Raw genomic sequence first — 144,179 nt, 5'->3', positions numbered from 1 at the left:
TGGCCTGCGTCGTGTCGCGGTTGCCATGGGGGCGGGGTTTAAAGGTGAGGCGTCTGAGCGGGGTGCCTGATGAAATTGCACGACGAATTGATTGATCTCCCGGCACGAGTCTTTGCAATGCAGCTAAAACTGATGCGTCTAGATTAGTGTCAGAGGGGCGGCTGAAGGACAATGAAGGCGCTCGCCAGGAGACGTGACCTTCTCGCAGGCGCACACACATATGCTCGGGCTGATGGCGGGAAACCAAGAGCTCGGGGAAATGTCGTCATGCCAGACAACAGGCCAAAAAGAAAAGAGATAATATGAGGCAGGGAGGAGGTTGCAGATGTTTCAATTCGTATTCATTAGCATGGCTTTCCATTACTGACTGGAAAAGAAGCTAGTGCAAGCCACATAAGCGCAATCACACAAACACACACACACACGGTTGCATAAAAACAATATCAGTCACCGCATATTCAATGTACAATTTATTTTTAGGACCAGAAAGAACGCAGGCCAGCCAGCCGCCAGCAGAAGTTGAGGGACTAAAACAATAAGAGAAGCAGGGTTCACCCAAAGTAAACAGCTTTTTAATTATATATTGAAAAAATAAATAAAACTAAACTACCAATTAATTTATTATTTCTTGTTATAATGTTGGTTGATCGGCTAAGTCAGGGGAGTCAAACTCATTTTTATTGCGAGCCACATCGGAGTTACGGTTTCCCTCGTGGGGCAACTAATGACTTAACTAGAAATGGTTGACCCCTCATATTTTCACAGATACAAGACAGAATTCAGCAGCAAAACTTTAAAAAAATTTTTTTTTACAGTTTTGATATTTTAACGAGAAACATTGAGTTGACACACATGATTTGCCTTACTGGGCCACATAAAATGATAAGACGGGCCGGATCTTGCCCTCGGGCCTTGGGTTTGACACGTGTGGTCTAAGGGAAGACACCCGTGTTAATTAAGTGAGCGTGTTTACTAAGCGGTCCTCCTGCATGCAGCAGTGAGTGGTGTGTCATCAGACCAGATCGTCCTCCTCGTCTTTATTTTATTGTTATCCACCATACTTGAATTTCACACAAGTAACCTATTACAGTATGGCTACTCTGCCGAGACTTTTAGCAACAACATGCAAACTAATCACCGAAAAGACTTAAAGCATTGTCGAACACGGCGTGATGAACGGTCAAATACAACAACGACGCTGCTAATTACTTCGACTGCATTTGCGGCTTTAAATCAACCGCTGTTGTCTCGTCTCCAAACTAATTGGCTGTCCGAGTCATGTAAAAGCGGCGGGAGATTACCAGCGTGGCAGAGAGGGGCTTCTCCGTCCGGATTCCCGTAAAGCGCCGATTCAGCAGATCGCTAATCGTCGTCGTCTCAGCGGCGCGAGTTAGAAAAATGTGTTAATGAACGCTAGAAGCTGTCAAGGGTGGCCTCGGTGCGGATATCTGACGTAGGAGGAAAGTAGATGATGATGATAATGTGTGAGGAATGTCGGAAGAACCTCCACCAGGGAAGAGAATCATGTGAATCATGAGTAGACCCCCCCCCCCCCCCAAAGATTCAAGCCAAGAAAGACACTGGAATTCCGCAACCCTAAGTTTTGAAGTCCGGCCAAAAATGAACATTCCCTGAAATTTAATAAGAATATTTTTTGGAAGCAACATGAAATTTGGAGCTACTGTGCAGGCTTGGGTTATTATTTTTTTCTTCTTCATCAGTCTAAATAAATAAATAAATAAATAAATAAATAAATAAATAAATAAATAAATAAATAAATAAATAAATAAATAAATAAATAAATAAATAAATAAATAAATAAATAAATAAATAAATAAATAAATAAATAAAGACACTATGTTTAAGGAATTTTTTTGGGTTTGTCAGTTTGGTTTCCACCCAGTGAGCTTTTTTTTCTTGGAAGCATGCGTGGGAGAAACTGACAATCTGCAGCATTTATACGGTTAGGTGTTTATCAAGATTTTCAGCTCTCCAAAGTGCCTGCTGAAAGTCGATATGAAAAAAAGATAGACGAGGAGGCGAAATGAAACCGCATAATTGGTGATGCTTTTAGGTTGAGCAGTTTGAGAATTCTTCCACCAAAAAGCCTTAAAAATACATTAAGTACGTTAGCAATCTTGTAACGGGAGGAACAAAAAGTATAATTGCACGGCAGAGGGAGCAACAACAAGCTTTATTTCGAGCAGCTCTCTCTCTCTGGAGGCGAGACGCCGCTCGACACCCGTCCAAAAGTCATTCTAATTGGAAAGGCGGGAGAAAGTTTGTCAGAAAAGAAGCACGCTGGCGAGGGACGTCCCCACACTCAATGTGTCAATCGTTTTTGTTTTTTCTGTCTGTTTTTACCCCAGCGCCAAGCCAAGCCACGCAAATTTGTCTTTGTTTTGAAAGCTTTTATTTGGACATGAATTAAACATGCGAGCCGCGCAGGCGGGTTCTCTGACAGCCAGGAAGCGCTGTGTGACGAGTTGCACCTTAATTGCCTTGATGGCGTCCTCGCCGAGCTGTCGTCGTTTGTGCGCACGAGATGGCGTTGGGATGCAACGGTACGGCAGAATCACGGTAGCTAGGCTTAAAAATCACGGTTTGGTTCAGTAAGTCAACATTTTTCTAATAATAATTTTATTTTAATCAAAATTTTAATATTTAAATATAATAGACCTCAAATTTTCAATAAGAATGATCAATTTTAATGATAATAATATAATTTCAAGAATATAAAAATATTAATATTTTAGTGATATTTAAATATAAAATAATACACCTAAAATTTTAATACTAACGATAAATTTGAATAATAATTTTTGCATTTGTTGAGTTTTGGAATACAGGGCAGTCTTCAAAATATTCATTCACGTGGAGTTCTTGTCTATGTTGCGCACTCCCAAATCAATAGACTCGTGCCCCGACGCCGTTTAGAAGACAAGCAGGTGACCTCGTGAGGCTTAACTCATCTTATCTAATTAGAAATCCCCTTCGTTGTTTCGAGGAGCTAATAAACAAGCACGGGTGCTAAAAGATCTGACATGGGGAATATCATAATGCGTGCGTCACAACGATAACTTCAATCAGGGCTGTTGATTGTCGTCGTGTTGCTGACCACACGTCCTTGAAAGTAACTTAATCACGACGCTCTGATTAGTTTAAATCTTCTTCAATCAATTAGAGAATTGTTTGGAGCAATGTCATAAAGTCCACAAGAGTGAAAAGGACAGATACTGATGAGGAGTTGAGTTTGTTTATCAACCTTTGGAGTGTTCCTGATTTGCATCAGGTCAACGCTGCCAACTTCCACAGATGACGGACATGTTGGACCTTTTTTCTCCACATCACAGTCTAAGCAGACATCTTTGCCATAATTACCAATAGAGTGGTGTTTTTTGTCTCCCTGATTTTGGCCTTTATTTATTTATTTATTTATTTATTTATTTATTTATTTATTTATTTATTTATTTATTTATTTATTTATTTATTTATTTATTTATTTATTTATTTATTTATTTATTTATTTATTTATTTATTTATTTATTTATTATCTGAAATAAATAAAACAAAAATAAATGACAAAAATAAAAAATATAATTATATCATAATAATATATATAATAATAATAATAATAATGTAAATTTTGCCCAAATGTTGTCTTTGATGTAATTTTTTTATTTATTTAGTATCTGAATTAAAATAATACAAATAAATGATAAAAATAATCAATAAAAATATAATATAAAATAAATAATGAGCGATTACATAATAGAAAAAATTAAAAAATACAAATAAAATATAATGAACAATTACATGAATACAGCAAATTGGAAGTTACTTAAAATGGCCAATACATTCGATTGTACTTCGAGCATGTACTGTTGATTCCCCAACAGTAGCATTCAAACTGCTATTGGCATTCATATCTGCCTCCACTCAGAACATTCAAGCATCTGAGTATGGGAATAAAAAACTGCTTGCAATCACCTGAATTTCTGAGGAGACCTCCGCCCCTCCCATCCCCGAACCCCCCTTGGCCTCCCTTAGCAAAGCTCCAGATTGCACTTGCCACGGTGCAACCGATGCAGGGATTGCACATTTTCATACATGCGAGTTCAAATGATAGATGAGGCAATCTAGAAAAGTTGTGCCGGGAGATACATCAGCAGGCGGGAGACGCACCAAACAAAACAAAACCTAAAAAAAAAAAAAAAAAGAAGAAGCTGGCTCCCCTCAGGACGGGACGCTCGCATACATATTCACACAGTGCGAGTATGGGAAGAGATGTGTCAAAATTATTCACCCAAATACACTCGCGATTTAAAATCCCGAATATATTGTGGATTGGAAAAAACAAATGTGAAAATCGCGCATATATTTGTAGATCTGAAAAACATGTGGAAATCACAAATTTATTTGTTGATTTAAGAAAACACATGAAAATATGTTTGTATGAATAATTTTAGACAGAATGGCTTGCATGATGCTTGCACCCAGACGTCCCATTGTCACTTTTAACGTTTCCTAATGCCACCACTTACTTTGTGAGCAATTTAATTCCTCGACAACAGAGATGAATGTGAATAATTTATAGCCCGGTGAGACTGACATTTAATGAAGCCATTGGTGATGGTGACCTAACAAATTCATCAATGTCTAATTTATTAAACACACCAGAGGGTCGCCCATCCACTGCGGCCATTCGTCTTGCAGAGGGTGTCATGTGACCACCGGGGGCAAAAAAAAAAGTATGCGGTGAACCACTCTTGTCAAGCGACAAAACAAACAGCTTGCTGTCAGCATGTTGAGTATGTAATGGTGATACGTCCCATGAGGGAAACTACTGGAAACTAAAAACTTCAAAGGGAATCGGTAAATCCACAAAACATCTAAACAGGGTTTCAGCTAAGCTAAAGCCATAGTGAAACAATAAATAAACAAAAATAAAAAAAATGAAAAAATTAATAAAACAAAGAAATAAGCCAGCGTCCACAGGATATCGGCAGTCACGACTATTTGTCGCGCCTTATTGCCTCCACTTTACTTCCGCCGGGGAGGACGTCATTACGGCACATTGGCTGCTCTCAAGCAGCAGGCTCAGTGGGCCGCGAAAAAACTGACTAATTACAGGAGAAGCTGCGGCAGCTCGTCACGGCGCTGAGTAATACTCGGGCTCAAAAGACCACAGGCAGCCCGTTCGTAGCCATTTGTTGTGGACGGCACAAAGGAATGTAAAATGTTTTTAGTTGTAATTGCAAGCAGTGCCTTTTGAATTGCTTTTGATTTATGCGCGCTTTTAAGCATTTAAGTACGATGGATGTGCAGTTTCGAGAGGCACTGTGAACACTGCAAGTCTGGCCCTCCAGGAGGTGCCATAGACATCGTTGCTACTCCTACTGGTACCACGGACAGCACCCCCCTTTTGGTGGTACCACGGACAACTCCGTACAGCGGACAGTCCCCTTCTTGTTCTGGTACCACTGACAGCTCGCTTCTCCTTTCTACCACGGACAGTTCCCTCCCGCAGAAGTGTGTGTGACGATCATTGGGAATTTAATTTAATTTAATTTCTTATTGTAACGCGGACAGCTCCCTTCTTTCTGTGGTACCACGGACAGTTCCCTCCTTTTTTATTGTAACGCAGACAACTCCCTTCTTACTGGTGGTACCACGGACAGTTCCCTCTTTTGTTTTTGTAACGCGGACAGCTCCCTTCTTTCTGGTGGTACTACGGACAGTTCCCTCCCTTCTTATTTAACGCGGACAGCTCCCTTCTTTATGGTGGTACCACGGACAGTTCCCTTCTTTCTTATTGTAGCACGGACAGGTCTCTTCTATTCAGTGGTACCACGGACAGTTCCATACTTTCTGGTGGTACCATGGACAGTTCCAGCTCTATGAAAAGAAATTAGGAGACTCTTTACGGCAGGCTGCAACTATGTGAATAGAACAGTTGGGCCATATTGGAATAAAAAATATTTTCAAAACATAGCGTTTCAACCCCCCCCCCCCCCAACATCTTATCTTTAATTTCAGCATCTGGGATGATTAACAGTGACAGAAAAAAAGACTAATTCTAATTAAGGACTAACTTATTTAGGAGTTACTGTGAAAGTTGAACTTTTCTCTTTGGACTGTCAAAACAAAGTCATGATTATGTTTTTTCCCCCCCTATGAAGTCTCAGCTTCCTCGTAGTAATTTTATTATTAGCTCAGGTGATATGCTGACTCGTCAGGATTTCAAATGGCAATAAACTTGTTTCCTTTAGTTGTCATTTGTTTCCTTGAGTTGTCACGTCCTGTTCTATTATTGAAACTCAAATGTCACCATCTGTGTCATTTATGAACTCCATCGGAATATATTAGATACAGCTAAGCGTGTCTCTGGCAGATCACTCGGAGGTTGCAGCAACGGGGTGAAAGCGAGTATGCAACCTTTGCTTTGGTGGGGTTGGCACATCGCGGCCGGGAATTCCCGCAGAGACGGGGCTCGCTTCCGGAGGGAACGCAAGCCAATCTCCTGCCTGCTCGTCTACCTGGGAACAGCTGCAGATGCCATCTGCTGAATTCATTGTGGTGGCCCAACCCCTGTGGGGACGCTCCACCCCTCCACTCTGACATTTGGGGGGGGAAAAATCATTTTATGTTGTTGTTTGCTATCTATCTATCTATCTATCTATCTATCTATCTATCTATCTATCTATCTATCTATCTATCTATCTATCTATCTATCTATCTATCTATCTATCTATCTATCTATCTATCTATCTATCTATCTATCTATCTATCTATCTATCTATCTATCTATCTATCTATCTATCTATCTATCTATCTATTGATCGATCTATCTATCTTCTAGTTCATAGTAATACAGTTTATCTGTATTATATAATATAGCTATTTTTTATCAATATGTTTAAGATATATTTTCTAATTATTTTTAAAAATGATGTGGTACATCACATTTGAGCGATGAACCTTTTTTAGTGTGACAAAGTACAAAATGAATGGACTCCCCTTGTCTGCTCATGTCGTTCCTGTTTGGTTGTGTGGCAACAACAAAGCGCAGTCAGCACATCCTGAGCTCTAAAATGATCTTAATTAGCATTGGCTCTTAATTGGAATCCAGATTTTAGGGACATCTTCTTAGTTAATGGAGCTTGACAATGCCTGACTCAGAGCTTTTTCTAGTGTTGGTCAACAGATGGAGAGGAAAGTAGTTTTCTTGTCACTGGAGCTGCTGACAATGTACATGATATAATGTTGAACCACCTCCTGTTGAAGCCCAAAATATTTCCGCGTGACCATCAGTGAAACATGATTCCCGTCCGATGTGTACCACGATGTTCCCGTTATTATGTGACGGACCATCAGTCTGCCCCGCAGGACAATTTAGCCAGAACAAGGCGCTTCCAAACATCTCTCAAATGACATTTAGCTTTTGTTGTCTTTCTCTATTATGAATTTTCCCCCCGGCAAAGGCCCAACTTGTGTCTTTGATTAGATTGCCGTCGGGCTGATGCGGTAGCATTACTTACCTTAATGAGTCGCCGCTAATTGTAATGAATTACCCCGGGGTTTGATACATTAGCCCAGCCACAAACAAACACTCTGTTATATGCTGCGACCGCCCTCAGGATTGATTAGAAAATACAATTATGAATGAATAAGTTTGGACTGCTCATGCGTGACAAGTAGCACAAGTCGCGTCCCCTAAAAGTATCGATCTGGACTCACATTGGGAATTCCTGAAATAAAATTATAAACCATTGGTCTTACTTGTCTCGATTCTTGCTCATAACCTTTAGCGCTAAAGCTAACTGTTAACTCTTGAGCTAACCATTATCTAACCGTAAAGATAATCTGTTAACTCCTAACCGTAAAGCTAATCTAACGCAGGACTCAGGAAAAACGTGAACTCTGACCCTTTGGTTTTAGCCTAATCCCAAACTTTAACTGTTATTTTAGCTTTAAAAGGCGAATATTTGTCGCTTTGAAGAAGCCAAGCAGCATACTGCGAGATAAATGAACGGCAAGAGTCGAAACACACGACTGCGCCTTTTCCAACATCATGTCTCAATCTTTGGTTGTTTGTGGCTTCTTCCGCTCGACACGCGTTACTGTCTCCTCTCGTTACCTAACCTAACGGGGCGCCATGCTCGATAGCGAGCCCGCAAAAGCGCAGCTGCCACTAAGTAGCCTGAACCGGGCTGTCAGTCAGAAGAAACGACTCTTCTTTGCAAGACATCGACTGAGAGCTGTCAGTCCTCTTTACGTTTGGTTCTGATTTATCAGAAAAGCGCTCGGCCGTGGCCGGGACAACGGTCGGGGACTTGACGCAATATAATTATGTTCAAACAAAATAAATAAGGTTTTTAAATCATAATGACATTATAGTATATTGACAAACTAATTCCAGATCTGGAGATTTTTTTTTCCTTTGTTTGATTATTTTTAACAAAATTAGCACAGATTTGCAAAATGTATTTAAGATCATTAATGACATCAATGGATTGTGCATTTTGTATTTATATAATTTTACATTTTAAAGCAAAAATCATCACCTGAGAGTATGTTGACAAACTAATTATAGATTACATTTTCATCCAAAATAAGATTTAATGATTCAAGAGGATTTATTAGTGTGTCTCAATATAGTTGTTTGCAAGTTTACTTACTTGACATTGTGCACAGTGCTCTACAAGTTCCACCACATGACGTTGAGTGCATCAGCCATAGATTAGGACACAGCACATCCAACAACTCCAAACTAGTCAGACAAGTATGGCCGCCACTGCGTGCACCAGATAGTGTGTTTACTACTTAGGCGGCGAGTCATATGAGATGTCGTCTTGGAATTAATTAAAAGTCAGTAGCGTGAATCGTCAGAACGCTCATTAACGTTGACGCCGCCTGATGTGAATTTTGTTGACAAGCTATCAGCGCAGCAGCATCACTCAGGCACGTCAAAACGTACAAACACACACACGCACGGCGTAGTCAAGCGAGGCCAGATGAAGCCATCCCTCATGCAGTCCCAGTGTTACCCCCCCCCCTCCAAAGTCTCCCCCCCACCATCATCACCATCACCCTCATGCTGCGAAACATTAAATTTCTCCTTCAATCTTCTCGTTGTAATTACGGCATATTAATATAATGTAATTGGGCGAGACGGAGCAGTGGGATGCGGTGACACACTTACTGACATTAGCAGGCCGTGTTACATTTCCATGGCTTCTATTAAAAAAGGAGCGAGCGAAAGAGAAAGCGAGAGCAGCCCTAATTTCGCTTTGATTAGTGATCACTCCCACCGTTTTTAGCATTTCTGTTTATTTCGATTGGTGGCGGTTTTCATGAAGGTGCGGCCGGAAGAGTCATCAAATTCATTTAATGATGTTGACATTGAATTGTACCCATGATTGCAGTGGACTTTTTTTTTCCAGTCAATTGATTTGTTCTCATTTTTTCATTGATTTATTTATTGATTTATAATATAATAAAATATAATGTAATAAATATCAATAAATACTTTATTTATTTATGTATTTATGTATGTATTTATTTGTTTGTTTGTTTATTCATTTATTTAGGCAATTTCTTTCAGACCAATCAAAGCTGTCCATACATTCCTTCATTATTGTCCATCTTGAAAATTCAGATTGAGTTCCGCATCATAGAATTGACTTCAGGGGTGTAAGATTAAAATCAATAGGAAGATGTTTTGACTTTTTAGCTAAATATCTTTTTGCTAGGTCCCCAAATCACAAGAATAGCAAGTGTTCACTGCTCTTCACATAAGTTGAGGGTTGAAGAAGAAAAAGTCCATTTGAGTCACAATGGCCACACGGGTACTTGACCGTATCGATCATACGGCGATGGCAATCACTCGGTTTGAGAAAAACCTCGGCTTGCCTGATTGTCTGTTTTCTCGTGACCGCATCTCACAAAGTGATAAGACCTCAATTCCCCAACAGTAGAGAGCTAAGGTGTCCGAGGCAGCGGGCCTGTTACTCGCCGGGATGACTCTCGGAATGTCATTTCTTGCACATATGATGACGATCTAGTGTGCTTCACTGCCTGCGTTCTTTACCAGTCGAACTCCAAATAAAAGTACGTTTTGTAAAAGGTACTATTTGTGAAAATGTGGCACAATCCCTCCACTGTCTATTATTGAGATGTTTATGTATGGCTATCAGATTAAATTTGAATCCAGTTTGACCCATCAATGTGAAATTCGGTGGACTTGTCTACTATAACAGGGGACACAAAAAAATCTCGAAAAACCACAAGAAGTCCCCGCCCCCAATTTCAGTTGTGAATCTTTTATGGGTCTTCTAATTTGGGTGGAGCTTGGTGTCCACTTTCGGTGATGGTTTTGATGATTCGCGTGCAAAAGGGTGTGTGAGGGCCCATTATTCAATTCTTAATTTAATAGAAGAATAAATCATATTATAGCACTTTATACAATGAGACGCAAAAAAAAAAAATCAACTTGTTTACTCTGTGTACTCGACTGGAGGTCACCTCACATGGAAACCTTTTTCCATCAGCACAAAAAAATAAATGTCCAGCCTACTCCAACACACATTTGAACAACCTGCACGACAGCACAATGCGCACCGCCCAGGGCTTATTCTACTGTTTGTCCTCAGCAACGGCCCGAGGAAGGGGGTCCCGGCCCCTGCGCCGAGGGATCGTTACTCCGATGAACAAAGCCTCCATTGTAAACAGGCTCATTGAGTTCTGGTGCGGCGCAGTCCGTTGTTGCCCCTATTTGTCACATCGATCATTATACGCGAGCTGCCGGTGGGGAACCGAGCGAGCGAGAAAAAAAAAATTGGAAAACGCTTATTGACTCATCAAAAACATCTGAAACATGGTTACGTTTATGGGATGCGCTTGTGTGCTCTTAGAGAGAAATCACTTGAAGTATCACGTCGGGAGAACGGTTGCAGTTGTAAGTACAAACGAGAGTGAGCCAAGGCTCATTAGCACGCTATATGCTAACTCACCGGCCGCGATATTAGGCTAAGTAGACTTTCTCACTTTGATGACATCCGATAGAAGATGTAAATAGAAAAACAAACTTTTAGAGACGTAGAGTTCACGTACCACCTCATAGAATAGTCAACATCCCTGAAAGTAAAATGGCGCCTTCAAACAAAATGGCCCCCTTCGGTGCCATTTTAGGTAAATTCTGAGGCTAGTACTCCTATTTTTGTTAATATTTTTGCAATTTAATAGTGTCAAATACATTACACATGAGATATTTGGTATTCGTGGTATTTGATAGTTGAATGGCCGGCATCCCCAAAAGAAAAATGGCGTCTTCAAACAAAATGGCCGCCTTCTGTGCCATTTTAGGTGAATTCCGAGGTTCGTACTCCAATTTCTATTAATTTGTTGACAATTTAACAGGGTCAAATACATTACACACGAGATATTTGGTGTTTTTATTGCCTGCAGTTGAGTTGTTGACTATTTTGAAGTGTGAGAGTTCACAGATTCCTTAAAGCAAACGAGACCCATAATGATGATTAAGCTCACCGGTGAAATGCCGCTGCAGCCTGCAGATACAATTAACACGCACCCCCAAAAAAAGTAGTAAATCTAAAAAATATATACTTTCATTCTGCCCTCGTCGCTCTGCGAATGTATGTTTACATGCACCATCTCGGTGTCTGTGTCGGCCGGAACTTCACAGATGTGCTCCACGGGGCTCTGCATTGTTACGCCGCAGTCAGCAAGTTTCCCAGCACTGAGCATATGTGAGCGCTCTGCCTGGAACGCATCCACAAGGTAGAACCTGTGAAGCATTGCTGACCCCGGACAACACAACGTGTGTGTATGTGCGTGTGTGGGTGCAGGGGCGGCCATTTTGAGAGGATTAAAGTGCGGCGATTAAACTTTAACGACTCCCCGCCTATTGATGGAACGGTCGTCCACTTGCTCACATATCACGCACGCGCTCGGTGTGAGTGCGGTGCCAGACTACATTATGCTAAGCCGTAACGCTTTACGACAAACTTTAAAATAAATGCGTGTTTGGCTTGAAAAGGCAACATCATGTACCGAGGTGATAAACGCGAACGAGGGGCAGATGAAACAATGGCGCTAATTGTACGAGACTGGGGAAAAAATGATATTCAGGCTTTAAGTGAGGTGATGATTTACTATACAGATGATAATGGACAGTAGGCATGCTGTTCAGTCATTGTGTGTACAGTGGGTAACCAGAAAAAAGGAGAAATGGTCAATGGTATTGATGATAAGAAGACTTTGCAGAAGAAAATTATCAAAAAAACTAAATATTTTAGACACTTTGTTCACAAATACTTAATTTTAACAATTTACTTTTTTCTTTCTATCCATGCACCCCAGAATTGCAATTTATTTTCCCAGTTGGAGTGTGGCCTTAATAATTGCCAACAAAATGGCTGCCCTCAAACCGAAACAGTGAGAGGTTAAGATAATAAGAAATTTTATTTTGGCAACATTTAAACTTTTTTTTACTTGGAATGTCAAAATATAATTAGACTTTTTGTTCTCTAACTTCCTGCATTAATTTCATGCTAGTTTTGTCTTTATTTTTTGTCTTGATTGAAAAGTATTTGTTTGAATGTAGAACCAATTTTTTTGGTAATTCTTTACTCATTTATTCTTAAGAAAAATGACTTTTTACTCAAATGATAAGAAAACTATCTTCCACATCTACTGGACCCGTATTGCTTGAGTATTTCAAACTCTTAAACTCTTGGCACGGTGGTGGCAATAAAAAAATCCCGCTGACCTTTAAAGGCAGGCGAGCCTGTCATATCATTTAACCTCAAGACTGTAGCGCAAGTGCGAGAGGCGTGGTGGCGCGGTCTAGCCCTCATTACAAGCTGCTCCGACAGAGCCATGCTCCTTAAACCAAAGCCAGCCTTTGGTGACACGACTCTTTACTGCAGTCATTTCACCGAAATCCATCAGTCAAATTGAAAACTATTGTCTATTGTCCAGAAAATACCTGCTAGACAAAACACGCCATACCAAAGTGACAAAAGACAGAAAGTTCCAGCCAAGGTCAGTGTAAAGAGGTCGTATTGGGTGTTTGTATTGGATTGTGCCCTGTCAGGTACTGATGAGCCCCGCCGGGCTTTGTAAATCAAGCTGGCCGGCACGCTGAGAACATATCGTCCATCAGTGCAACTTCAGCGCGTCCTCGTGTTGTGCAAATTGATCACCTCGGACAAACATTGGCGCTGCTATTTCCAAACTATTTTTGCACACGGGGGCTGCCACCGCAAACATGCGGCATAAATAAGATAGACGACGCACACACACACACAAACCACCCGCCTAACACATAACGGACGGCCTTTGGGTGCGCCAATTGCAGATTTTTGACAGAACAATTAGCATCCCGCAGACAGGCTAACCTTTAACACAATACATCACCTTCATTATTCCCGACCTTCCATATGTTGGTGTGTGTACGTGTGTGTGTCGGTGTTGACGTGTTAAACTCACCCCACAACACCCCTAAGGAGCGTGGCGAGCGTTTAATGCGGTGAAACAGGTGCAGCCAGACAGAAAGGCCAGCACCGTCTCAGCGTCGCACTCTGACCTCGCAAGCTAGCAGCTTTGTGGGCAGAGAGGCACAAATTGCTCTTGCTGAAAACAAAATGAGAAGCGATGCCGCAGTGTGGGCAGATTTGCTAATTATTTCGATTTGTATTATACGCTATGGGAGAACTGTAAGTGGCAAAAAATAAAATAAAAACAAAATGGAGGTTATAATTGTTTGGACTTAACAAATGGATCACAATGACTGGGGCTACTCTATCTGGTTGCCGTTAGCTTGTAAGCTAAAGCTATCTCCATTTATTTTTGGTGCCTTTCATACCAGTTAGACTCGTGAAAAAGTTTAAAGTAGCATCGTTGCTAAAGTTGCATAGCTTATATAAAGTCTTAGAAAAGCAACTTTCTTTACATGTGGGAGGTCCCTGCAAGCTCAGTGATGAGATTTACATGCAGTGCAGCCAAGCAGCTCATCGCATGCAATTTATCAGCGATATAAAAATGTACTTTGAGGAGATTTGCGGGCCGTTTTGGATCGCAAGCTACCCACTTTATCGCGGCCAAAGCAGAACTACTTAGCGCGTATCCGCTGCCAGGCCGCCTCGGCGCAGTCAGGCGGAACCGCCCCGACATGAAATGTCATAAAGTCATTTATGATATTTCTCTCTTAGAGTGAACATGCAATAAAATACAGACGTAAATACAAGTAAGGGTGGGGGCACCCCGACCCCGATAAATCAGGGAGCCCGTGAAGCTGTTCCCCATTTTTGTGTATTTAATTTCACACGTATTTGCACAAGGAAATTACATTTGACTTATCTTCTACAGGTAAATATCAAGCGCTAACATGACCCAAGAACTTATTCTTCTTGTGCTATTCATGAAAAAAAAATTAACAAAAACTTTCATGGGTGATTTCATTCCATTCGTCAGCTTTTTGGAGATACACGGCACCCTTATTTGGCCTTGAAAGCTGCCACCTAAAGTGGGTCATTGCCCTCAAGACAACTCATGCGCATAATGCTTTTATCGATAGCGGGCTCCGTGATGACGATCTGATTTTATGACCACTAAAATATGCAATTTCGCTCTGATTAAATGAGCTTCATACTGTGAGACCCAGCTCATTACTTGGTGATATGACCCGTGGCCTTGGTGTTTGCCTTCACTTGGAAGGTTGCTGCTTTCGAGAAGCTAGATGACAACAATTGAAGGAGAAAAAGACGATGAACTTTGGTAGGCAAGGGAGAGTGGGCAAACTAAAAAAATTAACTGTGTTAGGCTAGGTAGGCTGAGTAGATAATCGTAGGCTAGTTAGCTAAAGTAGCTCAAATAAGCTAGGTTGCTATGTTTTGAGTAGATACACTTGCTAAGTCGGTGGGAAGCTAGCATGTTGCCGTGATTGTGCAAAAGCTGAAGTGATTCCAGTGAAAAGAACCTCAATGGTTATCCTTCCGACAAAGCGATCATCACTTTTGAAGATGCGCATGAAAAATGCAACGGCAGCCTGGCGGAGAGACGCGTTTCCTTCCCTCTCCGCCAAGCGATCCCTGTTAGCAAGCAGGTGCGAGAACAGAGGCGGACAGCGGGAGAAGCCACGGGAGCTCCCGACCTGCCCCGCTGAGGCGGAGACGCACGTCCTGCCACTACTACAATATTTATCACAGCGGTTCTGGCGGTTGTAGACACAAACGCAGAATTATGGATCAAATGGCATTCGCCGCTCTTTGACAGGCTTCAGCTTCAGGGTGCCGGTTGGTCCGAGAACTTGTCATGTTAGCTGAATAATCCAACCCACTCTACATCCTAACATCTTAACACATATCTGAGGTTTTAGACTTGGATTGTTTTTTTTTAATTACATCTTTAAATTGCTCATGTCGTTTATTGTTTATTTAAACAACCGTTGCTGGTTAGGATGGTATCAGATACAATATAAAAGATAAAAGCTTGAGCACAGTACAAGCAGCTAATAGACTACCACAAAGACCAAAAAAACGACCTTGTCTAATAATATCATTTTGTGTGTACCAACGTGTCGTGCGGAAAATGTGAAGCCTGAAAGGATCCGTAGTCAAATGCCTGAAAGGATACGCAGTGAATTCATAAAGTAAAATAGAAGCTCTCTAACATTATATTGCTTCTCGGCCTAATGTGGGGCTTACAAAGAATACAATACAAACTAAAGGTCTGTCAAGCTGCATCGCAAGGTTGTTTAAATGCTTAAATATAACACATTTATTCTGTAATGGTAGTCATGGAGGGAGGGGGGGCGACATCGACAGATGCTTCAAAGCAGCTTTGTAGCGATGGCCAAGAAAGACCCCCTCGTCATGTCTGATAAGGCAGGCGGGTGAGAGTGCAGGGGGGACTATCGTATTAACCCGTGCGAATCCGTCCAAAGCAAGTTGCAAAGGCCGAAGAATAAACAGGCTGACAAAATTCGCTGGTGTGTACACAGTACATGGACAACAATAGCGGCTTGCTACAAACTGTCCACTGTCAAACTGTACCAGGCATCATCATCATCTTGTGTCTGAGCAAGTCAATTTAAAGGTGTCTGTTGCCTTTCACACCATTTAATTTATTTTTAAAAGACAAATCAATCTCTGTTGCTTTTCATTCTGTCGCAAGGTGATTGTTGCAAATAATGTATGAGAGGAGGAAGAGTTGTTGTATTCATTTCAAATATGCCATCAAGATTTTTTTTTTTAGAGGACAACTAATACTTTAGCTTAGCTTTCCATTGGCACAAAATCGAGCAAAGTTTGGACTTTTTTTTGTGTACGCACGTCGCCCATACTTTGACCTTTAAGGACTATCCGTGTGAATCGATAAGAAGTTGCATGCTGTCCAAACTTTTTTTTTTCCTCCAAGTATTCCCCATATCAGCATGCCGAGCATGCGGACGGTGCAATGATTCCACGTAAAAAAAAAAAAGTTTTGCAGAAGTTGGCAGCATCTCTGGCAGTAACACTAAAGTGAGACATTAAGTGTTGAATGCTAACTAGCTAATGCTAAAGAGCATCACTGTTTATAAACCAGATCTTTTTTTTCTACAATGTCCACTTTATGATGACATTTTATGTAAATTTTCAGTCCAGTGGATTTCACAATAACGTGAAATTGTGATTGAAAAGCTCTTTTCTTCAGGTTGACTCAATTATGGGATCTACAATATCCTTTGAGCATTTGTGTCTTGTTTGACCTCCAAATCTGTATATAGCGCCAGACAGCACAAACAAGCGCATATGTCTTTGTTTGAAACAAAGCGCCGCGCCGTATTGATTATTTGCCTTTGCCAAACAGTGGCTCCAACACGCCTTATCCATATTTATCACCAAAACAAGCACCTCCGCGTGTTCCTTTTTTTCCCCTTGTGGCCACACGGGTGCAAATTATTATGCATGGTGTGACACAACCTGCAGGCGCTGCTCAGATGCTTATCGGAGCGGGGCTCTCATCTGATGGCGACACATTGCTCGGACAAAAGGTGGACCCTCCTAGATGCCGCTCATATCTGCTCTTTAACAATTCCATCAGCGGTGGATAAGCCGGCCCACAATAAAAGGCGGCGTGAAAATACATAGAGGGATCTAGGGGGATGACAGATAGCACAGCTGACGCTTGAATTATCAAAATGTGGTTTTAAAAAAAAAAAAGAGATCGCATTTATGTGCGGTGTGATAATATAAGCAAAGGTCGTCACAAAATCCGCAAATATAGAAGTTTATTTCCTAGGGAATCGCAATGGCTCAAGAATGTATTTACATTAAGAATGCTAGCATTGTTTGTTTTCGGGAGTGAAGATTTATTGATGTGACGCTTAAAGAAACCAAACATTAACATGACAGCAACTTTCCACGCTGTCAAGTTCTCGTCTAGCCACCTTTTGATTGACAGGTTGCCCCCCTCACACCATTGCTGCCCAGCCACCAAGACTGATTGGCATTCAAGATCATCACACCGATAGGGAAGGCGTTAAATTCGGAGACGGCGCCACTTCCCTGTTTTTATCCGAGTTCCCATTTTTAGGAGGGTTGAGCAGAGGCAGAGAGAGCCAAGGACTACTTTGCATGCTGCCAGCCGACGATGGCGAACCCGAGGGGGAGAACATTGGTGAGGGGGTGACGGCTTTCTATGCAGCAGGGGAGAAATCTCCTCCAGGTTGCACACACGCACTTTCAGCCCAACCTTTCTGACTGCACATATTCCCGGCGTCTGCAGGGATTTATGACACATCACCTCAGCATCTGTTGGGTGTGTGCGGCCGTCATCTGCGTGTCACTCTCGTGAGCGCCGTGTATCACTCTGTCTCATGGGCGACACGGCGAGAATTGTAAACAAAAATGCACGATTCGATATAATGAGATGTAAAAAACACAATGAGCCGGTATGCAACGTTATGAAACATGATAGGGAAGACAGAATGTGATCAAATGCGATACCATGTGATATGATTACAATACTATTCAATATAATAAAAATTCTATACGCTGCAATATGATACAGTATGACTGAATATGCTTCTATACTATGCCACGCAGTCTGCTTTAATAAAGTATAAAGTACAATAAAGTATCTCTCTCTTTGTCTCTCTCTCCCTATCCTACTGTATAAATCGTGAGAATCCGATACAGTTCAATAAAATCCGATACTGTAAAACGAGTGTAAGGATAAAACAAAAGCGAACACTGGTGAAACAGTAATATTTGAGTCAGCCTTTGAATCTCCAATAAATTGTGTAACCGTGCCTTTGAGGTATAATAACCAAGCGGCTTCACTGTGTTGGAGCTCCATCGGAAACGACAAGTGAATTATGCCCGCTGTTGTACGCTTAATGCACTCTTGAGCTAAACACAAAACACAATTGGTCGTGATGTCTAATGCTGCAGCATAATGTTGGACGGAAAAATAGGATATCAAATTAGAAATTAGAACATTTGAGTTGAACTGGTTGGAAATAAGAGCGATGACCAGGATGTTGGGATTAAAAGATGCAGCAGGCCCAATAGAGGAAGAGGAGAGCAGCAAATATTCCCAGCAGCCACCAGAAGCATCAAGTAAAGAGAGCGAGAGTAAGCGGACGGCTGACACAACAGAATTCCGGGTGGTTTCTTGAAGCAAACATGAGCTGAAGGGAAGAAGATGTCAGCCGAAAGCAATTTCTTACTCGACTTTACGGCAGCTTACGAAACTCGCTGAAATGACTTCATCAAACAGGCTAGCCAAGTTTGTGTCCACTCATTTAAAAGCATTACAATATGTTAAGTGATGGGTTGCTGTCATTTTTTTTTTTTTTTTTTTTGCCGCACGTCATGTAGCCAGAAATCGGATGGCTTGGCGGCCTCAGAGTGCTCGCTGGGAGAGAGAGGGGGGGGGGAAGAAATCATCCAGGGGGATCAGTGTATCGCGCAGCTGTGGCCACCTCGAAATGCAACCGCGGACGGCGACATGTTGAATTTCAACAGAGGCAAAGGAGAGGAAAATACCCCCTGCCTGGCCGCCGGGGCTCCTGGCCGACAAAGATAGACCCTCTGTTGCTCGTGAGAGTGCGGGGACCGCTTGGAAAGAGCCCCGATGGCGGGGGAGCAGGGGTCTTTGATTGACAGCTGAAGGTCACCTTCAATGAGCTCCACCCACATTGTTTTGTAAGTGGAATGCGGGCTATGATTTTTTTACTTTTAGTATTTTACTTTTATTTTTATATTCTTCTATTTTTACCTTTATGTCGTTTGTGACTTTTTTCCATTTATTCAAATTCGGCGATAATCATATTTAGTCTCTTTACATGGTGTTTAAAAATTTAACACGGTATTTTTACGGTGATTTATTACGAAACAATTCGATTTGATATGATTCGACGTAGTCTGACATTTGAAACAATTCGCCGTGATACACTGTGATATAATCTAATATGTTAGACTGTCTATTTTTTTTTTAAAATAAAAAGTCAGTGCCAGGATGTAGAAGAACAAGCTGCATTCTTTTCCTTCCACTTGAGAGAGAAGTAGCTCAAGGAGAAGAAAAAGTGAATTTGTCATGGCGGGAGCACACGAGATGTCCAGCGGTGCATCAGATTTTTTATTTTTTTTTTCCTGTTGGATGGAACAATGTGGGGTGCTCTTGACAGTAAACGCAGTCATCCTTCAGGAGAGGCGGTGGCACCGACGACTTGGGCTGACTGATGGCACTGTCAAGGGGTAAAAAAAGACTCTCGCACCCACATGACGGCACTCGGATGCCAAAAAAAGTGTATGTACGTATGTATTTATATATACGTTATATTTTCTTTTTTATGTATTGGCCTGCTTGGGGACGACGGTTGAAAACCAGCCATACTAGACTATAATTAATATTGACATTTGTTTTCGTATGTTCAGTAATGTGCATTGTCCCTTTTCAAATAAATATAAATAATATATTAATAAATAAATTAAAAAAAAAATGAAAATAAATTGAATAAATTAATTAAAATAAGTAAATATTTTGTGTACAAATTATACAATGGAGCATGAACAAAATGCTCATTAAAAAATTGTTCATTAAACAAAACTTCTAAAAGTTTACCAAAATACCAGTTCTGTTCGTCAGACTAAACCTTGTTGATGTTTAAAAATCACAAAGAAAAATCACATTAGATAAGAAACAAACTGAAGCTTATGAGCTAGCTGAGTTACTGTCTTTGATGCCTTGCAAACGGAATAGTTGATGAATGGATTTTGATGCTAATTTGCCCCGGTGGCTTTGTTCCGTCGCATCGACTGCAAAAACGATCTCGACCGCTTTCAACACTCCCTAGCATTTTCTTTAGAAATTGCTATTCTACTTTGATGTCCACCAAAACACTTTACCGGTGTCTCTGATGTTTTGAAAAATATATAAATTACGTCCTTTAAAATTGGCTTAGATGTTAAGGAAATATTCCAAGACCGTATTGGCATGTGAGTGTTTTCATTGACTTCAATCAAGTCTTTACACCATTTTTGAAAAGACAACACGACATCCCCTCATGTTCCTCATCTACACCGTACGCATGTTTTACACAAGACTTTTAATCCACGACATCTTCTAACTCATTTTTGGAAGCGGCTGCAACTCTGTTTCAGCTATTTTTATTCCTGCTCCTCCTTTTGGCTGTGTGTCATTCTTTTATCCCCATCTCACAAAAGCTGTCTTTGTGACGAGTCCTGGAGAGAAGAAGCGTGTCAGGCTTGAACATATTTGAATATGTTGAACGAGTAGACGAACGCGACATAGGTGTTTGAAGCGAAATAAGAAAGCGGGGAAAAAAAAGAAGGAAGTGATGCAGCTGGAAGGGTTCGTTCCGGGTGACCCCGCAAGGATGAAGAGAGGTGCGCATCCTGGCGGGGGTGACCTCGCCGGCCCCGGGTGACACCGAGGAAGGATGGTCCAGGTGGAACCTTTGACTTCCCGAGAACAACTGAGCTCAGTGGCCACAATTAATCTTCATTAAAAACTATGTTGTCTGCTCTTCTTGGCCCCAATATAGCAAGTTTGTGCACAGAGGTGGACAAACTTTACCTCACTAGGACAATAAAATGGATTAAGAAGGTCCCTTCAATCGGGAGGATGATGTATTCTCGCATAAAAATATTGTTATAATATATTCTGAATAGAGGGGAGTAGCAAAAAAAATGGATGGAATAACAAAAAATAAAAAAATAAATTATTCTAGGAATATGTAAATCATTAATTGCATTCAGTCTTTAGATTTTGACTTCAGAATGATTCTGTGGTTTTCAAATATCAACATGTATCGACTATTCTATGAATATGTAAATAACTGCATTTAGTCTTTCGATTTTGACTTCAGAATGATTCTGTGGTTTTCAAATATCAACATGTATCGAGTGGGATCAAAGTATCGATATTCATTCAGCTAGTGGGCATGGCTCTATTTTTTTAGGATTGCGCTTGCCAGCTTTTTTGACGCAAATCTACGAATTATCCTGAATTACATGAAATAAAAAAGCAGTTCACGTAAATGCTAACATTGGTTGTGTTAGATAAGCAATCAAAGCTTTTTTTTTTTCACTCCATCACATGCTTTTACTCAGCGTCAAATTCCGACTGAGATTAAGCAGTGCGACAACGTTGCTGAAAATAAAACTCCAATGAGCAGCGGGAAAATAAAAAGCATTCCGCTCACTTCCAGACAACAGTCTCTGGTGAGCTCTGAAATAATCAGCCCAGGCGCTTAAAACGCGATACAATGTTGCAATGCTCCTGAGGGGGACTGCTTCTTAGTTTTTAATAACGTGTTTTTGTTACCCCTAATATGCTTTTAATGCTTTTTGTGACAAACATGGTGCTGATAGCACAACGCTTTGATTCTACAAAAAAAGCAGGAATTAATTCCTCCCTCTGTGACACGTCGGAGGATTTGTGTCATCGAGACAACGGTGTTCGCCGACTTCCTTGGAGAAATAACTTTACCCGCAACAATTTCCTTTAATTAGACGGGGATGGGTGTGTGTGTGTGGGGGGGGGGGGGGGGGGTGCAACGGAAGCAAAAGGGGCGGGGAGCGTTGATGATATCACTAATAACGAAGATTCATTTTGGATGAAAACTTGCTGTAGTTTCATCATCTATCTATGTGCTAACCTTTTACAAAAATATGTGTATTTATGTATATATATGTTTGACATCCTTGTACTTTATATAGCAATATAACTAATCAAAATTTCAAATTAATTCATCTTTGATCTTTAATTTAGCTTTATATAGCACAACATTTTAATTGATTTATCTTTGATAATTGATTATGAATATATACATATATTTTAATATGTATTATGAATATATATAAATATTTTATATCTATATGTATATATACCAAAAATCTGAACTGTCCGAATAATTTACATACCATAGAGAAGAGTGTTTGATTCTACATCAAGTCATTTTGATGTTGAATGGACATCAGATGCCCGAAAGGGTACAAAAGCCAATTGAGCTGAAACGCTCGTAACTCTTGCCCGTTGTACTCGTAGTCGTCCGAGCCAAAGCAGGTGTGACGTCTCACGCACGCTCGCCTTCTCCTCTACAAAGTCACTCCGAGTAAAAGTGACTTTGAATCAAGCTGATGATCACATCTTGCGATTGTCACTGTGCTGTTTTGTGTGCGTCGGACAAAGAGGCGAAGGTGTTCTATAAAAAAGGGGGAGGGAGGGGGCTGGGATGGTCGTGATGCAGTACAGTACTTAAAATGAGATACAGTCCTGTTGCTCACAGGTGCATAAAATTTTATTATCCTTACACAGGGGGGAAGCTTTGGGGCTTGCTGGACGTGTCTCCAGCTTGACTTGCTGCATCTTTTCCGGCCCAGTGGCTAACGACCGTGATCCTCCTGCCATATTCATTTCTATTTTTTTTTTTTATGTGTGAAGCTGATTCTACCCAAAACTTTCTTGAACATAACCTTTTGTGTAACTGCAACAAACATTTTGAGCAGCTGGTAGCTCGAAGACAAAATATGGCAGGGATAGAGTTAAAAGGAAAAGTGTGTGTGTATGTACGTGTGTGTGTGTGTGTGTGTGTGTGTGCATGCTGACATTTAGCAAGGCAGATGGGTCTTTTAGCGCATTATGTTTATCATTAAAGAAGGGCCCCAATCTGTTTGTGCCACTTGCCAACAGTATACACAGCCATCAACAATATACACATGCATCAATATGACAATATGCAGACACCACTTGGGAAAAGAAGAGAGGGACTCTTCGAAAATTGCCCCCAAAAAAATAATATTAATAATGTCATCAAAAACATTGGATCATGGGGAAGTTTTTATACTTGCACGGAAGTTAATTGAAAAAAGAAAAAATACATATATAATATTTATAATTGATAATACAATTTTTAATTTTATAATAATCTAAAATAAAAATAATATAAAAGAATCCCCCCCCCCCCAAAAATATATATATACATACCTTATGTTGTTATGTCTTAGGTTAACCGATGCGCCATCGCAGGCAGGAAGTGACCTTGTTCCGGGTGGGGGGTGGGGGGGGGTGGCGGCCTGGCTGCACCTGATAAAACAAGAGTGAGTATGACATTTAAGGAGAGTCGGTTGCGGGCTGATGAGGATGAAGTGGAGCTGATTGAAGAGCAGATGTACTGGCACGCCAGCAGATGGGCACGGTTTAAGTAGGAACAACGAAAACTAAAAGCGGCTGTTCTGCTACTCATCCTGAAGATGACAACTAAAGAGACGATCCCCTGTTGTGAGGAACCAAAGCCAGAATCCATGTGCTCCCAAAACTAAAATAACCTCCAGAAAGTTTCCATACTTATTTTATGTAACCATCTACCTTCAAATTATTCACTCTATCTGCAAAGCAGTTTAATTTTGAAGATCACATGTAGAAAAAGACCTTTGGGTCCTTTTGACTGCTAATATAATTTAATAAGCATCACCTACAGAATAAGCAATTTGTGTGCTTTTGCTGCCAAGGTGTAGCAAATGAGACAATTTAGTTCATTCGATGGGCTTGTAATTAAAAGCGTGGCACAAAAGATATAACCTTGACAACACAACATGTTGCAGATGTTTTCCGGCAAACACTGGGATGATGACGCAAGGTGTGTGGCGTGTGTACATGTGTGTACGCGTGTGTGTGTGTGTGGAGCAGAGCTGCAGTAAAGGCGGACAATTATGAATATTCATTTGCACATTTTACCTTGGGTCATCATCATCCAGACTTGACCTTTGAGTAGATTGCAGCATGCTCCTTTTAAGAGCATGTGCGATGTACGCATAACCTGCTTCAGATTGGCCCTCATTCGAGCGAGTAGAAATTCGTCAAAGTACAAGACCCGGAATTGTCCTAAGATATGAATTAGTGGTTCAAGAGTCAAAAGTTCTTGTGTTCCTGATTAACTCTGCTGAAACTGTGCAATGATGAAAGACGATAAAGATTTAAGATAAATAGATTAAGATATAATACTAACAAAAAAGGGATTATCTGAATGCAATCAGATTACAATTTGCAATTGACTGAGGGAGTAAAAAAAAAAAGAAATATACTCAAATTAGATGCAGATTTGCCTTGGCACAAAAACAATAGGCCAGTTTCGTTTGAATAATGAGCAAGTAAATAAATAAAAATAATGAAAACATATGTTTTAACTATTTAATTTTGTTTTAATTATTTTAATGATTTATTTTAATATTTTAAAATATGAAAAAATTAATGAGAAATAAATAAATATATATATTAAGATCATATCGAATTAATGATCAAAAATTGGACCTACCCTGAGATTGTTTTTCTCTCTCCTGCAAAAACAAACAAACAACAAATAAACTACAAAACATAAGTTTCACCTCATTTGCCCACTTGTGAGTTGTAATAATTTCACGCCTGCAACTGAGTTTGTGTTTGCATGCCGGTGTTGAGCCATATTAGCCATCTAATTAGCGTGCAGACAAAAGGAAAGTGTTTTCCGTATGGGGAACATCCGTTCACACGGAACACTCTTATGCATATTAACCGCACCGTGCCATCGGAGTGCCGTGTTTTTCTGCATTAATAATAAAGAACTGCCATGACAGAGAAGCCTTGTTTTACACACAAGCAAGGTTTCATCTCCCCCTTCCTTTGTCGGTGGGTCCTATCATCTTCTTGTAAAGTATTTATTTTTTTTCCCCGCCTGTCACTTTTCACTAGTGCCTTGCTTGCGGTCGGTGAGATATTTCCCGCCAGAGGCCTCCCCCCCGGGGTCCCGAGTTTGTGCCTCATCAGTGACGGGGCATGAAAGTAAAACCACAGCCATCAAAACATCGGCTAATTGTGTTAAAGTGGAGACAAACAACGGTTCAGATTAGAGGCGGGGGCCGGGGATGCGTGGAGGGACTCGTGACACATCCCCTGTCACCCAGTGATGGAATTTGGGAAATGTTTATGTCATTTTAAATGATGATGAATTCAGGAAAAGGCCACGTTTTAAGAGGTTGCACAGCAGGGATGTAATACATAATAGTTTTCATTTTTTATGTATGTATTCATTTATTTATTTGTTCATTTAATAATTTATTATTTATTTTCCAAGTGTTTCTTTTCTTTATTTATTTGTTCATTTAATAATTTATTTTCCAAGTGTTTCTTTTCTATTATTTTATTCTTATTTATTTATTATTTTATTTGTTCATTTATTTTTTTCAAGTGTGTTTCTTTTTATTTATTTATTTATTTATTTATTTATTTATTTATTTATTTATTTATTTATTTATTTATTTATTTATTTATTTATTTATTTATTTATTTATTTATTTATTTATTTATTTATTTATTTATTTATTTATTTATTTATTTATTTATTTATTTATTTATTTATTTATTTATTTATGTATTTATATCCAAGTGTGTTTCTTTATTAGTTTCAGAGTTAGTTTTTTTTTTTTTTTGTACTGTATGGCGTTCAAGTGGCATGCAAGATTTGAAGAAAGAAAAAAAAGAAGTGCCTCAAAACATTCATTCACCCGAATTCTTCAAAAGCATCGTGGAATGTTAGCTAATATCCACGTGCATATGCAATGAGTCAAGGTTTGATCATGTGAAAGACTTGCAATGAAAAAGGGGTCGCAAGAGCCCATTCCTGCTCCGGGTCTCTTGTTCGATGTGTTCTACTGACACTATCGCTTCCACATCATGAAATCCAAGAATTATGGACCATCGATCGGAGGCAGCGGGATTCAAAAGTAGCTCAACCTTCAGAATGATGAGTTGACACTTTTTTCAATGGGTCAGTACTGGATCTGGTGTTGCTATTCTATTTGGAAGCGACTTAAGAGCTGCGGGGGATCTTCTCGGAGAAAAGACACTATTGATTGAAAGAAGACGACAAAAAGGGTGCTTGGACGCCACGGCGCAAGGTTAAAATGTCTGCTGACAAGTGAAACGATGAAAAGACACAATGACTTTTTGGACTGTTGGTAAACGTGCATGCTGTGGAATATGTGAATATGTCCTTTTTATTTTATTTTTTTTCTATCACGCGGGGTGGCAACCATTATTCATAACCGAGAAGAAACGGTCACAATACAGGAATTATACGACCCGTATCTGTCGGCGTACAAAAAAAACAACAACAACAACCTTGTATGTGTTTCATTCCATCCTATCGTCTGCAAAGCACACAGCAAAAAAAGTAGCCTCGCACCCGAGCGGCTATCTTTACAACCAATCTCCACTTCAATCCAATCCGACGAAAGGCCGCCAATCTCGCCCCGCGCCGGGTTTTAAGCGGCGGGAAAGGTCGGGCGGATGGACGTGATTCATGCGATGCGCCGGGAAACGTTCACTTGTTATTAGGAAGGACACGGAGGAGGAGGAGGAGGTAGTAGGAAGAGGCGGGAATGCCGGCCGAGCCAGATTGTGTGGTCTGAGGGGCTATTAAAAGTGACAGCGCCGAGGCCTTGGAGTCGGCGAGGCGCCTGATTACACCTCACCCCCGTCTACCCCCCCCCCACCACCACTCCTCCTATTGACTGTGCTTAGAATGTAGCTTTCCATTTCCTGCCCAAATAAATTGAAAGTCAGAAGTAATTTGCCTGATGTAGGGGGTGCAGGTGTTTTTTTTTTTTACCTCCCCCCACCAGCATCCCCTTTTATTTTGATCTTCAAAGTTGCTGAATAAAAGAAAAGAAAAAAAAATCCTCCCGGTCTCGGAAATCAATTGAACCCGAGGCTCTTTGATAAGGACGGGCCTTATTCTGAGCCTGCTGACACTTTTGTGGTGGGGGAAAAAAAAAGCAGGAAAAAAGGTTGTGATTTGATTAAAGGGGAGATAGGCGTAGATTGAGGTCTTGTTATTTGCCGCAGGACAGATCAAACCGCGTGATCGCGGCTGCTACATGGAGGCCTCAGACGCCCGCCACGCACACACAAGTGCACACAAAGTGGGTTCTTTGTACCCGCAATCAGTACGAGAACTTTTTAACCAAACTATCGGCGTCCAATTTTCTATCAACGATATAGAAATGAACCTTTTGCATGATAACATCATTGAATATTCCCATAGGTGTGAATTTGGTGCCCTATGATTGGCTGGCTTAACATCATGTGACATGGACTCCAGTTCACTTGCGATGATAACGTGGACGAGTAGGAAAACAAATTGATCAATTGTAAAATAAAGTAATGGTCGTATTACTGTAATTATGTGGCAATTATTGAACTTGCTAAGAAACGTCACCAAATCAATTGCCACGTCATTTTTTTTTTCTTCTGGATAAAGTAATTGCAAGGGACAGATATAATACAGCAATTGAATGACCTTTAATTACCTTTAATACAGCTGGACTAAATGACAGCTTCCCTCCGTCCGTCCGTCCGTATATATATATATATATATATATATATATATATATATATATAGTATATATATATATATATATATATATATATATATATATATATATATATATATATATATATATATATATAGTATATATATATATATATATATATATATATATATATATATATATATATATATATTTTGTATACGTATTTTATTCACTGGCTCAGGAAAACATGTCATTTGCCGCAACACAGTCTGGCTCCTAAGCGGCAAATAAGCGCTTTTAAATAATCTCTGGCAAGAGTCACACACTTAATAGGAAGGAGAAGTCGGGAAGTAGAAGTGAAGGTGAGACTGAGGTCTGTCTGCTCCCCAGTAGGAGCTGTCAGCCATCAAAACAGACGCCAAACAAAAACATGTTTCCTTGCTTAACAAGCTCACCAGGACATTCAACGGCGAGACGAGTGAAAGGCTCACTCTGCGGGGAGCCTGAGGAGGAGGATGAGCGTGTGGCGGGTTAAATGGTCGCCATCAGTCAGTTGGACGCAAGCTCAGATTGTCAGATTTTTGGTGCGTTATGTGGCTGGTGCAATATAATGCACGCTATGTAGCTAGTCCAGTGTGTAACACGCTACATGTAAGGCCTTCACTTGACTTTTACTCGTAATGTTGTTCTTGAAGAGCCTTCATTGTGTTGTGCTGCGTGCGTAACACTTGTTTGTCAACGTCTGTCCTGTTTGTGCTTTGATCAACGTCGCCGGCGTCACTCGGCGGAGGAACCGCGACGAATGATGAAAGTGTCACAAAGTAGTTTCAGCATCTCCCCCGTGCAGCTTAAAATAATCATTCCGTGTTTTCCACCCCCACACGTGTCAGCGTACACTGTCGTTGTTATTTCCCCCCCTCTCGTTGATTTCCTACTGACAAGAGACAAAATAACTTACAACGGCGCAATAAAAACCTTCATACGGCCTCGGGTAATTTACAGGCGTTGACGTCCTGTGATCACTGTTTGATTCGGAGAGCAAGGCGCTGATCAAGGTGTGCGTCTTACGAGCTGACTTTTTACAACCAATGAACATGTCGCGCCGCTAGCATGAGAAGGCCCACTTAAACACACTTGCGGGGATTGCATCACTGTGTTGTCTTTATCGACAGTAAAACTCTCTAAAAACACAACAGTTAATGATATATGTGACTTTTTTTCCATTTTATGTTGCATTAATTGTGACCCTGGTGACAGTTTTAAATAACTTAACTATGTAGCGCTAGGTAGCAATTGCTATGTCGCATTTTATTCAACGCATGCTATGTTGCTTGTCAAAATCAGTCTTTGGCGCTGAGTAATAAGCCGCAAGTGAGGGGTATGATAATAAATATGTTGGTGCACAATGGTTGTGATTGCCCCTTTCACCAGTTATTATATATAAACAACATTAACAATGTAAAAAAAAAATCCTCCAGAAAAAGGCAACAAAGGAACGACGTTAATGACATTGTTGGCAATGCATTTCATGTGATTGCTCAACTCGCCAGCAATTAATTATAAGTATCACCTTGTAAGACAGAATTACATCAACAACACTCACTGATTTGCAGAGTAAAACAAACAAAGTGGTAAAAAATAAAAAGCTACTGCATGTACGCAGGAAATGTCAGGTTGATTTCCCGCACAGCTTTCTCCCTGCCTGTCTAAGGTGAACATTTTCCGAAAGAGCTTTAATTGTCATTCTCGCAACTGAAATCAACAATGGCATGCTAATTACGGTGCTTTTGTTTAGGTTAAGCTACATTCCTCACTCATCAGGTTAGCATGTTTAGACACGTGTTCTCTGCGTCATGTAAACACCTTGTTTCACTGCTGACCGGATGATTCTAAAAAGATGCTTTTAAAAATTGTGATTACTCTTATGGACAATCCGAAATACAATGTGTGACATATCGTGTTGATGGGTTAGCGTGTTTGTCATTTAATTGGTCAAATGCATGCCATGTGGCCTAATCATCGAATTTGGTAAATTGTACGCTACGAGGCTAGTCCAATGATTTCTGTGTCCACATCACTGAATGTCAAATGTTTGATCTCCAAAAATTGTCTGGCTCAGTCCTTTAATTGTGTTTAACGTGTGCTATGTGGCTTGTCAAATCTATGTTGCCAAGTGACGTAAATTGGTCGTTTTTATTATGTGGCATGGATGGTCCAATTTTCGCTATGTGGCTTATTAACGGGATTTTTAAATAGACTTAAATTGGAATATTATTTGTTTTGCAGTAGATTTTAAATGTGAGCTGTGCTAAAGTTGTGCTTTTAGCCACATGCTATGGAGGCAGGTGAAATTCAGTTTCTATTGTATTGTGGCATTCCAGTGGATTGTTTCTTCACGCATATTTTGATAAGCAACGGTAAGCGCCAGCATGACTGTTTACTTTGCAGGCAGAGTGCCACTGAATTAGCAAATGAAGTCAACTTTACTACTGCCATTGTGTTCACTGTCATACTCGTTTTACAGGCAAATTAGTTCCATTAAAAACTCAACAGCAGCAGCATGCTGCCTCCATTTAGCAGTTGATGCACATACTAAATAAGTTGAATTGATTCCAGTTGTGAGAGAAAATCAAGCCGAGAGAGTTTGGGGAGTTAGTCCGTGAAATGAGTCTTCTCACTGACGTCGTTGTTATTAAAAATCTGATGAGTGGCTAATCTGCCGTTCGCTCAGTCTCGCGCTGCGTTTTGGGAGCAACACCTGCTAAAAGTGCCTGGCGCATCTTGATGTTATCATGGGTACGCCAAGAGACATTTTAATTTGCTTTTAATACGTCGGGCCACTCCCAGTTTAAAAGCACGTGCGGATCAAAGTCAAAGCAATTGTGGCAGATTTTGTTCTGAGATTTTGTCGCACCGCATGTCCCTGGTGTTGCAAAAAGAAAGATTACAAGCAGTACATTCGCACCTCAAATATATGAAGTCACAATAAAAAAAGAAAAGAAAATATAGAAAAGCATCCCGGAAGACTTCAACAGCGCAATTTTGTTAGCTGCTCTACCTAATCAAGTCTGCCTGTGTCATACGACGATCCCCATGGAAATATGGAGATTCATCATCTTTTATGCTCCACGCTCTACTGTCCCCGAGTACGAGGAAATAATTTCAATTTCTCCCCTTGATGAGCTTCGACTGCCGGGGCAATTATGTGCACACAATAGACGGCACCTGGGTGAACAATTTGGCGGCCGCCGGCCAGCCGCAAAATGATGCAGATGGACGACGGTGAAAAGCAAAAAAAGCTCGTAAGTGGTTGGAGGTCCGTAGAGGCGTTGCAGTAACGTGACCATGTCAGGACTGCAATCACTTCACATAAGGAGGAAACACTTCAGAAACACTACCGCAAAATAAAAGGCTCGAGAAGAAACAAACCTTCTGCCATTTCGATGAGTAAGTTGACGACTCGTTTTAAAGCATCTTTTAAAAACAATCTTTGGAAAATGAACCTCTCAATGTCACTATAGTTGGGAAACGTAAAATGTGGTCGCAAAATCAAATTTGGAAGGCCGATCAATCTTAATTTGACCCACAAAAAATTTGGAAAACCGATCAATTTTAAATTGATCCACAACAAAATATTGTGAACTTGGACCAAAAAATACAAATGATATGCGCCATATTGTTTAAAAGAAATGAACTCACAAAAAATGAAGGCACTAATGTCAGTAACAGGAACTTTTGGGGGCAGGAAATCAACAATGATTCGACCCACAAAAATGTCTCAACACATGCATAGAAAAGCAGGCAGGAAGTCTTCCACTTTGATATCATAGATATGTTAGCTCATTTCCACAGATCTTGTAAAAAAAAGATAAAAAAAATCAGCAATAAAATTTGTAGGCAAGTCTATCATGGATGGATGGACCCACAAAAAAATCTCAAGAGCTCATACCTGAACACAGAAACTTGCAGTTTTTTAGGACTTGACATTTGTTGGACTGGTCAATCAAACAGGATGAAGGAAACTATTTTAGTGACTCATACTTCGAACAGAATGGTACGTTACTTTACATACCGCAGAATAGAACATCCCATAGAAAACACAACATTGTCACTTCTCAGACTGAAGATGTAATTGTGCAGCACACTAGTTTCACTATTATCGAGCGATCCGGTCCGTTTCCGCTTGGGTGTCAAAAGAGCATATGATTATTCTGTTGTGTGACAAAGCCGTTCGCCAAAGGGGGGGACAGTAATTACATTGTTGTCTGCTTTCCAGTCGGGAATTATTGGTAATCATCCATGTAATGCTCTGCCACTCAGCTTTTGACAGCTGAGTGGAGCACATGGCGGAGAACCCGCAAGCAACGGCGCGACTCCATCTGCTACTTGTGCCGTATTTGATGTCACCCGAAGCGGCAGGAGGACACCAGGACGAGCGTTTCTACCACTGTGGGGACAGGCACGGCTAGTCGACAACTGGCGACAAATAAGACACTCATTAAACTTCAAAAAATAACATCCACTATCTACCTAGCGACCGACCTTGCTAGTAGTAGTAGCATGTTTTTGTCAGCGCAAAAGGTGAACGCCAGTGATTAATAAATAAGTGTTCAAGGGAGGAGGGGGGGGCGGGGGAGTCCGAGTACCCTCCCAGACTGTCAAACACTGCTGGGCTTCAGTGATTTGGTTTGAGTAGATTTGGCACGGGACCGCAAGGGAGCTGACATCCAATTCTCTCTTTCTGAAGGCATCTGAGGTGAGGTTGGAGAAAAATGGGCCGTCAACAGGTGCTCAACTTGTCAAAAAGAAGCATTTTGGGATTGGTAAACAACCAGACAGGATGGTATGGGTTTTATTTGGGTGTACAGGGTGAACTTCAATAAAGTTTTGAAGGTATTTTACTTACATCGACTATTGACGATTAATCGTTCGGGTTATTTAATCGCCAGTATTAGGTCTTTTACAATCGGCACAAATTAGCCATTTGTTTGCTGATTTTGGATTGGTAAACAACCTGGCAGGATGACACGGTTTTTATTCGGGTGGACAGGGTGAGCGTCAATAAAGTTTTGTAGCTATTTTACTTACATCGAGTAGGACCGATTAATCGGTCGAGTTTTACAATCTGCACAAATTAGCCATTTTTTTGCAGAATTTTGCTGATTGTTATTTTTTGAAACATATTACAACATACGAAAATAAATTTTAAACATTCTGTTGAACAAATACGACCAGGAGACGTGACCTCGGGTTTCAAAGTAGGTTGACAATTTATATTCATTGGCTTGCCTGCCGCTGAAATGCAAGTATAATAATAATGTGGAGTTGCTTCATTGCCCATGCCCACTTCCTTCCACCATCAGTGGGTGTTCCGGCAGATAGAACATTAGGTGCGTTTGATTTGCTTTTAGCAGCAGCTCATCAGGTCCTACTCATCACAATGCCCAACTATTATTTAAAAGACCAGTCGACTGCTGTGACCTCAGGGGGATCGTTTTTTGGCCATCTGGAGACTTGTTAAGGGGACCCTCGCTACCCTACTTTAAATGAGGGACCTTAGTGATTTATAGATGTTTGCTTTAAAAAGTCATCTGCATTAATCCCACGGCTCATTAAGCATTTAATTAAAATGGAATTCTGTGTGTTAGGACCTCACAAGATGGAGAGCGTTTCCTCCTGGCGGGAGGCTGTCGATTCGCCATTGTTTCTTCCAGAGGCGCAATCATTTGAAAGCCCAGATTGAGTCTGAAAGTGTCATTTGAAATCGGGAACACTTTTGGCCGAGCCTGAGCTAGTCTTGAAACGTTGTCTCGCATCAATAATTCGGAACCATAATTCTAAAACATAGCTCCTATTTTGATCATTTCAAACTCTAATCCTGAATTGGAATTTTATTTTTAATTATTTATACCGTATTTTCCGGACTATAAGGCGCACCTAAAAACATAAAATGTTCTCAAAAGCCGACAGTGCGCCTTATAATCCGGTGCGCCTTATATGTGGGCCAAATTCAAAAATTTAAACTGGCCCGAAGCATTGTGTCATGGAATCAATCATAAGTGGCCCGCTGAAGACTATGAATCATGAATCAAAAAGACAATGGATCATTATTTTGTGATTATAAAGTGATTTGTTGCATCTGAAGTCGAAATAAAAAAGATAAAATGGAGAATGATTTGATTTGGGTTCAAAATCTGACATGATGCATTGATGGTGCGCTTTATAGTCCCGTGTGCCTTATATAAGGATTAAGTTTTAAAATGGGCCATTCATTGAAGCTGCGCCTTATAGTCCGATGCGCCTTATAGTCCGGAAGATACGGTAATTATAATTATTATAATACAATATATTTATATAATATATTACGTTATAATTATTTTTATTTATTTTTTTCAGCTCTTATCTTCGATATTGAATGTATTTAGAAACTAATCACAAAAATCCTTCCGCTTTCGTCTTTTTGCAGTGACCAGCGGTTCCGCAGTCAAAGCGCTTGAAGGGAGCTGCGTGATACGACGCAATTAAGAGGCACTTCATCACGGCGCGGCACGAGAATGTGTGTACTCATCTAAATGGCTTTCTAAATGAGTCTGTTACCCAATAGGTGCTTTCCACATACAAAATCAACTTAGCGGGACAGTGAAAAAGATGGATCGTAATTCAACTCCACTTAGTTTCCTCTGCTGCTTTGCGTGCCTTTTAAAATAGCAATGCGGTAATGGGCTACACACACAAACACACACGCACACACAGGCATGTATGCACTTTAAAGGACAAGGTGTGGTCTAAAAGTGCTGGGAATTGTAAGAGGGTCAAAGGGATTATTTTGCATCTTCAGAAATACAGGAAGTGTAATTTGCCATCTATGTAAGACGCATACAAGATTTAAAACCATGACCCTGTTTTAACCCTAATGCATTACACCTAATTTTGAACCCTACCCTGGCTTGAAACCCTACTTTTTAAACCCAAGCCCTGGCATAAAACTTAATTTAAAAGCCCTGCATTTGTTTTTTGATTTTTAAGTACCTAACTAAGGTTTGATATATTTGAAACTCTAACTGATCTAGTTTGACATCATAATTTACAACCCTCACTCAAATTTGACACCCTAATTTGAAATCCCAACATTAGCAAAGTCACTTTACAGAAAAGGTTTTTGAAAATGGTCTTATCGCCGCTTACCACTTGAGCTACGGTCAAAGAGGCCGGCGGCCATTTTTATAGACCCGCTCGTTCAAACGCTGTAAAAGTCAAACGGTGCATTCTCGCATATATATTTCTACTTTCAAACTTATACAACTTGCTAATAAATCCTTCCCTTGGTCACTCATTAGCATTAATGAGGCGGACCCCCTGGATGCAAACACGACCTGTTGAAGGAACCTCACCTTGACGAGTTCCGACTTATCTTACAAAAGTGGCACATGGTCGCCACATCAATATCCCAAGTAGCCCCGAAGACGTAGCGACGCTGGGTGAGTAAGTCAGGGGAGGTTGGAGCCACTTTGAAAGTAGCAGCTGGCGACATGATGTGAGGCTTCCAACATTGTGCCGAGGGGCTTTAAGATTCATTTAAATGATAGAGATTACTTTCAAGCGCTACACACATTAATTGATGTTGAGAAGAGCCGCCAGAGATGGAAGCTGGAGGATATCTGCGAGCAGAGATGAGAACACCAATGGCTTTTGTCTGCTCTCTTTGTTTTACTGTGACTAACAGTCGTAGATTGTGTCCACACGGACACACACACACACATGAGCTCACATGCCACAGGAAAAGAAATCTCAAGGACATTTTGCCGCGCCTCTTAACATCCATCAAGATAAACACTGATCCTCAAATGTTGCGCTCGCAGGTTTTGTGAAGCCTTCATCTTTCGACTGTCGGAGGAATTTCACTCATTGGCCGTGTTAGCATTGTAGTCGAGCAGCCTCACTCTGTCTGGACTCTCATTAAAATTCTTCGCGGGCCCGAGAGGTGCTGCTACTTCCCCGAGGAGCCTGCTGGCTGGCGCTCAGAAGCCCTTTGAGCTGCCAAATCAGCTGAGGCCGCCGGTGGCCCGACGGCACGTTCCCCCCGCACGGGCCCTGGCCCATTGATTTAGTGCCGTGGGCTACAAAGCTCTCCGAGGAGTGCTCGCCATCCTGGCTGAATTCTTATTTATTCCCGAAGTGCGTTTGGCCAGCCGGCTATCTTGGCCCTCCTTGAAATGCATCGCGGCGAGACAAAACAAAACGAGGGCTATCAAAAGCTGTGATGCAATCTTTGTGAAGGATGGTTGAACAAGATGGCCACCACCAAAGCTCATGCGTACCATGTTGACGAGGGAGTCGGGTGTGATGTCACACATTTTACACTCAAACGTTACAAAAGTTTACTGGATAAAAGACCAAAGTCTCAGGACTACCGTATTTTACGGACTATAAGTCGCAGTTCTTTTTCGTAGAATTGCCAAGGGTGCGACTTATACTCAGGAGCGACTTAACATATCATTTCACATGTTATTTTCACACTAAACGCCAAGAGGGCGCTTATATACGTGTTCTTTATTATGCATTTTATTAAGCTGTGTGACTTCTACACGGTATATTTTGTGTTTACGTCATTTTGATTAAATATCAGTCTAAGATGTTCATTTCCTTTATCTACTGTCTACCTTGGCTTTTTCACCTGTTCAATCCTGTCAGTTTTACCCCAAAAAGTCTTTAACAACAAAGCGCTGTTGCTACAAACACAAAGCATTGTTACCTGCCGTCAATCGTAATGCCCCATGTTACCATTAATATTTAAATTCAAATATTTGAGCCTTTTCTTTTTTCTGCCGCACGGCCCTTTGTAAGCTCCCTTTGACAGACACCAGAAACCGTCGTATTTATAAGCAGTGGTCCGTGGGAATAAATTTTCAAGACATTACATTTGACGGCAATCTTCAGCGGGACCTTGAATGACAGCTACGCGTCTGTTTGGAGACAAATGCAAAAACAAAATGCTGCCACTCAACTGTGGCGCTGTTGTCCCCACGGCCGAGACACGAGGCGCTCACGCTTGAAAACAGAACAGTGGAAAAAAGGCGGCCTGTGTTTGCATTTGGGGGGTTTAAAGTTGGTAAGAAAATGAGTTTTACGGGAAAAGGCTCCTCGAATTTAATATGATTGCCGTAACCCATACCCCACAAAATTGTGCATGGTAAGATTCTCGTAAAACCAAAAAGTTGCACAAGTTAGTTGTTCTACTCATTCAGTGCCAACGACGGCCATAGACGTCAAAGATATACTTCGGTTAACTTCCTTGTTGAGTCACTCGTTTTGAGCCGTTACACTAACATCTCTCTGCTAGCTAGCTTAATGCTAGCGTTATTGATATTATGGTGCTGAATTAAGAAAAGTCTCCGTTTTGACCCGACTGGCCAAGGCAGATGGTCACCCCACAGTGCTTGGCTTCTGTTCGAGGTTTCGTCCCTGAGGGAGTTTTTCCTCAGTCGCCAAGTGCTTATGAGGGGTCCAGACGATTTCTTAATATACATATGGTATTTATAATGTAAATTTTTATGAGTGATGTTGTGAATTTGGCCTCATTGTGTAAAGTAGCACGTCAACATACATTTTCAGAAATAGGCAGTGAACAGAAGATTTCATTTCTTGCTTAGGCAAGCACCTTAGAGACCTAATTATTATTATTTTATTTTTTTATAAAAGCTATTAAAATATCAATTTTCTATTTAATTTTCTCTGCCTTGCCCAAAACAAATTTCAGCTTTCAATTGATGTGGAATCGGGCACATTTGGGAATAAAGTTCATTTTGTTGTTCTTGTCGGATGAATCAAAAGGCCACCTTTTTTTTAATCTGATTTTTTTTTTAATTTCATAATATTATGTGAAAGTATTATTATTAGTGTAAAAGCTTATTTTCTATGTACACATAGAATGAGCTACTACTGTGTTTGAAGGTATTATCCTTGAGTTTTTCTTATTTGGGAGTCTTGCAAATCAATTAAATGTGACCCCGGCACTCAGCGTTTGTAATATTTGGAATCAATCAGCCGCTGGCTTAGTATGGATTTACAATGGCGCACCCTTCAGTCCTCTTAAGAGCAGCGGCGGGTTTTCAATCAGAGCCTGCCATCACCTTGGACTGCAAAAAAAACAAAAACAAAACAAAAAAATAGACTCTGGAGATGTTGCCATTTAAAAACCATCACGTTCCAAAGTGCAGCAGATAAAGAAAATTGTTCTAAGGTCAAGACCGGCATATAAAAAGCATGTCTCTGGAAAGGGCGAGATGTAAAATGGCTGATAAGCGGCTGAAATGACGCCGGGGCGAGCATGTGTGTATGAAAACAACGGAAAGTAGACCAGGCTGTCACCTCGCAACTTTTCCAGATGATGTGATTGCCAGCAATTGAGCGTGTCGGGCTCATGTCCATCTTCGGCTGATAGCCAAACGATAGAATTACCACTGATCTCCTCAAAGTCATTTTCAAAATTGCATCATTTGCTAACTTCATATTTTTTATCTATTTTTTTATATTTTTATCTATTTTTTATTATATTTTGCTTTCTCTCTTATTTTACATCTTCCTTAATAAAATCCCGGAAATCCCAGCTACAGTGGTCATCTCCATCATAATAATTACTGAATGACATTTTCATATCGTTTCATCTCTGCTACACTATCACAAGGGCCATAAATTGCCTGGAAGCAAAAAGCCTTCTTTTGTCTCTATCCCAAATGCATTGCCCGAACCTTTCCATGCATTTGTAAAGACCCGTGGCTCACAAGGGGAGGGGGGGGGGGGGTGATATAAACAAGTCATTCCGAGCTCACGGCGACTCCATATCTGGAAGACGCATTCCCGAGATGCTCGACGCTCTCAGTCCCAAACTTGTCACACTGATTGTGTCATGGCAAAGTCCCCTAAAACCTTTCTAGTATTTTTTCAGTGTCCTCCGCAGTCTCGTCTTTGCTGTAGCGCTCCAACGTAGCTTCTTGCTAATTAGTAAATCGAGAATACGTGGAAGGTTTTAGATGAGCGTAATCAGTACGCTCGGCGTGAACCTTAAAACCGATGTGCAAATGGAGCTCATCTGACAGAATCATCGTGCAGCGGAAAGTATTGTGACCTAATTAACACCGGACTGTGGCCTTTTGCTGCCCGCCCGTCCAGCTTTGATATGTTTCGTGATGCGTTCTGACACCGTCGTTAGGGGAGTCGCTTCCATGCGCATGGTGGTATGAGCATCGTAATTGCACTTTAGGGTTCAGACTTATTACATTATGTAAATGACTTTCGCAGTCGTGCCGCGGATAACTTAATGATGTCCCTAACCGGTTGTACTTAGCGTGATCGAGGGGAGTTTTTAAGGTTTAAGCGTTGGAAAAATATCGCCTTCGCTGCGAGGATTTGCAACCGGGATTGGCCGTTGCTCGAGATATTTTGTTTTACTTTTAATTGGATTTATTTTGAAGACCGCCAGGCGATGACACAGTGGGAAATTCGGAGTCATTTAGTCACCCTGTTGCGTAAACCGGTGTTTGGAAAAGGGAATTTCAGTTTATAGCGTTTTTGTCTCGGCTCGAACAAAAATAGCGGATAGACTTGTTGGTCTATCAAGGGTGGGAGGGGTGAGGGGGATATCATTTGTGATTTCTCACGGAGAAGAGAGTGAATATATGTTTTTAAAATCTATCTCCTTAGATGGAATGAGCGCTCTGCAGTCTGACGGAGGTCGGGCTTATGAACTTTGGCGTTTGAGACGAACCTAAGAGCACTGGCGTATGCGCTCCCTCCTACTCTGTCCCGCGCTATTACCGCCACGGCACAGCAGACCCTCCGCCTACATTTACATCAAGTTACGTCTGATGAGAGCAGCTGCTCCCGGCCATGGTCAACTTGAGTTTTTTTGTGTGTCTGTCGAGGTCCTTATGCCGGCTGGCAGATGTTCATTAGCTGGCGAGCCTTTCATCTCGCTATGGAAAACAATTGCCTGGCACTCCTTTGTGCCCTTTCATGGTCTAATAAGGGATCATATGTGACCTCGGACTCGGCGGTGATCTCGGCCGTGGTAAACACCTGCGGAGATTTCATCAGCAAAAGTGGACAAAGGATTGTCGGTATAGTCGGTGAGATTTCTGCTTGTCGACCGTGACGATTTTAATTAAAGCTGTAAGATTTCATTTTGTTTCAAGTTTCCGACGTGTGGCTTTATCCATGTCGTGTTGGTTAAGTCGTTTTTTTCAGTTCACTTACAAGTAGACAGACAGACGGAGAGTCAGAGAGACGGACGGAGAGTCAGACGTATGGACGGACGGAGAGTCAGATTAGACAGACAGACAGACAGAGACAAAAATAAAATCAGAACATGCCACAGAGGAAATTCGGTTAACACGATAGCAGAATTTTGCACCTGCCCCGCTCTCTCTGGGGGGAGGGGGGGAGTGTTTTTGCTGGCTTACAATATGGCGTCGGGCAGCGTCGTAATTAAATCCACTCGAACAGCATCGCCTTCTTTTCTAAATCTAAATGAGCAACGGATAGTCATTATGTTTGCAAGATGGGAACATGTTGGCAAAGTGTGTGACAATGCGGCGGCTAGTGACACAACAAAGCGCCACGCAAAATTCGAAACAACAAACTCAATCTGCGTTGGCTTTTAGCTCATAATTAGAAAGTAAAAATAACCTCAGGAATTAGAGTTGGATTCGACACTCTTTCTGGACACTTTATTAGGGACACCAGTGCGCTCTAATACAGTTGCTCTCGACATCAAGAGCTGTACTTTAAAGTTCTCCAAACTAATTGATTTGAAATTATGTCGTTTCATTCCCAAAAGTGAAATAGAGTTTTCCAATGAAAGCAACATAAAATGTTTATTTGCCTTGTTCCATTTGGCTTTAAACTTTCCAATGAGAGTATCCTGCAAATAATAATAATAAAAATATAACAAAGCTATAATTATGCAAATGTTTAAAAGAGTGCTTGGACCAAAGCAGTGATGATTGTATATAATTATTCAATTATCCTACCATTTGTTGTAAATCCACTGCACAGTCGCCTGACAATGTTCCTCCTCTGTGACAGCGACGTTGCTGAGATTGGTAATTAAAATGACAGGGAAGCTTTATGTGTTCAGTTTTGGTTTTGCTGGTTTAATATTAAGAGCGTCTTTGAAAGTGAGGAAGGCACCACACCATACTGTTAAGGCAAGGAAAAAAAAAATATGCAAAGGCGTCCAATGTCATGAGAGCACCGAGCGAGGAGGATAAGTGACTCCCATGGAGACAATGAAGGGAAGAAGGAAAAAAACCCTCAGGTGTGCTGTTTCTTTGTTGCTTATTAAACCCGCACGTTGTTTGAAGTGTTTAGGCGGCGAGCGTGTACCGCAAACAAGTTCTACCGCTGAGCATCAGCTAGTAATGAGGCTGCAGGAAAATGTAAAGCAGGCAAGGATGAAAAAGACTGTGTGATCCATCAGCTGTTCAGCCACGTCGAATCCTTTCGAGAAATCTTGCGCGACTCAATTTTGGTACGTAAACCTAGGAGTAACAGTGTGTGATTAATAAATTTAATTTAATTTATTTTAATTTAATTTAGCAGTATTTGCGTTTGAGTATATTTGTGATTTTCCTTTTTATCATTTGGCCTAATCAATATGTTCAAAAGTAAGCAAATAAGAAAAATACTGAATAGAAATCATGTACTGCTGATATAATAATAAAATACTAAGTGGAAAATAGTGAATGAAAATCATGTACTGCTGATATTCTAATAAAAGCATGAAATTACAAAGAAAAAAATTGTAAAGGGTCCCTCGGCCCAAAACGTTTGCCAACGTCATCATGTCGAGGATTACGACAGGCTCACCGGGAGATTCGCTCTATTTATCGTGCAAGTTCTTGATAACCGGCGAGCCCGCCCCCACCCCGAGGCCGACTCTGGGAATTGATTTCTGACGAGGCGAGATTCACTGGAAGGCAGAGCCAGACAGCTCTGCTAGTCGCACACCATACAAACAGCCATTAGTCCTCCTGATAGCTCTTTTTGTCTTCTCATTTGGAAGGCGAGCGACGGGAAGGTGAAGGTGTGAAAAATCACAAAGAAAATTAAAGCTGCAAGCAGCGACGAACGAGTCTTGGAAAAAAAAAAAAACACTTTACAAACTTAATTTTAAAAATGCAAAATGTAGAATAAATGCTGAGCCGCTGCGTTCATCTGTTGTAGTAAGTAAATTTGCAATAGATTAATTAATGGTCACAAATGAAAAAGGGTTACAAATTGCCGCTACCGATACAGGGCAGTGGTGCGGCTAGCATATCATTAGGGAAGGTTGTGGCCACCCCTGGCCACCCCCCAGTGGATGCTACAAAACATTGGTGAGTGTGTGCGATGATTGTCTGATCAGAGCAGTCAGCAGCAAAATTGTCTTACCTTGAACTCAGATGGAAGCATTCAAATTACCATTCATTTTCTCAAGTTGCAAAAGTACGCACACCCTGTACACCCTGTACAGAACACATACTTGCTACCACTGGTCACATGACACGATGATGGATCAACACAGTGGTGATGACAAGTCTCTCTGCCTCCAGTCGGGCCCGGTGCGTTTCTGACACAGCCGATCCGTGTCACGCGGCGTGACAAACGAGCCGAGCCGCGACTCGCCGGCCCGCCATGAGGCCGCACTTCATAAAAGGGGAACAGTGCACTCAAGGGGGGATTCCACTAGAGGGTTATGGATTTTCCAGTACATCTCTGATAGATTGCACTAATATAACCTCAATAAAAGAGTTGGAGAACAACTTTATGGATGTTTCCCATCTTTTGTCACCTCGCCCCCCGCCTCACCCAACAGCCTTTTCATCTCCTTGTGTCTATTTTTCCGTGGCACTCTGCCTGGCTGTCACTCATGCTGTCGCAATGCATTAGTCGCGGAATGCCAACCGTGGAGGGTTTCAAACAAAGTTTCACAACAAGAACCTGGAGCAGCTCTTTTTTTTTCTGTACTTGAAGCCACAGCAAATGGAAATACATTCCTGAAAGAACCACTGTTTGGATTCCTGAGGGGTTTCTTCTTATAATGTTTATAATTTTAGAATAAAGCAGTCGGGGTTTTTTTTTTCCTAGTACAGTGAAAAATGCAGGAATGTGCAAAAACAAAAGGAATGTCACTTGAGAATTAAATATTCACTTGAACCTAATTTGGAGCGATTTGGTAATAATACGGTTCCACCAAATCGATATACGGTCTCAAAATAGTTCTGTTTGGCCCTCTTGCCGTCTCAGAGTCCAAGGTTCCACCCAGAGTACCGTCTTCTTTTGGACCAAACGATGACCCCCCCCCATTCCATCTTCCCCGCCTTTTTCTCTGCATTATCGTCCCTCGCTGCCCACGTTCAACCACCTTCGACCCAGTCTGTCTTTAATGGCGTCTGGACTTTTTGCGGCGCACCTGCGCTTCGTAAAAAGGCTCTTCTCTCCTAAACTGGTGTGTGTTTGTGTGTTTGTGTATGCGTGGCTTGCAGTATCCCCCTCACCACATCGCCCACCTCTCCTTGGAGACCTTGAGCGGTTTTTGGGTTTGTTTACGAGCTCGTGTTGGGAGCGTCCGGAGGAGCAAGAGGCGTGTGCCAAGAAAAGCATATGGCACTGCTGGGATGCGCACACCTGCCTTCGCAGGCCATCCGAGAGCACTCTCTCCGAATCGTCAGGAATTAAAACACTTTAATCACTTCACAGACAATGTAAATTCATTTCCTCGGTGGCTCTTGTTTTTAACGCCCGAGTGGGTGACTTATGTCTGCTGTAATGAATCCTGTCTCACCTCCAACAACCCCAACGGCACAACTTTGGAAGCCATGAAACGACCACAACGTTCACCGTGCTCCCTAACTAGCTTTAACTCTCCAGACATCTGCGGACTGCCACCTTCTTTGATGCGGAATGGGGAGTAATAAACAATGGCAACAAATAGTTAGTATGGAACACTGATTTAAGGGCTACTTTTGAGTGCATATGCTTTGTGGATGGTAAGCAAGAGAAGCCACAATTGAGAGGAGAAGGTGATGACAACCGTTGTCATTGTGGAATTATTAAATATAGTCTAACCAACTTTGACGAGCTTTGCTGCTCGTCTAATTAAAGGAGAAGCTTGTGAGGAGGTGGTTACACTGGCGGAGCAAGAGGGGGCATTGGACCCTCCTTGAAATATGAAAATACCCCCAGTTGCTGAGCCAGAAAATTGACTTTTTAATGTTTTTTCTGTTCTATTTATTTATTCATGTATGTTTTTGTATTATATATATTATCATATATATATTATATTCATTTATTTATGTACTTATTTATTTTATTAATATTACTTTTTAAAATATATATTATTTTATTTAGATTAGATATATTATTACTATACATATGTTTTTTTATTCATTTACTTGCTTATTTATTTTATTATTATTTGTTTATTTACTCATTTATTTTGATGGGACCCCTGAGATAGACCCCCACAAAAAAAAAATCCTCGCTCCGCCCGGATGGGCAGAATCTCTCACCCATTGACATTAAATCAAACACAAATTTTAGGTGGCACAAAAGCACGGCTGTAATTCACGATGTCCCCCACCACGATGTGATCCTAATGTTTATGCATGTCTTACAAATGGCTCAGCAGCAGTGCCAGACAAAACCACATACGGAGACACAAGTTGTGTTTCATTAGTACAAGTTCAAGCAAGAGTGATAGCAACAAACATTTTGTGGCTGTGTAGCGGACACGGGTTGTTATGAAACAGGAAGGGAAGTTGCTCAAGCATTAAATATTCATGAAGGCTCAGGAGGAGCCACTTACGTTCAGGTCCTAATTAACAAAGGTCAAGTTTTGGTTCTTTAAACAGGTTGCTTCCTGAAGTGAGGCACAGCGGTGAGAAAACAAGCCGGCTAGCCCAAACCTTCATTGAAGGTGCTTTTCAAAGTACTTTCCTACAACATTTATCTGATGGGTGGATTTTTTTTTTTTTTATGAGCGTCTGATGAGGAGTAGCGTCGTAAGTGAGCACTTCTTTGCATTTTTCTTTGAGTGCTACTTCTCTTCTTGGAGTGCACGAGACGGATTCTTGATTAACAATTGTAATCAATGCCCAAGCCTACTCAAGTCCACTCTCTCCGGGAGCCAATCGAGATAGGCCGCGAATACCCGCTCGCCACCACAAGCACTCGGCGCCAATCACGTGGAGGGTCACGGAGTTTGAATAGTGGCAATCAGTAAAGTAAAGAAGTGCTACCTCGGGATCTTTTGGTGGCCACTTATGCTTCTGATTTCACTTTTTAAGTTCCCCAAAGAGTTAGTGAACTTTAGATAAGATTCTTTCCCACTGTCAACTTTATGTGCTCATTCCGGCAAGTCACTTTAATACTTGACTGCTTGTACTGGGAACTAAAGTTGATTTTTTTCGGAATATATTGCGTACTTTCATTTTTACGTCCTGAATTTGTACGTATTCCGCACTTGACGATAAAATCTTGCTTGAAATCTCTATTTTAAATCCCGGGCAAGGATTTGCATCTCCTGGTTGTTCAATCCCTCCACTGATGTGACAGGTGGTACTTTTGAGCTCGCAATAAATCACAAAGCAAACAGCACGGTGAGCTAATTATTCTTTTTTTTTTTTTTTTTTTAAGAGATTGCACGCTCGTTCTGCAGACCCACGTGGCATCTTTGCTTGTGCATAAATATTTGCACAGCAGCCACGTTGTGTTTGGCTTCACAGCCGCTGATTTGCTTCGTAAACAAATTGCCAGACTGAAAATAGTACATTTTTGGAGGAGGGGTAAGCATGACGGGAAATAGCTTCACTAAAGATACCTGGACTTTCTTTAAGTTCCAGCCAAGTACACACAGGAGAGCGCAAATGAGAGCTTAATTATGTCGTAGCTCCAGACGCAAGTAGCGGGATTTGGACACGACATGGCCTCGGGTCTGTCGCATGGCAATTAGTCTTCTGAGATTTAATTTAACGCAAAATCTATTTGGGATTTTCACCATGGAAAAACCTTATTAGCTGAGGTTTCAGCGACAGACCCAAAACATCAAGATGTCGCCTCGGGCTGAGGTAATAACGCAAAGGCTGTCCAAGCCCGAATGATGAAGACATTTTAGTGTGCTGGAGCAGAATGCAAATATTGCTCGTCCTGCAATCCACAGAAAAAACATCTTCTATCGGGACCTTTGACCTCGGCTTCCTTCGGGATGTGGGAGTCGACGGAGGAAGGAAGAAGATTTTATTTTCCTCAAAGGAATTTCACTTTCTATTTCTTATACTTTAACCGTTTCGATGTTCAGGCATGCTTGGTTTTAGCAAATTAGCCCCACCCACTTTGTAAGTTAAATAGTTTCCAACAGTAATTTGGACTCAGCGTCTTCAGAGAAAAGTGAGCCTCCAAAACAGATCAACTAAATGTACCATGTGAAATTTCGTCGGTGCATTTAGCACTTCATCAGCATATCGACAAATGACTGTAGCAGATCTGTTCATGTCTTCTATTTGAGCAAATGTGGTCAAAAGGGTCCAAATTCTCTATTCATCCTCCTCCCTTCACCCTCGGCAACCTTTTTGTCGACTTTGCCTTCTAAACATTTCACTTACATTTTGTGTGCGGGAGAGGTCGAAAATCCCATTAATCGAGGCGGCGCGGCAGAAACAAAAGACGAGCGGGTCTATTTATTCATTTATTTTCTGGCTTGTTACAAATGAGACTCAAGGATTGCCTAAGATTTGCCTTCGGAGGCGGCGCGCGCCCTTGGCGGCAACTAAGGTTGGCGCTGCTTTATCTTATGTACCTTCAATTACAATGTGTCAGAAGAAGTACGTGAATATTTTGTCTAATAGCGGCCTCCAATGAAGAACTCTGGAGCACGGTGTGTTCATTTCATCTTGTAAGCGCCGCTTGTGAAAGGGCAACAGTACAAGGTACTGCACACATACATACGCAGTGCTGGATTTGGAATTCACAGGCACACCAGATATGAAGTAGAGATGAAAAGGTATTAAGATTTCATACCAAAATTATCATATCAACTGTTGTTTGTGTTGTCATGATACTGATAAAAAATATATAAGAAATTAAACTATCTTTATTTATATTTATATATAATAAAAGAATATAATATATATATAATAATAATATACGTAAATGTAATAAACAAAAAATCTAGTAGCTGTGTGAACGTGCCGTACACCTTGTCAAGATACTGATAAAAAAATATAAGAAAGAAATATCTTTATATATATATATATATATATATATATTTTTTTTTTTTTTTTTTAAAGGTAACACTATTTATCTGAATTGTTTAATGACCTATGCGGACTTTGACTTGCCAACTCAAAAGCTACAACGTCTTGTGCAGCTGAAAAGTTGTCTTTGTAACGAAGTTCAGCAGCAGAGATCATGTGGGTGGAATCATGGCATTCCCGTGGGATCCAAATGTTTGTTTGCTGGCAGAACAACGAGGAGTTGCGTGCCATCTCTCGACTTGGACCGCTCCTCTCGTTCGTATACTTTCTGTGACGTGTTGGCAGACGTGTCCCGGAGTGAGGGGCGGAATTATCTCACTCCACTTGTCTGCAGATGTGATACGCGAGGAATAAGTCAAGGCCAGCTAATTGATTTAGTCCCTTGGGTTTCTCTCCATCTTGCAAATGTCTTTTAAGACTTGTAAGCGATAAAAGGCACGTCGGCGTGGAGTCCGACAGCTGCGGCGCTGACGTTTAGATGAATTGCGAGGGGCGCATATGTCCGATCGTTCGAGGTTCCTTCTGGCACGTTGGGCTCAGGTGGTGCAGACCGGCGCAATTCGACCAAGACAATTACTACCAAAACCTGTCCCGGGCTTTGCGGCGTTTCAGCGACAGCTTCCGTCTCTCAAAGATCAGATGAATTCAATGGCCTGGAAGCTAATTAATTAACAGACCGAGCGTCTGGATTTCTCGCCCTTGGTTGTCGTTCAGTTTGAACATGACATCCCCCAATAAATACCTGGCTCGGGTTTCTCGCCTGGTGCCCGGCTGGGGAGAAAGTCGTGATTGGCACAGTTTAATTCTCACCAAGGTCTGCATGAGGCTGAGTGGCACTCTGGTAATTATGTTTGCAAATATCTCGGTCGCTTAGTCAAGCGTCTTGACAAGCACAGGAAGTTTACACTTGGCTCCAGATGACAAAAGATGCCCGAGATGTCACTGCGAGATCTTTTTTTAATATTGCAGTAGCTTGTTTGTTAGTTTGAGGTTCACTGGGGTTGAGGTAGGACATTAAGACAGCAGATGAGATTGGTTTAAGGGAGCCATGAGGATCTATCTCGAAAAATCTTGACAATGGTTTGGTCCATGTAGCTCAGGGGTGTCAAACTATTATTTGTTGCGGGTTCACATAGTTTCCTTCAGTGGGCCATTATGACTCAAATAAATATATGAACGTCTCATATTATATACGGTATAGACTACACAACAAATCGATGAATAACTCATTTTCAAATCTGAAACAAGTAAAAAATATTCTGAAAAGATAAATGGTATAAAAAAATCCTAGCAATATCTCTTATTTTTTCAAAGTGAAGACAGTTTGCAATTCTTTTACTGACATGAATTTGATTTGTCTTCGCGGGCCACATAAAAGGATGTGGCGGGCCGTATCTGGCCCCCGGACCTTAAGTTTGACACCTAGGATGTAGCCCATAGGTGATCAATTTCTGCTCAATGCTCAAAAACACAAAACGGTTAAAGGATAAAAAGTATAACGAATGTGTTTTTCCAGATACAGGCAACTAATATCCTTGAAGGCAGATGTTTTATTTTTGGAAGGTAAAGATCAGCACGCCGTCATTCGCAAGAGACTTAACCTGACGTGTGTGACACCGGATCGACGCTCAGTATTTTAGTTTCCGGGGTTATTTTCATTTTTTCTTCCCATGTCATTCTTCAGAGGCAATCAATGGACCCTCAAGTGCACAGAACAGCGGATGAAAGCAAGCAATACTGACAAAAATAGGAGAAGCAATTTGTCTCGCGATCCTGATTTCCTGTCTAAACTTGAAAGCAGCCCACACGGCTACATTATGTTTCGCTTTGGCTTAATCCAGATGAATTCTGTACGTGTGACTTTCAACCGTTGCAATCAGCGAGTCTTGAGGGAAACTATAATGTCCAATCAAGGACTTGAGCTTAGTGTTCCGGCTTTCTTGAACTGCACAAATGACTTGACCATAATTAGCCCGTATGAAAAAAAAAAAAAAAGACAGCATATTTTTTCTCTCCCTCTTGCAACTTCTTTGTTGCTTTCTTAACTTTAGCCCATCTATCAGAGCTCAAGAATAATCAATGCATTCCTAATGACCTTGGAGCCCCGTGGCGTCTCTGGCGGCGGTGCAACCACGTAGCATAGCAAAGCTGTGATCCTCAAAGAATTTCCATCACAGAAATAATGCTCTCCCCAAAGGCGCTGCCGCAAACGCCCCGCCCCGAGCACCAACGGGCTGAGATAATTTCAACACATAAGCAGGTTCTTAGCACACCTTTAATCAATGCCAACGCAGCTTTTTTGGGGGGAGGGAGGGGCGAGGCAATGAGGAGATAACGCCGGTGTAACCCGGGGACTTGCTGCGGAGGAAACGCGGGGCAGCAAAAGCCCGCTGGGTAATAAGAAACAAAACTCCTGACAAAGACTTCCCCTGCCGGGGTCGGTTGCGGCGAAGTCACCTAATGAGCAAGAAGTTTGCTAGCAAAAGCCAGCTAACAACAACACAAACGATAAAGTGTTTTGCTGACGTTTGTGAGATGTACACAAATCACAATCTTAGAATTTCGGGATCCAGATCAAACTTCAAACCAGCATTCCCACAGCAAAGAATATGAAAGTTCCTCGGTGGTTTCCGACCCACCCGTCTGTATCCCGCCACCCCCTTCGTCTCCCATGAAACTGATAGATGAAACCATTTCCCCCGAACCAAACATGCCCGCAAACATTACGAGTGCCATTTCCTCCTCCCGTATGAGGCCGGGAAGTCGTGAAGGCGGCTGTTGAGGGCCTTTCCAGGTGATGAAGTGCCTTCCCTCGGTGGCTCTCTCCTCACATATCACGAAGGAAATACGCAAGATTTATCAGTGTTGGCCCTCTGCGGAGCCCATATGCTGTTTTATCTGGGAGCAGGTGTATTGAATTGAATCCTTGATAACATTGTCAGAAAAGGCAAAACGAGAGACGGATAACTCAGCGCCGCGTCTCCAGCCCAACAATTTTGATAGTGTGAGACCACCTAAGAAAATGACCCGCCTCGCCCTTTCCGAGCCGCTATTTGTAACGATGCCGTCGGCATGACTGAGATTAAACACTGTGCCGGTTTTTCTGCTGCTTAATGACAAGCGCCAGGTGTCAGCGCGCGCTAAACTCGGCTAGCGGAGACTCGTGCTAATAGGACACCTTCGGGCCTTTGGCTTTGACCTGTGGGGGAATTTGCATTTGTGAGACGTGCGGTGAAAATGCATGATTTAAATCGGGCGGCTGGTTACGCATAAAGTAGGTTGAGTTTGGTACTTAGACAACATCATCAGCACTTTGCTGATACTTTTTTTTTTTGAAGGGGTTAGCTTTAGCCATTCTCTGAGCAGTATTGGATTATGAAATTCATGAATAATGGACAACCCACCCTCCTTCCAAATTTTTTTTATAATTGATTATTGGTCTTCAAATTACATTACTCTTGCATTAAAATCAGGATTTATTGATTGTATAATTTAGATCTTTACATAAATCATATTTCTTATTTAGATTGTTTTTTTTTCATCCTCATTGATAGCAAACAACATTATTAAAAACTTTTTTCTTTCTCTTTCCAAATGAAAATATAACAGTTTTAAAATGCAATTTTCTGGATTCATCTTGGACATCTTGTATTTTTTTACAAATGACATCACTTCTGATGATGTCAGAGGTCAAATGCAGTCGCTAACCGTACAGAAATGTTGTTCTCCGACAGAAGGAGATGGAAGTGCACGTGGCCAAAAGTTTGACCTGATCGATTTGCCGCCTCTTCTGGGACTAATCCGGCCAAACTGTGAAAATGAAGTAATATTAGCAGCCGGTCCATATCGCGGGGCTTCATCGACCGAATGCTCAATAGCAAAGAGCAAATATCAAAGTGTTGCACTCAGCGACGCCTGCTCGCCATTTACTTGCGAGCGTTGAAATGCAAAAAAACCAAAAACACTTTTGTGACGTCTGAACGGCTTCTTTTTTGCCTCCCGGGCGTTCGCCGTTGGATGCTTGACTTCCGCCTCCTCCGTCAGTCAAATGTCTGCCAGGGGAGTTTTTAAAGCCTCCACATTCCTCTTCTGACTGACAGATTCCAGCCGAAAGAGTCTATGTTTAGAAGAACGTAGGCCGGCCGCGTCAGAAGAGGGCTTTCAATTCATGCCACACTGCCAGGAAAAACAACACTAATCTTTTTTTAATCAGTCCTTTACTTGTTACCTTATATTGTCCCCATGTTTTCAAAAATACAAAAAAGTCATAAAAGTTTAGAGTCGGCCATTTTGTTTTAAGCAGACATTTTTCCGTTTCCAACTCGAGCTACGTATCTCCATATTGGCGTGTCAACGCAACAATCTTGTCTCTTTGCAGACATTTCCTGAAGGTGTGTCAAAGTAAAAGAAACCGGTGGCAATCAAAGACTCTTTTGTTACTCCATGATAGAGCTTTCTTTCCTCTCTTGTCTCATTTTGAGAACTCAGCACAAGCTCCTTCTTTGGAGCGCTTTAAGTCCTTATAGGATTCTATTGTGAAGACTCAATCATCCTTCGAAGAATGGAGTTGTTTTTTTTTGTTTGTTCTGGAAGAGGATCTTTCAGTCTTATCTTTCTGGAGATTTGGCATTCATCTTTCTTGTTGGCAGGTTGTTTGAGCTTTCTCGTGGTGTCAAGCAGATGTTTGTCTAGCTAATTGCTAGCAAGACTTTTGCTAGTTAATTCGAAGCTGGTATAAAATGCGAAATTTCAAAACATTGGAGATTTTGTTATCGCGTCATGTAGGCTATTTCCTGGATATTCTTTATCGACCAATTTTTTTTCCGTCAAACCTTTCAACCACACATAGAAGGACAACCCAAAATTAAGAAACATTCGAATTATCATCCTTGTTTGTGGGCGTAGCGTGACAGCAACGTTTGATGACTCGCCATAAAAGTCTAATAACTCAACTCCACAAGATCAGACGTTAGCGGAATAAAGAGGTTTACTTGCCACAAAATCTTGTCAAACCAGCACATTTAATTTAAGACCGCGGTTGAGTTGTTGAATAAATTGAGTTGTAAAACACAGACGCGCTCCCAAGCAAGCCGGGCTCGGATGCAAATGTTTGATTATGCGCCGAGTAATGCGCTTTTCGGGGAAGAGGAGGCACTTAAATATTAGTAAATTGGCGGGATGGCCTCATGCGTGGTTGCCCCAATGAGAAGGCAAACACAGAAAATTGAATTACACAATGTAGTTTTTGTCTTTATTTTCATAATGTGGCCCTTTAATGGAATTACTCGGCTAAGCACTGGATTTTCATTCGTCATTTGAAATTCTGATCGGCGCATTATGGCAAAGCTGCTGACAAAATCGAAACACACTAAAGTGAAACGCAGGCTTGCATTTAATTACACAAAGAGAGCCAGAGCCAAAATGGATATTAATATTCTGCCGCATCATTAAAGAGAAGAGTAATTATTAAGAGGAAACACTACACTCGGTCTCAGTTATGTTGTCGTTATAAATGTCAAGGCAAAGTCAGCCCGCAGGACAAAGCGGCAACCATTAAGGCCGGGGCTTTAATTTAGAGTTAATGCCGTGTCTTCTTTAGCATATTTTTATTGATTTTCACGTTTTATGACTTTGTTTTAGAGGCCTTGCAAGGAAGATGAATTACTTAGCGTTTTGTTCCGTCTAAACCAACAGACTGATGACATCATCAGAGATTTTTTGATGTTGGATGACCAACTCTACGACGGCCATTTTGGTTCAACATGGCCGACTTCCTGCCTTCTTTTTTTGTCTGATAGACATACAAACAAAATTTCACACAGCTGAGTTTAACTGGTTTCCAGGGCAGGATTTATTATTATTATTATTATTAAATCTATAATTATTATTAAGAAGTTAGATGGAGAGCTCTGCTTACAAGCTATGACATCAACTCAAACAAAATTGTGCTTGCATCTATGTGATTCAAATATGAAAGAAATCCGAGAAAATCTCAAATCGTCTTTGAAGGACACGACAGACGTAGCAGATTTTATGACGGTGAAGGAACAAAGCAAATTCCAGAGGGCCTTGTCGGGTGAAGTGAAATTACAGAAGGTGAGCAACATCGGGGAGGATATGGATGACTCCCGGGGAGAGCTTTACAGGCTCATAATTAGACATCAACCATAACCTCTCTGCTCGTACAAACCTCTTCACCATTTCCTGCAAGTCATCACTTTTGCGTCACGTTTGAATGTACCGCATGGCGGCTGGCAGACTGGGACCGGTCGCTTTGAGGCAAATTCAACCTCATCAAAAGCGGCCTTGTATTTCCTTGTTAAGCGCGGGAAGCGTGATGAAAGCCACGCAGAAGGAGCAATTGTACGGCTGCTGTATTAGCCGGCCTCCATAGTTTTGTCTTCCTGTTTAACACAATGAAAGATTCATCCGCCGGTTTGGTCCCAGCACACCCGCTGTGCGGCAGCGCGGCGGCTTCCCGCCATTTGCCAGCTCACCGGGGGTCCTTTTAGATCCCGCTCCCGGTGGCCATCTTGTAATGTATCATCTCACGAATGGTAGCGACTTTTAAGATGCGTTTCAATAAAACATTGTGACGTTTGACGCGAGTCATCAAATCGACGAGGATTACGAGGGCCCGACTCGTACGCTGCTTCCTTGTATTTTGTGGAATATAGACTTATTGGGAAGTGGAAAGTAAATACAGTTAATTATTTTATTGCCTCTTTTTCACTTGTTTGACCTTAATTATTATTTTTTTTGATTGTCAAAATGTTATGTTCAAAGTATAAACCTTCCCCCCCATTATATTTTCTGGTCTTTTATTGTTAAAAAAAAAAGTAGTGTAAAGCGTCTGAGGTCTTTTTGTGGCTCAAGTAATTAGCTTTAATGATTAAATCCGGCCTAAAAGAAAAAACGGTAATTAGTAACACTCTTGTCACCGCCGCAACGCTAAATAATGAAACACGATTCATCTCGCCTTAATTCTCGCTCAAGTAATTAGCTTGAATGATTAAATGTGACAATTGGGAAAGTATTCATTTGCATTTTCTCTCTTTTATGGTTCAAAGCATCAGTTAGTATTGTCCAAAAGCAAACGTGCAGTCGCTAGTACTTAATGTTACCCTTTATAACATTCTTAAAAAGTCATCTTTGACTTTTTAAGCTGCCGAGTGGAACAAAAAGTTCCTAAATAAAAAAAAAAATCCCTGATTTTGCTTTCGCCGCCGTCGTGCAAATCTTCCTGCCACGCGTTTGTTAAACAAACAGCTCGAAATAGTTTGATGTCAGTCACAGCCTAAATTTGTCATGTTAGCCTCCAGCTAAGAGGCTGTTTTCATATTTTAAGAGCATTTTTCTTGGCTTTTCCAAATGACACTGAAAGTGGAACAGACAGTGAAGACAACATTAATGCTAAAGGGTTAGCGGTGTTGTGGATTTTTTTTTAGGGTTCTTGTATGTCAGATTAACCCTCAAACTGTAACGCATATTCATCATTATTAATAACAAGAGCTGCAACTTATAATTTTTTTCGGAATTGTTTCTCGGGTAATCGCCCCGCCCCCGTTTTCGAGGAAGACATTTTAGTGTCAATCAACTTTTTTCATAGGTGAAGCTTTTTGCTTGCAAATCTGTTTGAAAATACAAACGTTCTACAATTTGTATAACATTCGACATGTGCTCTACAAGCTTTGCGTGCAGAGAAACAACTTCGTTAGCCTCCAGGTAATAAATAATAACAAAAAAAAACTGCGTACTGATTCTCGTCAACAAAAGCCCTTAATTCTTACCTTTTGCTCACAACAACAACATCCCAGCAGAATTGCCGTCTAACCCCCCCTGACTGTTCTTTATCCCTCATTACGATTGAACTTATTCAAGCTAGCTAACCTTCACGTTGGAATTCATCAGTGTTTGCGTATCTAATTCCGTCCACTTTGATCTTCGCTGGAGAAATAGAAACATCACGGTAAACAATCGGATCAGGTGTGCTCCACTTGAGGATGAAAGTTTGCTCCCTTGGAGTGGACCGAGTTGCGCTGGCCCGCTTATTCACTTTCTCGGGTACCGACCCGGGTGGATGGAAGTCTATGCGATGACAATGTTTTCGTAATATTTCTTTTTAAGGACTCGGTTGCAGATCGTGTTGGTCCGAGCGGGGATGAGAGGATGACCTGATTGTATTTTAATCCTTATCCTAGGCAAGAAAAGGTTTTTATAATTAACCAGAATGGTAATATTGTGTTACAGTACAACTCATCACCCTTTCTATTTACTTTTCTATGAGAACAGGAGATTAGATATGATGCAATTTCCCCTTCTTTACTATTTTTTGTTGTCTTTTTTTTTCTTCTATTTCTGAACGTGGTTGCGGTCTTGCCTCTCCGCTAATCTTGTCAGGAGATTAGACTTTGTAGGCCTTTATCTGATTCTCAGCATTCTTATAAATAACAAAAGCTTCTGATGTTATCCATTACTGAGTGTGACACATCAAGTGTGTGCGCCTATAGCGGGCTTACACGTGCTCGTGTTTGTTTTTCAACACATTTGTAGCATTTATTTGTAGTCCAGCTCAGTCTGTATTAATTACACAACGTGATTGGGAACATTTTCACTTTGTATATTATTTAAGTTAATTCTATTTTTATTGTGACTTATATAAGACACTTGCTAATTGAGTTTGTTTCAAACTCACGTCGGTTGTACTTCGATTTAAAAAAAAAAAATGCCTCCAAATTAGAGATGCACCGATCCGATATCTGGATCGGATATCGGTCCCGATATCAACAAAATAGATGGATCGGGTATCGGAAAATACAACCGATCTGTGAGCCGATACTTTCCTTAATCTATTGGGACGCGGGCTACGTCATACGTCAGCAGCACGTGTGCCGCATGCCACGAGAGTTTTCTAAACAAACGCAAACATGGAGCGAACGTTCGCTTCTCTTCCCCGGGTTGCTAAGCGGACGTCAAACCATGCGCGTTCGCTTCTCTTCGAGTTGCTAATGGGACGTCAAAGGCTGCGCGTTCGCTTCTCTCCCGAATGGGGGGGGCTAATCGGATGTGAAACGCTGCGTGTTCGCTTCTCTTCCGGGGGGGTGTTAATGGGACGTCAAACGCTTTGTGTGGCGGGCTCCATCTAGTGTGGAAACTGAGAAGCTGAGCTCAAGCTTCTTGTGCGGGCCATATTCAATTATGTTTTCAGAATTTGCTGCGGGCCAATAAAAACTGGACCGTTAGTTTGGACACCCCAAATTTAGAGCAAAGAACTGTGTAGTCTGCCTGATGCCATTGCCTTTGGTCTTTTCTGTTCCACATGTAGAGTTATGTAGCTTGTTAAGTTTGAACTGGACTGCCCCTACACCTGTCTATGGACCCCGTGGAGGCTATTTTGTGTGTTTTGGGGTGTTCTCTTGTATTGAGGGGTGCTGGTTGGCCGCTGTTACTTTTTTTCCTTTGTCTTTTAGCTTTGTTTTGCTTTGATGGCTTTTATCTTGAGCACTTTCTGCCTTTCTTTGTGGCACCGTTGTGTGGCAGCCTTATGAGAGCCTATTGAGTTGCGCTCATGCCATCTGTGTGTCTTTTGTATACCCACTCTGTGGTATGAATACGGCTGAGGCCTAAATTTCCCCACCCCTGGGGATCAATAAATATACAATCAATCAATCAAGTCAACCATAATATCGGATCGGTATCGGGTATCGACCGATACGCAAAGCCACGGCATCGGTATCGGTATCGGAACTGAAAAAGTCGGATCGGTGCATCTCTACTCCAAATGCAAACCGATGAGATTGGACAACTTTGAAGGTTTACTTTGTGTTGAAAGGGAAGTGCCCGACAGCCTTTGAGTCGTCTTCCACTTTATGCAAGGCGGCACGAAAGGCTCTGACTTTCCTGTTAACACTTCATAATGTCAACCTGATAAAAAGAAGAAAAAAAATAGAAAGTGTCCACATAGGCAGAAGCTTGGCAGCATGAAGGTCTGCGTCCGACATTTTGTCGTGTTGCTCAAGGGTGTATGATAAGGTTTTTTTTCTTCTATTTTTCAGAGAAATGTTGTAATAAAAGCAAGTGGAGTCAAGATGGTGAAAGTCAATTTTCTGTGTGGCATAAGCAGAGCAATATTTTGGTTTTATTTTGTGTTTACACCCACAACGGCGCAAAACACTTTATTTTATTTTTTATTTTTAAATATAACATTGCATAATTCACATTGCACGTGGGACTTTTTTTTTTTACCTTGTGTATTATTTTATAAATCTGTTTATTTAGTTTATTTCTATTTTGTAACTATAACGAGAGCACAGCAAGTAAAGTGTTAAAAGGCATTTTCTTTTTCTTGGTGCAGCACATCCAGAAACAACAAACAGACATTTATATAGCAGGGAGAAAGGCATTTAGAAAAAAGAAAGTTGGTGAGTAAGTGAAGAGCGGCGTAGGAAATGGAAAGCTACGGGAACGCTTATCCTGCGGTTAGATGATGCATAAAGCTGCCACCAGCCTTCTTGGAACAGATTCAACACGCCCGCTCCGTCCGCCCTGTTGTTTCTTGACACCGCCGGCTTTTAAATCACAAGAATGCCGGTGCTACAAGGCTTTCTTTAGACTTTATTTTTCGATGAAATGTTCCAATTTACTTTAGTTTTGTTCTTCTTCTCCCCTGACTCATGCAAAATGGTTAGACTTCTTCTTTTTTAAGATTAGAGGAAATGAGAGCATCACGCAGGACTGGAATGGTTTTGGAACAGCAGGGTAGGCTCCACTACTGAGTCTTTAAAGGGTCAGCAAGAGAAGGAGAGAGATGTTTACTACGTTTCCCATAAACACTTCCTTTGACTTATTATATCAATAAGGCCAATCAAATGGGAAGTACTCGGCGATGTTTTGAACGCCTTTAGTTATTGCCGTCCGACTTTGCCGAAAGGAAAATCCGTGATAACGACCAACCTTAACCGGAACATAACCTTAAAATTTTACAAGACAAACTAAAGTTGCAGAAATGGAATGGTCTTTCTCCACAGGGTAATTTATAAGCATCTGACATGGCTGCTCAGGACAATGTAGCCAAAGCAAAAAGCATAACTTGATCCCCATTCTATTTATTTATATTCTTATTTACTTTTTTAATTTATATTCTTATTTATTCTTATTTTTATATTCATGTATCGTAACCCCCTGCTAGTATTTTCAAACTTTTACTTTATCCCTCTCAAGGTATTTTTCAAAGATTTATTGCAGGGGTGGCCAACATCCATCCCTTCCTCTTACACACACACACACCACTGCTCAGCCAAATTTATTGTGTGATATTATTATGTCACACACCAACATGATAATGACATAAATTGACTCCTACAATACTAAGACCACAAGCCATTTTCAATAATGAACATTGTGTGCACTGTCTCACAAACTCTCAGTTCAAAATACTCCAGAAAAAAAGAATAATAATTTACAATAGTGTTTTTTCACTTACTATGCATGTTGCTTCGTGCGACTTGTGGCATTCCTTGCCTTGAACGATCCTCTTCAAATGTGGCTTGGATCCCGTTGTTGCCACTCGAAGCAATTCTTTTTGTTGGATGTCTGATAGTATTCGTTTTACTTTGGCGTTTTCAGGAGACAAGATTTCAACCACGTCACTGAGGCATGTTTTAACTTTTTAGCCCGTGCAATGTTGCAAGCCAGTTGTTGCAAGCCAGTTGATGCAAGCATGGCGTATTTTATTTTATTTTTTTTGCAAAACTGCACCTGTTTTTCTGACGGATCTTTCAAAGTGTCCAACTTGCGCTTGCAAAATGTCCTGATCGATGTTAGCGTGGAGTGATCGGAAGTAGCGCTGAAGATTTGAACCTTTGACATGCGCGAATGACGTCTGACGTATCAGGTGGAATGGCTTGCCCTGACGTTGAAAAAAAAAAAAAGGAAAAAAAACCTTTCCCACCCTGTTAAAAACCTCCTGTGTTCATCTTCATATTTTCGTTTACCTGGGCATTTTTTCCTGCCATTTTGAGAGCGAAATTGACACTAATTGTTTTTTCGGGTTTGCCCTACCTGCTTTGTGGAATTTCACCTCATGCGCATGCGCGTTTGACGAAAATACCTAATTGAACTCAAGTGAAATGAACACGCACAAAAAATAACACACATAAAGAGCCGGCCTGATGTAATGTAACCCCCTGCTAATATTTTCAAACCTTTACTTTATTCCTCTCAAGGTATTTTTCAAAGGTTTATTCAATAAACCTTTGAAGAACACCTTGAGAGGGATAAATTAAAAATACATCTAAATAAATAATAAATATCTAAATCTAAAATAAATCAAATAAAATCTATAATAAACTTTCGCCTCAAACTCTAATGGCCCTAATCCAAAACACTAACAGTAGCCCATTGTTTCATAAAAAAAAAAAAAAGGTTTGCTGATGTTTGGATCACACGCCGACCTTAAAAACCGAGCTACATATCCAACCGCAGTCAATATTTTGATCATCTCCATGGCGTGTTGCTTTCCACTCCAAGTCGACGGTCCTTAAGTAACAGACGGAACCCATTCAACGCTATTTATAAAAATATATTTCAACAAGTAGGAAACAATACAGGGTAATCTGGAGAGATTACAATACAGGGGAGTAAATAATTGAACATACACACTAATAAGCTTTTGAACGCACAGCAGAAAAAGTGAGCGGAAGACCGTCGAGTCTTCTGTTTTCGGAAATTTGAAATTCTCTACCAGCCTCGTCTGAAACTAATGATGTTAGCAGAAATGCTATGTACAGCACAAGCCAATATTTTTCTTTACTCGTATCATACAATGTACGCACAATATGCACATGGACGCATACGGATTTGCGTCTTTTTTTGTCCTGGCGAATCAAATGCTGAGTTAGCGGTCAGCAGAAAGATGCTAACGCCGCAACCGGTGTTTATCTTGGACTAAGCCCACTTATTTGAAGAGGATGGAAAGGAAAAGATGTAGAAAAACTCTTGAAAGGTAATGAACAATCAACACAAAAAAAACAAAGCATTAGGTTTCAATTGAACTTGCTTCTGTAAAAAGAAGGCCTCAGAGATTCTACATTTTTTCGTTGTTGTTGTTGTCCTCACGTCTTTTTATAGCTCAATGGCAACGCGCCAACCGTAGCATGTAAATACAAATAGTTGTATAAAGCGCAATTTATAAATGTGGCCACCATAGAGAGAACATATCAAATGATAACAAAGTCACTTTTTTTGTCAAAGCCAACACTCTTTTTTTGTCTTTTTTTCTTTTCTGTCGTTCAAATCCTCTCATACATTCATTGTTGCAAGTTAGACCACGTATTGCTTTAAAGTCCGTTCGAGATTCGCTGACCTTGCGGCTCTCTGCTACTGGAAGTCACGGCAATGACTAACACCCAAAACACTGCTAGACACTCCACAACGGAATCTAAAGTTTTTACACCCCACAAGAATCTCCTAGTAAAAAGACGGTTTGTTTCGGCTCAACGATTACAATGTGGATGACTGCTAGACCTCAACTCTAGGAAGAATACAAAAAAAGTGGCCCGTGTTTTTTTTTTTTCTTCTCCTTGTTTTCTGTTTCTAAAAGCCGATAGAACTCTAGCGCTTAATACACACGTGAACGGTAGAGAAAAAAAGATTCCGAAAGTCTTATGGTTTTTTTTTTCAGGTCAGGTCTCGCGATCGCTCTCGCCCACCGAGTAGAGTTCCCCAAGTCTCCTGAAGCGAGGGCCCCACTCCCTGAGGTAGTCATAGTTCTGGTCCGAGTCGGACGAGGTGGTCTCCAGCGAGCTGAGCGAACCGGCGACCGATCCCCGGCCCTCGTAGCCGTAGATCTGGATGGAGTCGTAGGGCGGCGCCGTGGGGTCATTGTCAGCCTCGTGCAGCCGCACGTTGATGAATTCGTCCACGTCTACTCCGTTGGGGCCCGAGTGGTGGCCGGCGCGGGGCATGAACTGCAGGTCGGGCTTTATGTCCTTGCGCGGGAGATACCCGTTGATGCCGTCCGGGTTCTGCAGGGTGGCGATGTCGAAGGCCTCGGTGTCTTCCTCGCCGCCGCCCTCGTCGTCGTAGCGGATGATGTTTTCACGCACGTCCTCGTCGTCCTTAATGATGAGCGGCTCGTTCTTGTGTCGCCGTAGCGTCACGAAGAGCACCACTATTACTATCCGACAAAGACCGAGTCACAAGAGGGGGGGGGGGAGGACGAGGAAAAACGAGTTCAAGCTTGTCTATCTCAAAAGTTTGCCAGAAATCATTTATTTTGTTGGCTGCAAAATAATCATTGCAGTGTGCGGGCACCGGGAACCGTACGAGACAGCCAGCCAGCTTCCGCTAGCGGGACCGAGCCAAAAAGGCAGCAGGTTTAGAGAATGGTGAGCGAGGAAGTTGGCGCAATTTGTCTATTTACTTGTTTACAGCTGTTTAACTGTGAAACAGCATTTAGCGTTAGCCAAAAATCGTAGTGCAATCATCGGCCGTCTGATTGACTCGTGATTTTCATAATTTTTTTTTGTCTTCTACGTGCTATATAAAGAACATAATGTTTGCAGATAGGATGCATTCACAACAAAAGAATGAGTTTGTATGGGACAAAAATCCCAGTACCCAGGGACTAAAACCAAATTTTGTGACTGCTCCTTGGTCATGGAAATTGGCTGGAAAGTTTTTTTTTGGTGGGTCAATTGGGATCACGTGCAAAAACCCTAACCCTAACCCTGTGCCGTGTATGCAAATCTATATTTGTTAACCAAGTAATGTCCAGAGGCCAAAATCTGCCCCAGTGTCAAAAGAACTGTCTAGAAATGTGTTTGGTTGGAGGTAGGGTCATCTGGGTCAACATAGATGTAGCCAACATTCATCGTCTTCTCAGAAATGTCAGGTCAAGACTGAAACTTTGGTCCAAACCTCACCTAAGAGCAAGATGATGCAGGCCAAGATGGCGATGAGCGCTCCCATGCTGAGTCCGATGGGAAGGACGTAAGCCTCTACGTTGCAGGACTGCACGATTCCGTCCTTACTGCAGCCGCACACCCGGATGGTCAGCGTGTTGGTACTGCTCATGGGCGGGCTACCGTTGTCCGTCACCACGATGGGCAGGAAGTACATCTCCTGTTTCTGTCGCCGGAATGTGTCGTGCTTGGCTAGGACGCTAATGGAGTTGTCTGAGAGGGGGAAGATGAGGAGAGAGAACTAATTTCACATCAGTCACCGCCTCGCTTGTCTGGCGTTGATGGATTTTCAGTGCTTTTAGTCAACAGTATGAGGAAGACGAAGCGGCAGGAAACGTGCCGGCTGATCTTTTGAAGCCGCACACCAGAAGCCGCCCGCTCGTTAGCCGCCTCTCCTTATTAAACACCGGGCCTCTTCTTATGAAAACTCGTGAAATTCTAACCTTTACCTCTCCCGCTGCCGGGCGGGAACAACGCGGCGCTCAAACTTGATCAAGAAGATGCTCGACGGGCGGGATGATTGATGTAATTGATGCTCGGGTTTATCGTCTTATAAGTGGCGAAGAACACACGGCTTCCTGAACGCCGGAACGTCCCATCTCATTTGGATCGCTCCGCACTTCACGGGGAGGGAAATCAGATGGATTGTTTAAGAGTAAAGCAAGTGGGTCATTTTCTAAGCAGCCTTCCATCTTAAAAATAGAAGTAAACACCATAATAAATACACTTTTGATACCAAGGCTGAGTATATATTTTATATTTTCCGGCTTCAAACGCTCTTGTGTGAAACTAGCCGGGAATTTTGTAAGTTGACTGTCGCGAGTTTGATTTAGTTTTTATGAGGGCTCAGGTGGATATGGTGGGGTCTTGACTCCCACTTAATATGAATTCTAATTACTTGTATGATACTCCCTCGGATGCGGGTATATTTGGTTCGGCTTTTCTGTCAAATTGCCAACAGGGAGAAGGTTTTGCTCCTTTTACAGGTGCTCTGCTGCAATTCCCCGTATCGTTATGGCTGGTGAGGCGTTCGTTCACCTGCGGGGGGATCATTTTAATTTGTCTTTCGCATAAAGACTTTTGATTTGACACAACTTTGAGACAAATTTGCGGGTAGACTTTGCTGTCAAGTTGTTGATTGCACTTGTGTGTGTGACACCGTGGGGGCTCGTGTGTGTTCTTGCGGGGTCATTATAGTTGCCGTGAAACTCCCATGTAGTTGATCATGAAATCTAGTTAATGTTTATAATACAAGCTTGGCGCATGAACATTTTGTAGGTCGGGGTGGGGATTCATTGTCACTTTGTGGATTCGGAGGCAATCTGTCAGGGCGTTGTTAGCATTATTTCCCATTTGAGGCAAACCCGGGTGATACTTGTGATACCTTAGAGGTTGGCGATTTAGTGGACGAGGGGTTTATAAATTTAATGGGTGCTCAAAGTTCTGTTCAGTGAACTTCAGGGCTTGACTTTTTTGGGAGCGAACCGTCTCCCAGATGGGATGGCATTGTAATCTCAGTTTGAGCTTGTTTTATCGAGAAATTCAACCAGTCGTGAGTAGGGAGCACTTAAAGTTCAATCCGTTGGAGAGGTTTTTTTTGTTCTACGAGCGTGTGGGCCGTTCCCGTGATTACGCTCATCATCCCAAACAAAAGCGGCACACGGGGGCCCGCCTAACACTCATCAGTCAAGTGTCTGCCGCCACCTCCGCCAGACAGAAATAGTCGCTGGAGTGGCGATGGCGGGCCTCCTTTCAGGCGCTATAGACAAGTGGCTGCTGCGTTGTGTACTATATAGCGGAAAAATGACACCACATATTTGCTTTGATTCTTGCTAGGGTTACATTGTGTGCGAGAACAAACGTACGCTTGCTCGACTCGACGGAAAAGCCAGCGAGCGAGTCAAAGAGAAAAGAACGACGGCGGCGGTTTTGATCCGACACGTCGCTTTGAGAGAAGAGAGAGGAGCTTGGAGAAGAGCTGAACCTCCGTGACTCACATTTGATCCGGTGTTGTATGGGTTAGGATCGGACCAAATGTGTTTATTTTCCCACTGGTTGAATTGTTAAAAAAATCATGAGGTCATCTGAGCCTACCAGAAGACTGAAGAAAGTCATTTCCCCCCAAAAATAAATAAATAAATACATATAATAATAATAATAATAACAATAATAACAATAATAACAATAATAATAATAATAATAATAATAATAATAATAATAAAACTTCTGCCAACTTCTGCAATATTAAAATTAAAGAATGAATGAAGCGGGGGGAAAGAAATGTTATCTAATCAAATACCTTATAAATAATAAAAATATAAATAATATAACATAAAGGATAGAACATAAAATATAAAATAAATATAAAATAGCTAATATTATATTGAAAAAAATTATAGATGATAATACATAAAAACAGTAATGGGGGAAAAAGAGCTTACAAAAGCCAAATATATAATAAAAAAGGGAAAGAAAGAAAACCATTTGTTCATATTCCGTATCATTTCCTGCTGTGCACACACCAGCTAATGGACCAGAGTAAAAAATACTACTATTTTTTTGTGAAAAAAAGTGTTTTTCTTCCTCAACTATGACCTGCTTTTGATGGCCTGGGTGAGCCATCAAAGACGACTGCAGTATGCTAGCCCCCAGCCCGCATGTCCAAACAGAAGGCTGCTACTATATGAATAGATTTCCGCCGTGAGCCCAAAACATTACACGTGACGGTGAACGCAGCTTGTTCACCGCCACTTTGGACCAGCAGAGAAAAAAAAAAGATAGATACCCAAGAAAGAAATGAGCAATATTGTGTAAATAAACATAGCACCATCTGCCACAAGGTAGCTTGGAAGTTCCCCTACATTGAGCAGCAAAACTAGCAGGACGAACTCAATTTGGATCTCGTTGGTTTATCTTCACTTACAATCCAACATCTGTTAAGTGGGGCTGGGTTGAAGAACAATCTGGTCACAAACATTTTGCTGCGGAACTTTTGTTCAAAATTGAGGAAGATTTACCTGCTTAATTCTTTTGAGACTTTTATTCGCTCACCTTGGTTGTTTTTAATAGTGAAGTTGGGATTGTTGAGCATCTCGGGGACCAGACGGTATTCAAAGTAGTGACCCTGGATTGGGTCATCTCGATCCACGGCGCTGACCGTTTGGATCACCTGTGTTTAAAAAAAAAAAAAAATGATGATATTCATCGCACTTGCTGGAATATTTGCTCTTCACCGCTAAGAGATTTGGATTGTTATCATTGAAGCTCTGTCCGGTCTGCCTTAAAGCATCGCCGGCTTTATCCGCTAATCTGTCATCGGCGTTCTTATCGCACGCTCGGATTGATTGGGAATTAGAATCCGGGGGCCTTTGAGACGATTTTCTTTTTTTTCCCCCCGCCCCGGTCCAATAAAAGTGCATCCGACACATGTAGCTGCCTTGAATGAGGTTGATTGATGAGAAGGCAGGTGGGGGGAATGCTAAGCACCAGTCTGAGGCTTTTTTTGGCAGGGCAATGCATTGTGCCATCTGGAGGAGGCCACATGAAAGACATTCTCAACTGACGATGTGTCGTGATCAATCCTGACGGCTAAGTCCCCCCCGCCATTTTTTTTTTTTTAACACCAGACTCTCAACCTCTGAGGCTTCTCTGCGAAATAATTAAGGCCATAATTCACCATGGCCAATCATTAAGTGGGCGGAAAGCAAGAAAAAGGAGAGTGACGGATGGCTGCTTTGATGAACGAGCGTCTACTGTATTCTTTTTCCCTTTTTCACCCCTTACCTGCCCGGGTTTTCCATTTTCACACAAAAAGGCTTCATATTCGGTGGCGAACTCCGGGGCGTTGTCGTTTATGTCCATGACCCGGATGGCAACCACCGCCCGGGATATCTGACTGTGGTTACCTAGGAGACAGAGAAATATAATACAAAATGAAGCAGGGTGGATGAAAATCCCACCTACATTACATGACCTAGTTTTAATTTCCTTTGTTTTTTCCATCTTTATTTCTCCTTCATTTCCGGAGATGATGGGAGGACGGCATGATAAGCCACATCAATCTACCTTTCAGCCATGCAAAATAAAACGACACAATTCAAAGTGCTTTTGAACAGCGCCATGTTTGAAACATGAGCATTAAGGAGACAAAAAAAGCATATTAATGACTCATTGGTAACGGAGGTCTGAAAAGGCAATCAAAGACAATTTAATTAGTCCTCGCTAGAGTGAGTGGTGCAAGTGGCGAAGATGAAATCCGTTGTGGATTAACGTGGCCTCTTAAGAGGCCTCGAACTTTAGACAATGAGGATGATAGCGTGTAGAAATTTTTATTCGAGTTTAAAATAAATGTCAAAGTGAGATTCTGCTTCCTTGCAGTCTAACCCCAACCCTGAATTGAAACCCTCTAAACCACTGTGGTCCGCCACATCATTTTATGGGGCCCGGAAAGGCAATCAATGTGTGTCAACTCAATGTTTCTTCTTAAATGACACCTAAAATCCAAAGTGTGATGATGCACCATAACCTAGCGCCAAAGCTAACCAGAATCCCAGCCCTGGGGTTCCCAATTTTTTAAACACCTAACCTGAAGTACAGCTGTAAAAAAAAATAAAACACAGTGGCTGCGGTCCAAGACTTTTGCACACTCATTTGCTTCGTTTTGATTGAATTAAAACAGCTCACTAGTCACTTTGCACAAGAACATTAACACGTATCGAGTAAACACTTTTTTTTTTTCATCCAGACACGCCTTACAGATTAAAGAACATCTGCAAAGCACAAAAAAATTCACTGACGAGGTGGAAAATCTTTGCCGGCAGAGCTACAAACAGCTTTAGCCCGTACGCAAGGCTTTTATTTGCATACAGATGGTTTCAGGGGGGCTGTATGTCGCGATAAAGCTTAATGTAGCCCTTAAAGCTACTGGAACAGAAATTTACACTGCTTGTAAGTTGTCTGTCTCCACCTCCTCGCGCTTAATCAAAGAAGGTGCGCGTTAATTGCCAGGCTAAACGAAAGCTGTCGGAATGTTTTTTTTTTTCATTTGGGGGGGGTTGGTCCCGTTGGCGTGAGGAGTCGAACGTCTTATTCTGATAAGCCGCCGTCGCCGACATCTTGTCTGGCGGGCGTACATCTCGAGGCTAAGTGACTGCGGGTTGCAGATAGCGCTGGCGAGCAACAACACTTTATTGAGAGTTTGCAGGGGGTGGGGGACCGTCTGCTCTACGTGAAAGGGGGTAAAATAGAAGACGGGTATTACATTTCAAGTTTGCTCTTTACGGTGACGCCATTACACCGAATTCCCGGATAATTTGGCGCATCTGAGGCGTAACGGTAGAGCTGGCATTTATTCGGCCGTGTCTTTCAGAGCCGCCAGGTGACATCTGACTAATCACATTCTATTCCCCCAAGGGAGGGGGTGGGGGTGGGGGGTCACAGGAGGGAGTGAGGGTGTTCGTCCCTGCCCTTAATCCATCCATCACTGCCACGCTGCCAATTGAGCGCCTTCTTTACAGCTTACCTTTCTCCGCCTTACAATTAATTGCCCACAGGTCCAGTTTAAAGATTGGTTTGGAATGGTGCATGTTGTAGAAAGCACATTGTCTTAACTCGTTCACTCCCATTGACGGCTATAGATGTCAAAGATCCATTTTAACTGGGCTGGCAGTGGATGAGTTAATGCAAATCAGGAATTTGCAGATTTTGTGAACCATGGCGTCTCCTGAAGATGATTCCAGAAAACAGAACTTACGGACTTCAGTTGCAGTGACGGTGATGTTGTGCCACATGTCCGTCTCGCGGTCCAATGGTTTGGCCAGCGTGATCTTGCCATCATCAACGTTGATGTTGAACTGCCTTTCCAGGTCCGTGTGACGGTCAATAAAGTACCTGAAAAAAAAAAAAGACATTTGAGCCCAAACGCAGCAGCATGGTTGAAGGAATTCCACACCACTGCCCAACTGAAGTCATGGAAAATCATTAATTATCCCCCGTGGAATGATTACACAGGCAGCAGGGGACTATAAAGATTATTCAGGTCCGACCCCCCCCACACACACACCACCCGCGAGTCTGATCGAGCTGACACCCTCCCTCGCCCTGTTTAAAAGACCATTAGTGCTTGTTGTGTCAGGAAAACAGATGTGGTGGTGTTAACCTCATTTGGGATCTGTCAACAATCAATGATAGCTCCAAAAGAAGTGAAAATAAAGAAATGACGCCGGCCGCACGCTTGACAAATCCCGTGGCGAGGTGTCCATTCAGACTTTAAATGACCGTATACCATTCCTGAACCTGTGAATTTTCCCTCAGTAGTTTTCTCTTGTGACTGGCTGTCTTTGGAAAGTCTTCAAAACAGTGCAAGAAAAAAAGAAAAATCTGAAAAATTCACCGGCACCAGCAGCTTGCTTTGAAAGTGGACCGGCACATAAAAGGACATTTTTCTTCCCTGTGAAATCGCGCTTTTTGAATGCAGGAAACCGGCGCGACACCAATTCTCAGGCCAAGGCAAAACACTCGTTCACACACACATATACACACACATGTGCACATAGCTGAAAAAAGACAACGGGTCATTTTTCGTGTCACTTATTTTGACCCCACGGACATCCCCAATGAGACAGAACGTGAAAAACAGCTAATGTGCTAATTACACCGTTTGTAATTATCCTCCATCATTCAATTTCCTACACAGATTGGTCGGCACAATAGTTACGAGCTAATCCTACCAGTATCAACCAAAAACATTTAAGAAAATTCCAGTTGGCTTTATCTGATGTGGGGTGAGATTTTTAAGATTCATCACACAATTCCGAATAGTTAATAATTGATAAGAATGTATAATTTAGAATGTATTTTTTTCACAACACAAAATCCAAACTTGAACCTCAAACCCGTGCTCAAACTATAATTTAAAACCCTAACCATGGATCGAACCTTAAATCCTTGAGCAAAACTCGACTTTAAAACCTTGACCCTTATTTGAAACGCAAATCCTCAACCTGTCCAAAAACCCAAACTCCTGACTTAAACTCTTTCAACCCTAAATCGAGACCCTCACCTTTAAGTGCCAGCAAACTTTGATACCTCAACACCGGCTCAAACCCTAATTCAAAACCCTAATTTGAAACCGTGACAGGCAAGTGTGGACAGAGAATGAAATAAATAAAAGCAATGGCCCAGATTCCAATTGTTGGAGAGACGTAGCGAGGCGTGACATTTCCATTTTTTTTCCAGATGAAATGGTGGAAACTCCTCGAGACGCCAGGCAGGGGGGGGGGGAGAAGTCCACCAGGACCTTGGAAAAAACTACACTCCCCCCTTCCTCCCCCTTTCCCCGGCCCCCCGCAAAAGCACTTTCAAGACGGGCCGACAGCAGCAAACCACTTGGGAGCGCAGCAGTTGCAGGAGAATCTCTTCTCCGGCTTCCTGACAGCCTCACGGCTGAGCGACGAGACGCTCAGCCTGAAATGTTCTGCCACCTGTCACTCAAACTGACAGCTCACTGTGAGAAAGAATTAAAAGCAAATAAAAATATACAATTGCGACCACATTTGCAATTTTTTTTTTTCTTCAGGAGTGTAATAACGTGAACCGCAAAGGTTTAACAGGATAAGCGTGACCTAGCTGGCTTCTTGGTGCTTTGTCATCGTGCAAAGGAACATTGTGACTTGTATTTCACATGTTGTTTGTTTCACTCCTCGTTACCGGGAAAAGTCTCAGCGGCGAATAACCCTTGCAAATCGACTGTCAATCAAAAGGTACAAAGCATCTTTATGTACCTTGTTACCTGCGCCAAGGAGCTGTTGTTTTTATATTAGCAGCGGTAAATGTTTCACAACAGGAGGATTTTCAAACTTTGTGTATGGTGAAATTGTATTTAAAAACAACTAAACTTGTAATTTAATAATAACTCTTTTAAATATCTAAATTAGAAATGAGACATGTTTAAAATATTGAATATAAAATTATTTGCAGTTTGATTCTTTAAGATAAAATAAATTCAATTTAAGTATAACTTTTTTCTTTATTATTATTATTATTACTTTTGTGATTTTTTTTAGCATTTATTTAAATTTGGAAATTAAATCAAATTACCAATCAAAATGATGTATATTTGTTTTAATAAAAAAAAATGTGTAAATACATTGATTTTTGGGGGGTGAGTCATATAAATTTAAATATAGATTTTATGTAATGAAATTAATGAATTTTTATTGAAATAACTAAATACGTCAGTTTATATATCTTTTAAAGTCAAAATCATCTTTGTTGCTAGGAATGAAAAACATTTTCAAAACTTTCAAGTCTGACATTGCCGCTGTTGCCGATGAAGTCACTTCTTGTGCAGCAGCTCATATTTTAAATAGCATACAAAGACGTTATATTACCCATGTAATAACTTTTCAACTCAGCGGGGGTCCCACAGGCGGCATGTCAGCTCCCGCTCTTAAATAAATATTCTGGCTTCTCTAAAGTCAAATAAAATCTTTTCAAAGCTTGTCACAGCAGCCATATTTACGAATGGAGCGCAGTCATGGCTCAACCCTGCAAAATTGCGTCAGGCAGCTGGCGAGATGTCACGTTGCGTCTTATTTGTGATCACTCAGGTAGAAATAACGGAGCGGCGAGCGATGCAGGGCGGCGGAGGGATGGATTTCATGGAGTGCACCTGAAACGTTGTTTGGATGCATTAAGCCAGGCCGAGGGCATGTGAGCGCAAGTCCCCTTAGTGGCTTTTTTTGTTCTGGTGCTGCAACACTGAAAGCCTCTCCGAGGGTTTGAAGAGGTCGGTGTGGCGACGGCAGAAAGGAAAATGGCATGCGGGGTGATCATCTACGGATCAATCACCATGCTGCGAGAAACATGTTGAATAACTTTGTTGTCAAAGTGATGCCGTCATGCAAAGCAGCTACCAAACAAAACACAAAAGAACGGAGAGAAAATTGCTTTTCGCACCGTCAAATCATCGTGATCTTTGTTGCCGTTCGATGACGTAAAGGTCGGATGAGCAAAACATGAGCGCCCAGACATGCCGGTGGATATATAGCCGATTTATATTCACCAAGGAAAAAGGCCTGGTTTGGATTTGAGAAATATTTGAGTTGTATTGTTCACATTAAAAAAATATAGATTTTTGGGGGGTGAGTCAGTTAAATTTAAATAAAGATTTTTTTAATGCAATTAATGACACAAATTTAGTTTATTTATTGAAATAACTAAATAGGTCAGTTTTAAAATTAGCCTTGTTGCTAGGAATGGATACATCTGTCACTGTCCAGTGAAAAACCAACATGGCCGCCAAAATGGCAGCCATTTCCGGAACCGACAAACTTGTAAGTGCAAAAGAAGCAATTTGATTGGACGGGACACTATTTTCCAAAATCTCTCGCTTCCGTTATATTGAGATTCCATTGTATCTTTGCCCTTGGAGATAAAGAACTGAAATATTCTTGCCAACCCTACCACACAAACATAGGCCGAATCTATGGGTGTCAATCAAACGTGAACCGTAATATCAAGATGGTGTATGTTTACCCATTTTTTAATATTCCAAAATGTCATTTTGATAAATAACAACAATATAATAAAACAGAATTTAGTGTACAACAGAAGAATAGAACCCAAGAGACAAAAAAATATATAATTTCTGGCTCACCTGATTCCCGCTACTACCGCCGCTGATCATGAGTCATAATGGAATTCATTGCTTTGTGGCTTCTCTGCACATTAAGTGGAACAGCAAGTACTTATGATTGGAGCAGGCATAATACAGCCGAGCCAACAGTCGGCCCGTGTGAAGGAACAAAGATCTTAGGGGGAGCTACACAATGGTAAGAGCATACTTGGACTCAATATGATTCTAGTGAGCTCAAAAGGAAAGTGTACATTATATAAAGTGTTTAGTGAGGTTAATGTAACCCTCGGAAGCTTTTATGTGAAGTTCCACGAAGAGATCATTGTCATAGTCACAGCATTGGGAAAATTGCTAATTCATTCTGTTCCTGCCTGACTTGCTGTAGCTCTAAAGTCAAGCCGGCATCAACAAAATAGGCCAGACTGACCTAAAAGAGTTTTTCATTCTTTTTTTTTTTTTTTTACCAGGGGAGTAACATCCTACAACCTCCATTTCTGGCTATCTCATCACTAAACATGAGGATGCCACCATGCATGCAGAACAGCAAAAAGTGCAACGGTGTTTTCTTTCGAGCCAATCTATGAAAGGCGGCCAACCCGCCACGCAATTACAGTACACACAACCTGATGAGTGTCGTGTCCTGGGAAAAAGTCACCATGGGAATTAATGAAATGCCACGGCGGATGGAAGCGGTGGAGAAATTGCCTGTGTAACCTATCGTCAAGGTGCCCTTGTCGTCGTCAGGGGTGAGAAATTGCGGCAGCTTCGACTCATAATCTACATTTTTTTTGGCTGCCTTTTCTGACGTTTGTGGAAATGAGTGTGATTCTTAAGTAAAACCTACGGAAAGGTCACAAGAATGAAGACATTTAATTACCTCTGTGTCAAACTTTATTTTAATAATACAACTTGGAGCCTGTTCGCCTCTTGCGCTGCGAGGGAAAATTGGGGTCATCATTTAGTTGTTCAGCGGAAAAGCTGACAGAGTGAAACGATGCAGAATTTCACCAAAATACACTAACAACTTGACTTACCAGTGCCCCGATGAGTTTCTCAAGTTTGCAGTAGTTACTAGGTTGATTTTTCTGGTAGGATGCTGGCGACCCAATTTTGAGACTTAAATAAACTTAAGCTTTGTGAAACTAGTAACATTTTCAGAAATGCAGTAACTCCCAATTGAAAAACTGAATAAACTCCTCACCTGACTTGACTGCTGCTGGAGTCCGGGTCCCTGGCACCAACAGTGCCGATGACGGTATTAACGGCCGCATTTTCATTGACTTCCAGCGTGTAGATTGACTTGGAGAACACGGGCGGCTCATCGGCGTCCTCCACGACAATCTTAACCGTTGCCGTATCTTTGAAGGGACCGCCAATGCCGCCTCCGGGGTCTGACTGCACGTTGGTGGCCTCCACTTTGAGCGTGTACGTCCTCCGGCTTTCAAAATCTAATACCTGAAAGTAAACAAAATAGGAACAGTCACAATGTGATGTGTAACAATTTACGATTCACACAATGACATTGATGATAAGCTAATGTTATTAGCATTGCTCAGTCTATGCTTTGCTTCAGTTTCATTTTCTCATGCTTCTTTCTTTGAAGTAACCAAGTTACCAAAGTCAATTATATCCGTTGTAGATAAACATCTAGAAATTACGAAAGAAAATCCGCATGTTAATGTTAGTTTAGCCTGCACAGTTTCTGCTTGACTATGACTTCAATGATTTTGACTAGGATTAGCCTAAAGTGGTACCCAAATAATCCTTTATGGGGTAATAGTCACTTAAAATCAGTAAGTGATTATTGTTCTGTCAGCGAGCACACAATTGATTTACTTTTGCATCTGCCGGGCTTTGTCGTGATACTTTTCAGAAAATGATGCTTTGTCAGGCTGAGCAATTACCCTTGTATGAATCTTTTTATTTACGCTCTTGCTGACATCATATTATTAGCTGCCCGGCTAACACAAAATCAATAACGACAAGCACTCTGCGTAGGCTATCAAAAGATTCTCCAAAGGGCGTTTAAAACATTTTGTCCAGGGCACGTTGACATGTGGGCAAGATTTTGTCGTCGCCGTACTTGGCCTGCAGTGATTCTGTCACAGATGGTCGATCATAAATATGTAACCACCTTGTTTTAAATGTTTGTGTTTGGGGAAAAAAAGGATTAAAAGTTTTTGTTATAATTTTATTTATTAAGTTGTATATTATAAATATTATATATTAATTTAATTTATTAAATTACTTGTCAGTTTTCATTTTTATTTTCACGTTGACCTATTAACACTTTTTTGGGCTTCACTTTTTATTACTAATCATACATTGGGTCTTATATTGACCCAAACACAGTTCTGGTTTATCATTTTTAATGGCGGGTCACATCGAGAAAATTTTAGGTGCCCCTAAAACCTCTCTGAGGTTCGTTCCTCTACGGTCTGAGAAGCTATTTGGAGCACTTTCATCCTCCTCCATCGTTCTCTCCCTCTGATCCCTCCATATGTGGTGACAGACCCCCCAGCCAGCAGATAACACTTTAATTCAAAGGTTAGCGACGGGAAAAGAAGCCGGTGTGAGGCTGTGCATGGATGGTCAGAGTGATTATATGGAAATAGAGAGGGGTGAGCTTTTGGAGACTTTTATTCACCCAACCAAATATTGCTTCCACCTTTCGAGTCGGCCTGGTAAAATATGGATGAAAACCAGTGGGGGAAAAAAAAGTCAGTGTTATACTGCACTATGGCGAGATAATCGTAAAGCGAAACGGTGACGTTCCGATTCGTGTCGGTTGAAATGAACTCAGTTGGCAATATAATGTGCGGCTTGGTTAAGTTGTGATTTGTCTTTGAGTCGTGTGTAATCGGTGGTTTCAGTTGGGATTGACGGATTTTGTAAATCGGAAAGTTCCAACAGGTGTTGTCATTTGTTCTTGTTTAGTGCTTGAAATTAAAATGAATTATAGTCTAATGCAATAAAAACCCGAGCGACGGCTTCTGTTTTAGCTAGCGAGTGCACATCAAGCTTTTTAAAGCAGAAGCTCTCAAGGACAGCATTAGCATGGTTTCTTTTCTGTTTTGACCTTCACTACTGTCGAGTGGAGGCATTAAAATACTCAGCAGTAAATCCCAATACCATCCAAATAGCTTCAAACACACACACACATGGATGCGCACACACACAGTGGTTATAGAGCATTTATCCTGACTTGCTCTCAACAAAATGCTTCAGTGTCAGCGAACGGACAAGTGAGAGGATCTCATTTCATGAGTTATGTATTGTAATAAAAGCCCGCAACCTGAAGCTAAATATGCTAAAAAAGTGTTGCAGCATGGCACCGTGTTGCGAACCTATTGAATAAAACTCAAAGGGAAAATTCAGCTTGCCTAAGGGCTCAGCTCGCCAACGCCGCATGACCAAACCCAGCAAGCTGGTGAGCTGTGGCACTCATTACCTAAGCCCTTAGACCACAGGTGTCAAAGTCAAGGCCTGGGGGCCAGTTACGGCCCACCACATCATTTTATGTGGCCCGTGAAGACAAATCAAATTCATGTCAGTACTAAAATTGCAATTGTCTTCACTTTTAAAAAAATCGTTTTTTATTAGTCAGATTTGAAAACGAGTTATTTAACAATTTGTTTTGTAGCTTATACTGTTTCGAATACGAGGCTGGATGGATTTGTGTTGACGGTCATAATGGCCCTTCGACGGAAACCATGGCCCTTCGACGGAAACTATGAAACTATGATAATACCCCTGGCCTTAGACTTTGTATTCGACTCCTATTTTAAGGTTCAAGACCCCCAAAGAGACACGAAGGACCATTTTGTTTGGTGTAGTATTCACACTCTTGTAAAACATCACCTTCAAAGTAATGGAGTCAACATGTGCTCAGTCACAAAGAAACAACAGAGAAATTTTGAGTGAGGTCGAACACTCCGCCGCCCCCGCCTGCCCTCGTGTCATTTCCAGTCGCGGCATCACATCCGGATGGACTGACTGAGCATGAAGAGACTTCAAAGTTCAACGCAGGCTGCAGGGGTGAAAGCTCAGCTAACATCCTTCTAAAGGCCTGAGGGTGAACCGCTAAAATATTTTTGAAGCATCAAAAAGCAAATAAGCCTCTCCGAATCAGCACTCCGATTTAACCCAGTCCGTTGAAGACCTCCTCCAATCGATCCTTTGATCGATAACTGCTAACCTCGCAGCAAAAGTGTTTTTTAACAAGCCCTAGATGTTAAAGACCAGATGGGATGAGTCAGCGGGAGTCTTTTTGGTCTGTCACCAAGCTCCTTCACCAGACCAGAAGAACTGAACTCACGAAGAAGCTGACTTCAACTCGCATCAGCGTCATCGCTTCCTCTTCCTTCCCTGAGGGCCCGACGAGTGTGTTCAGAATATGGACTGAGACCACGTTGATCCAAATTGCATAAGCCCTTCAAAAGTCATCACTAACTTCCTGTGTCTTCTCAGGCAATAAAAACATCTAAATGCTCCTGTAGTGTTTATTTAAACAATTTATTCTTGTGATGTTGATGAAAATGCGACTTACATAACAACCTTCATCCAAGTGGCATTTTCAAAATTAAACACCGTCCGCCCACTCATCTGACTAACGCGGCAGCTGCTCTCGACGTTACACAAAAGATTCACCATCTCGTGATCGCAATTGTTTACAATAACCGAGGCCGGAAAGAAAATTTAAGTTTCAACTTTTACTGCAGTGTAGGCTTGGAGCCTTGAAACGGAAGTTTCCTGTTTGTGTTTTTACAAAAGACTCGACAAACAAGACAATTGTGAAACTCCCACTCAGACGAGAAGTTGCCCTAAAACAGACAAACATACTTGTGACATTTGCTTTGTCAACATTTGGCGCTTTTTATGACTGATGTTCTTTGTGGTCCCGGCGGACTGCCTGAGTTGTTTTTTGCACTGCACACCTCCTACACGTTGCGATCGTCATTGTTCACGCTCAGAACTAAAGCGGAACCGCACGTCCTTGGGCGAATGTGGATTCACGTCACAGCAAATATAAAGAATAAAAACTGTGGTTTGTTTGCTTTGTCTAATTTCTACAGCAGTCCGGGTAGGAAGGAAGCAAAAATGTACCTTTTTGAGTCGCAGGATGCCTTCTTGGGTTTGCGGGTCGATGACGATTTCAAATACGCCTTGCTCGTCACCATCGATGATGTCGTAGGTGGATTTGGCATTTTCGCCCATGTCCCGGTCATTGGCCTTTACTTTGCCTCCCGTCTGCCCGATGGGAAGGTTTTCCGGGATCACAAACTCGTACAAATCTGTCAAAAAGCCAAAAATTGATTAAAATTTGATGCAGAGATTTTGTCATTTTGGGATGCTCACTTTTTGAAAATTTAGGTGGATTGTCGTTGATGTCGGTGAGGGTGATGGTGACGGTGGTGGTCCCGGATAAGCCGCCCATGTGACCGCCCATGTCCTTGGCCTGGATGACCACCAGGTACTCCTCTCGCATTTCTCGATCCATCCCGTGGAGAGCGATTTTGATGGTGGCTGGAAAAAACAAAGACCAATTAGAATTCCAACATCTGCTGAGAAAATGTTCTAACCTACACAGCCCACATTACTTGACGTGCATTTTTTCAGAACCACTACTTTTTTGCAAAGCGAGGTGACGAATTCCCTGCAGGGATATGTACACATTTATTTTCTTCGCTTAGCATACAAAAAAAAATACATCAGCCGCTTGTTTTGTGCAGTCTGCCATCATTTGTATTCGGATTGAGTGCAAATGACGCTGTTTGTGTCGTGTATAATCTGAGCTACTGTATGCAGAATTGGACCTTATTGACTGTGCCACAAGCGTGGAATATAAAAAGGGGCTCAACGGCGGCATCCCTGGATAATCCACTCAGAGAAACAGAGAGCCGCAAGATCATCAAATGAATATCAAACTCGGGGCTTTTTATTTTTTTGGCACGACACCCCGTAAAGCTTCCATTCCACACCCCACAAAATGCGATTAGGCCAAAAAAACAACATTGAGGGTGAAGCTTGCATTTTGTATTCTGGAGGCTTGCTGCCCGCAGAGATGGAGCACCAGCAGGGGTCAGATTTTTTTTGGGGGGGGGAGGTCACGGGCAGAGGTGAAAGTAGATCATATTTGTGCAAGTCTTAACCTTCGAGTTTCAAGCATGGAGGGAAAAATCAGGGAAAGTCTGGTGGAGGAGTCGATGCGAAATTTCAAGCAAGTAGAAAAGTCATCGTCATTCACCAGTTCTACAATCTACAACACAGGTGTCAAACCCAAGGCTTGAGGGCCAGATACGGCCTGCCGCATCAGTTTAAGTGGCCCGCAAAGACAAATTCATATGTGAATTTCAAATTGTTTTTACTTTTGAAGAATAGAGATAGTTAGCATTTTTTATTTTCATTCATTTTTTTAAATACATTTTATTTTTAAATATTTGATTGGATTTCAATGTTTCATTTTTAAATATTTGAACAGTTTTTATTAGTCTCTGTTTTGAAAACTGAGACGTTCATACATTTATTTGCCGTGACAATTTTAGTGGTCTTTTGAAGCAAAAATAAGTTTGACACCCCTGATCTACAATCATATTTAGTCGCTAATAGGCAATCAGTATAAGGCACATATATATGAGGTGCACCATCTACCCGTCATGTGATGCACCAGGAAAGGTCTGAAGGACAAAAAATGTATAAGGGAGAACTTGAATATTCCATAAATATTCCATTACAAGCCATTATAGTCGTTTTATTTCAGATCAAATATTCCAAAGTACTTTTAACTCCTTGTTCTTGCCTGAGGAAAGTTGTGTGTGTGTGTAGATGTGTGGTGAAACAATGTGTGTGGAACTCGCATCTGATTTGAAGGTAGGCCATGTCAGGCAACAAGCAACAAACAAATCCAAAAATAAGACGAAGGCACTTCAGTGACTGGCGCGCTCCTCATCTCTGAAGTTGATCATGGTTGATTATTCAAATTAATTCCTAATCACTCAAAAATGGGAGGATAGACAAACACTCATTTCCATAGTTGATTCCCCCGCAACCCACCCAACCACCTAGCGGAGTGATAAAGTGGGCCTCAATGTTTATTTATTGATTTATTCATCCGCAGCTTTTCATTCCAAAGTGTCAAACACTCCTTAATCATCGCTTACCGTTTTTATTTTTCATTAAGATTCATTAAAACATCTGCCGTACGTGAACGAGCCATCTGCATTCGCGCAGCTAGCACCGAATGCTAATGCCGCGCGCTATTGTGGATGATCTCTTTCCCGACTGCAGGTGCTGCGAGACCGCGGCGATGGCGAGCACAAGGCCGGCTCCGCTTAGGACCGAGTGTCCCGGCTAATTATGCACATAAATATTCTCGTCCTCGCCGTCTCACTCTCTTTTTCCCCGACTTGTTTACGTCTCATGTTATTAATATAATTCATGTAATCTTGTCCTTTATAGACACGTATTAGAACGTCATCTTGAAAAGCAAGTCCAGAAACAAATATTTCAAGCTTCCTATTAGATTTTGGCTCTTCCCAAGTAAAAAACGAGAAAATACAGTTTTGAAAGAAACAACAGATCCACGTCGCTGGAATGTGTTTGATGATTCAACGACGGTTCTCGAGTCTTTCTGCCTCATAACGGCAACGAGGGCACGTCATTATTATTACTCTTATCATCAATATGAATTCATAACCATGCGACCGTGCTGCATTAAGGCCGGCCGGGCCGGCAGATAGGCTCCTGCTTGCGAATCTCGCAATTATGTAGATTTAATAAGGGCTTTGATGCCGCTCATTGTCCGAGCACGCAATATATCACAGATGATCGCTTGACCTGGCTAAATCCCCTCGCAAACAACGCCGGAGAAAAGCGCCGATGTGTCTCGCTGATATCGAGGCCGCCCGCCTTTTGTCCTCATCTATTCAGCGGCGGCGGCCATTATACGGTTTTGCAATCACATGTGCGGCAAGCTGATAATACTTTCCATTTGTGCCGTCATTAACTTTTGAAGCCGGGGCGAAAGATTCCCGGTGAAGATCGCCAACGTGGCTTCATTAAAAATCATCTAAGGCCACTGACACGACCGCCGCATGTTTTTTCCTTATTCAACCTAATTACTCTTTTCGGGTTTTGGTCAAAGCTTTACTGTCAAAACGAGAGGGCGAGGAAGCCAATTATCAACCGTCAAGCCCAAAAACCACGTTCACTTTCTAAAGACTTTTTGTTTTTTCCTGCATCTTTACAAATATGAAAATATTGCGGATCAATAAAATTGGCGCCGAGAGTTTTACAAAACTTCCAGTTTAATTGGGACACAGGTGCTTGCTAAAATTTGGTGACTTTTCGGGTATGATGAGACTCACAAAATGGTGATTAGTTCAGTGTAATAATTACAGAGATTACAAGAGGACCTTGAAACCACCAAGTGCCCTTGCCGTAAATATAAAATATAATATATCTCCCTACCTGACCTCGGCTGACATTGTGAGCCGGTTTATCTACGTGTCAGCGGCTAATGAAAAGGGCACAATGTTTAAATACTAAAAGAGTTCTTGGCCTATTGAAATAATCCAATAAGATGTTATCTCCACCTCCCGTTGAAGCCTATCTCTGGCATTGTGGCCCGTTGTGGGCGTGGCGGTGTTCATTCACTCACCGTTTTGTCCGACACCGTGTCGACTCGGAAGCGGTGAAAAGGATTGGCACGCCGTATTAACAACCGCGATTAAATTTAATGAGCCATCTTGCGGGGATCTGATCGAGGGGCAAACAATAGCAAGGAACACAAAAAGAAGCTTTTGTCGGCCCAGGTGCTCGTGAGCATTTAGCACGAGGGAGTTTTATTTATTTTTCTTCTTTTTGGGATGTAACAAATTAGAAATAATAAGTAGATTTTTACGGCCATTTTGTTGTGTACACACATTTCAAATTTTAGTCAGTGTACTGCTAGCTAAGCGCGCGAGTAATTTTGTGCTTGAATGATTTATAGTCAATGAGGAAATAAAAAATTCACCTGAGTTGGGGTCCACGGAGAAATAGGGCTGCCCCTCCAGGATGCTGTAGACTAGCCTGGCGCTGTTGCCGTAAACCGGGTCGTCAGCATCGGTGGCGGTCACCTGGGTCACCGGGGTACCTGCCGAGAAAGAGCGTAGCATAAATCGTTTCGTATATATTCTTTCTTGGTGGTAGATCAAATGAAATCAAATTCAAACGATCCTTCTCAATTTAAGTTTGGGTCGCTTCCAGGACTCGTACTTTGAAGAAGTCTGAGTAGGGAATCGACCCAAAAGAGCCACAATCCGAGCAGATGGGTGATGTTAAACTCTCATTTGTCGCTATAATATACTTACACTCCGCCTGTGTGTGTTTTTCTGGCATTAAAGTGTCATTCTGAAATTGTGACACGGCCCCCACTTGAGACTCCTCATGACAAGCGTTAAGCCTTACTGAGCATTCTGCGTTGATTAGCTGTCTCCTGCTAGCTTCCAGCTAACCTGATGGATGCAGGGTGTATTTATAGACACAAGGCAGAAGAAGTAATTAGTCAACTGAAAGCTATGTTCCGCTCATTTTTGTGTCTGATTTTTAATAACTGTCCATTTTTTAACATGTTGGCTCACCTGAAGAAAAAAAAAATGTGTGAAAATCCTATTCAGACGTGCAACCTTCACACCTCTAATGTAGCGGGAGCCTCCTGGGAAAATTTCCAAATAGATTAGCCACGACCATTCAATCGGGTTATTGAAAAACAGACTACTGAGGAGTTATTAGTGAAATTTAACCGGTTCGGGCTTATGCATGGTGAGTGATGCCCTCGTAAGTCCCCGTGCAGGAGCAAAAAAAAACAACAACACAGACAAGCTGGCTAGAAGCTTCAAATAGGAATGAAAATGGTGCCTGTGAAGGATGTTTAAAAGGTGGGCTGGCTACAAACGCCGAGCGGTCCCTTGTCGTCACACGACAGAATTTATTTTGGCCTCGGATGCGGCAATTCAACCCTTCCAAAAACATGAAAAAAAAAGAATGCACCAGATGTGATAGGAAAATACAAAAAAAAGCCTGCAAAGTTCAATGCAGTCTGGCCAACAGTCTGTGCTGTGAAGTCCAAGACAGGGTCTACAATAAATGGGTTTCCGGTTGGTTCTGACTGGAATATAGAATTCTTACTACCCCTGAGGCAACATGGTCGGACCGGGCATAACAACGAGACCTTAGAGGAAAGGCAAGCCACATTGCAGTGGAAGAAAACACGGCGATTGGAAGGGCGGCCATTTTACGGCTGCCGAGAGCCATTGTCGTCGTCTTGGGCCGATGATTTCACAACGCGAGGGTGGTCATCCGAGACACGGTCGCTGCACTAAATCACAGTCCTGAAGATTTATTCTTGCCGCCCGTCAGTTACACCTCCCGTGGTGATTACGTTGTAGACAAACGAGTTGTTGTTTGCCTCGTAAGCACACACACACACACAAAATGGCCACTTTTAGCCTATAACAACACAAACTACTATTATTCGAGTAAATATTCATGCTAGTTTCTTTTTTATTATTTTGACAGAAGGCATTAGAAGTTAAGCAGCACATGCGATCATTAAAATCGGTCCACTTGTGTGTCCGTGCGGAGGAACAAATTAGATCCTGTGTGTTGTTTGCCAATTGTCAAATGAATAACAGGAAAGACAGCCAAGGAAATTGCACCTTCTCCCGGAGATGCCACGTCTTATCTTTGCTCAAGTTAAATTACTGCCACTAGAGCGAGAGAAGGCAGCCAGACACACACACATGCACACTCCTAATTATGAAAAGTACCTTCGTCCTTCTAAAAGGTGTCTGACGATTGCAAACAGGCTTTATAAATCCCGAAGTGGGGGGGGGGACATTGAGGGTGTGGTGGTTCATAAAAAACAGTGCAAGCGGCGAGGCATGAAATAGCTCCATCTTTCTTTCTTTCTGCACCACCCCATTCCTGGATTTAAAAAAGTGACGGATTACAACACCATTGTTTTTTTTTTTTTTGGTTCCGTTTCAAATCAGCAGATTAGCTTTTCCCAAAACATCCTGGCATGCTGAGAGATGTTGGACCCTAGCGAATGTTCGCCGCTGGAGAAGAGACATTTTCCCCGCCTTGACATTGTGGAGATTACGATGCAGGCTTCAAACTTCTGCCGGTGTGGAGAAGGCCGGAAAAAAACATGGGGAGGAGGGGTGATGGGGATTATCCGTTTTAAAAGCCCACAATGGAGAATGTAATATGCCAGAATGAGCGAGTATAATGACTCGCGGGCGCGTAGATACTAAATACGAGCACGTACGATATCGGCTAGTGAATATGTAGTGCGCTTTGTTTCCACGTTTACACTCTAACGACCAGTGAAGTGAAGGACAAAATATGGGTGGGTGTATGTGCTTCCGCGGGAATAAATGGATTGGAATGGAAAGCGGTGGGGAAGAATTGACGGTGAAATGAATTGGAAAAAAAACGTGGTGAAGAACTGCAATCGTTTTTCATGGTGAGGAGAAACGTCAAGTGGAGTTGATTCAAAATTCAAGCTAATAAATTTCAGAAACTTTTTCAAATATCGATCAACACTTTGACTGGGTCATTATTACACGTGCGTATTTGATTTCATCGTAACTCTGGCTTCATGTTTAGAATTATTATTTTAAAAAAATATTTAAATAAATAAATAAAGTATAAAAATATAAAAATAAATAAATAAATATAAAAACAAATAAATAACTTTTACCCCACAAAAACCAGTTTGTCCAAAATTTAAGTGAAATAAATGATTTTTGCTCCTGGTAGTTTTGAATGCTGTGGCCGCCGAGTTCAAGCATTTTCGAATGTCCCCTACACTTTAAATGTTTTCTGCCTCAAAATGTTTAACTCCACACCCAGTCAATATGTTGGCTAATGCAACTTGATTTAGGTTGGCGAACAAAGGCACACCTCAATTGTTCGTCTAATGACCTGTCAAGTTAACAAATACTGGACTCGCCTCCCCGGAGCCACGACTGCCTTCTGCTTTTACTTTCCATCCCGCCTTCAATCATGCCAGCCACACTTGGGTCTGGTCATATTTTATTGTGAGAAATATATTTTGTGATAAACCATCAGTTGTTTGTGCAAAAAAAAAGTTTTAGAGTGGACAGATGGACAGACGGATACAATTATTTTGTGGTATCCAATATGCTTGGTTTTTTTTGTAAATATCAAATACATTTTATCTGGCCGAATAAAGCTATCTGCCGAAAAATCAAAGACACCCGAGTACTACCATATTTTTCGTAAACATCCAAGACAATTCACGGTAGTCTTTGAAGAACGTTAAGATCAAAGACACTTCAATGAAACATCCAAAACGAAAGAGAAAAGAATTAAGTCAAGCAACAAAAACAATACCGCTTTCAACAAACCTTGTATCTTTTATCGAAAAATCAAAGACACATTGGTTATTAATGAATTATTTTAGCACCGTGAAAATTGAATTTTTGATGACCTGAGCGTATTTAATTCCATAACATCAGCTACAATTTACTTTTATACCAACGCCGGCGTACATGTTTTGCATAAACACGGTCGAGCGTCAAGTCTTAGATGAAACACGACGGGATGAGTTCATATTGCGTTGCCTCACACATCCAAAATGTTACAAAGCAGCAGCACAACCTGCAGATGTTTTGCTCAAGCGTTTTTCACCACAGGGGAGGATTTCCAGTGAAAAAAATAAAAATTGTAAAGGCCTGCCAGCTGGATGACAAAAGTATGCAAATGAGTTACCTGCTACGAGTAAACACTCGTGATATTTCTCTTTGTGTACAAGTGAGCCTCAGCCGGCCACCTTGTTGCCGCACAACTGGAGCACACGTGCTCACTTTCTGCCTATCTTTATTCATGCCGGTCTCGGCGCTAGCCCTCTTTGTGTCCCCCTGGGGCGTGCAGCCAGTCAGACATAAACACTATTGTTTTAGCAGGGCTCGCGCTCTCAGCAGGACGCCGTTAGCCCCCCCGATACTCTCTTCTCCCCTTGTCCTCCTCGGCAAAATCCCTCTGCATGGCTCACTGCCCGCATGCATATGAATGCCGAGCGGCTGGCGGCTGGCCTTCACGCTTGCGCACCACGTCACCCAACCGCCCCGTTTTTGTGGACGAGTTGTGCAAAAAAAAAAAAAAAATAGCACGCTGGGTAATGGTGTCACCATTCCGATGAGTGGCGATGTCTAAGCATCTGTTGATCTTCTAGTTTCATCAACACCAAATCTAATTTCAATGACAATTCATGTCATAGTGTTGTATCCATGCAGCTGACAAAAGGTCCTTTGCAGAGTCGTAAAAAAATGTGTTATATGGAAAGTCAATATTCTCTTGGCAAATAATAAATGGCTGTTGCAAAAATCAATGGAGTTTGCTTATTGCCTAAAAAGTTGCTCTTTACGACCAATCGATCAAAGTAGACGACAACTATTTAAACAAACGGACTGAAGAAATGTTATCATTCACTTGTGTATTGTTGATATAAAGCCAGTCGGTATTTTCCGTGTCGTATTTTCAACTTTTGACGAGTAAGAAGAACTGAGGCCATCTGTGAATTGTCGAACAAGCTGCTCAAAAACTCCAAAAATCTTCCTGACCTTGGCCGGCATCGGTCATCCTTGAAGGAAATAAGCAGACGTTACCGAAGACGCTTTGGCTAATGCGTTTTGCCCCAAATGAGTTGCGATGTTCTTCTGCCGCCTTTGCGCGTCACATCTCCAATTTATGCCCCTCGCCGCTTCCAGGAAGATTCCTATTGATTTCCTATCTCACAGAGTAAATAGGAAGTGCGAGGCCCATTATTTCTCAGCCAGACTGGCTCGCACATGGCTTTATTCAACGAAAAAGCCCGCAGTCCAACAAATGTGATCCCGAGGCACGGACATATCCGTGTATAATAACGCTATGACTAATGCGATTAAACTCGGCGTGAGCATATAAGCGTAATTACAAACAGTGGTCCTGTAGGCCAAACAGACAGAGAGGTTGCTTTTATTGAACTAAGCTGAAATGTATTGATGCAGCTGGAAATATGCATGCAGGGATGGGGAATCCAGATCCAGAAAGTTAAAATCCTACCACAGTTTGGATTTAGTCGCACGTGCTTCAAAGTTGCGCTGACTGACATGGCAGGTAATCCAGGCACCTTTGGTTAAAGCCAAATTGTGGCATGGTTTTATCTTGTCCATATTTTTGGCCATTTTTGTACTACCGTATTTTCCGGACTATAAGGCGCACCTAAAAACCTAAAATTTTCACAAAAGCCGACAGTGCGCCTTATAGTCCGCTGCGCCTTATATATGGACAAAATTCCTCAATTTAAACTGGCCCGAAGCATTGTGTCATAAAATCAATCGTAAAGGCCGCCTGAAGACTATGAATCATGAATCAAAAAGACTATGGATCATTATTTTGTGATTATAAAGTAATTTGTTGCGTCTGAAAAAAGATAAAATGGAGAAGGATTTGATTTGGATTAAAAATCCGACATGATGCATTAATGGTGCGCCTTATAGTCAGGTGTGCCTTATATAAGGACAAAATTTTAAAATGGGCCATTCATTGAAGTCCAGTGCACCTTATAGTCCGGAAAATACGGTATATATACACATACTCTAATATACATGTACAGTTGGAGAATAGCGTGAATGGGTTTTGTTCGAAACTCAACACTTGAAAATTAAATTTTTAGGGTTAGATAACATACTCGAATAAGGAGCACGTCCATGTGATATTCATAGTAGTTTCTAAAAGATCCTTTTATGATTAGAGCACTCCAAAAGAGAAAATGAATGCGGCAATTTTGATTTGGAATACAGATGCCCTCTGCTAATCAAGGATAAAATAATGCATTTTAGATTAAGTGGAAGCTCTGTCTGCTTGGAGTGTCTCGGAAAAATGTCTACACTTGATCCTCGCTTGGGCTTTTATTTTAACCAAAAACGTTTGTACTAGATTAGTAAAAATCGCAACTTTTTTGTTTACTTGGCCAAAAAAGGTACCCAAATGACCTTTGGGTTTATGAAAGCGGTGTACACTCGATATATCAAAAATGAAAATGGTTTGGATTTTGGGTAGAAAAAGCTCAATGTATATATAGTTGTATATAGTTGTTGAGTTGTACGGGAGCCTGCGCTCTCGCACCACCAGACTCTCCAACAGCTTCATACTCCAGGCTGTTAGGATCCTGAACTCGCCCCCCCCCTGCACACTGGCTCAGTTTTGCTCCTCTTATTTATTGGGCTATTTGTTTATTATCTATTATCACTCATTTTATTCATTTGTTATTTATTGTTTGTGCCTTCTTGTTTTTATTTTGTGTCGTCTACTTGTACGTCTATCGTGTACTGTGTCTCGTCACCGTGGGGTAGAGGAAACGGAATTTCGGTTTCTTTGTGTGTCTTGACATATGAGGGGATTGACAATAAAGCTGACTTTGACTTTTTGACTTTGACTTTGATATTTTCTGGAAAAAAAAAAATCACAATTAATCCGAATCTCGAGTGTTTAGCATGTTCTTGTTTCAGTGGTTTCTGAGCGGTCTTTCACCTTCACAGTTATCATTTTTTAACTCAGAAAGGCGGCAAATGGAACTTTCTTTGTTTTTTTTAAGACAGCAGGCCAGTGCTTATACGGAGGCACCGAGTAGCTGATTGTGTATTGATTACATGAACACCAGTGTCACTCTCTCAGCTGCCAGAAGACGAAGAAAAGAAGGATGATGATCAGACAGAATGACAGCCTTCATTTTTTCAGTGACTATTTTTAGAGTAGAATGCCAATTTGGTTAAAAATATACATGGAGATTGAATTAATGAGACATTCTCTTAATGTCTCTGTTTACCCTCATTACGTGAACATCCAATTGGCAATTAAGACAATGTGACAGACTTGGCCTATAGTGTCACCAATTTAGGTCATCCATCTGTCCATCCAACTAAAAAGAATATTACCTACTTGATCATGCATCCATCGACTCATACTAAAAACCATCTCCATTTTCTCATCAGTCCTCACTACAGCACTAATGCCAAACACAGCAAATGAACGAAGCTGCTCATAATTTGACAATGGTGACACGGGCCAAAGGATTGTGGCCCTGGTGAAGAAAAAAAAAAAAAACATCTTCTAAGATGAGATATGCTTGTCAGCATCCCAGAAATTGCTCCCAAGAGCCAATGATGGATAAGGGACGCCACGCTTGTGACGGGGAAGGGGACCGTCACACTTAACACTGACACTGTTATTGTTGTAGTGCAATTACGAGTCTTTTATAAGACAAAGCATGAGGAAGAGGAGGAAGATGATGATGAGAGTGGGGGGGGGATGACGGTGTTTCTCGCTTTTTCATGTCCTTGTCTGTTTCTGACATCCACTTCTGTAGGAGTCAACGGAAGCAGGAACAAAATAATTAGGCGGGTTCTTTGTTGCCATGACACGCCACCGCTTCAAAAGAGGAACGCGGGGAAAAAGTAAATCAGGGAGCATTAAGCTAGATGGCAATTTGGAGAAGCAAGATATTCCTCGTCCACTTTATTTCAGAGAATTGGTTGATGTTGTCCGGTACATAAAATTTGTTATCATTTGCTAGCTAGTTAAACATTTTTTTTCGGTTATCAAGTTTACAACTAAAGTTACAGGGACACTTTTTGATAGCATAAAAGGTTAGCCAGCGCTAGCTAGCTCTTTAAAACCTACAAATTGATTTTTTTTTTTATTATTCCCTGTACAAGCACAACTCAGGTTAAATTGGAGAAAACATTTTGGGTTATTTTTTATTCTCAAAATAGATTTGTATATGCTTCAAAGATTTTTTTTGTATTTTTAGTTGAGGTCAGCAGTAGAATTAGTATGTTGTCTCCTTTGAGTCTATTTTTCAGAATTATCTTTGCATTTACAGCATATGAGTACCTTTGCCACCTCTCGTTGTTAGTGATTTACTTTAATTATTCACGTTTGGGCGCAGATTTATAGAATTAGCAAGAACGGAAAATCGGGGTTGCCCCTTTTAGCCATGTTTAATTGCTCCCAAGGCGAGGTAATAACAAAGCCTAACGGCTGAGCTGTGTTGTCTAATGAACAACTTCATCACAGATAAAAGTGCCAAATGTTTCTTAATTTGAGAGAGCTGCCACCCAAGCCAGCCTTTTAATGTGAATTATTCCTCAGAAGACAGAATAAAAACAAGATTCAGCATAATGCAAATGCGTCAGTATGTTGTGGTTAATATCATGCCACCCCCCCAGAGAGCAAAGACCCCAGATCAAAATTCCTGTTAAATACAAGAAATATATTACTTATGTGTGTGCGGTCACCAAAAGTGTCTTTAATGAGGCATGTACGCTGCTCGCTGGCCGGCAGACAATTCCAAGTTGGTGTTTATTTCTGCGTGCGTGTAAAAAGCTCCTACGCATGCTAGCATCATGCTAATTAAAGGCCCGTGTGCTAGCATCATGCCAATTATAGGCAACAAGTGCGGACGCAGACAAATACATCCTCATGATTTCTGATCATTGACAAGAAAACTGCAAGATTTTTTTGTAACAACAGGCTACATTGATGGCAAGAACCAAATCCGGTTCCCTTACTTGACTTTGTCGCCAACCTTAAACGGTTAAAGGCCATGTTCAAATCCTCTCGAACCACGAAAGCAAAATCCGCTTCATGACATAAAAGGAGGAATGTAAACACGTGGTATGGCTCTCTATAGGTGCCACTTGTTCTTGATTCTTTTTCATCTACCGAAGGCAGCCGCGGTGAAGAGCAGGTTGCAATAGACGAGGACAGCGTTGGAGGGAAAGGCTCAGCCTGAGCGTCGACAACACCCCCAGGTTGCAGCGTGGTGCGAGATGTTCTGAGTCAATTTTTCCATTTTTAAATCCTCACCACGGCCAAACAAAAATAAAGCAAAACAAACCCGAGGCCCCGCGGCTGACACCGCTAGCTCTCGGGCCGTCCGTAAAAATGTGACAGCGGTCCTTCAGCCTCCCACACGCGTGAATCTAACATGTTTGGCAGTTCCTAAGCAGCAGCGCCTTGTCACCTGACAGCCGTGTCGGAGCTAGCGGGTTAAAAGCCTTTTCCACCCTAGAAGGACGTCGGGATGCTGACGTGACCGGCGACTCAATGTGTCCGTCAGCCTGCGCGAGTTCCGCCGGGCTGCTGTCTGACAAACTAATCCATCACGGAGAACGTACCACACGCGCACACATGGAGAAGTTGGCCCGGTAGGAAATGATTTGAAAAGTAATATGAGCGTCACTGTGGGTTCCGTCTTACTAAGAAATCTGTCTGCTTATTTGCATTGGAAGTGACAATTTTCAAAGGCCACGTATCTGAAACTTTATGATTACTGTTGTATATTTCCAGTTGTTTAACCAAATGGAGTACTGACTCCAATACTTTTTTCGAAATCTATCTTGTGAACAGGTTCGGCCAATTCTACGGTGGCCCCTGATGCGACGTCGCTAACCAGTAGTGGGATTGTCTGTGTGTTTTAGTGAGTGTCGTAAAATCACGAGGCTGACTAAATCCATACTGAGTGATGCGGCTGCCAAATTCAATGCCAGGAGAGGGTACAAAATTTAAGCGGCACCTGCAGAAATACACCCAAAGAAATGACAGCAACTAGTGTTCACTTGTTGCTAGGCAGAGTTCACACGGTACCTTTATTTTTCACGTTGTATATTTTCTATTGATTCATTGTTATCGTAATGATAATTTCGAGACCTGAATGTTGTTAAAAAGTAAGAAACACCAAGCTTTGTGTCACCTGGGGCACCACAATGCTGTAGTCACACATGTGCAACCCACTCACACTTCTGCACACCACACACTCACACATATCAACACAACACATTCAGCCCACACACACACAGTGAAAATATTTACCAAACATTAGCAGATATTTTTACCATGTTTCCTCTGCAGTGAAATTGAATGTACACATGATTCTTTTTTCCCAACTTTGAATCGTGTCAGCAGTGCTTTTCATTTGGAGCAGCAGTCAGCAATGTAAGGTTTGCCCGAAGGCCTGAAAGCCAACCGTACTTTGCTCTGTGGCATACAGACAATTAATAATGCAGACGTGCGAGGATGAGAAGGGAAAGGGGATCCTGCTCAAATTCTGTAAAAGCACCCCGAGCGTGACGGGCAAATGCTCGGAGGCGCGATCGAGTCCCGTGTTATGCTTTCTTTGGAGGATTGTGAACTCAAACTTGCGGTAATGGGACATTGACTAAATTTGCAATTGCAAATCAAATTCAAAAGCTCGGGCGAGAAATTGTTAGTGAAACTATTTGTGCAACACTTAAAAAAAAGGGTTGAACTGACCTCGTCCCTCAGGATCCAATCTAACGGAAAGATTAAACAGTTTGCAACAATACTACTTGGCACAGTGGTCCTTAAAGCCAAGCTGTTCTTGACTGAGCAAGCAGTCCCAAGTCGTCCGCACTAAATTGGTCCTCTTCCCACTTTCATAACATCCATGATGGAGTCTCTCCTGAGCTACCGCATCAAAGGTAAACACGTTAAGGTGCTTCCATCATTGATGGCGGGATCATAAATAAAAATGTAATCTTTTCCCAGCAGCAACATCGGTGGCAGCAGGCGGCTTGTTGAATCTTTGACGGCGGGCGGCGGCGGGAATGCTTTCGTGTGGAGTCGGAGGAAATCACTTTAAAGCTGCTCCACATAGCAAACACCGTCACTTGACAGCAGTCGGCACTCTAATGAATGTTACATAGTGAAAATTAGGTTCCTTCCAGTGTGCAAACTAAAAATGACTATAAAAAAAGTTCCTATAGAATAAATAGCTCCTGACCTGCTGTGAAAAACTTAGAGTGAAAGAAATCCACCAACAGTTGTCTTTTTAATTGCGAGGAAATAGAGAATGTATTTATGCGCATTAATGGTGCGCCTTATAGTCCGGTGCGCCTTATATAAGGACAAAGTTTTAAAATGGGACATTCATTGAAGGTGCGCCTTATAGTCCGGAAAATACGGTACTTGTTCATATCTGGCGCCAACACACAAAGGAATGTCTTGTCATTCGATACTGTGCTAACGCTCACAGGTATGCTAGCTGATTTTTAACTTAGCATCCGAAGATCATAGTTGTGTTTTTCAAAGTTTATGAACCAAAGAATGCAGACTGGTAGCAATAAGAGTTTGAACAGAGAGAATCATGATGCTATGAAACCAGAATGTTTTCACTGTGTTGCCAGATTTGCATTTGTTTCCTCATTTGGAAAACACTCTCTCTCATTTACCTTCTTCAAGCATGCCGTCTTTGTGCTGGTGACTAAGTGAAGCGTGACAAGAAAAGAAATGTTGTTTGAGGCGCCCGGTCGGGATCTTATGGAGATTGCGTTGAAGGGCTTCATTACTTTTTGCTCTCCCTTGAGGGAAGGTGCGAGAGTTAGTGTTGGCTGGGAGACAAACGGGGAATTTTAGCTTCATATGCTAACTAGCGTGAAAAAAATGCCAGATGCTAGAGGATGCGTGGAAGACACATTAGCTAAGGCACGAAAAGTGGAAGTCTAATATGACATCTACTTTGTAAACAAAAACAGTGGCAGTAATTAATTATGAATCTCACAATATTGCAGCGGGGCATGTCCTGCTTTGAATTCAAGAGGGACTCATGACATGGCCTTGTCATTGCTAGCTAGCAATACGCTTTTGATACCACGTCAAACCTGGTAAAAATAGTTTTTGTTTTGTTTATTTCTACTTTTTACTTGATTCTCCTCCAGGGAAATATAAATAATATATAACCTCTGCAAAGGTGCCAAATCAGACCGTTGACACTTCATCTGCAGTAGCTACAGGCAAGAGCAGCTAAGACAAATGGCCGAGCAGAAAAGGGGAAAAAAATAAAAATACTCGGCTGAGTTGCTGACAGGTGACACGTATGGCGGATCACAAAATTGGATACGGCGTAAACATGAAGATGCGAGACGACGCGGGTCATCTGAAATAGATTCGAGAAGAAAAATATGAAGATGTCACTACTGTAAAATGATCTCTGCTGTTGTTATTGCTCGACGAATAACATGTGAATGTGCCAACGATGGTTTCCGTGTCTCGTTTGGTTGATCTTCGATCCCAGAGATACCCGTAAGCAACCGTTTCTTCCCTGGGTACGACTTGCGCGTTATTTCCAACCTAATCCCAGCATGTTGGTTGAAGACCTCCGAGGCCTGGACGAGTTGCGTTCATACGGATTCACCCACAAAGGCCACCGAGCAAGACCAAGCTTTATGGCCCGCTTGGAAACCTCTAAAGCCGTCGATGCCAGGCACCACTTCGCCCCCTCTGGCTGGTCAGATGTGCCCCTGCCCAGCTGCCCACTGTGTTAAAGGGCCAGGGGCCTCCTGCCACCGACTTCATCTGCCAAGCCGCCGCACTACGGCGTCCAGGAGCAGCAGCCACGCTTGCTTTTTATAACTTCTTCTTTATTCATGTGACCCGGAAACACGGCAAGATTATCATTATGAATTAAAGAGCATTTAATAATCCCCGACTTCCTGAGATATGATCATCACTTCCTGCATGGTAAGATAATATTTTTCAAAAGAACATCTGGCCCAAGTAGAGCGTGAAATGGCTTCTCTCTCTTTCCATGGATCAAAAAGATAAATAGACGGTGGGAGATGAAAACGATGCATTCCCGATCGGCATTGTCCAAAAAAGGTCAGATTCGTCAATTAAGGTCAATTACTGAACTTCAGGTCATGATTCAAAGAAATACAATTGTATGACCTTCTATCAATTTGTATGGACCGATAATGACATAACAAGCTAATTAAATGGCTAGTTTAGAACTCTGACATGCATGAATCATCACCAAATCGGCAAATATGTCCGCCCAAGGGAATATATACATGTGGTTGGGAGCATTTGAAAATTAGCTAACGTGAAATTGAGGTGCATATAAATAAATATACGCAGGTTCATTACCTCGATAAAAATGGATTAAAGTTGTCCAAAATGGGGGAACATTTTTGATTTTCTTTCTTACATGGTGTGTCGACACCGTAAAAAACATTATATTCTGTGGTCTGAAAAAAAAATCATTTAAACTGAAAATAACCCGACAAAAAAGCGTAATGTTGGCACAACAAAGCAAACAAGTGACTAAATCTTTGAAATGGGGTTCAATAAAAGGACCAGCCATTCTATAAACTCTTATTCCTTTGTTGCGAAATGCCGGGAAGAAAACTTCAAATATTTATTTGAATCGCACCATCATCCAATTTCAAAATGTTGCCTTCACCCAACATTTTGTGATATAAAAACATACCATTTCTATGAGCCGACTGAATCTATTTCTGTGACTAAGACGACAATGAGATCCTATTTTGTAATTCCAAATGTTTCACAAGCCTTTTATTACGTGTGTAGATGGGACACGGGAGCTCATTCCTCGGCATCTCGCCCTGTGATGAAATCTACTCGTTTGCGCGGTGACAAGCCCGAACGTAATCAAAAAACATCATTACGCCGCCGCGCATTCCCCCCTGCCGCGCTTTCCGTGACAAATCTAAAAATGCAAATCAGCCGCAGGTAATCTATTGCTCAGCTCCAACGGAGACATTTTTGGCGCCGCTCTCTGCTTACAGGTGATCAAGTGGCAAATTTCTTCCCCCCCATCTGGTCGCCTCGGCCCGTTTATTAACCGCCGCGATAATGACGCACCCGAGGGCCGTCCCTCACATCAAGTGCACGCTGCAACTTTGTGTCTTTCCCCGGTAATTTAGTAAGAAGGGTCGCGCCACCTCCTGATTAAACCTCACTCGGGTTGAATTTGTCGTTTACGCCGCCGCCGCCTTGCTGTTAGCCGCTGGAGAACGTTGGCGCCCGCCGACATCGGGCATATGGCTGCGACACTTTCATGCCGAGACAAATCCGTCAGCTTGTAAATAGCCTTAAAAGTCGAAGACCCCATTACGGCGGGTAAAAAAAACCAGGACGGGCTAATCCTGTGAGATCTATCCAATCCACGCAAATTAATTAACATTTTAATTGCACTTAAGCCTGCGCAAATAGAGTAAAATGAGCGTTTTTAATTAAACGCCGTGCTATGATCAACATACTTGTGGATCAGGTGTGGAAAAAAAGGTGTTTAAAAAGGCACGTTGTTGTTGTTTTTTTTGACGTTGGAATTCTCAGTGAAATATTTCCTATTTCCCAACAGCCACCCACAGCTGGTTCCCATCTGCAGTTTGTAGTTTGCGCATCGTCGGAGACGACGAGGAACAAAAGAGCGAGCAAAGAGTCTCTGTGTAAACACAAAACATCGGTGAAGCGATATTCTGTAGCGTTTCGCTCTCTGAGGCTTCTTTTTTTTGGGGGGGAGGCAAAGTCGTACTTGACAGAACTCGCCGACTTTCCATTTGGGACTAATGCATAAGAAATGGAAATTGGCATCTCTTTGTTGACTGTTGCTCCCTTTTGTCACGGCTGATTAATTAAACATTCGGGAAGGCTCAGTTGTTTGCCTGAAAAGCTTCTCTCGCTCTCGCTGGCTCGCTTGCTCACCGACCGATGACTTTGCTAAGTTTCCCTCAAGCGCATGAAACATTAGCCCGTTGCGGCAGGACTGAGCGTTGAACGCTCAGAACGGCTTTTGTGGCTTATGTCAATTTGTAAGACACGAAATATTCTTTAAATTTGTAATTGGGTTCATTGAAATGTATTTTTGAAGGAAATAGGTGACTTGTTTTGTCAGGTGTATGTGTTTGGCCACTTCCCCGCTTGCTCCAATGCAAAACAGCCACTGAGTGCCTAATAAAGTCCACGGGAAGAACGGCGAGCAAGTAAAGTGGCCGCTGATGAAGTCGAGCTCGTCTCCATGCCGAGCGGCATTAGAATGTAATTATGGTGCGGCGCTAACGAGATGCCGCCGCCGCCGCCGCCGTGGCAGACAATATGGAGCTCGGCGCCACGCTCTCCCGCCGCGTTCCAGGCCTCCTGTGTGGAACAATCAGACATCTAATCTGGACCGTAAAAAAAGCTGCCTCTCACCTCCGCCACCACGCCGCGCCGCCTGTCAGTTCCACTCCAGACCTCATCAGCGTGGCGGCGCCGGGCATCAAGCGTATCAGCCAGCTTGCTGACAAACGGACTACAACGCTTTGCTTTTATCTGTCCGCCATTGCAGCCATAAAGCCCATTGAATGTCACCGCTCCCCCCCCACACTTCGCCCCCCCCCCAAGTACGCAAAAAGCGCTCATCCCCGGCGCCGGATGAGATATGTGACACGGGGCCGGCGAGGTGGCCATGTTTCCTGTACGCCGAGGAGCATGGGGGTTAATGGGAAATGAAGGAGAAAGACCTTTTGTTCTTCCTTCTAAAAGGCTCGCACGGATAAGACGTGTGACTTTTCTCTGACTTTCATTTTCCCCGCCGCGCGGCCATTTTAATTGCCACGCGACAATAGACTGAAGTTGAGGGCGAAGGTAAGGGAAAATGCCTTTGAGGTTGGAAGTAGCCAGGTTGGGTTTAGTTAATGAATAGAGGACATTATGCATTTAAATGTGCATTAATTAGCCATTTGGAGGGCTTTCCCATACTCACTGGAATTAGTTTTAAATCCGCCCCTGAGGCCGTTTTTATTGAGCAATGTGAAATTTGGTCTATCTTGAGTAGACTCACGAAGAAAGTCTGAACAACTAATGCAGGAAAAAATATAAGTCGGACATTTTAGGATCATTTTCATTATGCAAAGTATATTTTGATATTTCACTTATCAAAATGATATTTGGTTGTTATTAGTGGACCCACAAACAGAAATGAAAGGCAGTCTGCCATTTTCAGTTTGCAAAATTCAATTTGTAGCTTGTAGACAGTGGCGGAGCTAGGATTTTTTTCCCATGGGGGGCCATGGGAGGGTCGACATTTTTTATTTGTTGTACAAAATCAAACAATTTTTTAAAAAATGTTGATGAAGATTGAATGTGTGTGCCTCAGGGGGGGACGGGTGGAAAAATTGGAAAATACCCCAAAATTTGGTCTGGCACCTCGGATGTCCGAGGAAATTTCAAGGGGTGCGGGGACACGAACCCACATAAGAGTTACAAGTATCAGAAAAGACATACAGTAGCATGTCCACTATTTCAGGTTGAAGCGAGACAATTTCTATGCAGTTCACAAAGTTCCACCGTTGCGGTTTTCTGAAAGACAGCATAACACAAAGAGGCTCAAAGGAGGAAATGCGACACTTGGCGACAGTGTCCTCTCTCGACTCGTCCGGTGTCAAAGCTGTATAACGACGCTCTGATCTCCTTCTGAAGGAGACCTCCTGCTGCTCGGGGGTCCGTTCAGCTGCAGACTGAGACACTGGTGGGGGGCTTTGCCAGTCTCATACATGCATTAAAATTGTGTGATCATGCCAATGCGCTCCTTTGAATGCATGACCGCGATTGAGAATTTGAATCTATGAATATATTAGCATTGAGTGAGACGAGCATTGCGTGCCCGGCTTGAGCCCTGCGAGAATGTTAGCTTGTGGCAATTAGCATCCGTCAGCGCTGTTAGCTCAAATGACAGCGTGACCCGTTTCAAGGGGGAGAGATGCGCCGCTCATGTCAAAACATTCTAGGCAATTTCCCTTCTTTGTAGCACGCTAAAGAAGGTAGCGCTAATGCACCAAATGTATATGCCGACCGAGAAACAAAATTAGACTAACGTGCCGTAAATCTAGCTAATGGTAGCATCCGCTATCTACCACAACAACTATTTAACAAAAAAGACCGACAAGGATTCTATCATTGGCCATAATGTGATTCGGGATTCGAGATAACATTTTAAACTTAAAGAAACTCCGTAGATAGAAGTAAAAGTATCAGCATCAGCTCTTTTGCCGCCCTTCACCTAAGTTGGTGGGAAAGCTACTACTACAGAAGCACTGCCTACATTATTACATCTCTGATAATCCATAAATCATATAAAATTCATTGGTGTGTCTTTGATTTCACTCTGAAGCACCAATCCTTGGTTATTTATTAGCATTAATTAGCATAATATTGATCTTCAATCAATCCAGCATGCTTTCTCAGGTGAAACTGGAGTACCGGGAAAAACCTCAGGCAAGCATGGGGAGAACATCCAACTGCAGATAGAATGAATCCCAAATCAGTTATCAATATTTCAAACTCATCTTACATTACTTTTAAGAATAAATTAACAATTTATAAAATTGAATCCTCTGAAGAGAAAATGCACCAAGAATGTGTCACACATGGCTAAGACTCTCCACTAACAACCCACACTAATCCTCAACATATAAAATCCAGTTTTCAGTCGAGATGTACCAACTCAAATCTGATTCCTATTTAGGTACACTACCGTTAAAAAGTTTGGGGTCACAAAATTGTTTGGGTGACCCCAAACTTTTGAACAGTAGTGTAAATATTATTATAATAAAATATTATGAATTAAATATTATAAATTATATCTTATATTTGTATAAGATTATATATAATCTATGAATATAAATATACATATATATTATAAGATTTTTTACACAGAAGATTATATATATAATCTATAAATAATTATCTAAATAAATAGATACACTACCGTTCAAAAGTTTGGGGTCACCCAAACAATTTTGTGACCCCAAACTTTTGAACGGTAGTGTATGTCTTTGGTACCTTTTTGTGGCATTGCCATCACAGAAAAAGCAAAGTAGGTAAATTCATAAATATACATGTAAAAGCCAATTAAAGTGTATAAGCCTCCATCCTCATGTTTGGATGGCACAGAAGCCTTGTTGTATTAATGTGATTTATTTTGTCCCCATTTATGTAATAATTATTCGCCCCAGTTGTCTTCCAAATAGTCCCGTCCCAGTCTTGCACTCATTATATCGATGCCGCGGCCGCATATTTGTGACTCACCGACCGCCGACATCTCGGCCACGGACGCTCGATAAGGACCCTCGATGAACTGCGGCGGATTGTCGTTGATGTCTTGCACTTTGATGATGAACTCGGACGGCGGCTCCAGCGGCTCGTCGGTGTCTGCGTTAATGACCTGGGCCGTGAGCGTGTACTCGGCCTTCTCTTCGCGGTCCAGCCTCTTCATGGCGTGGATGTCGCCCGTCAGCTCGTTGATGGCGAAGATGGTGCCGGCTCCCTCGCCGGCCAGCACGTACTTGATGCGCTTGCCGCCTACGTCCAAGTCCGTGTGGAGCTGGAAGAGAGAGTTCATTTCAGCACATCTCAAAACCAAGCAACACACAGGATGTTGATTTGACTGTGACTTTTTCTCCCTCTTAAATCTTCTCCATCGCTAAAGGTGAGCGGTGAAGCAGGACGGAGCTTCCAGGGAGGATTTTTTCCAATCCGACAATGTTCCGCGTCGTTTATTGTTAATAAAGCCGTGTTGGCCACAGTGGAGCAATGGCTCAAACTTCTGCCGTGCACTTCTCAGTGTTTTTTTTCAAACACTAATATTAGCTTCGCTGAAGTTTGTTGTTGATTAATAATCACATGCTAGGCAAACTGGACTCTCATATTGTTTTGGATGTTGCCAAGGTAATGTTTGTAAATTGACAGTGATTGTTTTTGATGTTTACAAAAACAAACAAGGTTCGTTATTGAGCAAAAGGCTAATGCTAGCTTTAGCGAAGATTCAAGTGTTTTTGAGATGTTAGCGTTACAAAACTGTCCTCACTGCTTACAAAAAGAAAAACATTAGATGGTTGTCCATCTTTGAATTACAAAGTATTGACACTTATGATGCTGTGCGTATTGGCCAGCAAAGAATACAAGCTGGCAGGCACGCATGGAAAACATCAACATTCAGCAGCTTTAATTGAATTTTCCTGCCACAGCGTTTTCAACGTCAGCCCTTCCGCCCGAGTCGGTCACGCTGCAGGATGGCTGAAGCCTAAAAAAAATATTTATAATAACAAAACGGTGACCTCTAATGCCAGCCTAAAGAAATCCGCTTTGCCTCGTAGGCAAATTTTGTTCTTTCCGACACTGACAAAGCAACATTCACTCCAATTGTCACACCTTGCACTTTTTGTTTGCCTAATTGCGGAATCATTCCGCATGAACGATGTGACTCATTAGGGGGGAAAAAACCCTCGCCACATTTCGCATGCTGAGAAACTCTTTAAACGGACACCAATTAATGACAGCCTGTCATTTTTCTTAATAGTATAAGTGATTTTTTTTGGGGAGTGTTGATGGCCATTGGTCACTTCAATGCGAGGGGCAATTGGCTATTTTAGCGAACATTTTCTTTAAAATTTTGGCTTCTATGCAGTATTATCAGTTGTGATCAAATTGAAGGTTGACATATATTCGTTTTGCCGACACGTATAAAAACGAATGCCCTTGGCGCTTCAAAGTCAAACTGGTGTTTGATGTTTACAAAAACATTTGGGAAGCTTTGACGTTATCAAAAAAAAAATGGAAAAAAGCCTAAAGTGGGTTTGGTGAAGACCAAAGATTTGAAGAGTAAAACGAGATATGGTGTTTTTTTTGAAGACTCATGGCCTGATTGTAATGAGCGGGAGCAAAACTGCTAGTTTGATTGCGAGGGCTCTTGAAAAGAGGTAAAAAGCGGCGGAAGCGGCTATTTTTGAAAGCTGTGATTCTTTCACCGTGGAACATTTGTGAGGGCACAGCAACTATTAAATAAAGTTTGAAGTGATTAAATTGAATGTGTTATTAGATGCGAAACAAACATTTTACAAAGAACACAAAAGAAATCAATGGCTGTATTGAAAAATCAGAAATCACATAAAAAGTTCGGTTCGTCAAACTCGGCCCAAGTATGTGCTCATTGAATTTCTGTGCCCAGCCTTTGTAACTTTTTGCTTCAAAGTTGGATAAGCAAACTTGATATTGATGAAAAAGTACAATTCAAAACACAGACAAATCCTACAAGGGGTTCATTGAAGACTAAATTGTCAATTTTCCAAAAGGAAATAAAAGTAGACAAGTTGTACTAAAGAGTCAGTTGTCTTTGATGCCGAAAAAAGACACACGCTGTATTTGTGGAAACCTGAATAAACTCTATTTCCATCCATTTCCGCCCACCCGTAACTGCATGGCGTTGCTCATCCTGTCAGCGCAGGAGAAGGCGGACAGAAGAAAATATGTCAATCCCGGGAGAAAGTACGTTTTTATTGCAATTACTTGAAACAATCACGCCGTCCTAATGAGGAAGATCCTGTAGTTTGTTTTTTTAACCTCTCCCCCACCAACACCCATTGGCCCTGTTTCCTCACGCTTAAGTGTTCGCCCTCAGAGGGAGCTAATGATTGCGCTCTATGTCAGGGCAAATACGAGCGAGGACGTGTGCTCCTCCCTTGCATGTAGCGTGGCGTGAAAGCGGGAACGCTAGGGCGGAGACGCTGTCACGCGTCATGGCGGGATGTCAGCAAACGTCTGCCTGATGCACTCTGAGGCGCAGCATCCGACATCTCGCGTCTCTCGGGAGAGTGGCTAATGTGTCTCGTGCTTAAACTTTAGTCTATTTCTTAGTCTTGTATTGCCAAGAGTGACAAATTAAGTATATGTTTTCAAAGTTAATACCCAAAGCTCGCTGGCTAGTTTGAGTCACTCACTGCTTAGCATCCAGCCATTTTTTTTTGGCACATGTAGAATTTGGAGGGCTATTTCAATCTTTTTTCTAGTTTTTCTAATTCTTTCGGTAAGGAGTCGCCATAGCACATCAACCGCCAATCAAATATTCCACCTGCAAGGGAAAATATGCCAGTCGTCGCATGATAAGAACCAAAAAAATGGAATGTTGCGAGGGAAAGCTGCCACATTTTCACGACAGAATTTCCCATGAGGCAAAGAACCCTCAAGTAGATCAATAACGTATTTACCTAACAATTGAACGCCCCCTCGAGCAATTGTTTCAACAAGGTAGTATCCTCAATATAGCTGCCAACAACAATGTTCTCCTGAGAAAAATTAATGCTGTCAACAAAAACCTTTTATAGGTCAAACTTTTTTTTTAAAAAAGCAAAAAAAATCATCTAAAAAAACTACAGAAATGTTTTCAACTCATTCACTACCATTGACGACAATAGACGTCAAACATTTTTTTTAACAATGAAATCGTTAAATGGGCATTAAAACTACATGTAGGGACACCGATTTCTATCGATCAGCGTAATTAATACCCCGTTTTGGCATCAAATGACGTCGCCCTACTCCAATTAAGGCTCTAAAAGAAAAGCGCGCCAGCGTCCTAATCATTCACAAACACTCCAGCACATTAGCGCCCGAGTGACGACAACTGTGTGAAGTCTCGCTGAGATGCCGCTAAATGTCACAATTGTGCCGCGACTCCAATGTGACAAACACGATGTGCTTGTTAAAAGGAGGCCGTGACCAGACGGGCGGTTGGGGTGGGGAAATGTCATGTTAAGCATTAACTATGCAGGAGTTTGCGTGCTGTTATGTAAAGTGAAAGCTCGAGGCTGTGCGTTTGTATATTTGTTTATGCTACGCCATCGTTGAATGCCAGATGTTGACCTCTTTTGATTCCATTTGTCTTTTTTAACCATGTTTACTATCGAAATCCGTTACGGCTTTTCATAGTTGCATGGACTCAAAATAAGCAATAAAATTAGCGCTGCCATTTCATTTCTTCTGCAACCCCTCGGGCCGCCGTAGCCTAAATAGTTCCTGCGACTTGAACATCCCTGGAAATTAATCGCAGCTTTTCCCATCCCGTTTGTTGAATTTGGACTCAGTTAATTACACCTCCATGAATAATCTGTAACTCTAAATATTGCAATAACATTTGGAATCTACCAAGCAGATGGCGCAATGCATGATATATGATAGGCTTTGCTATTTTTGGCAACATAGCCCCCCCTGAACCACCACCGACCCTCACGCCATGCCTTGTGCCATGGCACTTTCTTTTCCCCTTTCATTTAAATTGTATTTAAAATAGCCCAAACTCAATGAGCGGCGATAGAATGAATTTTGACTTTTTAAGGCCACATCATTTAGATTTGAGACATCTCATTCATTGGATTTTGCCATTTTCTTTTCTCCAGTAGACTAAAGGGAATTCATGTCACGCTAAAAACTAAACTAAAATAAGCTACATGTTGTCGTGGATTAGCTTTAGCTTCTGATAACTAAAATGTAAACACAAACATGCAATATCCAGACCACACTTAATGGCTATCACGTCGAAGCCAAAAAGCTAAGCAGAGCAAAGTGCGTTTTTGTTTGCACAGATTAGCATTAGCTTCTGATGATCGGCACGTAAACACAATTTAACGTCGGGGGGGTAGCAGTCACAAGCGGAACCACCGAAGCTAGAAAAACCCGAGTGTACTTTTACAAACACGCCGCAGAACGAAACGATTTTGCCATTGTGACGATTAAAAAAAAAAAAAAAAAAACACGGAGGGGAGCTCATTTCCAAAGATGCCGAGGTATCACTTTAAAAGCCTCAATTACTTTGCCAAATGGCCTATTTGCACAAGTCAGCTCTCCTCTCACACAAAGAAGAGTGAGGTCTGTTGGGACTGCGTAGCGTCTTTGACACGCAACAATAATCAATATGGCTGCCCAAGGAGGTCAAACGCAGTATTGGAGGAGGCCAATGAGTGCCGCTTGCGAGGCTTGCTTTTCATTTGTTATCGGCGTGCACGCTCTTCCATTACCGAGACAATGGGAAGGAGATGGTGTCAAGGATCTTTATAAATGAAGCCAACCTCATGTAGTGAAGGTACAGTCATTACAGTCAGAATAGCAAAGTCGCCCACCCTTTGCTTTTGCCGATAACACCAATTAGATTCAAGTCTGTCGGAAAGTCCCAAATATCGTACCGGTTAACCAATTGAGCTTCAACAACTAAAATATGACTTAGAATTTACATTCCTACGCAGGAAATTGTCATAATGTGGGCCGCTAGTCCGATTAATTAAAATCGTGAGTTTTGGGGGAAAAAATCGTATTTGATTATTACAGAAAGAATCTGGGAGAGGTTCAAAAGGCAAATAAAAGCTCAGCTTGCTTTTAATGAAACTAAAAGTTTATCCTTTGTTGCTTTCAGAGGACATATTTTGGCTCTCTGACAAAGTGTCAATGAGTTGCTCTGCGGGAGGTAGCAGAACATGCTGAGCTAAAAACAAAACAGGCCGTCCCCGCCCCCTCCCTACCGGCTTGCGGGTTTCGAACCCAGAATGCTAAAAGAAAGAAGGCTTCAATGCAGAATACCCTTTGCGTCCATTTTTTTTTTTTCCGACAGGGTGCAGATGGGTCGCGTAGCAAGTCGGAGTGAGATTTCTCGGCCCAGATGGAGCGGCTGGGCTTTTGTGATTCATCTTTAAGCATTTCACGCTCGCTCCCGCCTTCTTCATTTCACTCGCGATTTCGCAAAAACCCCGGAACAAACGTCATTGGCGTTCTTGTTAAATGTCACGTGCGACAAATAAGTTCCACATGCAAGACACACGCAAAACTTTGACTACAAAATGGAATCATAGCTACAAATGACTTGTCGCTAGGCGGAATTTGAAGGGCTCATGGATAACTGCCCCATGGCAAAAGAAATGTCTCTCTAATGTCATCTATAAAGTGATCTCTATTTGATGATTTATGTTAACGCAACTCACTAACGTGTCCTCGAAAAGATTGGAACTATTTCCGTGTGCTGCCCGATTCAAATGAGGAAATGCGTTCAGAGTATCCATCGGCGGTCTCTTCTGTAGAGTGTCAATGTAAAATAATAACACTCAAGAGCAAAGAAAAAAGAAAAAGCTTTCCAGTGGCTGCCGCAATTCATTTGAAGCAGAAAGGCTAATTTGATGACCTTAAGGGTTTCAATAGGAGTAACATTCCTCCTCCAATTCATCACATGTTTCGTAATGTTAGCTTGAAAAGAAAAAAGGAGAAAACGGGAGTGAAAGTTGGCGACTACCGTTTAATTGAGGTGAATATAAAGCACAGTGTCAGTCTGCCACATTTGAACAATTCTTTTTTTTCTCCCATGAACCCCCAATCAGGTTTCCCACATACTTTATGTACAGTACAATCGCCTATTTCTGTAATTAGGGCTTATATGGAGATGTTCTCCACACAAGCCTGTTTAAACCTTTTATTTTCAACCTGAAGAGCAAATTAGCGAGCTCAGATGTCACCATGTAAAGGCTCTGTGAAGCTGATAGTGATAGTTTGGAGCAGGAAAAAAATAATCCATTTTATTCCCCAGTAGAAATCTAACAGGGGTGGAATGTCGGACGAAACTCGATTCAGGACCAAGAACTACAATTCCACTGTGCTGCACAAAATATTTTCTATGGAAAAAAATTATAATTAAATAAAAATAAATAAAATAAAAATAAAGAAATAACATCCTGGAACAGATTGTAGGTTGTTATTTTGTTGAGTCTTTACGCGTAGAAGATGAAGATATTGTATAGCTGACAGTCTGATTATGCCCTTTTTTTCTTTTTCAAACAGTTTCGATTGTATTCTTCCCACAAGAATTATGAGAATGACTGGTATTACAGATAATACAACCGCTTCAGTACATCAATATTCAGATGGAGCTTCTCCACATTCAAAGCCAGAGAAGCTCTCTGAGGACTAGAAAGGGGATTTCAGGCAGTATTTGCTTAGGTCCGAGAACAAAAGGGCGACAGTACACGCAAGCTCCATCGACCGTTAATAATCATCTGCGCCTCGTCCTTTGCGAGGGCTCGTGATACGGGGTGTCATTAGATATGCAAATAACTTTGTCGCCGGGATTAGGAAACGGGGGGAAAATGAGCGAGAGGCACGGAGCCGGCTGAAACAATTAAGCTTGAGATTTTGGCAGCTGGCTCAGGCCTGGCAAGGCGGCAGCGTCGACGTCAACGCCCTCGTCTGAGTGGATGTGACACGGAAACCGGGCACCGTTTATGAACGTGTCACACCGGCTCACGCTGGATGGACGCGATGAGTGTGGATTGTCTTTTCTCGGCGTACCTGTTGGATCTCTCAACAATTTAACAATTCGGGAGAGAAAAGTGTTTTGGAAAGAGCAGAATCTCCAGGAGAGGATGAGGAAGGTTGAAAGCTGTTATTGGCATTTCATCATATACTCATTATTTATTTACGGTGGAAACAAAATGATTCTCGAGCGTTTCTGCCGATTTGGTGATAAATAATGAAGACATTGAAAGTTTAAGAATGTTGCTTTGCTGTTTTGGAGCCTATTATCAAGACTCCACTCCTACTACCTCGGACTTGATTTGGGGTATGGACTATTGCCGAATACTGGTGGTGGAGTTGCCAGGTCTCGAAGGTTTTTCAGCAAATAGAAACAGAAAAAGCAAACACTGACAATAAAGCTAAAATCAAATTCGACTAAATATATCTGACTAAATCGCAACTCCGTTCGTCCCCGGAGTGTGTGATGAATTGCAGGGTGGAAATTGCTTCTCATAATCCCGCACTCCCTTGTTACCGGAGCCTTTGTTCCCTGTTTACTTTCTTTTAATCGCGGGCATAGCTGAGAAAACAATCAAAATATGAAAATCAATCTAATGTATTTGTATTCAAAGGTTACCTGGAGCAAAGTAGGAAAGCAGGTTAAGCCCGAAGGGCTTTGATCATTGCAGGAAAAGTGCTTATTTTAAGAACAGGCAACAACAGATAGTCGCAGAGCGACGCCTCATAAAAAGAGAGAAAATCTTTAACAAGCCAAATGAGAAAGAGACAGCGGGGATGAGGCCCACCGAGTCCACTCTATCATTCGCTAAGATAAGCCCCCGAGTCCAAAAAGGAGCCGGCGCTAACTTCAAAAGGATTTAATGTTCACGCGGGTCCTGGCGTGCTGTAGAGGTTTTTTTTTTTCGAGTGTTTAATTCCATAGTGCAAGGTGGCGTTTAACATGAATAACTAACCGAGAGCGGTAATCTATAATTATAGGACACTTATCGTATTCTCCGGACTATAAGACACTACTTTTTGCACAAGCTTTGAACCCTGCGGCTTATAGACCAGTGCGGTTTATCTATGGATTTCTCATGATTTTTATTGTATTGTCTGATTTGTGCATATTTTTTATATATGGAAATTAAACATTAAAACAACTGCGTCTTATAGTCCAGTGCGGCTTATAATATGAGCAAAAAAAAAGGATTTTCCCCTAATTTTAGCTGGTGAGGCTAATATTCAGGTGCGGCTTATAGTCCAGAAAGTCCAGTAAATGCTTGAGTCAAGTGATCACTCCCAAAACGGCGCAAACGCCTCTTTCTAACTCAACCAAAACCATCAGAACTAAGTTGGAATAAGACATCCCCCCTCCCATCGCTTCTGTACTCTTGGGAATTGAACTTGCAACCTCGAGGCGCAGACAGAATCGCCACACAACCGGACTGTCACGCGAATTGGACCCCCGCAGCTAAGTGAAACGCGTCAGCACGGAGCTAACGGGTCGGCAAGCGTTATTTCGGACATGCCATTTGTCTTCTGTAATAAGACGTGAGGGCTGGCAGACATTTGAAGGAAACAAGTCCTTCCAGGAAAGATGCACTCTACCAGGAATACTCATCGTGTGCGTGTGTGCTTGTGTGTGCATGAGTGTGCATGTGTGTGCATGTGTGTGTGTCCTCCCCATTACAGCTGACTGCGAGATGGATGCTGGCTGTCACACCTGCCTGACTTTGTTCCCGCCAGATGCGGCGGCAGGGTCACCGGGAAAGCGCCCAAACACTCATCAATCTCAAGCGTTGTCCGACGTTTCTTCCAACTCGGCGGCGGTGGCTTCCAACATCCATTTAGACGATGGGGAAAACAACAAAAACACACACGCGTACACAATCACACAAACACACGGACACGCGTGCGTATTCAAACACACCCAGACGCTCTCTTAGCGGCACAAACACACACACCTCAGTTCGCTTGGAAAACAAAACAGCACGTGAGCTGTAAAAGTGATTTTGGGGCGAGGTCGTTGCCGTCATTCAAGGTAATTGAATTTGGGTCCTACGCACATAGTAGGTGCCAGTAGCCCAACCCGCTCGCCCACCCGCCGCCTTTTTAATAACAACCACACCACAAAGTCGAAAGGACACAGATGGAGTCGGACACTTGCAAATTCGACAAATAGATGCATCACATATATGACACATGCGTGTGGACAAGTTTTTAGACTACGGGCTATCCTTATTATTTTTCTTTCTATTTTGCAAAGTGGCTACAACGACGGCATAAAGGTCTTCCATGGAGATTGATCCTCCAAGTGGAGGGAGACACTCTACCCCCGCACAAAGACCCTTCCTGTGTGTGCATGCGTGTCCCAGACATGCTCAGTGTCACAGCAAACGTGTGATGAACTTTGCGAGTGGCGCGCCACGTCCTCGCAGCAGACTGTGTCGAAATCCTGGACACACACTGATACACAGAACATTTTTGCTTCCTGTGAATTTCATTGTGTGAATTCACACTCAGTAGGAAAGTGCATAGGCAGTCATGGTCTTCCTGCTATGAAGCTTCCTCTACTTTTTCTTGTCAAGTCACACTTTAATGTGTAAGAACCTTCTTCCGTTTAAACGATTAGCCGAGCTGTAGGATATTGGTGGTCCGTTTGTACTACACAATTGTGCTTTTAGTTTATTTATTATTATTACCGTATTATCTGCACTATAAGGCGCACCTAAAAACCTCCAATTTTCTCAAAAGCCGACAGTGCGCCTTATAATCAGGTGCGCCTTATATATGGACCAATATTGAGCCACTACAGCAGGCGTGTCCAAAGTCCGGCCCACGGGCCAAATGTATATATCTTATATATGGACAAAGTTTTAAAATGGGCCATTCATTGAAGGTCCGCCTTATAATCCGGTGCGCTTTATATATGGACACAGTTCTAAAATGGGCCATTCGTTGAAGGTGTGCCTTATAGTGTGGAAAATACGGTATTATTATAATAATAATTATTATTATTTGTAGGAGTAGTAATTAGGATGACTGTCAAAAAAAGCAACACCATGATTCACGATAGCCGAGCAACATGCTAATGAAAATTTAGGGTTCCGGGTCCTAAACAATAAGTGTCACGCTGCAGCTTTGCCCGGTAACGTGAAGAGGAGGAGGGGGGGGGGGGTCTTTGGGACGTGTCGTGAAAGAGAAGCGACCAACAGCACCGCCGACACCCCCCCCAAACCTCCCCTGAGCAAGCGTACAACAACAAACGGAATATTCAAGAGCGGCAAGCAAAGGATGCCGCGGGATGAAAACGTCTCACCCACAGAGGATCCCATATTTGCCCGTTTGAAAAGCAGCACGCTTTACAAATCACATTCCAAACTAATTTGCGCTCCTTGGGATTTCCGGCAGAGCTTTTTTTTTTTTTTTTGGAAGTGTGTGTTTTTGTGTGTGTCGCCTGAAAATAAGTCCATACGCGACCGAAGATGTACACACCCTCCTGTGCACGTTGGCCTCAAATGTGGAAGCGACACAACAAAGTCCTCTGGTGTTACATCTTCTCTACTTTATTACAAGTCTTCAGGGAGTGAAAAGGTGGGGGTGACGGGGCGGGGGGGGGGTCTGGAGCCAGGGCTATCTGTTTACATTTTCTTTACAGGGCGATATTGGAATTATAATTGTGTTCTACGCTACCTTTTTTTCTACACTCTGCTCTGTTTAAAGGTCCTGTGGACGCGGTGAGATGAAGAAAAATGGAGGCCTTTGGAGGGATTCGATTACCAGGGAAGAAAATGCAGCTGCACGCCGCCGCTGCCTGTTTTCTTTTTTTTTTTTTCTCAACAGGTGGCAATTCCTTAAGGCGCTTGGACGAGTTGCAATGATTTTCATGATGAATTCACGAAATGGTCAAAATGTTTTGACACCCACGAAATTGGCTAAAAAAATCTTGGTGATCCTAAAATAGCAGAGGCCGTGTGTTCTTTAGGCTTGTTGAGACTTTTTATGGGTCATCTGACTGACATGCCCACAAAATTTTCAGAACTGGGGCTGAATTTTTAATTCCCGTTCAAGTTTGAACAGAATTTAAGTTAAATGATCAGACATTGTCACTATCTGGATTTTTTGTGCTTATGTTTTGGGGGTCCGTCTTGTCATAATTGATTTAACTGTCAAATGTTGCTAAATGAAATTGCCTCGATCCATTCCACAGTAGGGGGCAGTGATGTGCATAATAAGCCGATGCATGCTGCCAAAAGCAGACAGCTAGTAAAAAAAAAAAAGAGATACTACCTCCTTGGCAGAATTAGATCTTACAAGTAAGGCGTATGCTTGTGTACTTTATTTTTTAACTCAAGGTTGCTGTAGGTCATGGAATTGAAGTGCCGCCTGGGCTCAGCGCTCACTTTAAGTGTGTGTTAAAGGAACGCATTCATTTAGTGTTGGTTTGAATACAGCCTTTGATATATATATAATTCAGCACCTCGGATCTCAACACTGGAACAAACTGAACGAGGGTGGACCTCATACAAACCCAGAGCCACAAAGCCAACAAATTGGATTCAAAAGTATACGTAAAAAAAAAAACTAAAGCACGAGTACTTTTGTAACGTGGCTCAAATTTGGCGTCATTCATTTTCACAGTGAAATTGGTTTTAAAAAGAAATGTCAGTGAGGTCTCTTGGTCATATTCCACAAACAGCATAAATATTGCAACCCAATTTGGATAACTGGCACAATACCGCGACCTCATTTGCACTCGTGCGGCTGTGCAGCCGAGTGTACGCTTGTAATTCGTATCCTTGACAATTTTTTTTTCAGAATTAATTAAAAAGGCAGCGAGAGAAAGCAAGCGCAGGTGGCGCAAGTGAAAAATGCTCACACGTGTCCATTTCGCTGATGACTTCTAATTGTATCCTTGTCGTTATTTGCAGCTACATTTCAATGAGATGCCTCTGCCTCTTTTTTTTCTTCATAATACAATTTCCACTCTAATATGACTCTGTCAATAAGCAATTACTCGGTCGGTAAATCGAGGTGCGCAATGTTCATCGGAGGGAAGAAGGAGGAATAATGCAAATGAATCTGTGAAGGGGAAAAAAATAACAATTAAAACCGTGAGTAACAATCACTGAGCATCCCCACCCCCTTTCACATATCCTCAAACGTTTTTGAATTTGAAGGGAACGAGAGGAACCGGGAGCAAGTCGTCTGTGTTCACACCCACAACGGTGCAGATGCCTCTTTCTAATTCAGTGTCTACGACAATACCAAAATAAAACTCATTCAAGCACAGTTAGACCACATTTTGCGTTAGACTTGCCTCGGGCGGCTAAACAGATCCCGACGACTCAAAATAACGACCTTGAGATTGTTTTTGTGCACTCTGTTACAAGACATTTTCACCTCATTGTGTGATAAATACAATTTTTAACATTTTTTCAAACTTATACGTGGTACACTGTCTTCAGTTTGAGTCCCAGTCATCTATTTGCTTTAGTCTCGGCTCAAGAATTAGCTGGACTAGCTGGCTCGCCGCTCCATTAGAGTCTCTGTGATGGAGGAACACCGGCGGCAATTTGGCCACGCTCGTTTAGTTTCCCGCACAAGGACTCAGCGCTGCCTATTTGGGACTAATCAACTGATAAGACCAAAGGCCTTTTTGCGTGGCCCCCAGAGATGAAAACCAAACTCCTAATGGTCATTAGGAGCAATTACTTTCAGTAACTGGCACAGACTTCTTTTCGAGCTAGTATGCTAGCTGCATATGATACTTAACGTAGCATCTCGGGACTCTTATTTGATGGTGATTTTTTTTTTGTAGTGTTACACAGAGTGCTTGTCTGGACAAACACACACCATCTTTCCCATTGATAGCATTTTTCTTTTTTAAATCCAATAAAAGGCTGCTTGTGGAAAAACGTGTCCATCAATTTTAGCCAAATAGATGGCAGATGAAAATCATTTTGTGCAGAACAACAAAATGGAATTGTACGTGTTCACTGATGCAGTTGAGTTACTCCCGACAATTACATCTGAAAATGTTTAAAGAAAGAAATGAAAAAAATGAAACATTCATAACTATCATTTGCGTTCAATAAAGGTCACAAAGCAATACGCTGTATACATTGCATTTGTGCATTCTTAATAATTCATTCATTTTCCGTACCACTTTACTATGTATGAGAATATGTCCATACCGTATTTGTTTGGGATATTTCTTTGTGATATTTTTCTGGGTAAAATACAAATCAGCAAACACACTTAGGGCTTGAATTGCCTCATGCAAGTTTTGCTTGATTTTTGATTCCTCAAATGTTGGATTCTTCAGACCAAAATGTTATGATACATAAGAATTCCATGTTATAAATCCATTGATTGAGGGCAGATGTTGCCTGAAATTAGTTTCTTAAATCATGAGCCCTGAAATTTGGTAATGTGGGTTACGTTCTATTTATCCACTGACTGATGTCCGACCCGAGACGACCCTTGTTGAGGATCTTCGCAAATGGAAGAGGTTCAAGTCTGGAAGAATCTTGCGGGTCTTTTGGTAGATTGCCAAATGTCTGCCGATACAAAGGAGTTAACAAAGGTGTGCTATTAGCTGATGAAGACCACCAAACTTGCTGTGTTGAAGTGGCAATATTTTAACGGCACCTCAGTGGGAGGTGGTCTGGCTTGGAGGGAAGGGGGGAGGGGGTCCTTAGATAGCCGTGGAATCCATCTTGGTTTTCAGTCACAGAGTGTCCAGATAAGAAAAGAGGACATGATCTCTTTTGTTGCGACTGCCCGTCAACACTCGTATTGTGCGCCGAGACAAAAGTGTTCATTTCAAATCAGCCCTTGATGTGCTTATGCGAAGCAATACTCTCGCTGTGAAGGATGGCTTGAAAAAAAAACTCTGCTATTTAAACAGCCATTCCAAGAGCCCGCCATAAATTGCTTTTGTGTACTCTTTCAAGCTTTGAAAGCTGCTTTAAAATCTGAACCTTGGCATAAAATTCTCATTTCTTAAAGCTCTCCCAAAACCCTAGTTTGAGAACAGACTCTTTGAAAACCTAGTAGTCCAAGTTTGAAATTCTATTTTGAAACACTAACCCCATTTTGAAACCATAATCCAAGCTAGAGCTTGTGGAAGAAGCTTTGTTTTGAAAGACTCAACACTTTTATGCAAAGCTAATTCAAAACACAGTTTAGCCTAGAAAAACTCTCATTTGAAATCCAAACCCAGGTTTTAAACCTTATTCCAGATTTGAAACTCTACTTTGAAATTGGAATACTGTCTTGAAAAGCTCTTTTGAGTTTCTGCTTTGAAACGTGAAACCTCTTGAAAGTCTAAACTCAGGCTAAAAACTCATCTAACGTCTTGAAATCCTTCATTACAATTCAAACTTCATCTTGAAACCGCAATCCAGGCGTGAAACATTTTGAAATCGTAAATAGGTTTCAAAACAGTAAGCCTGATAAACTCAACCCAGACGGATTCTACTCACCACGTAGCCGCTAGCTTGATGCTATGTTTATTGAGTTAAACAACTGTTGGTTAAAAGCAGAGGCCGTTTGATCTCGCCTTGGGCTCGCACACATGCGAGAGCCTCCTGAATGGAGCCGCAAACAAGCTGAGTCGGCTAATTGGAATGAGGCACTGACTGATGCAATGCATGCTGGGATGGATTTACACCATCCGGCCTTGCATGCTGTGTCCTCAAGATGCCTTTGACCAGCTCGCACTCAAGTTGGCATCATTTGAAGTCTACATAAACGCTTCCTTTTGTTTGCGCTGTCTGGCGTCTCCGTTTGAAGCACCACTTGCGATTGTTTTTCTGGTGCTATTGCTCTTTTTGGCCGTCAACATTTGAAATGGCATTTACCGGCGAGTGGATTTTGTCCGCGTTTTTAAAAAATACAATTAAATGAAATTCTGACATTTAAAACAATGTCCCTTACACTCAATCAAGTAAAAAAAAAAAACGTTTTACTGAGCTTAAGTGATAAGATGCCATTTTGTTTTTGCCATTGCTTTACTTTTGCACACGATCTACCTTGACAGTTGCGGACGCTAGCTGGCAGCCAATCAGAGGTCGATTGTCCCCGACGACGGACGCCATTTTGAATGTTGCAACTAATGTCTTATCATTTGAAATCTGATGGGAAAAAAGACTATAACTCAAAATGTTTTAACTTCCCGCTTATGTTTTGAATGTGTATTCAAGGCATACACATTTATTTTTATGAAACCGTGACTGAGGGATGTATGATCAACAATGACGTCTCAGCTAAAAATACAGGTATGATTTTTTTTTTTTTATATATAGTTGTAATTGTATGTTCTTTGCTTTCACAGATTTGGTTATTATTTGGATGAAATGTATGTTTGTTCTTTTAAGTCAGCAGTTAATGTGGAAGGATTATGGCAGTGTTTCAAATTTTGCATTCATTGTAAAACTGAAGTTGTTGTTTTTTTTTTATCGAATTCTCTCTATTGGTCCCAACCAAAAATATTAGCAGGTGTTGCTGCTTTGCCACTGCTTTGGCATTTACTCTCTTTGTCCTCTGCCTGCCATGTTCAGGTTTTGTGCTCCCTCTAAAACTCATGTAGTAGTTGTCATTTTCAAATGCTGTTTTTGTTATCCTTTCCTGTTTTGTGTCTGTCTTCTTGAACATTCCATCCCTGTAAAAATACCGTAATGGGCTACCATGCTAAGACCCCTCCTTCCTTATCACAGTAGTCCACTCAGTCCTCTTCCATGATACTACTTAAATTGCTCTTTCTATTATTCATAAGAGCGGGAAGTTTTTCTTGGAGCTCAATATTTCATTAAAAGCCAATAAGTGAGCGAGCAAAAAAAAAAAAAAAAAGAGGAAGGGCTGTCATCAGTGAAGATTTGTGAATATTTCAACACGCACAGATGCCCGGCACGCATCCAGCAGTTGCACAACAACAACAACAAGCGTTTGTGGCAAAGATGAAGGCAATTAGCGCCATTCAAATAACAGTTAAAAGCTTTTCACATGTTGCTGGCGTCAAACGCTCGCTGTCCCTCAGCACCTCGTTACCACTGAGGAAGAGGGAGCGGAGTGAGGGGGGGGGGGGGGCACAACACGCCCCAGCCCGTGTTGCGAATGCGGCCCTGGCAGACAATGCGGGCGCCCGGCGCCAGAATACTTGCAGAACAATTTCAACACGCACACACGCTGGCTGTCTTGCTCGACCACCGTCTCCCCATTAAGCATTCATGATTCATCTGGATTTTGTATTATAAGCGCTTGAATTTTTCATGCATTATTTTTTTCTTTCCTTTCCTGATTCAACACACACTCACACAGATTTAATCAAACACCGCAGGAGAAGAGAAAGTGTCACTTTCACACAGGAGGAGGCTTCAATCATCACGGCGCACCCGCACACACAAAACAGCAGGCAGCAGCTTTGTCCGAGGAAAACACACACACACATCAACCTGCGTGTGTGAGCGTCTTGAAGGGTACATGACATTGTGATGTAATCAAATGAATAACCTTTTGCGGGGGGCCTCGACTCATTTGAAAACTCAACACTTCCCGAAGGAAAGTTGAAATAAATTAGGAAAGTAAAGAGTGATTGAAACAGGGCGTGACCTCAAGATGATAATAATGATTGACAACTTATTGCATGTTAGTCTTATACTAGATCATTTTGACGAAAAATAAAAATGCGCTTGGGCAACAAAGAAAAAGTTTGTCAAGTCGAAGAAATTGAATAAAAAGTCAGTTCTGTTGCCATTTCGGGTTGTAATCAAATGCCGTTTAAAGTGGGCGGAGCTTAATAATGATTTTGAGGACTATTGTGAAGCATACATTTTTTTGAGTACTCTCTTGATTTAGATGCCAAACGATCGATGTTTACTTGCATTGCTGAACGCAAAATAAAATCTTCATGGTCGAAAGAATTCACCTAATGATGCTAGCTGGTCTATTAAAGGCAGGTAGTGCGTCACATACATTACCCGTGTGTGTGTGTGTGTGTGTGTGTGCATGGGCGGTAGCTCACTCTCGCCATTATTTCGGCTGGCCTTCTCTTTGCGTCATTAAAGTGAAATAATTCATCTGCGCGAAAAGGTCAGCAGCACGCTAAGACAGCAGAGAGTGAGCAGAGGCCTGATGAAGAGGAGGCGTGGAGAAAAAAATAAAAGACGAGAAGGTAGAAGTGAGCATCAGTGATTGAGGTGAGCGACCCTCAGCAGTGATGATGATCATCATCTTTAATCGTGGGCCAGCGTTGTGATCTTCAATAAAATGTCACACGTGCCGCTGCACTTTGCTTGCCGTTGTTTTCTCTCCCACATGTGCTCCCGGCTAAATAAACAACATTAATTATGGGGTGGAGAGGTCCATAAAAGGCTTAAGAAAAGGCAGGATTGTCGCTAATTAGCATGTTTCAGATAATGATCATTTGAATGATCACATTTGAACCATTAGGGGCTCTTCAAATTGCTTCATCTACTCTGCTTTTTTTTTTTTTTTTTTAACTCGGCCTCAGGAGACGTTTTCACTTAACAGCGTGAATTTCTCTATGGATACTTTTTTCAAAACTCTTTCAAAATTGGCAGCCTTGTTAGCAATACTGTGTTGTGTCACGTTAACAAGACATTTCATTTTTACTTTACAGCGAGTTTAAGTACCAAAAGTGGCTTAAGCTCGAATGTAGTTTGGCCAGAATTTGAGAAAACCCGTCCCAGATTCTCCAGCGCGCAGAATAACGAATGTCGCTTATTTTTAACGCTCTCACTCACATCACATTTGAAATATAATTACAGCCAGTTGTTCATATTCAGCGAGCACTTGAAGAGGGTTTAAGTCCTGCCAAATGCATCTTTGGAAGCTTTTGAGAGCATATCAGACAAACAAAGCCACAGCCGTGATTACCTCTGCCAAGGAACTGTGGGTTTTAGTCGCCTTGTTTGCTAGCTATAGTCGAATTATGCGAAAAACTGCTCAACTGATTTTTGCCAAATGTGCGCATGAAGCCCTTTTTTATGCTCGCTACGTCTTTGTGACGCTTAACGGGGCTGTCAGTGGAGTCAGTGTGAACTATGTGTGCCTGCAAATGACCCTCGGTTGTCATTATTAGCCACCCCGCCATACTTTAATGTTATCGCCGTGACATTTCATTTCCCGCAGCAGCCATTCTTTAACGCCGTGGGGGGATTGCACTTGCATCGCGCCACCTGTAACTCAAAGTGTTGTTGGTTTTATGCACACATGAAGTATGTGGCCAAACAGAAGTGGAGAAAGGTTCTCACACTCGGAATTGTGGAAAAAAAAATAGTACTTTATAAAAATTAAGTGAATTTTATTGCAAAAGTAATTTTTCATTTTGACCCTCGATTTTAGACCATTTTGATAACTTGGCACAATGAAAAAAGTATTACTCATAAATTTGCATAATCCTTGCTTCAACGAGACAAATTTGCTTGGTGCCTGGCCAGATAATAGATAATTGTGTTTTCCAATTTCTCCAGTCATTTTTTTCCGTCGCCCGTAGGGAACATCTATTGAACCTTTGTTTGTGTTTTCTGAAGAATTTCTGGGTTTTGTAAAGAAATAAAGTTTTCAGAACCCCTAAGATATCCTTGGCCCCGCCATGGCCCATACAAGCATGGCCAGTGGCCATGGAAGGGTCACGTCATTGTGGTTACAGCATCCTACGTAGTTTTACATAATGTACCACCACTACTATTTTTACTTAGTTACATTCCACCACTCTAGCCGAGTCACTGTATTATATTACAAGCTGTTTTTTACCCCACCGGGGATGAAGAAATCATGTTTCCGTGGTAGCGAACGGCGAGGCCCTGTCATGGCCGCCAGCTCTCTTGTGTGTGCGTCAGCTGCAATAATGATTTAAAAGGAAAGCGCAGTCATTCATACGGCTCCAAAGTCCCCGAGCAAAATAATAAGCTTGCCTCTATTACTCACATCTGCGGCCCGGCGTGATTAAATCCAGGTTGTCACGCGAGGTTGGGTGAAGCGCGTTACTTCCCCGCGGCATTGCTAATTCATAAGGCGCGGTCCGGCGCGGCCTGGTCGCGGCGCATCCTCGCGATTAGCTCACTTTTCCGTATTTGTCGTTTGACAACTCCTCATCCTCCCCAACTTACCGCCCACCATCCGCACTGCTGGGCTTTGCGGGGGCGGATCACTTAGCCGGCTAAATCATCTGGCACTCTGCCTTGAACTTTGCTCTGACTAATTTATAGGAATTAAAGCAGCTCACCTAACACGCTCGCCTGGCGCGACGCTTCGCCGAAATGAGGCTGCTTTCATTGTGTACTATGTAAAGTGGCACTTGCTGCAACGCTTTCATAGACAAGTAGTCACATTCACAAGCTCTAAGCTTGTCACACAGACTTATTTGAGTTTAAGGTTTAATGCGAGTAATAAAACTTTGCTCCACCTCACTGGCGGAGCTTGAGGGCAGGGGGGAAGAAATATGCTTGGACCCCCTCTAGGTGCCAGGCCAGATAATTGAGATTGAGTATTTTTAGATTTTTCTAACATTTTTTCCGCACGATTTCAAAATGTCCCCATTTGGAACATGTCATGCATCTTTATCTTTATTTTTCAAAGAATTATTTGGATTTGCGGCAAATTATTCAAGGTTATCTCTGAGCATGTTTTCGAACAGTATTTGTGATCACAAGGCAGCCTTGGTGTGACAGGTGCCGCCATATTTGCTAGAAGACCTTGCACACTGCATTCACACTAATCTGGTCCCAACAGCTCAATTTTAGCCCGGTGGTCCAGTGTTTTATGACACATTGCTGATAGAATGGCCCCGGGCGGCATGAGGAAAGGCCACACAGCCTCAGGAAAAGAGAAGGCAGAGAATCCGAGAGGTTATTCCCCTTTAAATCACACAAGAGGTGGGAATGAAGATCTAAAGGCGGACGATTTTGAGATTACACAGCTGGGCACCCAAAAGATGTGGATGCGAGAAAGCAAAAAAAAAAAAGAAAACGCAACAAAACAGAAAAATAAATAGCGCTCTGACACACACTGATGGGTTTCTTCCACCTGCTTCGAAAAGGTAATAAAAAAGGAGTCAAACCGCTGGGAATCGTCCGTCTATAATCTAGCGTATGTACGTTGCAGCCCTAGCCGAGGCTACGCTAATTTGCGTGGCACAATGACTCACTGGCGATAATACTAATAGTCTTCTTAACTCCCACTCGCACATCAATCAATCAAAGGCAGAGAGAAAATTAAACTCAAATTAGACACTAGATTTAAACAAATGGACCCGACAGGTGCCAGTTTGCGACGACTAGCATCCAATTGTTAGCTGTTAGCCGTTAGCGTGAACATTGAAAATAACATCAGGCTATGAGCCACATGCTGCTTTACCAACAGACATCATATTTATAGACTCGGCGTCCCACATCTCGGTTTCCGGCCGTGTGAAGTCTGCTCGCGGCAAAGATAAGATACAAAGAGCCCCCCCCGAATGTTGACTTTTATCTCGACGAGTCATTAAGATCTCTTCGAAAAGGGAACATCTGTTAAATATGAATAACTAGCGCGGAAAGGAAAGTGATAAATCCCAGCTCTGATCTCTTATCAGCTGATCATCGACGTTGGATTGGACAATGGGAGACAATGAGAGGAGAGGAACATGGCAAGGGGGTTGGAACGGGGGTGCGAAAATAGGGGGTGCCTATCAGAAAGGTGCGAAGGGAGTGTTTGTTTTCTGATTTTTCATTTTACGCACTAGAAGAAATTGACGAAATTGGTCAAGGAAAGCAAGGTTTAAGGATAATATATATATATATATATATATATATATATATATATATATATATATATACAAGAATGAGATTTTTTGCGCCTTAGGAGTAAAAAAAACATGTTTTTCTTCATTTTTGCTTTTCTTCCAAGAAAGAATTTTGAATGTAGTCTTCATAAGAAAATATCTTTTAAAGAGTTCATTCAGCCCCAAAGTCAGCTGGGAGAGTTTCCAGCTCACCCGGCCATGACCGTCAAGAAGATAAGCCGTACAGAAAATGAATAGATGGACGGTCACTATTGGTTTTTTGTTTGATTGTTTGATTTTTCTGCTTGAACAAGAGATTTAAGAAACACTTCACATTTTTCAAGTTTTTTTTTTTTTTAATGTGGAAGACAGAAAACGGAATGTCAAATAATTCTGAACAATATGAAAGCCCAGAATTAATCTATAATAATGATTTTCTTTCCAAACAACATTGAGTGTACTGAATGCTAATGCTGGAGAAGTGAGCTTCATGGAGCGTGGAACATTTTGAATTCAAATTTGCTTTTCTTACCCCATCATTATATTTTGTTGAAAGAAACAATTTAGAGTTGACTTAGCTGAAATGTTTCTTTGTTTGTTTGCTGTTTCGTACTTTCCCTCGGGAAGCCCCGTCAACTAGCGAGTTTATTATCCCGAAGAACACCGCATCACGCCATGAGCATTCCTCAGCAGGATCGATAATCAAAGTCGTATTGCCATCGAGCGCCAATTGATGAATGCTAATGGTTGATTATCAGCGGCGGATGAAAGCCCTGAACAATGTGCTCAGCGCAACTCGGCAGACTGAAACGCAATCATTATCAATCCTCCCTCGCTAAGTGATGGAGCTCTGAAGGAGACTCGGGGAAAGAAAGTTGTGTGAAATATTCACGCGCCAGCCGCCATTAATTGACTACAAAGAGAACAGAAATCGGATTTGTCTCTGCTGCAAACGCAGCGATTTGCTCGCTGTTTGTCTTTTTTTGTTCCGAGGCGAGCTTAATGGCCAAACGACACGCGTCTTTTGGAATAACAGAGGCGGCTTTGATTGAATGCGAGGAAAAGTTTGCCTAAGAGACGTTTAAACGCTTTGCGAGGCTTGTTTTTAGAAGAAAAGTTCAACCGTGTCGCTGTGCGAGAAGAAATCAAGTCACTCCTGGAACAAACAAAAATACATTGAGGCTATTCTGGCTAATCAGAAAGCCATTGAAAGTCATTTCTGTGAAAAGTCAAAAGTTTGGCACTTAACTCCCATCCATAAGTTCATTACAGACACTTAGATGTCTTAAGAATGGAAAAGGCAACAACAGTGAAGGACATTTTGGCCAATCAGAGACCAGAGGAAAATAATTTCAGCAAAAGTCGCTGTAAGATTATCTTGGCCAATAAAAGGCACAATAATATTTTCTAGGCAACACCACTAATCTAAACACTGCATTCAGATTAATATCGCGTTTAAGGAATTAAGTGTCAAAATTCATTTTGGTTTTCTCCCACATCAAGGGGGCGGCCATTTTGCCATTTGCTGTCGATTAAATATGACATCACAGTCGCGCAGGGCATCGAAATATCTTGCCGATTATGTTCGAATGTAATTTTAAGAATGTTCGAATAGATATTTGAATGTATTTGAATATTGTTACTTTACATTGACAGCTCCCCGCTTCTGTAGAACAGAACATTTTGGGCTTGACATCCCGTTGAAGGGAATCATGTCTGGACAAGATATGACAATTTGGCCCTATAACCCCAAAATGTAACCCCAAGAAGGCCATTTCTAAAAATTGTGAGATTATTTGCCATGTATCAAATACTTCTACATAATAAAGTTCCTATGTCATACATATAAGACTAAAATACACTCCAAATCAAACATTGATTTATTTGATTTGGCTGACTACAGCCAGGTTGGCATTGCAAAAAGGGAACTACTGTTCTCAATTACCTCAAATGAATAAATAAAGTTCAAGATATGCTTCTGAAAAATAACAGGCTAGACAATCTCTCTCTCTCTCTCTCTCTCTCTCTCTCTCTCTCTCTCTCTCTCTCTCTCTCTCTCTCTCTCTCTCTCTCTCTCTCTCTCTCTCTCTCTCTCTCTCTCTCTCTCTCTCTCTCTCTCTCTCTCCCTCTCTCTCTCTCTCGTTCTCTCTCTCGCTGAAAGGACTATTGTCTGTCTTTCTTGGTTCCCCCAAAAAGAAGTACCACTCCACATCAGCCTCACACTCTGCATCACAATGTCAGAGCTGCAGAAGAACATTGGAAATGAGACGAGGGGTGGGGTAGGGTAGAAGGAGGGAAGGTGCTGTCACGCCTCACGGCCGTCCTTCTCTCGTCTGCTTACCTACACGCACACACATCCCCCTCACATTTGTGCTAATGGTCTGTGCAGGGCGAGAAGGCTGTGAATGACACGCTGCTAGAAATCGATGGCGCCCAATCTCCCGCACAGCCGCCGTGATGATGTCGCAAGAGCAGACTGGGAGGGGGGGGGGGAGCATGTGTAATTAAAGCTCAGCCCAGGCTGCACATTTTATTACCTCCGCAAAGGCCTGGGAGGAGAAGAGTGTGTGTGTGTTCGTGCGTGAACCAGGAAGTAGAAACTAACGAAGATCCTTTGTATCCCACATCAGATCATCCACATTTTGTTACAAAACAGGACCCCCCCGTCCCCCATCCCACCCTGCCCTCCACTGAGTTCTGAGTCTTAATTGAGCGTGACTGAAAGAGGAAGTGAGAGATAAAATAGTCCCGAACCAAAACGGACTGCGCCCCGGCTCAGCTTTTAATCCTGAATTTAGTCGTGATGAGCACTTCACCTTGTTCTTAATCATCGTCATTATCACCTTGCAAAAATATGCATATTGAATTCCGTCCATTTACTCGTACCGGGTTCTTGCCAGGTCCTGTTGAATATTTAACGCCAACGTCTAAAGACAAAAAGGCCGCCATGACTACCAATGCACTTTATTTTATCAGCCCCCTCTTGAAATCGGCAGAGGATTTCACACTACAGCCAACAAAACACGAGTAACGCGTACTTATCAACTTCACTGTGTCCACCTACATGCAAAATCTTGGTCCAGTCTGTGTAGGTGGAGTCTAGTCAGTCGGCTGAGCTAATATAGGTGGCATTAGTCAGAATATTCAGTATGAAATATAAAAATAGTCATTTTATGATCCAACTTCATTCCAAAACAGAATTTCTTTTCCTCAAAATCGTGCACACAGCGACGCAGGACGACAACAACTTTAAAAAAAAAAAAAGCTTTTCCCACAAAACTCAAATTTGAACTCAGGCACGTCATGTTCCCGCTAAGCATCCTTGAGACTTTCCCACTGCTTAATTGGTTTTGACTTAGTGTTTTAGACAGTCTGGCACTCGTGAAACCTCCTTGGGCTTTCGATTGTTTGTTTGTGACGAGGAGCCATTGTCAAAGTCATTTGAGGTTTCTGAATTGACTGGTGCTAAAAAATTAATGTGCCACTTAACAGCGTTTTTGTGTTTGCTCCGTATTTAAGGCGTACCGCAAACCCACACACACGTACACACACACACGCACACGAGTCCCACGTGGTGGCCAATGTTTAATTGATGCGACCATATGACAACGCTGCGGAGAAGCAACACAAAATGTGAGTGACTCCGAAAGGTGAAGGCGCAGGTTGAAACGCGCTAAGATGGGGAAGAAAATGGACGGCAACAGTGAGGATGTACAACGCGGGCCAAGTGGAACCGCTATGTGCCAGCCGGGCCGACCGCCCGCCCCCGCAGGTGAAGCCCAGAAACGAGCTGTGAACAAGCTGCTTTGGCCGGCCTGACACCTCCAGGCGGGCCAAGGAACAGGTGGCCCGATCGGCGGGATTAGCCCGAGGTTCTGCCTGGAAAAGAATGGCCGCCCTGGAACGCAGGCAAACAATGACGAGTACATTTTCCCCAATATGTCAGATGAAAATACCTTTGCAATAAAAAAAAATGAAAATGTCACTTTTTAGGAATGCTACCAAAACCACTTTTTGTTGAATGTGTTTTCTTCTTAGCATGTAGCGTCTAAGCTAGCTATTAAACTAAGAAAGAAAACGGTACATCATTATAAACAACTTATTTGTAACTTTTCAACTTTTCAATATCTGACGACAAATCCTTGTATTCATTTTTTGAGAACATAAATTGGCATTTCCGGAAGCGTAAACAATCTTTCGCCACGCTTCGGGGTTAGCCTCGCGTTCACGTCCTGTTTTCTGAAGGACGCTGTGGAGGGGTTTAATCATCGCCAAGAAGCATTTAAGCACTTCCCCTATCTTAGCTTCCCCATGACAACCAGAAATTCTCCCCGAGTCCGGCGGGAGACGACGGGAGGGAGAGCATTGAAACGTCCGAATTAATGTTCCCGCACGATAAGCGAGCTTAATATAAACGACGACAAAAGCCGCCACTCACCCTGCCAACCAGGATTGGGTCGGGTCCAGAAAATTCTTCCAGCACAAACATTTGGTTCCAAACCCATCCTCTCTTGGCTCGGTTCAGCAGTCGCTGTCCTTCGCCGGGACCGGCCGCAGTCTCGCCGCCTCCGACGGGGATCGTTGACACGCAGGAAAGCAAAGTAATCCACACCAGCAGCAAGGACATCCACACATCTGTCGGCATCTCCTCAAATCTCCTCCGCATCCTCGATACCGTTGGTGTGGGAGGGTTCGGGGTTTGTTTGTTTGATAGTAGAAACTCTCGTCAAGCGGACGGACGACTCCTCGAATCAGGTCGACAAAGGGTTCTTGGCGCTAAAGGTCACTCGGCTGGGCCTTCCATAGTGGCGAGCGGCCGCTGCGGCGTCCATTCACGTTAGTCCGAGTGGGAGACCTGAACCAAGGAGGAACAACTATAAACTCAAAATACGGCAATCAATTTTAATCTCCATTAATCAGTCGCCATTTTTACAATTTGGGACTAAAATGTGGCCTCCAAGTTATTTATGAAAGACTTTCCAAACATTTTTAAGTGTGTGCTCAGTATTTGGCAAGTTGGCTAGTGACACATCTTCTGTTAAATACCATAAAATGAGCCTAAGTGAAAATCAACAAAGTCTATTACGTTCATTATTCATGAGCTCCACCGCTATGCATAGCAGTGTTGCTAAAGGCATGCTCACTATTTGGCAAGCACCAAGTCCCTTTATCTTTTCTCAGTAATTGTTATAATAGAGTTTGGTTTGATGTCATTACAGTGCTTTTAAAAAGAACATTTTGATAGTGGGCTCACTATTTGACGACTGGCTTACGCAAGGCTTTTTCCGTGAAGGGAGCCTAAGTGAGAGTCTAAAACAACTACAACATGATTTATTCATGAGCTACACCGCTACATGTAGCAGGCAAAAGCACTGCAGCTGAAGGCAAGCTCACTATTTGATGGCAAAACCGCTCGTATCAAATAAGCTCTGGCAAGTTGATTGAGTTTTTTTCTTTTTCCGACAGCGTTGAACTAATTAACGAGCAATTTACAAAGCCTTCGCGAGGTGCCGCTCGACTTGTAAAGAGGCGGCTGTAATACGCCGGCGACCGGAATATGCTTTTTATACAACGTCTTCTATACTAATGCATCTTTTTACACGGGCAGCACTCTGATCTCTGAATAACACCGTGGATTTAATCAGCAGCTTTTCTCAAATGTCACTTTCATTATTCGGCTCCTCCAACTTGGCGCGCGGGAAAGAAAAAAAAATAGATGAAGCACGGGGGCCACTATTAAAGCTGTGCTAAGTCTCATAGCATACAAACAATCACGCGTCTCATGTCATCGCTTTGGGGAGTAATACGGCTCTCTGCGGCAAGGCACTTGCAAAGACAATAAGTGGCAGCCGAGCCGAGCCAACTGCAATATCGTAAAGTGCGGAGTGATCCGTGCTGCCACAGCCGCGAGACGGATGGGACGGCGGATAGAGAGGGGTTAGGGATGACGCCGCTTCTGGCTAAGTAAGAGTGGCTGGTGCTGCGTGAAGGGAAATGGAGGTGCGGGATACGAAGACAATAGTCTCGGGTCGGTGGTAGAATATGCAGGATGATTGGAAATTATACAAGTGCTGGGTAAGGCAAGCCGGTGCTGGATGCGAGGAACTAATTCCGGTGCTGGAGGCAGAATACGGGATGCAAAAGATGGCTTGGAGTGGTTTAAAGTTTTTTTTTTGCAAAGAGATAGAATAGATGCTGGATGTGAGTACAATGATGCAGGATACTATGAAAATCAAATATACTGGATGGAAAATATGAGGTCCAAAAGAAGTTGGTGCTGAATACTGAATATACGTACGGGACTATGTGTCCTGGTAAAATATACGGGTTGTGTTTTATTTATTTATATTGAGAGTGGTGAAGGGTTTTTTTTCGTAGGGGGCGCTGTGATTTGGGGAATAGGCATATGATTTATGACTGGGGAAGGACACCGGGATTGGATGTGAAAACAAGGAATAGATGCTAAACGCAAAGGAGTCATTGGGGATGCAGGGAAAGTGGGAATATGCTAATACGGATGCAGGGATACTGGTGACGGTTTTAGTCAGACTAGAATGAACAGAACACAAACGAGTCACCAGGATACTTCGGACAGAAAGACGGGGGATGCTGGGAGTTGTCAAGGGATACAGAAGGACTTTTGAAACGGGCACGAGTTGATGGAAAAATGGGAACGAGACGACATGTCAGATGCTGAGGATGTGTGATAACAGGGGGAGCGATGTGCGTGTGCGCTGCAGACCTAACACAGTGGGACGGACTCGAGGAACAAATTTGGGAGCTGAAACGCTTCAGGGATGGGGATTTGAGAAATGGCAATATTTCACCTGGAAGAGATGTGGATACTATGGACAGTGCATAGTGGGAATAGTTTAAGGACAGGGGGAAACAATTGGAATCAGTTGGAATAGCGGGAAATGTGCGGGAAAGATGGGTGGGAATTGCAAAGGATTGATGAAAGGGACTGGGAATGACGATTGAATTGGGAGAAATTTGGGAAACGGAAATTCTTGGAATAGAGTAAAATATAAGTACTGATGGTTGTTGAGTAATAAAGACAGATGGAAATAAAATGATAGTCACGAGGAACACCTCCCGCAATGGGATAGATTTTGAAAAGGGGCATAATTTTCCTGGAAAAAGATCTAATATTAAAGATACCTGTGGAAAATGCTGGAGAGAGATGTGCGGGTTGGATGTGGGACGCCAGAGATGGATTTGGGGAAAGAGCAGAAAGTATTTCAACCATGAAAGGTTTAATGTACACTATACTGGATATCGTATATTGGAAAACTAATGAAAAATACTAGAGCGCAATGCAGTACATTCTAGATGGAAGGCACTACCGACTCTAGGAACAAATTCTGGATAACGGGAAAGGGCACAGGTTGCTCGAAACGAGGAGGTGAAGGGGTGGAGGTAGCGATTCAGAACGGATGGTTGATATTGGGAATGGATGAAAAATCATCGAAAGATTCAAGAGACTGGGGATGGAATTCAAAACTAAAATCACCTGCCAGATACTGTCAATGCAAAACGTGATGGAATACTATCCAAAGTGTCTATTTCAAACATATCCTAGTGAGCGCTTTGCTTTCAGCACCACGGAGACCGGACAGCTCCCCCGCCGAGCCAATGTGCCCGACGCACTGAAGCCTGTTTGTCTTCTTTCTCATTTTATCTCTCAGCGCTCACAAATCTGTCAAGACATCGTTTCAATCTAAAGTTGTGAATGTGAGTCCACACAAGTAAAAAAAAAAAAAAAAAGAAAACACTGCCTGACATGAAGTTTGAGTGTTGGAGCTCGTCTCGGGGCGAGCAGCAGGTGCACTCGGCGCGCGCGCGCGGGCAAGCCGGAGCTCATGGAAGTTGCGCCTATCTAAATCACAACGACGGCTTGACTTACTAGTGACACTTGCATTCTTCTTCTCTGCTGCGTCATTTTTCAAGCCCCCTTCCTCAGATAAAAGCAACTCCAGCGTGCAAGAGACGGCGGGGAAATGAACAGTTTGCCGCTGGTCCCCGCCAGACCTCCCCTCCCCAAAAAAGGAAGAAATCCTTTTGCGCGGCTCGTCAAGCTACCAGTCGGGAGCTCCGACAGGCTCACTGGCCGGAATGAGGAGTGAAGAAGAGGAGTGAGGAAGAAGAGATTGAAGAGAGAGAGAGAGTGAGAGCTAGAGAGCGACACCCCCCCCCCCCCTTGCTCGCAACCAACCTTCCTTCCCCAGCGCTGCTCATTGGGTCAACAGGCGCGCAAATGAACGCGCAGAGGTGGCGGTGTTCAAAATGAGCGCCTTTAAGTCATCAAAAGGTATCAGTCCACTTTAATGCTTGCCCTTATTTATCGTGGACAAGCTCGGTTTTTATAGAAGGGGACGGGTAATTAGTGGCTGCCAGCCTGTCATGTGCTACACAAACACACGCTCATAAACACGCACACTTAATCGCTGGCATTTGGTGAGAGCTCAAAAAAATGAATGATGTATGAAATGCAATTAAATGCATATTTCTTCATAGCTTTTATACCAATGTTAGTATTAAAGTACATAAAATGCGACTGATTTAATGAAGCACTTCACAAGAGTCAAAGCATCCCTTAGCTTTGAAAATGAGTACTATATAATGATTGTTTCATTTGTAGGAGATATGCTGTTGAATGCAGAATGATTTGAAAATTTGTTGATTGTGCTGTAGCTCAAAGACATATTTGAGAATTATTATTATTATTATAATTATTATCATTATTATTATTATGTTCTTGTTCTCTATTTTTGATGCTATTTAAATTTAGAGTGTATTATTTAAAGAAATTGTTTCAGTGGTCTCATTAAATTCCCTCACAGAAAGGTCACGCTCATCATGGCTGTAAATGAGCGCATGTACTTGCATGCGCTTTGTGACAGAGAGAGACGGGGATTGTTGGCGCCCTCTAGCGTTCACTGGCGACGAGGCAGCCGTGTGGAAGGGGCGGAGGTATTGTGATGTTAAGAGGTGGTTAACAGGGGCGGTCTTTATTCGTGGAGTTCTATTGGCCTGATACACGTGGCTTCTTTCAACTCACAAATTGTGGAAATAAAAGGCCTCCCTGCGTCATAACTCAATATTATTCCTGGCCATGATGAGGCCACATAAGCAGCCGCAGTCCAGTATGGGAATTTTTGTGCAGTGACAGAAATCCTCTTGATTATAGAGGGATGGCGCCATTTTAGATGTATATATTTAAGCCAAACAGCAAAATCCACCTGTGGTGGCCATTTTGTTATCCACTGAAAATGACATCACAGTTGCTCAAGGCTCAGGTAAGGACCAAACTCAAAAAATAGGTGAGCCAAACCTTTGAAGCTAAGTTACGTAACTATCCCTAGCTAGCTAGATGTTAAAATAGCTGATAGGGTTAATCATTGTGATGTCACTTAAGGGTGTACATTACTTTTATTTAAAAAAAAAAATATGCTCCACTACTTTATAAGCACGTCTTTTTAAAACGATATATATCACTGCCCCGTCATTTTGCCTATGCATCATTCTCAAAAGGTGACATTCTTAATGCTTTTTTAAACATCATATTAATTTAGAAGATGGTTAAAAAGACCTCTATTGACGTTATCAGAGAGTAACTCATCATTTCAAATCACCTTTCTCAGCAAGCAGATGTGGGGCAAATGAGAAGGTCAGCGCATTAAACGAGAGAGTAATTTCGCCGCTCTGGTCTGACCCACCAGCAGATAGCCAGATAATCAGACAGTTTTAAAGTTAGCGGCAAAGAGTCGGAGCAAAAAGGCAATTTATGATCAAACAAAATGAAACATGGAGGTTTGTGTGTTTGGATTAACCCATTGGGGGAGAAGATAACGAGTTTTGCCCCAATTCCGTGTTTGGACATAATTGTTATTTTGCAGAAGAAAAAAAAAAATCTCCCAGGGAACAAGTGTCACATGTCGTCATGGCGATGTTTCCGAATGGTGTTCCTCTGATGAGAGTCCCATAGGATTGCTGGTCGCCTCCAAAGATTTGGCGAGGGGAGGAGCAGGCGGGGTTGCGCCACTTCAAACAGAGCACACACACACACGCGTGCTAGTTATTAATTAGAAAGCGGGAATCCCTGCGAGATTTGGTCTTGGTGTGAGAAAAGAAAGAATGCGGCAGTCCCGCGGCTGCCGAAGCTGCGAGCCATTTCAAGTTCGTCTTCAAATGTGCCCCCCCCCCCTCACCAAGTATCCACATGAGATGTTTAGAAGGCTTCATCCCAAAACATCTTCACGGATGTTTACAATGACATACTTTTATTGAACAAAGAATAACATGGAAGAAGTTGCCGATTATTTGTAATCGAGAAACAATCGTGTTAGTTTTCCAATTATGGTGAATTTGTCTTTATGTAATACAAATGATAAGATATCGACTCTTTCTTTGGGACCTTTGGATATAAATGTTCCTCTGCTTTGTTTTGATTCCATCCGAGGCCACTCAGAGAAAAAATGGTCGCTCATTTGCGCCTCATCGTCTCACATCTTATTACAAACCCTTTAATGAAGCCAGGATGGAATTACTGTTACCGAGCTGGTACTGTCCCGCATACGTAATTGTCAAGTCGGTGGACGAGCTGTGTGGATTTGAATAAATAAACCCAATATAATTAATGGGCGCCAACGATACGACCGGGCGATAATTAAATCGGCTGTTGTTTTCCAATTTGCATGATTAAGGCGCTAGTTAACGTTTGTGTTGTTGCGCTCGCCCAAATGTCAACATATCACAATTCTCACCAATGCTCTTAATTATATTTATAATCCCCTGTCGTAAAAAGATTTTGGTAGAACCGGGCTGCTACGGGTGATGACATCATAATGAGTTGGTGAAGCAGCATGTGGCGCGCTGTCATATGTTAACAAAAAGGTTGTGATGATGTTGAGTTGGAAATTGTTTTTTTTGCATCCATTGTTTTTTCTCCTCTTTCATGGAATTATGCTGGGAAAAAAATCAGTACGTCTTACAAACTCAAACAACAAACATATATATTTGAATGTATAACTTATAATTTAAGCTTATTTCCGCTCAACAAATATTTTGTATTGTCCTAGGCTTCTTGCTTGTGGAGGAGTAGTTTGCAATGACCACCAGCCTGCTTGACAGCCAATAGCAGCATGATGGAAGATTCCGGAGGAGGGCCGACGGGCAGGCAAGGCTGCGAAAATGAACGTCAATATGCTGCCGAGGAAGGTCTGGGTCACTATTGGCAGTGGTTGAAGTTAGTAATTGTCCTATTTTTTTTTGAATATATATATATATATATATAGTAATATTTTGTTGAGTGTGATATAAAACAATTTTAAATTATTTGCATGATGCGCAGTTACAAGCCAGAGCGAGAGAAAGTTTTTACATTTGGAGCCTTCCTCTTTATGGCACAACCTCTCTTCCCTCCACCCTCTTCATCCTTTGTTCCAATTTTAACATTTTTTTATGCTGCATTTTACGACCCGGGAGAGGTCAGGAGTGATTTGCATATTTTGACATTTAAAACATTTGCTCGCCCATGGCTTTTAAAAAGGCAGAGGCACTTAGAAAGCGGAGAATAGGAAGATGGCTAAAGCAATGCCGACTGAAGTCTTTGGATAAAAGACAGCTTGGTCACAAAATGTTGTCATTGCGCTCTTGGACCTTGTGAACTTCATTACAAGGGAATGATGTCATCCACATAGCGACCCTCGCCAAACACATCCAAGGCCGCCGGAGAAACCACAGTTGCCGTGCCGCCACCTGGGAAATCTTCACCGAGTATTGCTGCTTATTGTTCCGCCGCCTTTTAAATGGCCAGCGGACGCTTTAGTGCACAGTTCGGTCCATGTTGTAGCCGTCGCAAGAGGTGATAACTGAACTTGAAATTGCAATTCTCTCAGAAAGTCACCAGTAAAAGAAATGAAGGCTGCCTACAGAAATGAATTCTTTGTCACAGATGTGACATCATCAGTCAATGCCAAAAAGTCCATTTGGAAACGATTGAAAAATTGTATATTAGTTGCCCTACATGCCCTGAACTGTATCAATAATTGCAAATGTGTGTGTGTGTGTTTTTGTATGTATTTTAGCGATTATAAACATGATGACACAAAACTTGAAAAAAATAAGTAAAAGTGAAAATAAAAACAAATATCCCAAAAATTACCTAAAGTACATAAAAATAATGTTTTAGATATTTGCTATTGTATATAGTTACATGTTCCTATTTATTATTTGTTTTTATTTGAACTTTTATTTTGTATGGTATTTTTATTGATTTTATTCTGTACATTAAAATAACTATTTTTTAAATTAATCCCAAAATATAATTGAAACAAATAAATTAAAGTATGCAAAATATTTTTTATATATTTATATTTATTTCCACATCCCTAGTTAATATTTGTTTCTACTTTTATTTTGTACGATGTGTTTTTTGTTGATTTTATTCTGTGCATTTAAAAAAAATCTATTTTTTAAATTCATTTTTATTTTAACTGTTATAGTTCATGGAAAATGGATGGCTGGATGTTCCTGAAATGCTCAAATGTTATTCAAATGAGAAGGACAGGGGGGGGGGAGGCCACTAAGTAGTTGAACCCTTTGAAGAAATCTGCAAATCAAATGAGTTTATTGGGTAGACCTGCCACATTCGATCGGGTGGACACATTGATACGTACAAGCGACAGGCCACAGGCTCAATGTACCTTACATACCCAGCATGTTATTGCCAAAGCATGTTGACGATATCAAGGAACCCCTGCTGGATTCTTCTTGAATGCATCCCGTCGCCACAGTCGCTTCATTGTTTTTTCCGCGTCGTTCTTCAAAGTACACTCGTTGATTTTGAAGTACGACGACGCCCCGTCTGTCTTCTTTTCTTGGTTAATGGCTTCTTCTTCGCCCTGATGATGTAACAGATGACTTCATAGGGTGAAATATCACGGTGCTCGCTAACAGCTTGTTGAAGCGGCGCTTTCCAGCGAGCAGACGGCTCACGAGTCGTTGACACATGTTGACATTGCGTCAACTTTCCACGTCGTTGCGCATTCTTTCTTTCTTTTGCAATCCTCAAGTGTGCAAAATGTTTTTTCGACATTCCTCTCGACTGTTTTCCTCTTTGGATGGATGCCGGGTACTGTTGTGTCCCTTTGGTAAACTTTTTGTGCTCGTCTTCCAAACTTTGTGTTTTCCAATAGATGTATTTGGAGTTGTTTTAATTAATTCAAGGCGTTGATTCTGATTAATATCACTTAAATGGAATGTCGTACATTCCAGGGCCTAAGAAAAATACCGAAATTTTATAACATATTTCCAATAAATAGAATAAATATTTCGGATTCAAGCATTTATTGAAAGCGGAATCAAAATATACGTGAGGAGGTGATCATGAAAGTAGCGTGAGGGAGAGAAAAGGAAGCTTTGGAGTAGAATGGAAAAGCAGCAACGCAAACACGCATCGAGGTTATCGATTTATCGGGCGCTATAGTCTTAGAGACGGGGTGCAAGATTGATCAAATGGAAGGTTATCCTTACTCACAGAGGCAAGCTGTTTGCCAATATCCATCACGGCAAAGTCCAAATGGCTTAAAGGATCCCTGACATTCTCCAAGCGAGAATGGAAAGGGGCCTCAACGTCAGGCGATTCTCTGCAGGGGATGTTATTAGATGCCACAATATCCTTAATGGACAGACGCCAAGCGTGTCTTTTTAGCCTCATGCTGGCTGCTAATACCAAAATGCTCACACCAATAAGCGGCCACATTCATCCTTGGAGTCTGCCGGCACTAAAGTGCTTTCATCTTATTATCTACGTAAATAGAAATGGGGGGGGGGGGGATGTGCAACGTCAAAAACCGTAAATGTGACGGAAGATCCATCACTGCACGTCTGTTTGTTTTTTCTGAGATTGTTTCCAGTTTCAATGTTTTGGATTGAGAGGGTGAAAGATGATTTAGGATTTTAAACAGTAGAGAAGAATTTCGAAAATATGTTTGTGTGTTTTGGATGCTAATTTGCGAGGTTATAAATGAATGAACATTGAACATTTTTTTTCTATATCGGAATCAGTATTTATTCTTTGCTTTTTGTATTTATATTTGTTGGAATGAAATCATTTTGTTTTTCAGCATAAGAATGAAAACACTTATTTGAATCTTCACTCTTGTTTCCTCTTACTGCCCCCCCCACTAAAATATAGACCAAATAATTAACTTTTGGGTATTTTACAATTTTCCCACCCATTTCTTAAAGAAAACATATCATATATTTTTATCAGATGATTTTTTGGGGGGTTTGTTGTTTTGCAGACCAAGAGATATCTTTATATCTATATCTCCGCCAGTGCTAACCGGCAATGTGCCATTGATGGGTCCGTCATTGTGAAGGGCCTCGTTGTCACGCGCTCGTCACATGTGACAGCCGTTTAAATGTGGTCAGCTGGCCCGCCGCCATATTGCCCCCCCGCCCCCTTTTTCCTGCATCAAAAGTTAAACTGTAACCGATGTTATTATCTAAATCCGTGATTCAATAATCTGGCTAATCCCGCGGGACTTTTTAGGACGGCATCTTGTAGGACTCGGAACTCTCGCTGTGCTCTGGGAAGACTAAGGCGCCTTAGAGTCAAGAGTTGAAAGTTGTGGAGCATCAGGATCAAAACTATTTCTGGGATTTGGCAGTGTTTCATCGGTTGCGGGCTGAGAAATTAATGAACTTTGTGGCAAGGAAACTTTCGAAAGCCTCCTTTTATGATCCGGCTCATGTTAATATTTTAAAATGAAAATAAGTACGAAATTAAACCCAAAGAAAATCTTTCAATTGTACTTTTAAAAAAAAAATCATATAAATTGAATATTGACACAAATGGGCGCAAAACTGAAGACATTTGCAAAAATGTTTAAATGATTTTGGAACATTAAAATGTTTTATTACATTTTACCACGATGGTTAATAGAACCTCACAGCAAAATGTTTCTGTTGTTATTCACCGTGGAGCTACGACTAAATTAACACTTGGGTCATAAGAAGCTTCCAGGCGGAAACACACACACAGACACACACACACACACCTCCCAGCCCACATCCCTTACTCCCGTCACACTTGAGATTTAAAATCACCCTGAGATTTAAAAATAGTATTAAGCCTGTTCTGGCCCGTTCTGTTTGAGTGGCACTTGTCATAGACAATTTTGATCAAAACAAAAATTCCCTTTGAGGAATCTTGAAATATGATCAGTGCCAAAAAAAAAAAAAAGGTCCCGGAAGCTTTATGCAAATGAGTGTAAGACAACACAGACAACAAACGGAGGCTTGTGCGCCCGCAATAAACCGGTGAAGACTGACCGGGCAACACGTCTCGACTTTTATTTTTTTAAATTATGTTCCGTGAGTCATTCTTTCATCTATCCTCTTTGTTTACCCTCTGCGGCATGTTTGCATCAAACAAAAAAATAATAATAATAAATAAAAATCACCCACCCTTGAATTTGTACCATGATTGACATTTTTGTACAAATACATTTCTGGATCTATTTTTAGCTCGTGATGTTCTTTGGGTGACGACCAAACACGGCGGCCGAACAGTGTGGCATCCATGTTGACAAGGGCGGCCTTCCCCCCCCAAACCGCTTCCATTTGGACCGCTTGCTCCTTATTAGAGAAGAGACCCCAAGTCTTGCCCAACTAATGAAGATGAATATTCAGACGCTTCTGGAAGGCTGCCCGCTTCGTAGCTCAACTGGCGGCAAGGTAAGGTGTGCAGACACACACATGATAACACGCACACTGTAAAAGTGTGGTGCTGCACATTTTGGAGAAAATGATTTACAGCATGGCCTCATTATACGCATTGCTAGTGAGTTCCTATAAGGTAGGGGGGGGGAGTTGAATACTCAGCACACACATTAGTTGAGGCAATAACATAATGGAGATGTATGATAGTGCGCGTCGAAGCCGTCTAATAATACTCGCCGGATGTAATGAGCACAAGTTTTATCTGCAATTCTTACACACACTCTTGATGCCGTGACCCGCCCACGGTAGATAGCTAAAAAGCTCAATTTCAAAATGGCCGACTTCCGCTTATATTTGATGTACCGTATTTTCCGGACTATAAGGCGCACCTTCAATGAATGGCCCATTTTAAAACTTTGTCCTTATATAAGGCGCACCGGACTATAAGGCGCAGTATTAATGCATCATGTCAGATTTTTAATCCAAATCAAATCATTCTCCTTTTTATCTTTTTTATTTGAACTTCAGACGTAACAAATTGCTTCATAATCACAAAATAATAATAGTCTTTTTGATTCATGATTCATAGTCTTCAGCGGGCCACTTATGATTGATTTCATGACACTTTGGGCCAGTTTCAATTTAGGAATTTGGTCCTTATATAAGGTGCACCGGACTATAAGGCGCACTGTTGGCTTTTGAGAAAATTTTAGGTTTTTAGGTGCGCCTTATAGTCCGGAAAATACGGTACTCATTGAGACTTCCCATGTAGGAGTTGTTCATTGTTGTTCTGAAAGAATCCATGCAGAAAATCAATGGAGTGTATTTTTCCACTGCTTTTTTTATTGAAGTAGTGTTTTGAGCTTAGCGGTCAAGTTGGACACCACAGTAGCTCGCTGTCATGCCCGCAGACACGGATTCATTTATTTTCCCCCTCCGTCAGGCGGTTTGTCCCCTTCCGCCGTCACAAAGCTGCGGTGGAACCGATCGAGGTTGACCAAATAATCTGCCAATTCCCTTCTGAGAAACGGCAAGGCGACAAAATAAAAAATAAAAAAAGTAGGGGGTGAAATGAACATCTAAGTCTCTCAAGCCCTCATCCCCAAGAGCTGGATCAGCAGTTGTGTCACCGACTCCCCGCTAAGAGCTCCAGATTTTGAACTTTAAGAGGAGGACCGCTCGCAATTTCATGGCTTCACTTTTAATTCACGTTTAATCGGCGCATCTCGCGTGGGATCACAGAGCAGAGTGCTGACGGCCTGTTACAGTGGCTTTTAACGAATGCCGTAGCCAAAATGTCACCACTGTTGCGACGGAGACTTAAATGAGCTTTTTTCTTTTTCTTAACGGAAATCACTTACAGTACTTTTGAGGGAAACTGTCCTTTTTTGTAACGACATAAATTATTTACTGACTGTTTGAATTGGATGTTGACTCAACTCATATCTTTGCTCACTCAAGCGGTCTAACAAGATTCGTTATGTTCGTATCGATCAATCGTGAGCTAATATATCTTTCGTTGCCTTCGGGGACAATTTGAAATCGTATTGCCTGGCAGAGAAAGGACAATTTACATTCTAATGAATTTCATGAAATGTTATTTACATTTTGCATTTGTGTGTCTATGCATGTTTGCGTGTTTCAATGATTTTAACCTTTTTTTTTTAATCAGCTTATGTTATTTTCAGTCGTGGGATGCGAGATCCAAAATGATATCTTTGATGATCGATTTGTTTCGATGACTGTGGCAAATTCCATTCATTCAATGCAGTCATAATATTTTGTATTTAAAAACAGCAACAAGAGCCATTTTTTTCAGCTAGTTATTTCAAAACTATTTTAAACTTTAATGGAAGTTCAAATTTTGAATTACAAGCAAATTGTGGCACATAACAAATTATGTTCCAATTTATTTTAGGACCCTCGCCTTAGTCCAAGAGGACCTTTATGAATAGACATCAATTTCCTCTGGCGCCAATTAAAGCATTAGCGATGCGTCACATGTCAACTGCGCATGTTGAATTTGATCTTTAGTCCTTTTTGACCGCCGTCCATCTTGTTAGTTCCTGCTTCCGCTTCAGGCTTATTTAAAAACACACACTCGGCTGTCATTTGTTAAATTTGGCACCCGGCTAGCAAAAATGCTGCAAATTTGCTCGGCTTTAGCCTGATCATTCACACACCTGAGGGTCCGTAAAAAAAAAACTTGAACGAGGATGAGAAATAATGACTCTTGGCTAGCATCCATTTAGAAGCGTAATCAGTATTAGGATTATTGATCGATATGTCGGGTGTGTGTTTGTGTGTGTTTGCGAGTTTTATGCCAATTTGTGAGTTCAGCGTGTGATTTATCGTTCCGGGCATCTTTTGTGTGCTCGCTGAAAGGTTTCTATGGCTTTCACGCGGCAGGATCGTGATGTATTCATCCACCTATGCCGTTACCCCTTAAAGATGAAGATGAATGCAATATTGAGCACACGTGTGTGTGTGTGCGTCCTCTGACAAATTACGCTGGTGCAATATAACAGCGGTGTGTCCTCCCACAGACAATGGCCTAGTTACTCACAGTGTGAGAAGAAAAAATGTGCAGAGGTTTTTATTTTATAAGCTTAATGTGCGGAGTAAATGAGTGCTCGGATGCTTTGAGTAAACTTTGAGTGCTTTTCTCGTAAAAAGATCTTTTGGTCAATTGTGTGTGGGGGACAAAAAAATATATATATTTTATCTGAGTTTTCAAGTTTGCGGAATGTCTGTTTTGGTTGATGAAGTTGAGGAATGGTGGCTGGAGTAGTTTGAAAAAGAGTCGCCAAGATATTGCTCATGATATAAAAATACGTTGGACAAATGAATCCTTCGAACTTCGTCGTTACCATGGAAACTCCAAGCAAGGTCCCTTAACTGAGTGCTTGTCATACCAGAAGAGTTGCTGATATGATTTTATTCCACATTTTCTTCTACCTTTTTGTCCAAGTAGTGTATGAGACGAGGCTGTAAGATGATTTGGAGCTGACAAAGCGTTGGCGGATGGTGTCACACAATGTCACCCAGATGGTTGAATTGCCATTGGGCAAGTGCAGCACAAGTGGAAACCGTGAGGAAACCAAAATATGGATGAAACTCCGCAAATCTCAAAACCGTAAAAACGAGGCGCTTTATTAACATCAAAAGATTTCATTTAATTGAGGACATTAAAAAACTCATGTTTATTACTTTCCATCTTAGAAGACCAAACATTTTGTGATCCCGGCTGTAAATGTTGCTCTCTCTCATCTCGCATGCAGATGTTGCCGGCTTGTCCGCAAACGGCGACTAGAATACTAATGGAATGTCGTAATCAGCCCTTTTGAAGTAGGCCGACGCGTACTGTTGCAGAATGGTAATGCGCCAAAACTCCTTTTCAGTGGTAAGCGCTCGACGCCGCTTTGGCTTGTAGCATGTCTCCCTCTAGCCACCACCTCGCTCTGATAGGTCTCCGATGATGATCGGGTTCTGCGAACAACGGCGTGTGAAATGTAACGATCCGTGGGAAAAAAGGGAGCGAGAGGAGCCATTGGGGAGGGAGCTGGATTATTGGTTTAAGAGGAAGGAAGGTTGAAGAAGCACATGCTAGCTAGCGAGATTTTTTTTTTTGCTAGCTGACCTGTGAATGTCATTTTGAAACCATGAAAGGAGGTTTGAATGTTGGACTGGATTATTGGTTTAAGAGGAAGGACGGTTGAAGAAGCACATGCTAGCTAGCGAGATTTTTTTTTTGCTAGCTGACCTGTGAATGTCATTCTGAAACCATGTGGTTTGAATATTGGACTGGATTATTGGTTTAAGAGGAAAGGCGGTTGAAGAAGCACATGCTAGCTAGCGAGACTTATTTTTGCTAGCTGACCTGTGAATGTCATTTTGAAACCATGAAAGGAGGTTTGAATGATGTGCTTGTTTGCTTGGGCGGTTTCACCGCCGTTGTTGTTTATTTCAATAATGACTGAGGACATTATGAAGCCTTGTGAGTGCACAGCGATTCAAATAACCATCGTGTTCGTCTCCCGCAGTCACGTTGTGTCTTATAATTGCAGACACACAAGCCCACTTTATTCGGCTCTTAACTCGCAACTATTACGGCTCATTTCCAAGTCCAGCGTTTGCACTCTGGGAACGCCGCTGTGTGAATCACGCTTCAAACATTTTATGATTGCTTTTATTTGGCTCTCCTTCACCTTAGTTTGGTCTCTGTGCTTTGCGTTACTCAGCTGACGGACGGCAGCTTCCCCCACGCCCTCCAGGGCCCACGCTTTACTATTCCTGTGCCTTATTTTGCCTGTAAATGTGCTTTTAAGGGGATAAAAAGGCTATAACTGACACTAAATAGAGGGATAAAACAATGGGCTCCATCTTAGGGGTTGGTCTTCTGCGCTAACGAAAGCCATTTTGTGCTGGGAGCTTCACTTTGGTGCCTCGTTTGGGAAAGTTTTACTCTCTTGTTATATCAAATCATCAAATTGACCCACTTTTAACCTAGAAAAATGTTATAAAAAGGGAAATGATTTTTTAATATCTTTTTAACTAAGCCCTTTAAACACTCTTCCACGGTGATTCTTCAAAACGATCATTAAGCTGTCCCATTCAAACTACAGCTGAATCGTAATGCACGACTAAAAAAACAGAGAACAAAGTTCAGATGAAGAATAGCTTTTATGAAACAAGTGAATCCAAAAATCACTAAAAAAGTGATAAGTCAATTTCTAATGTTGACACCATTTTTTGGGGGGGTTCAAAATAATTGGCTGAGTTGGTTTTACTTATATCTTTAAATTAAGTACAATACAAAGCACAATTGGTTCTGTAATCTCTCATTTCTTTTAGAAACGCGGGAAAGCCAATTTTCACAACAGTAGAATTTCCAATATTTTGTTGAATTGATTCAAAAGTTTGTTCTGTCAGTTTGAATTTGATGCCTGCAACACATTCACCCCCCAAAAAACTTGAAACATGGAACATTCCATGGGTGAGTGTCCTAATTGGAAAAAGGTGAGTGTTCTAATTAGGTATAAAAGAAGGATCCCCGAAGGCCTCGGCCGGTCAAAACTCTTTGACCAACTCATTGAGCAACAACTCCAACAGTTTAAAAACAACAATTCTCAACCCAAAAGTTGCACGGAATTTTGGAATTTCATCATTCACGGTCTAAAATACGATCAAAAGATTTAAGTAATCTCGAGAAACTTTAGTATTTGACCTTTTGATTATTTAGGCGCCACAGCAATCGGTCGAGATTATGGGCCACACTTCAGGAACTCGTTTAAACAATATTCCGACCATAAATCAGTTATTAAAAACAAACATCCTTTCATACGATGATTTTTTGTTTTTCGCTTTTATGGTATATTCCATAGCGTCCCTTGACAACACCTTTCGGACTTGTATTTGATTTAATGTGGCAATCTAACCTGCTGCAAGGTGTGTTGTTAGAAATCAATCGAGTTCTTGTTCAAAACGATCCCTGCCCACAACTCAATAAGCTCAGTAAAGGCGTCATACGTGGAGCAAAGCTAACGAGACAAATAAAAATAAAATATAGGTGCGCTTTAAATTTGAGTGGTGCTTAAAGTGGCTTCATTTTTTCTTCGTTCCTGTCAATCACATGGATGCACTTATGGCGCCGTTGACTTATGAAGAGCTTTTATGACACACCAGCACCATTGAACCCGACCCTGTGATGAAACCTTGAGGAGCAAACGACCACGATAATGCGGTGACGGATAAGTGGCCGCAATAGAGATGTCAGGCTGCAAGTTCAGTGCGTGTAACGTTGTGGTCAAAGCTAAGGTAAGCTAATTTTACACATATTGAGACAATTATCATATTTGCATTGTTTTTATTGTTATTGTATGATTTGTATTTTGTCCCCCACTCAAGTTCACTGTGATTGGCTGTTATTGCAGCGCTGTGATATCATTTTTAGTTGACAGTGTCGCGGCAAAATGGCTGCCCACAGAGATGGATAAAAGTGGAGGGATTTTGTTGCTTATTTTCATACTCCATAAAATCAACATTAATCACAATGTGGTGTTTAGACTCAGAGAGGAAAATAGTATTGTAAAGAAAAATGTTGACCTCTTCTTGACTCTTCGGTGTCTTGTGTACAAACAGTTGAGTCTCTGGAAAGGCTATTTATTCCCTGAAAAAACTCTACCTGTTGTTCTTTTGTTCTATTTGTGTGCCCGAAGATATAAACACCCCGCTATTATAGTGCAACGTGTTAGCAGAGGAGTAGCTTGTGTTTTCCAGGTTGACAACAGACAGCAGTAACATGGAAGATTCCAGTACTGGACAGGCAGGCGAGGCTTCTTTTAGAAAGCCCGGTGGGAAATGTATCGGGAAGATGCAGATAAAGGTCAGGATCACTACTGGCAATGGTGCAAGCTAATAGAAGAAAGAGTAAGAGCAAAAAAAAAAGTCATATTGGACAAACAGGAATTTTGACACGTGAGACGGGTGGTTCAATAAACTTAGTTATTTGAATAACTATTAATATGTTACGTGAGGCACGTTCTCAGTTCCTTGTTTATGTAACGTTAGCATACCATACCGTTCAGCCTGTTGTTACCTACTCATCTCTGTTCTTGGTGTTGGATTTTGTTAAATAAATTTCCCCTAAAAACGCGACTTATACTCCGGTGCGACTTATATAAAAAAAATTCTCCTTTGTTGTGCATTTTATGACTGGTGGGAACTGGTGACTTATAGTCCAGAAAATACGGTAAGGCCCAGAATGGGTTAATTGCATTTTAATTCATTCCAATGAGAAATTAAATTCAAGCCAAGGTCCAGCTGTCGTTCCATTATTTTCACGAGGTGAAAAGGTCACTGACATTTACTGTCACGGAACACTCAGACCTTGACGGGCATTGAACTCATCAGCTGTTTTGTGAACTTACCAACCCCCCCCCCCTCCAGCTACTGATAACTTGGAGGAGCCCACACTGACAGCTCGAAAACGCGAAAGCCGCCGCGTGGCTCTCTGCTGCTATTTCTTAAATGCCAGCGTCAGTCAGCGATAGGTCAGGACAACAAGCACTTAAATACGGCTTTGTCGCTGATTAATGAGAGGTGGCGCTGGTGCTGGAGGGATGTTTTGTAAATAGCCACGGGTGAGTCAGACAAACGCTCGCCTTTGGAGATGGCAGGAAAACACCTGTTTGGACTGATGGCAAATCCAATCAGATCCCGGCGAGCCTGCGGTGGCCCAATTTGACATTGCTAAAGCATTAAGAGACACTGATGGACTAACGGCGCCGTATTAGAGCCACTTAGCGGAACATTGGTGTTAACCCGCCGTTTTATTCGATGAGGGACAGTGTGTTGATTGGCCGACTGTGAGGAGGAGGTAGCGGCGGTCGTTCTTGGATATTAGCAAGCGGCGGGAAATTGCTAATTACACACAATATGTTTATCTTGTACAAATCAAGGAAAATCTTTCTCTAAGTAGATTGTGTGTGGAACTGAAATGGATTCATTTTTCGTTTTTTGTTTTGTTCATTTTGTTTTCCATACAAACGTAAGGACCAGAGGTCACTGAGCTCTAAATCATCTTCATCACGACACGACAAACACACTGAGGCCTCCACTCGGTCTGCATTATATAAAAAAATAAAAAAGAAGACGTGCACTAAGGATTCTGCGGCTGGGCCTGGATGAGAGGAAATGATTTCGAGGATAGACGGAGAGACACTCTGGCCTAATATGAGCAATTACTCTCCACACCATGGGCATCCAGTTGTCAAATGAAGCGGATGAAGCTTTCATATTTCGCCAAATAGACTCTGCGCCTGTGCAGTTATCCAGACCGACACTGTGTGTGCGTGTGTGTGTGTACGTTGTTCATTTTATGCTCCATCACAAAGTAGTGAATTGTGTACTCACCAGAATAACAACTATAAACTATATGTCGATACGATTTCAGTATTCAGAGCGTACGAGTACTTCACTTTTTCCACATTTGGTTGTTATAGCAAGATCCTGAAATTGATGAATTTTTTTTTTTCCCCTCCTCTCAATTTTTATTTTTTTGGGGGGGAGTGACCAGTGTTGTCAAACAAATTGTAACAGACCCAGTGTTTATTGATTGGTCGCCGACTTTTACACAGTTTCCTGTCATTTGTAAATCAGCCAACACTCGCATTTCAAAAGCACTCATGTGGCTCTGGCAGCTCAAATTCGACTTTTTTTTCTTTTTTTGCGCTACAAAAAAAAAACCTCAGAGGAGAAATTGACGTGACAAGCAGTCAGGGCTAAATCATTTCCACGGGGGTAATTACTTCTACTGCAGCATAGAGGAAAGCTGCTGCCTAGATCACAAGAAGCATTTTAAAGTGGAAGGCCAAAACCTTTGCCAACAACACCACTCATTCATCTGAAAAACAAACTGTACGCAAGGAACAGGAGAGTGAAAACGCAATTGAGGAACATTTCAAATCAAACACAGCAATTTTCCAAACTATAAAAGAAAATGGCGGGCCCATATCATGTTTATTTAATCCGGGTCATCCGATCCATCCAATTCTATCGATCCAAAATCTGGAAGTATTTCCCAACGCTAGCATACACCGTCTATATTAAAAAGTATTTACTTAGATTCCAATCAATAGCAAATAGTTGCATGATAGTTAATTACCGTATTTTCCGGACTATAAGGCGCACCTAAAAATTTTCTCAAAAGCCGACAGTGCGCCTTCTAGTCCGGTGCGTCTTATAGTCCGGAAAATACGGTATTCAATCGCTATCGGCGATACTGACCCCTGTGTCTTGGATCAATACGGACAGTATCGCTCATAACAATACTGTATGTTTTATTCATTCAATTTCAAGTACTATCGAAAACCCGCCTGAAACTATTGTTGTACCTTTTCCAGCTGTCGGTCCGTCTGTGCT

The 144,179-nt window shown here is 41.9% G+C and overlaps 1 protein-coding gene and 1 long non-coding RNA gene across 2 annotated transcripts; one reads left to right on the top strand and one right to left on the bottom strand.

The window, feature by feature from the left end:
* Positions 1-59,774: 59,774 nt before the first annotated feature.
* cdh8 (cadherin 8) lies at positions 59,775-124,374 on the bottom strand. Its single transcript, XM_061275892.1, has 11 exons — positions 123,964-124,374; positions 98,720-99,014; positions 80,793-80,912; positions 77,135-77,302; positions 76,883-77,070; positions 72,978-73,231; positions 67,892-68,028; positions 65,923-66,044; positions 65,191-65,308; positions 62,101-62,352; positions 59,775-61,352 (listed from the first exon to the last, which is right to left on the bottom strand). The coding sequence occupies exons 1-11, from the start codon at positions 124,189-124,191 to the stop codon at positions 60,859-60,861; spliced, it is 2,376 nt and encodes a 791-aa protein (XP_061131876.1). The 5' UTR covers positions 124,192-124,374; the 3' UTR covers positions 59,775-60,858.
* Positions 124,375-128,650: 4,276 nt separating this feature from the next.
* On the top strand, positions 128,651-135,263 carry LOC133152373 (uncharacterized). The gene is made up of 3 exons (XR_009714122.1): positions 128,651-128,824; positions 130,607-130,773; positions 135,063-135,263. It is a non-coding gene; the product is annotated as an uncharacterized LOC133152373 (long non-coding RNA).
* Positions 135,264-144,179: the final 8,916 nt, after the last annotated feature.

The sequence above is a fragment of the Syngnathus typhle genome, linkage group LG4, assembly GCF_033458585.1.
Source record: "Syngnathus typhle isolate RoL2023-S1 ecotype Sweden linkage group LG4, RoL_Styp_1.0, whole genome shotgun sequence".
Taxonomy (NCBI): Eukaryota; Metazoa; Chordata; class Actinopteri; order Syngnathiformes; family Syngnathidae; genus Syngnathus; species Syngnathus typhle.
Note: the sequence above shows the minus strand (reverse complement) of the source record. Positions and strands in the feature narration are given on the sequence as shown.

Excerpts from the sequence above, each read along its gene's own strand:
- cdh8 (XM_061275892.1), bottom strand. The coding sequence starts at position 124,191 with ATGCGGAGGAGATTTGAGGAGATGCCGACAGATGTGTGGATGTCCTTG. Across the intron at positions 68,029-72,977 it reads TCCAGCAGCAGTCAAGTCAG|GTACTTTATTGACCGTCACA; the intron begins GTGAGGAGTTTA and ends TTTTTTTTTCAG. Across the intron at positions 66,045-67,891 it reads CGTCACTGCAACTGAAGTCC|GTAACCACAGTCAGATATCC; the intron begins GTAAGTTCTGTT and ends TCTGTCTCCTAG.